The 133,378-nt window shown below is 32.8% G+C and overlaps 1 protein-coding gene across 3 annotated transcripts; it reads right to left on the reverse strand.

Annotated features, from left to right (window-relative positions):
- Window positions 1–26,715: 26,715 nt before the first annotated feature.
- Window positions 26,716–121,534, reverse strand: LOC140437298 (uncharacterized). Of its 3 annotated transcripts, XR_011950360.1 has the most exons (15): window positions 121,315–121,532; window positions 119,712–120,042; window positions 104,622–104,946; window positions 101,128–101,391; window positions 100,222–100,485; window positions 89,654–89,851; window positions 89,396–89,602; window positions 75,482–75,688; window positions 72,887–73,093; window positions 67,262–67,423; window positions 60,039–60,314; window positions 54,086–54,548; window positions 43,688–43,904; window positions 30,508–30,813; window positions 26,962–27,049 (listed from the first exon to the last, which is right to left on the reverse strand). XR_011950360.1 is itself a non-coding variant. In XM_072526737.1 (14 exons), the coding sequence occupies exons 1-14, from the start codon at window positions 121,380–121,382 to the stop codon at window positions 26,828–26,830; spliced, it is 3,411 nt and encodes a 1,136-aa protein (XP_072382838.1). In that variant the 5' UTR covers window positions 121,383–121,534; the 3' UTR covers window positions 26,716–26,827. The 3 variants fall into 3 exon arrangements, 2 of the variants coding, with proteins under 2 accessions (XP_072382838.1, XP_072382839.1); XM_072526737.1 differs by lacking the exon at window positions 30,508–30,813 and having other exon boundaries at window positions 26,716–27,049; window positions 121,315–121,534; XM_072526738.1 differs by lacking the exon at window positions 26,962–27,049 and having other exon boundaries at window positions 30,445–30,813.
- Between the last annotated feature and the right edge of the window lie 11,844 nt (window positions 121,535–133,378).

The raw sequence follows: 133,378 nt of genomic DNA on the forward strand, positions 1-133,378 counted from the left end.
TTTTAAATATTTCAGCTATTTCAAATGTCGTGATACGCTCATGAGGATGACTTCGAAGATAATTGCCACATTCAATGTTATACGCTGATTTTAACGATGAGTAAAAAGCTACATCCAGCGGTTGGAGTCGATGCGATTTGTGCGGGGGTATGGTTAACATAATAATTCCTCGTTCTTTACAGAAATTATATGTCTCTAATGTACAGTGGCTACTGTGATTGTCGACGATTAATAAAAGTGGATCCTCCGTTGAAGGTTTTACAACACTAAAAAAGCAGCTGTTGTATCATTTCGCTTTAGTCGTAGTTGAATTGTAGATCTGGGAATTGCAAAACTTCTTGCAACTTCACGGACGCTTCTGCCATTATTTACTGCATTTATTGCTGCACTAAGTTTCTCAGCATTCCATCGTGCTTTGTCACTTTTTCTCTTGTAAACTCGAGGCATCTGAAATGTAAGAATTTATAAAGAAGTACTCTGTATTATATAAATACAATTTGGGAGTAATAGTGGCCGGCATTACCTCGAGACGCGTGGCTATTATAACCCCAAAATACATATTTATACTGATCGACTCATAATCATTAGTCACTTAAATTAGAGCAAGAACTTTTTATATAGTCTTAAACTGCGGTAAAAATTTAACAAATGAGTACCAATTATGCAGCTAAATAAACTTAATATCATACTTCTACATACCTTTAAAAATCTTGCACTAATAAACTCCAACAAAATATGACATTTTCAAAAATTCCTTCTTTGCCGGCAAAACATCGTCATTATTTCATCACCCCCTTTCCCCTATAGAAAATTGTATTTATTATATCCAGATTTAGCACCGTAGCTGATAGACCGAACTGCATGTCTTTTATTAAGTAGTCTAAAAACCTCTCCGACACTTAGTCAACTGTTAGCTTAGTTGGTTTTCGACTTTTAAATAGTTGTAATGCATAAATACACTTTTATGATATTTTATTCCGTATTTTTTTTTTCGAATGGATACGTGCTAAACCAGACCCTCCTCTGTCATCCAGCGATCCGGAAGCGGAATGGCCGCTGTAAGGCCGGCATCACTTCCTAAGCACTACCTTCATTCTCCATTCATATACATCCACACTCCATTCATCAGCAAGGAGGCTCCCCGTCTCGTTCCAGGTAGCGCGTAAAAGACCCTCATCGCTCCTAGTACAGCATCATTCCCAAACGGACATTTCCTCCTTCCCCATAGTCTGACTCACGCCCATCTAACTCATACAGTGTGACCCACTTCTTTAGCTTCAACTTCCAGCATCTTTCACTCTTACCCTTGCCGTGGGTCCAGCTGTCTTTCTTCCTCTTCCTTTTTCTTGATCACTGCACGGATATAGCTGTGTATGTTAGTCCAACCTGATTTATTTTCAATCATTCTCTCAATCATTTTTCTCACTGTAACAAAATTCACACCTGTCTCTCTCTCCATTCTGTTCCTTTCCACTATCAATCTGCTGCAAGCTAACATCGTATGTGTCACAGTGTCCGAGTATCCACAGTATAGGCATTCATCTGTGTCAGCCTCTCCGAACCTAGAAAGGTAGGCCCTAAAACACCCGTGTCCAGTGAGCACCTGCGTCAGGAAATAATCCAGTTGCCTGTGGCCACAGTCCACCCAATCTCTTATATTCGGGATCAGCATTTTCGTCCACTGTGCCACATCCTCCGTATTGTTCCATTCTTCTTGCCATCTTTCAATTGACCTTTCCCTTTCCTGTCTTCTCTCGGCCACAGTAAGGTTTGGGCCTCTTCTCTCATAGAGCTCTTTTCTTTCCACCGCCAAAACATGCAACGGAACACATCCAGTGATTTGTATTCCGTATTTGAACACATTCCGTATTAACTAGATACTCTAAATCTAGTTTTTATAAAAAAACACTAATACAAATTTCCCTTATATTACTACGAAAATAGATTGTAATGTCTTGAAAATGGAAATATTCATTTTAAATTTTGTCGGGAAATATTAAATTTTTGCTTTAAATTAAAGTAACATAAAGCTTTAAATGATTTTGCTTAATAAATCTTACCTTAAAATTACAGTAACCAATAGTTTTGACAATTTTGCAAAAAAATGAATTACTGATGAAGTAGAAGAATTTTCGAGTAAGGATATTTGACTCATCAATTTGTAGAACGAATTAGCAATAAATCAACTGTATCATTTTAAGAAATATGATAGATTAAGACTCAGTCGGTTGAAATGTCAGTTGGTAGTACAGATTTTTTTTTCCTAGGTGGTGCTAGGGTACTAGGTTCCGCTTGACGTGTCGTCCTAACCTTTTATTAGATTATATTAATTTTTTATTTAACATGTAAAGTTTTCATTCATCATCCATTCATAAACTTTCCATATTAGCACATTTTTAATGAGTTTTTATGGTACTCAACTTCGTAACTAATAAATATATTTTTATGGAATTCTGGCTATAGCCATTTGAAGGCACCATGAATTCAGTGACGCAGTATTTTTTAATTAAAAAATCGATAATTTCGGTGCGCCGAAATTTGAATCACCTTTTTAAACGTTGTCATGGAGTACCTACATCTTTTTTGTTACTTTACATAAGAAATCATTGAAATCGGATTGTAACGTCAGATTTTACTGTTTATATGTCGAGGTTTATATGTCTTGTTCTGGAATTGTTTCTTTTTAACTTTCGTCTGCACCTGCGGCAGATACTCTTAAATCATTCACCTCAACTACTGATGATTTTCTAATCATTCCCCTCAACTACTAGTGATTTTCTTTGAGTATCTTCGCTATAGATCATAAAAATATTAAAGGATCGTCCTACCAGAATAAGTGAACCTAAATATTTGCGAGAAAAATTGAAACATCTCCAACAAGCATCGGAACAAAATGGTTATGCTCCAAGGTACAGCAAGCGATTTATTCTTTCTTCTTCTTCTTTAGTTGTATCCTTATTCAGAAGTTCGTCGTTATCATGTTTACAATTTCTCAAAATCTTTATTGGCTTCGGCGTAAAATAATACTTCCATCGTGAGGTCACACTACTGCTTGATATTACAAAACCATGAGATCTTCTTTCGGCCTTTCCAATTTTTCCTTCCATTTTTATTATATTGTAAGGCGAAATAGGCGAAAAATAATAGGCGTAAATATTTTTAGGTCCTCTAACTATGTGACTGAAGTATTCTGCTTTCATTCTCTTTAGAATGTTAAAGAACAGTCGGTCTATGTTCATCATTCGAAGAATATCTATATTCAAGGTATGGAGACCCACAATATCTTTAGGATTCTACTATAGCAGCACAATTCTAATGTTCCCAATGTGTTCAGCATTGGGTTTTAATGTCTTTTTAGGGTGTTTTAATGAAATGTTAATTTTGAGGCCACTTCTGCAATTTGTTTCATTGATCCCTTTTACTAGTATTTGGAGATCTTTTAAGTTCTGTGCGAGAATAACTGAATCATTAGTGTATCTAATATTGTTAATAACTTCTTCGCATATTTTTACTTGTTTCTGTATATCATCTAACACCTCCCTGAATAAATAGCTGACAAAACGCAGCCTTGCCATTTTCATGTTAAATGGTACTTTTGGGTACGACTGTTTTCAATTTGAATTGAGGCTACTTGATTATAGTACAGATATTTTAGCAGTCTTACATCGTAGCAGGCCAGTCTTGTTGCTTGTAGGCTATTGAAAACTGTATCGTGTTGTATTCAGTCGAATGCTTTTTTAAAGACCAAGAAACAGATGTATACGTTCTTCGTATTGTGTGATCGATATTTGTTCTTAAAAAAAATCATTTTTGAAAACGAAATTTTACAAATAAATGTGAAGTCAATCATAGTAGCAAGTTAAATGGCCAATTTCTCGCAGCTTTCATATTTCTCTGTAACATGTTTACTTCAAAATTCTTGGATGGATACAGTTTTATGCATTTGCAACAGAATGTCTTCCTCGAAGTCTGTAGTCTCTATTTGGAGCAAGGGCTTTGAAGTGCGGAGCAAATTCGTAGCAACATCGCTCCATTATCTTGCTGGAAAAACTGCAAAAGGCGCTTTTAAGAATGTCGACAACTTTTCTACCTTTGCAAAGTCTTCAAATCTTCCTGCGAATTCCTTTTTAAGACCTTTAGTGAAATATAAAAATATTGAAAAGTCTATTTCTGATTCAGAATTATTCTTGTGTTCAAGAGTTGTTGGAAAGTGAATTAGTTCTTAACTTGCAATGTCTTTTTCAAAGACATCGAGCTTGAGACGAAACGAGGACACACTTTGTATCAGATCACATATTTCATTTTCATACAATTTCTCATTTCTTTGTAGTTTGGTATTGAGCACATTTAAGTGTTGCAAAATGTCTTTCAGGAAAGCCACAGACAACATAATTCTTTCGTTTGCCAGGAACTCAATCACTTGACCTTTACTTAGCCAACGAACATTTTTGTGTCGAAGTAAGTCAAAATGCGTTGAAAAAAAGATAGAAAAACTGAACTGCCTGTGTTTAAGAGCAGAACGACCCTCATAAACTTAATCAACTGGATCAAATAGTTCATTACCTCTTTCAGAGTATCAGTAAGTTTCCCACATAGGGTTGCCTGGTAAATTATGCATCGGTAAGATAGTAGCTCAGCATTTTTTGCTTTGATTCGCTTTACATGCCCCTTTCTTTGCCGGCACATCAGTTGACAGAGACACCATTTTACCATAACTAATGTTTGATTTTGTCATGAAATCATCAAAAGTCTGGAATATATCTTCCAAACGAGTCTGGCTTTTAAACGGCAAGACTGAAAGCAATTCTTCTCTAAATATTTTATTTTCAATTTTATAAAATATCACGAAAATAGACATTTGTGTGTCGTCAACAATATCACATGATTCATCAAGTGCTATGGCGTAGAAAGTTCTTGTATTGGTTTTTGCCGACAATGGAATACCTTGAATTGCGGCAACAAAATCGTTTTTATTGTTAAAAAGTGCTGCGGCCTCTCCTTTTTAACTATCTCAGAGTCTGAAAATGACTTCTGGTGTTTATTGCGACTGCGTCTGCAGATTTTTCTTGCCCGCTCACACTTCGAAGTAGTAAGGATGTGCTTTTTTTGTAAGAAGCTAGATATGTATTGAGCTTTTCTTGGCGAGCTTCACTTCCCAGTGATGAAACTGTTGATGGGTCGTTTCATATCGTCTCTTTAAATTGTATTTTTAATACATTTATTGCATATTAGGCAAACTGGAGCAGCGCCAGGTGTACCAGGAAGCGTAAAACAATACTGTTCAGTCCATTCAGTCAAAAACTTTCTATTTTCACTATCAACTTACGCCTTTTACGATCCATATCGATAAAAAATAAAAATCATAAGGATCGACAATTACAAGTGAATCAAGTGAATAACACAAAAGACAAACGGTGACAGTCACAAAACACTCACTTGCTCTCCTTAGCTCTACTATCTGACTACGACTGGCTGGCTAAAGTCGGCCACACGTCAGTGTTGCCAACTCTACGCGAGGGTGCCCAAGCTAAGCGGCGGCGGTGTTGCCAACTCTACGGTAGCAATCAAACGTAGGAAAAGGCTGTTAAACATTAAATTTCAAATTTATGTGATTGAACCGACCACGTTACTAACCAAGACGTTTTATTAAGAATGCAAAAAGGAAAAGATTTGTTAACCACAATAAAAACAGCCAAAATCGAATACCTCGGTCACATTATAAGGAACAGCGAAAGATATGTGTTGCTACAATTAATTCCAAAAGGAAAAGTAGAAGGAAAACAAGGACCAGGAGGGCGAAGGATTTCCTGGCTGACAAATCTACGTACGTGGTTTAACACAACAACCACAAATCTTTTCAGAGCAGCAGTTTGCAAAATACAGATTGCCTTGATGTTCGTCTACATCCGAAACGGATAGGCATTACAAGAAAAAGATGTGATTGAAATATTAAAATATTTTTGGCGATCCAGTTTTCGACTTTCCGCGATCCGGTGTTGGACCGCGGTTTGCCAGTTGCCGACTGTTCTAGATGCTTTGTTGTGTCTCATGTAAGAATAACGTACAGAGAATATAGTACGGTTTAGTTGTTGTACTTAAACTTATAATTAATGGCTTTATGTGGTGTTTCAAGTTAACATTTATTATTTCGTTTATTAATAAAATTAATTTTCGTATATTACGTGCTTTCTGTAATTTTATTGCATGGTACAATAATGCTAATTGAGCCAATGACTTTTCTTGTTTTATATTTATCTTTAAATCGTTAAAAACGATATATATATTTTTGGTAAACGAAAAACACTCGAAGAAAAGTATAATATAAATGACACTAGCTGTATTTTTGCCTGTATTATGTAAAGGAAGTGTTGTCGGTTGGATCAATCGATCATAAAATAGTACACTGCCACAATGCAATTTGTATATATTGTTTTTTGTTTAATTAGTTTTTCTGTTTTGCTCACAGGTTCATTTTCAGAACCAAACGAGTTACTGTGTCTTGCTATGTTGTTTTAGATAGTTTAGTAATAAAAAAATAAAATTTTACTTTCAATAAAATTGCTTTTAGTTAAATTGTAAAGGTCTAAACTAAATTTAGTAAATTTCATTTTATGACATTTGAACTTCTTTAAAAAGGACAAATAAGAGGAAACAACTAACAGGGTTGTGAAATGAGCAATATTTTTCGCTTTTCATGTAAGTTTTTTTTTAATATCTACCGAAAAAAGATAAATACAATTGTATTTTTTTTGTCTAATATTGTAATTATATTATTAGTTTTTTTTTTGTATAAATATTTATACAGTATATACTTTTATATATACTATCTTTTTCAATGACAAAAAAGTACTACAAAAGTCTACTAAAAAAGCAAACAAAAAATATTAGCAGAAGCTAAGATTGAATATTTTATCATCAAATTCTCAACATTAAAAAAATAAATCTGCATCTTAGAAACAATATTAATTGCTTATAAACTTCAATGTCTAGGAACCTTATTAAAATCATCAAGCATACTTCCACTATATTTTGATCCTTTGGGGAAAGTTTATGTACATAAGTGATTAATGATTCTCTTTACTTATTACTTGGCGCCATACACCTGTCGGTGGGCCTGTACGTGACTATCTACCTCGCATCAGATCGATTTTGAGCTTCTCTTTCATCATTATTCGACTCACAACTACCTGAAATCTTCTTTGAAACTATCGATCCAAAGATGTCTTCCTCGATATCTTGTGCCTTCTGGGATACCCTGGTAATTTTTTTTGATCTATCGAATTTTTATCATGTCAAGTTTTTCCATATGAGTTGTCCATCTTAACCGGGCTGCTTTGAACTTCCTTACTAGGTTAGGTTCTCCATTCATGGTGGCCACTTCGTTGTTATATCTTACACTAAACCTGTCCTGCTCATGAACAGATCCATTGATATTTGTTAAAATCTTTCTCTCTCGTCTACATAGTTACTATATTCTGATCCTTTTCGGGAAAGTTTTTGTACATAAGTCATGAATGATATTTTTACTTACTCCTTGGCACCATACAGCTCATGGTGGACATATGTGTGACTATCTACAGCTCGTCAAGAATTGCAATGTCTCTGAGTTTTGACAAGAATATAAATTTGGAGGGGAGGATCCGTCAGTAGCCCGAATATACTCAGTTCCATTTTGTTAGCAGAAGCAAACAGATCAGACGCATATCAATTACACTGGTGTAGGACTTATTAATCCAGTTCCGTTACAATGGAATTTAAATCAAAAGTTCATCGTAAAGTTTTGAGTGGTCAATCTCGTGAAATTATAGCAAATGTGATATATTTTATGAAACGAGAAGCGGAGGCTAAACATCCGATAATAGAACTAACGAAAATTCAAGAACGTGTTTCGCGCGCAACGGGTGTTAGTGTTGGTTCTGTAAAGCAAATTTCAAAGGAAACGAGATCAGTTGAAAATGGTGAAAGTGATTCGTTTCATACACCTAATATTAAAAGACAAAAAAGTGCGACCAAAACTAAGTTGGATAATATGGATAAGGAAATTCTTCGGAGATTTGTAATAAATTTTCACGTCCACGAAAAAAAAGTTCCTACGTTGAGAGGCATACACAAGAAATTTGTCAATGAAATTAATTACACAGGATCGTATGAAAGTTTACGAAGAGTATTACATAAAATTGGTTTCCGTTGGCGAAAAACTCAGACAAAGAAAAATTGCCTATGGAAAAACCTGACATCCAACAAAAAAGGATAGCTTTTTTGCGAAGTATTAAGAGGTACAGAAACGAAAATCGTCCTATAGTATACATGGACGAAACATACATCCACTCTTGTCACACATTCACGATCGTTTGCGTAAGCGCATCTCTAAAGGACAGAGGTTAATAATAGTTCATGCAGGAGGAGAAATGGGGTTCATAAAAAATTCCTACTTATAATTTAAATCAAATTTAAAAACTGGTGATTACCATAGTCAGATGAACTTTAGTTTTCAAGTTGTTAAATTATGTTTATATATATATATATATATATATATATATATATATATATATATATATATATATATATATATTATTTTGACTTGCTACAAACGTGTATTTTATATGTGTGTAACGTAATGAAATAAAATAAATTTAAATCTATTCTTCTGTACAAACAAACAAAATTTGAAATGATTTTATTAATAAAAATTTCTAAATATCAATCTTTTATAATATATTTCATCTTTAAAAACAATAAAAATTGATAATTTTCATTATCGCATAATATTACGTGGAATAATTACTCCTAATAATTTAAATTTCAATAACTATTGAGTTCAATTGACCCTCCCCCAGTCGTAGTTCCATAATAAAATAATTTTAAAATCCGAACGCATTTGCTATCTTCTTTACTCCGAATGCGTTCTCTGTTTATTTTTCGCATCGCTAGAGTTTAAACTGAAAGACAGAGCTAACTTTGACGAACTGTACCTCTAATCAGATTAATCTTGAACATCTCTTCGGCATTTTTTGATTAACAATTTCCTCAAATTTTCTTTAAAACCATTGATGCAAAGAGGTCTTCCTCTATATCTTATGCCTCCTGGGATTCCTTGGTAAATTTTTTTAATCGATCGCACTTGTGCTGGGGATGTACTTTGACATCCCCTACTAGGTTAGGTTCTTCATTCATCGTGGCCTCTTCGTTGTTATATCTTACGCTACACCTGTCCTGCTTATGAACGGCTCCATTGATATATTTGTTAAAATTTTTCTCTCCCAACTTCGCAGTTGCTTTTTACTCTATCTTGTTTCGGTCCGATAAAGTCCCATTGGTCTTAGAAGTACTTTGTAAACTTTCATTTTGATGTTCTACACACTAGCTGACTTTTAAATATTTTTACATCTCTCTCTCTTGTCGTTTCCTCATTGCTGAGGATCGTGATTTCCTACAATGCTCAATTCTCTCCATCTCTTGCGATTTTGGGCTGCTCTCATGGACTCTGAAAACGTCTCTCCAGTGGCTTTCTGTACTTGATCTGACCATCGGATAGGTGAGCGTCCTCTGCCTCTACGTCCTTCTACGTTTCCGCACACAATTAGTCTTTCTAAGTTGTCATTGTCTCTTCTCGCAATGTGGCCAAAAAACTTTAAAACATTTGCAAGACACTGAGAGGAGAGTCTGGTCTGAATGTTTAGCTCTTCGAGAATCGACTGATTGGATCTGTGCTCCGTCCACGAGACGCGTAGCATTCGTCTCCAGCACCACATTTCGAATGCGTCAATCCTTTTCCTATCCTCTGATTTTATTGTCCATGTTTCGGCACCGTAACTGAAGATTGAAAAAATGAGTATCCGTACCAGTCTCATTTTGAGTTTTTTGGATAAAGAGCGGTCCTTCCATATTTTTGACAGTCGACTCATCGCGTTCTTGGCCATCCCTATTCTTCTGCGAATTTCCGTATGGGAGGAGGCTGCATTGCTTAAGGAAGATCCTAGATACGTGAACTCGTCTACTTTCTCGAATTGATTTAGGGCGCCTGTTGTTTGGAGGATATTCGCGTGGTCCACAATCATGATTTTTGTTTTCTGATTATTAATCTTGAGCCCACACTTGTTGCTTTCGGTTTCTACTCTCTTTATCAGTCTCGACATCTCCTCTTCAGATGTTGCTATCAGTGTTGTATCGTCTGCGAAATATTTTTACATAGCCCGAAGAAATACAGGCAACTAGAAAATAGCTTTTCTATATTTTGTTTTTCGATTGAGCTGTTACCGCAGAGCTGGACGCCAAGCATATGAAACTAGAGTAGTCCGTCCAGTTTTATTAACTTTTATCTTCAGTTCCAAATTATCAACAACTCTTTTCATAGCGGTTTAGTCTTCCTCCAAAATGATTATAATTAATTTAGGCAATTTCCTCAATATAAGTATGGTATTGAACTAGAAAGAAAGTGTGGGTTACGCCGAAACTGTCTTTTCATCATTTTTTCCACTGCTAGATTGAAAAATTTGGCACAGATTCCACCCTGTGTCACTCCAATTTCGGAATGCTTTCGGCATCTTTCCACATACTCTTACAACACTTTGAGTATCTGCTAGTGTCAACCTAATTTACCTCATTAAAATCGTAGATTAATTTTCGAAACCAAATTCAAGAATTCCGCTTTAATCTGTGCCTTCTAAGAATTTCAAGGCAAAACAGACGTTGATAAAGATGTTAAGAGAGACATGGGGAATCTAAAAATTGCATTCCACAACATATCTCCTCAACTAAGCAAAATTCTTAGCGAATTGGTTTCTAGTACTCGTACAGAGTATATCGAAATAAAAAGGAAAATACAGTTAAGATTTGATTTCACGTACAGGGCGCTTGCGCATCCGCTTATACGTATTTCGGCCCAATAGGCCTCATCAGAACGGCTTTCGCAAACGCTCTGCGCTCTCAGTACCTAGCGCATAATTTGCATAAATGAAATAAATTATACTAATACTTGTTTTTGTTTAATTCAACCCTTAAATCAATAGCTATCAACAATATGTCTATATCTAATATCCGGTTTATATCATCCTGTGCCTTCTGGTTCAGTAGATAAAACAATATACAGTATACTCCCTCTATAACGAACACGGTTATGACGATTTTTCGCTTATAACGAGGTACATTAGATGTCTCGTGAAATTTCTATTGAACTATAACCCTCTATAGCAAGGCAAATTTGGTTATAACGGGAGAAAATAAGATCGAAAAACGTGTTTTTTTTTATGTTTTTGCCCCGGCCGTGGCTATAAATAAATACCCTTTTTAACTGCTGCCCGCAATAAACTTCGGAAATTTACAATTTATGATTCACAAGTGTCATTGTAGGGGGTTGAACATTCGCACCTAATAATAAGAAGGTCCTAATAGACAAGATGTGTAAAAAAATTTACAATATGCTTCGATTAAATAGGCGCCACATGTATACAGGATGTCCCCGAAAATAGTGCGTACCTTAAAGGTATAGGTAGAAGGCACCATGTAGAGCAAAAAACTCTTTGTTTCTAAATTTAGTCGTTTGACCAAAAAACGAAAATACATTTTGGTATGCAAAAAGAAATCTGTCAACTACGCGCAGTACGAAAATCTAAACGTAGACAGTCACAACTTTAGACTAAAACCGATATTTTGGAACACTCGTGTTTAGTGTCACCATGAAAATGTTTTCCATTTGTGAGTACATTAGACAAGGAAAGAGAGGGGTTCCCAAAATACAAACATTAGTTTGTATTTTAAAAACGATTTCCGAAGTGGAAATTGAAACATCAGTAAATGTACTTTAACCTTTAATTGCGACTTATTTCCATTTAAATAGTAATTACTGATAATTCACTTCTTTATTCTGTGGCTTTTCTGTGATTGCTTCGTCAGGTACTTTTATATCCGACACTTGCGTGACTTAGTATCAGCTTCATCTCCTGCATTATGAGGCGCAGGTCGATCTGTAGTGTCTGAAGGTTTAAATAGATATTCTGGAAAAATATCTGGATTATATGGGCAAATTTCTGTTGCTCTAAAGCCATTTATGGCAGTTTCTGTAATTGCTGCCCTCTGAAATACTTTGCCAAAAAGTTACTCTACTTCGTAAATAGTTTCAAGTTTTCCTGGATTATTTACCATGTACTTTTTTATCTTCTGTTCGTAATAAGTCATGAGGTGGCGCATAAAGGCTACGTCAAGGGGCTGCAACTGCAATCTATGAGATGTGTAAGGAGGTAAAACTAGAACATCCACATTAGCCCTTGCCATTGTCACAAATTCCAAATATAAGTAACGAGGCAGTAATGCAAGGTTTACAAAAAGAACCTGAAGTCTTGAAATCCATTAAAGAAAGAAAGTTAGCATACTTCGGACATATAGTGAGAAATGAAAATAAATACAGAATCCTACTATTGATATTAGAAGGCAAAATAGAAGAAAATAGAGGACCAATACGCCGCCGAATATCCTGGCTTAAGAATTTGAGACAGTGGACAGGTATGACCACCATAGACCTATTTCGAACAGTTGCTAATAAAATACGATGGGCCATTGTGGTAGCCAACATCCATAGAGGATAGGCACTAGCAGAAGAAAAAGAACAGTTGTTGCAGAAGTGTAAAAAAACCTTGCAACGTTCTCCTTGTTAAGAATATACAGTAGAAACTGCGTCAGATGTAATATTTATTTGGTATTCATCCCGTAGGTTACAAAGAAACGAAACCAATCATCCATTACAAAAAAAATAAACATACGTTCAAATGCATTAACCGTTTTACCAAAACAAGTCTGTCTAAAATGGCATATTAATACAAAAAAAAAATCATGAAACGCAAATCCTTTGCGTAACCGCAAAGTTTAGACCTTTTGACAGTATTAAACGCCCCGTTTTATTTAAACGGTTGTTTGATTGATCGACAACTGTTGTTAATATTTCCTTATTTCATTAATTGTCAAAATAACTGTTTCCAACTGTTACAGTTTCCAACTGTAATGCAGAACGAGCCTACAAACCTAATAAATCCATATTACCAAGTAAGTCAAATAAATACTCAAGCTCCACCATTGTGCTCAAATCGACCAACAGTAAACCAAGTGATACCTTTTGATCATTATCAACAACAATATCAGGTACAGCCAATAGTTGCCCAGCAAACCAACTTTTCTCATTCTACATCAAACCCTCAAGCTAACTTAAACTTAAAAAACAATCCAGAAACACAGAATAAATTTGATTCGATGTTAGATGAAGAATATGAAGACTCTCAAAATAATAAACAAACATCGCAAACAATAAGCTTAAACGTCAAGATTCAAAAAAGAAGAAGCTCCAATTACACTCTCAAATAGGTTTCAACCAGTTCCACAGGAAAACTCCGTAAATGATACGAATAAAAATCCACCAATCTCAAAACCACCTCCAATGTTTGTACATGGCGTGAATGGCTATAGCAAAATGATAGATAATTTATCTCAAGCAGTAGAAGTAGAAACTTACTTTACTAAAGCCTTAACAAACAACACAATACAAATTTTACCAAAGACACTTGAATCCTACAGAAAACTAATACAGCACGTACGAGAGGAAAAAATCGTCCACCATACATACCAACCTAAGGAAGAGAGAGCACAAAGAGCAGTTATTCGAGATCTACATCACTCCTTTCCGATAGATGAAATAAAAGCGGAAATCCAGAAAAAGGGACATAAGGCAAGGAATGTTACAAATGTCACACAGATGGAGCCGTGAACCATTACCCTTATTTTTTGTGGACCTCGAGCCTAAAACAAACAACAAAGAAATATTTGAACAACAGTATATACAACATTGTAAAATAAGGGTAGTAACACCGAGAATTAAAAGAAATATACAATATACACAATGTACACAATGTCAAGAATATGGTCATATTAAAACGTACTATGCCAAACTATATAATTGCGTAAAATGTGCTGGATCACACAACACAAAGGACAGCAAGAAACCAAAAAACACGCCAGCAACTTGCACTAACTGCAACGGAGACCATCCTTCTTATGAAAGAGGGTGTTCTGTTTATCGTGAACTACTAAATGTCAGATACAATGACAAACCAAAACAAATCACCACTCAAAATCCTGTCAACAGGCCCAATGTAAATATAACTACCCAACATCATGCTCATTATTTTAACAGAATCAGTTATAGAGATGCTGCCATTGGAAACAAATGCAGATAACAAAATAACAACAAGGAATTAGCAGATAAACTACAAAATTTCCTAAACGAATTCAAAAATATGTTCTCAACTCTTAAACCAAAATAGCATTATGTTAACTACAGTTATTAACAAAATAACAAAACAGCTTTCAAGTCACTACGAATTGCGTTGTAGAATGCTAATGGCATTTCATACCATATACTAGAGGTATCACTGTTTTTAAAAATGTATAGGTAATATAGACATTCTATTAACATCTGAAAGTCATGTCACACAAAGAACGGTTAAGATACCTTACTATACTGTGTATTATGCAAACCATCCAAACGGAGGAACACATTCAGGTTCTGCTATTATTATTAAATCAAAAATTAAACATTATGCAGTCCAACCTTATATTACGGAAAAAATCTAATCAGCAATCATTAAAATCGAAACAAACACTTCTCTCATGTATGTAAGTGTATCATCAGTCTACACCCCACCTAGACATCCAATTTCAAGCGAAGAGTATCATGATTTTATACAAACTCTTGGATCCAAATTCATAGTTGCAGGAGACTGGAATGCCAAAACACACCACATGGGGTTCCAGATTAATCACGCCTAAAGGTCGAGCATTAATGAATACCATCCAACAAAATATCTTAAGATACTTATCAAAGGGAGAACCCACATACTAGCCTACGGATCCCAACAAAATCACAGATTTGGTAGATTTTGTTGTAACAAAATCCATCCTATGTCCATCAGGTTTCCATAATTGTATTCTTATTTCATCTAAAAAAAAATTTCCTCACTGATGTTCATTCTAGTTAGTGGGTGCTCTTTTAAAGCTTTAAACATTTTGTGACGTGGAAGGAGCCGAGCAAATCTTGCAGACGTTATTAGATTTAAGCTGACCTCCTTAAGTCTCATTATTACTATTTTGACTGATACATTGACTTGTCTTGAATTGAACAAGGCACAATAAATTGATGGACATTGAATATTTTTACAATACCTTCTTTTTCTTGTCTGTAGCCCTCATTCGGTAAACATTTTTAACACAATTTATATTTAGATGATGCATCTTGCTAACTGAAACTATATACTCGAGTAAAGAAGTGGAAAATCCATTCTGACATTAAGTAAAAACGTTGATCAAAGCACATGAAGTTATTAGGTTTTATAATTGTCTTATTCAGTTAAACTCTAAACATTCTTCTATATGTAATAAATTGTAAAATAGGAAAAACATTCCGTTGAAAAATATACAGCAATATATATATATATATATATTGATACGATTAGGGTTTATAGAAAATAATTTATAAGTTATATACTACATAATATTAGATATTTGGTTGTTTTAAATAAGTTATATACCAGAGAATTTAATAAAAATATATTTATGTGAGGGCATTTTTAATAAATTAGCATATAATAATTGAAAAAAGTTGTATTTAGTAATTTTAATGTTGTAAATAGATTTAAGTGAGCCATGTGCTTAGGCAACCAAAAATACTCTCGGAGATTGACAGATATTTATACTCTGAAGTGACGTTTAAGAATATTTACGAATATAAAGTGGGTTGTAATAATATATTGTTTGAAATGTGTATTTTATTAAATTAGAATGTTAAGTTACTAATTTAATTATATATTCTGATCTGAAAAGCCTAAATGTAAACAAAATTATTAATAGAAAAGAATGGAATTCTCTGGATCTCCGGAGATGGCCATGTTTGCGAAATGGTTTGTTCCAGAAAATTCAGACAAGTATTAAATAGAACAAATTGGAACATGATATCTTACGAGATGGTTCTAGAAATCCAAAACATATAAATACCCGTGATTTGGATTCAAGATAGCAGTTTTTGAAAGTTTTTAGTCAGAAAAGTTTTAGATAGTGCAGTCAGAAGAGTTTTGGGCAGTTTTTAAGTTTTTAGTTAGAAGTCAAGCAGTTTATTATGAAAGTTAGTAGAAGATAGACACAATTAATTAGTGAAGTCAATTGTTCACAGTTTTAGTAAATCAGTCAAGCAGTTTTATAAGAAATATGAAAGTTAGTTGGAGATAGTCCAATTGTTTAATATAGTGAGTTAAATGAAGATTAAAAATTATGCATATAATTTAATGCACATTTATAATTATACACAAATAATTATTGAAGATAAAAAAAGGTATATTGGAAGAAATTAAATTATATTATGGTTGGAGATTAGTATAAATCAACTTATAATAATTGGATATTGGTATATTGAAAAGAAGAATAAATATAAATGCTGTTTGCTGGTTTGGTTGGTGGTGTATACATGCTGGTGAAGAAAACTATATCTTAAATTGGTAGAAGCTGATAATTGAAAAAAGTAATTTCACAAAAAACAAGGATAACTGAAGTACGAAGACATTCAGTGGTGATTAGAATCTATATACTTAGTGGAAAACAGTTCATTTAGGCATTCAGTGAAAGAAAGGTACAAAATTTTGTTAATATAATTTAGTTAGTGTCATAACAATTTCAATTTTGAAGATAGTTTGTTTAAATTTAGATTGTCTATAGAATTTAATTAGTTTTATAAGAATATCAGTTTAAAGATAGTTTATTTTAAATTTACATTGACTAGGTTAGATATATATGTGTGTTTCATAATAGTTATAATAAAGATAATTTAAAAAAGTACTTACAAGCTAATTCTTTGAGAACCGCGATAAAAACCCTATATTATTAAAAATACTCATTGCTCATCATTCAAACAAAAAACACATCATAACAATTTGGCACCCAACGCGGTGGCTCTCTATTTAAAAGAATTAGTTTGGGAAGATAAGTGCTCTCATATAATTAAATTAATTATCAGTAGAAAGGAAAAATAATAGATTTTATTATTAATTATATTTGAACAAGTAAAGTCTCAAAATGTCTCAAGGAAAGAAAGGTACAAGAAGCAAAAAGAATGAAGAAGATGTGGAAGTAGAAACACAACCTATACAAGAGGAGAGTTTAGTTCAAGTTCCACAAGATACTGCAGAAATGAATCCAGAAAGAGAGGAAAATGTCAATATGGCAGCTTTGATGTCATTAATGATGCAGATGAACAAGACAATAGAAGAGAATTCAAAAGAAATCAAAGAAGACATAAAAAAATTGGAAGAGAATTCAAAAGAAGTCAAAGAAGACATGAAAAAAATAGAACAAAAAATGGAACAGAATTCACAAGAAGTCAAAGAAGACATGAAAAAAATGGAACAGAAATTGGAAGAGAATTATAGAAAATTAGAAAAGAAAATAGAAGATAATAATAATAAAATTGTAAAACAAATGGAAAAACAAATGGATAAAAAACTTGAAGCTGCAGAGAAAAAAGTAGCAAATGAAATAAAAAGTATACGGAATGACTACAAGAAAAGGATAGACAATGAGAGGACAGAAGTAAAGAGGATTATTCAAGATAATAAAATAGATATAGAACAGAAAATAGAGTTACAGAAATGTAACTTAGAAGTAAAAATTAACGAAGACAGGAGAAACACAGAAGAAAAATTAGACGATATACAACAAAATATCCAAATAAATAGTAATCAAATAAGAAATGTGGAACAGAGAATAGATGATATTTCACAAATGAGAGACATAGGGAGACCTTACTTAAATTTAACAAATGAGACTGGGATTAAATTCTCTGGTAATATAAAAAATTTGCATCCTAGAGTATACATAAATAGTTTAAAACATAAATTAAGATTTGTGAATAATATTAATGATATTAAAGATTATATTAGAATGACATTAAATGACAATGCAGCAACTTGGTTTGCTAGTATTGAGAATGATTTAGATAACTTTCAAACATTTGAAAATAAATTTTTAAATTATTATTGGGGTGAATTAGAGCAAGCCAAGTTTAGAGAAATTCTATATTTTGGAAAGTATAATCAAAATTTAAAATCAAATATGGTAGATTATGCATTGAAATTGATAACAGTTGCAAAATATTTAGAACCACCACTTAGAGAGGATGAAACAGTCTTAAATGTATCTAGACATTTTGATGCTGATGTTGTGCAAACCGTAACTGTACAAAATATTCAAACAATAGATAGTTTTATTAATTTTATTCAAAGAATACAAAGAGGCAATATGACAAGTAATAATAATAACAGAAAAAACAATAGTAACTTTCAATATAATAGAAATGATAATCAACAATATAGACAATCATATAATAATTATAGATATGTTGATAGTTTACAAAATTTTAATAATAATAATAGTAATCAAAATAGACAGAATTTTAATAACAATACTAGTTATAATAGACAACATTTTAATAACAGTACTAATAATAATAAACAAGATTTTAACAATAGAAGAAATACAGAGCGACCTAACTATAATAGACAGGTAAATTGTGTTCGAAGGAATAGAAGCTGCGAAGACAGGGAACGAAGTAGTACAAGGCAGGAAAATGTGAGTAGAAGTCATAGTAGGGAAAGACATAGGACATCAGATTCAAGTGGTCAGATACAATCTGACAATTCTAATAATCAAAATTTTGTGCAGTAAACTTTCTGAATTACAAGTTAGGCCATTGCTATTATGAAAAACCTTCTGAATTTATTTCTTTAGATGAAGATAAAATTATTGAATCTATTAATTTAATTTATATAAATGCTTTGGCCAAAAATAAAATGATTAAGATTATGATAGATACTGGTTCAGAAAGTACTTTAGTCTCGGAGAATTTTATTTTTAATACATTAAAACTATCAGATATAATAAAGATTCCAAAAATTAAAATTATTGGTGCAAATAATAAGAAGTTGGGTGAAATTGATAAACTAGCCAATTTTAAAATTAATATTCTTAATAAAGAAATTAATATGCAAGGATTTATTGTCAAGGATTTATGTGTTGATATATTAATGGGAAATGATGAATTGGAAAAGAAGAAAGTAAAGATAGATTTTGAAGAAAAAATGGTAACTTTGGAAGGGCAAATAATTAAATTTGTGCAGAAAGATGAGGTGGAAGAAGGAATAAGAGTTGATAGGATATTATTAAAAGAAAATAATGATGTTTATGAAGAAGAAATGTATTTTGATGATAGGGAAATGTCCCAAAAGAATGTAAAGAATAATTATTGTAGTGAATATTTAAGGGATGGAAATTTTAAGCAGATGGATGCCTACGAGGCGGAGTGCGTAAAATTGGAAGCAAGGAATAATGAGTACATAATGAAGAATAATTTTATTTGTAAAGAAGAAGATATGATAAAAGTTTTAAATTGCCCTGAAGAATATAAATCAATAGTCATTTCCATATTGCAGCAACACAAGGGACTTGTCAATAAAGAAAATAGAATTGCACAAAATTATATCCATAGTATAAAAGTTAAAGAAGAAAAAGATTTTAAAACAAAATCATACCCAATACCATATAAATACAGAGAAGAAGTAAACAAAACAATTAATAATATGTTAGAAGATGGAATCATTGAGAAGGCAGATACACGTTTTATCAACCCCATAGTAGTAGTACGAAAAAGATCAGGTGAAATCCGGTTATGTTTGGATGCAAGGAATATTAACAAGATTACTGAAAAGCAATTTGAAGCACCAATGAGTATAGATGGAATACTAGGAAGAATTACAGGAATGTCATTTTTCACTAAAATCGATTTACAGCATAGTTTTTGGTTAATACCACTAGAAAGAAAAAGTAGACAGTATACAGGATTTCAGATAGATGGAGTAGTATATCAATTCAAAGTAGTACCATTTGGACTTCAATCATCTTGCAGTGCTCTATGTAGATGTCTTCATGATATTTTGGATCAATATGAACATTTTGTAATTCACTACATTGATGATATATTAATTTTTTCTAAAACGGCTGAAGATCATGAGAAACACCTAAAAATTATAATAAATAGATTAGACAAAGTTGGACTAAAAATAAATCAAGAAAAATGTACATTTTTTCAAAAAGAAGTCATATATCTAGGTTATAAACTTAACACTAAGGGAATCGAAATGGATCCAGAACGGACACAAGTCATTCAGGAATATAAAACACCACACAATTTAAGAACTTTAAGAGGATTTATTGGAATAATTAATTATTATAAAAGGATGATACCAGATCTAAGTATAAAAGAAATTCCATTACTTGAACTACTGAGAAAAGGTGTAAAATGGAGATGGGATCAGAGAAGAGAACTAGCATTCCAAGAAATTAAAAACATTTTTCTGTCAAATTTGAAAATATACTATCCTGACTATACACAGCCATTCATATTAAGAACAGATGCATCAATAGAGAGATTATCAGGGGTATTATTACAAATACATGATGGGGTCGAATACCCAATACAATTCATTTCAAGAATAACAAAGCCACATGAAAAGGGTTACTCAGTTTCAGAATTAGAACTAGCAAGTATAATACACTGTGTCACAAAATTAAGATTTTATTTATTGGGTAATGAATTTACTATAGAAACAGATCACCAAGCTTTAACGTCTATATTAAATAACAAATATGGAAACAGTAGAATACATCGGTGGAGTCTAATACTTAGTGAATACTGCTTTGAAATCAAATACATTTCTGGAAAATCCAATATAGTGGCAGATGCTTTATCAAGGTTAGAAAATACACCACAAAAAGGGCAGCGAACAATAAAAATTGGATTAAATCAATTAGTAGAAAGTACTGGATTATATTCTAAAGAAGAAATTATAAGAGATCAGATCAATTTGAGTGAAAAACAAAAAGTCCTTAGGAAAGATGGGGTATATTATAAAATAATAAATGGCATAGAAGTATATGTAATAACTAGAACTTTAGCAAAGAAAATATTGAAAAATTTACATAACAATTATATGCATATTGGTTCAAGAAAGCTATGGATGCTATTTAGGGACAATTATTTTGCAAAGAATGACATAAGTATAGCAAAAGAAATTACTAACCAATGCCCAATATGTCAACTAAACAAAGAAAAGAATTTAAAAAAAACTTACTGATAGATCCATTTCATAGATAGATGGTAGATTTCTTTGTTGTGAATAAATTTGACATCATACTTGTTGAATTTTGTACATATGGAAATTGTTTGGTACCCTAAAAATCATAAATTGGGGGTTAGATACAGAATTGATTGTGTAAATGTCTTTATAAAAAGTGTAAAACTTACCAATTTATATTGATGAAAGTTATTTTGAATGGAAATAATTCCTAGATTTTGTCTATAAATAAACAGAACACAATATCCATTATATTTTTAATTAAGGTTATATTTTATTCTCTCCATTTGACATGACAGTTTGACCATAGAATAGCCGAACTGTGATCCGTTGTTCTCTGTTTTGACATAGACAGCGAACAGGGATGTATTTAACACATTTTAAATAATAAAAAAATTGAATTATTAATTTATTAAATTTAATAAGGTATGAGAAAATTAATATTTAAAAAAATAATAAGTAAATTATTTATTTTAAATATTATTTTTGGGGTATTGATACGATTAGGGTTTATAGAAAATAATTTATAAGTTATATACTACATAATATTAGATATTTGGTTGTTTTAAATAAGTTATATACCAGAGAATTTAATAAAAATATATTTATGTGAGGGCATTTTTAATAAATTAGCATATAATAATTGAAAAAAGTTGTATTTAGTAATTTTAATGTTGTAAATAGATTTAAGTGAGCCATGTGCTTAGGCAACCAAAAATACTCTCGGAGATTGACAGATATTTATACTCTGAAGTGACGTTTAAGAATATTTACGAATATAAAGTGGGTTGTAATAATATATTGTTTGAAATGTGTATTTTATTAAATTAGAATGTTAAGTTACTAATTTAATTATATATTCTGATCTGAAAAGCCTAAATGTAAACAAAATTATTAATAGAAAAGAATGGAATTCTCTGGATCTCCGGAGATGGCCATGTTTGCGAAATGGTTTGTTCCAGAAAATTCAGACAAGTATTAAATAGAACAAATTGGAACATGATATCTTACGAGATGGTTCTAGAAATCCAAAACATATAAATACCCGTGATTTGGATTCAAGATAGCAGTTTTTGAAAGTTTTTAGTCAGAAAAGTTTTAGATAGTGCAGTCAGAAGAGTTTTGGGCAGTTTTTAAGTTTTTAGTTAGAAGTCAAGCAGTTTATTATGAAAGTTAGTAGAAGATAGACACAATTAATTAGTGAAGTCAATTGTTCACAGTTTTAGTAAATCAGTCAAGCAGTTTTATAAGAAATATGAAAGTTAGTTGGAGATAGTCCAATTGTTTAATATAGTGAGTTAAATGAAGATTAAAAATTATGCATATAATTTAATGCACATTTATAATTATACACAAATAATTATTGAAGATAAAAAAAGGTATATTGGAAGAAATTAAATTATATTATGGTTGGAGATTAGTATAAATCAACTTATAATAATTGGATATTGGTATATTGAAAAGAAGAATAAATATAAATGCTGTTTGCTGGTTTGGTTGGTGGTGTATACATGCTGGTGAAGAAAACTATATCTTAAATTGGTAGAAGCTGATAATTGAAAAAAGTAATTTCACAAAAAACAAGGATAACTGAAGTACGAAGACATTCAGTGGTGATTAGAATCTATATACTTAGTGGAAAACAGTTCATTTAGGCATTCAGTGAAAGAAAGGTACAAAATTTTGTTAATATAATTTAGTTAGTGTCATAACAATTTCAATTTTGAAGATAGTTTGTTTAAATTTAGATTGTCTATAGAATTTAATTAGTTTTATAAGAATATCAGTTTAAAGATAGTTTATTTTAAATTTACATTGACTAGGTTAGATATATATGTGTGTTTCATAATAGTTATAATAAAGATAATTTAAAAAAGTACTTACAATCTAATTCTTTGAGAACCGCGATAAAAACCCTATATTATTAAAAATACTCATTGCTCATCATTCAAACAAAAAACACATCATAACAATATATATATATATATATATATATATATATATATATATATATATATATATATATATATATATCACTAAAGTTGAAAAAATGAATTCCGAAAATAAAGTATACAATATTTTTTTCTGTGGATATATATTTGAAGTGTAGAATCTATCTTTGACACTCAATTGTAAAATATTTACTTAATTTTGTTATGTAAGATATGTTATTATCAAGATCTAATGTTAATACTAACTTATTAATAATCCTTTTTTTGTAATAGTGGTACAGCTGCACTTTTATTAATTCTCAGATAAAAATTGAAATAAAATTGTATTTAATGTTGGAAATAAACACAAAACAGGTGTTTAATATAAATTGATCGTATTCTAGTCAACCTGGCGCATATAATTTATAAATCATTACAATAGTGTGACCTGACATCAGTGGCTAAACTATAATTCAGGAGGCCCGTGGCGGAAGTAACCGAAGAATAGTCCACTCCCCAATATAAGAAAAAGCTAAGATTTACCTCCATATAGGAACTATCTAAATACATGTTTGAAATTTAAAGATAAAATATATAATAAATTGTTTGCTACTTCACATTTAATTGAGAGCATTGCCAAACTATTTAGCTGGGTCTGGCTCATCGTGTATCGTAAATAGCTTTTTATGAGTTTCAATTTTCAAAAACTCCTTTCATTAGAAGCAATAGAGACACATACTGTTCTTGGAACATATTCCATCAGGTTAATACTTAAAATGTCTTGTTTTCAAAAAAATTTATCTATAAAATTATAACCCTTTTCTGATCACGGATAAACTGGCTCTGTGTAGAATTTTTTGTAACCTCCTGTTTGAATATGCTGGACGTAACTTTAAGTCCTTTGATATTAAGTTATTATTTCTACATCTTCGTAAAAATTTGATCGAATTTTGACAATTTCCACTACGGGATCACTAACATTTTACTGTCATTATTGCATGTAGTTGTCTTGTTAAAGACAAATCATATGCTATGACTTTTTTGTGAATGAAACATCGAGTTAGAATCTAGATTCTAACTATATGGATTGAAGTACAGTCCTCTCTCTCTCTATAACGATATGCAAGGGACCGGGAATTTTCATTGTGATAAGGAGAGATCGTTAGACAGAGAGAGAAAACTCGGTACTGTAATATTAATATATAATACTGTACTAAATAACCTATTTTAATTAAAAAAAAATATCAAAACAAATATAAATGAATTAACACTGTATTGTACACCACACCGATTTATTAAAGTATAATATAAGCAATACAGTATAAAATAATGACTGTAAAATTAAAACATGTGTACTGTACAATAACAAAATAATACGCTACTGTAAAATATATTTAGCCTACATTACTAAAAAAGTCTGTCCCTTGGTCTGTTTCCTTTTTGCCTTTCCACAGAACCTTGTTCTGAAGACGCATAGAATCTTCCACAGCACTCATATCATCTTCCTGGTGGATGAAGAATCGATGCAGTATTTTTGCCGCATCCAATGCCTGCTGAGGGATCGGAGCTGATTCTGGCTCTGCTTCCACTTCTGGGTCACTGTTTTCTTCTTCTTCTACACGAGCTGCTTGCAGGCTGTCCTCGTCAGAAAGTCTAGATGTTGTAGCTAAATTTTCATCAACTTCTTCAAAATCTGTTAGCTCTTCCGGTCCGTAGGTGATAATAAGTTCAAACGTCTGGTCCACATCTATTGGCAGATCATCGTCATCATTAGTCAATTCTTGATCTTCCAGCCGTCCTGCGTGTTTGAAGGAATGTTTTATTGTATTGCTCGTCACCTCGTCTCAGGATTTACTAATCATTAGGATGGCGTCAAGAATGTTTAGATTAAGATCGCCATTGTTCTCAGCCAATTCCATCAAAATTCTTCTCCTGTAATGGCTTTTCAAACTCTTGATGACACTTTGGTCCATAGGCTAAAGGACACTCGTTGTGTTTGCTGACAGAAAACAAAGTTTAATGTTTTAAAGCTCGCACAGTACAGGATGAGCAGGACAATTGTCTACAAACAAGAATTTTTTTTCCTTTAAGCTCGATATCCCACTTTCTGATCACTTCTTCAAAAGTTTGCTTTATAGCTCACCGGTAGATTTTTTATGTTCTTAAAGCAACGTGGGTTTTTCGACTTCCTTATTACTAACAATTTTCGCTCCACCGAACCTGTCATGTTAGCGGCCACTAAAACTGTAATGCGTTCCTTAGAGAGCTTTCCACCAACGCACTTTTCCGATTTAAATTTTAAAGTTCTGTTTGGTGTCAATTTAAAAAACAATCCAATCCCATCAGCATTGAAAATGTCGTCTGACGCATATCGTGCCTTCAGTCCAGGCGACACGTTTTCTAGCCAATCATCCGTTACGTTTTTGTTAACATTGCGAGCCTCTCCGCTGATTTGTCCGTAGTGGATCTTGTGCCGCAGCTTCCACCTGCTCAGCCAACTCTCAGATGCCTTGAAATTCTCAATTCCAAGCTCAGTTGCAAAAAACAGCTTTTGTCCTGACCACAGGCTCACAAAGTGGAATATGGTTCATACGCTGTTGTTGGAACCACTGAAGCATAGCGCGATCTAAATCTTCGTGCTGAGGTTTCCACAACTTCTTCCTGCTAGGGCCCTCCATCTCCGCTTCAAGCCACTTTTTTCTGTCCTTCCATATCGTAGTCACATAAAGAGAAACTATGTATCTTCCAATAAAGTCGTCTCAGGAAAGCAACTCAAAAATATTGACAATATCATTTTAAAGTCATCTACTTTAAAATGGGTAATATTGTCTGAATTGTCAATGAATGAGTCAGATAAAATTTAATTATTTGAAGAATTTTTTTCTACCAAGTAACAAAACAAAATTAGTGTACTGTTTTATTGGGAGTAAAAATGATAGTTTTTGTGGCGACGCTGTACTTTTGACGGACGAGCGTAGCGAGTCCAACATTAAACCAAGGCACAAAATGTCATTTTTACTCCGAATAGAACATACTATTTTTTTTAAACGTCGCAAATATTTTTTATGTTACTATGGTTACCCCTATTAATTGTCACTTTGACAAATAAAAAAAATCACCGATTTTGCGCTACTGGTGGTTAAGTTTTGTGAACGTTTGTGCTTATTGTCCTCCAGATACCAAGTCCACTGCGGTTTACGAAGCTTTTGAACTTTTGACTTTTATATTTTTGTGCCTAGGCGTAAAAGTAACATTTTTATTGTCAATCACGTCACAAAAATTAATACTTTTGTGACGTTTAAAAAAAAATCAAAATTTGTTTAATTGATTGTTTTTATTTTGGATTTTAAGAACGATTTTCGAAGTGGATTATTAAATAATCTTTTTTTGTGAACGATTTCCTGAGTGGAAATCGAATCGTGGTTTTTTTAGGTAAAATATAAATTTCATTACAATCAATTGTGGCGTATTCCCATATAAAAATAGTATTTAATGTAGTAACAATAACAAAGATAGGGTATTTGTTGAATAATTTTATATGAATTTGAAAATAATATTTGAATAATAAAAGATTTTTTTTTATATTTTATTTACTCTCTAATAAAAAATTAAGACTAGCTATACTAAAATATAAATATTGGCTCAAACAAGCATTGCAATTAATAAGAGATATTAAAAAATTTAAGGGGTGGAATGCACTTCTTCACTGCTGTTAAGCTTGTGTAGTCCTGCTCCTTTATCAATTTTTTCCTTTATCTCATGGAAACTTTCTTTGATTTTTTCTAATGCAGAGCTGAGACCGGTTTTGATTGTGTTAAATTCTTGCGTTACCAACGAAAGTTTGCCCAGTAGATAGTTAAGGTTTTTATCAACTTCGGTTATTTCGACCGTCATTTGACCAACCTGTCGAAAGAAAAAGATAAGATTTAAGAGAGCCTTATTAAAAACAATGTTTGGAAAAAATTAGAACAACATTTCTACACATTTACTATTAAAAGGTAAAAAATTGTTAAATTTTTTTATTCTCTAAGGAAGGGTTCTATTTTATTCATATATTCATATTTTTATTATTAAAATAATACATTTTGAAATCAATTTGAAAATGATAAAATATAAAAGACAGGTATCTAAAAAATTAGGTATGTATAGAATAAGTTCGATGATAAATTGTTTGAAAAAGAATTCAGATATTCTTGTTTTTGTAAGTATACAAACTAAAGTAAAACTTACTCTGCGTATTCATCATGACCATTTCGTTACAAATTTTATTTAAAATAATTCTATAAAATAATTTTAATTACATCTTTCGATAAAAAGTAAAAATCATTAACTTATGATTTATATCGATAATAATGTATTGAGAGGATGTAGAATTCTCTTTTCTTAATGAGAAGAGAAATTCAAAGTAATGAACAGACCTAACAAGTAGGCCTACTCCAAAAAACAGAAATAATATAAATAAAACTATTATTCTACCAGTGCTGACATACAGGTGAGAAACGCATGGATTATTTTAAGATCTCTTACTAAAAATTAGAGCATGTTCCAATTTCTTATACTAAAAATGATGAAATTATTAACTATTCGTAAAAATTTTTGAAACAAATTATTATTATTTATTTGTAAAAAGTTTTTATATGCCAAAGGGTCTTCCATTAATAATTCTTCATTCAACATATTTAATATTCCTTTGCCTAACCCTTTCCTAATTCCTTTGCTCTTATCTCGATCCAATTTTTTCTCCATATACGCTTGTAGTTTCTTTTTCACAGTCATTATTTACCTTTTTTATTTACTCTAATCATAAAACAAACTTTACTGTTAGGTCACCAATGCATAACTGGTAGAGCGCATGCCTACATGCTAATTAAAATGGACAGCCGGAGTGTGACGTCACGGCGGTCATATTGTTATTATTACTTTCCAAACAAAAGTTGAAATGTTCAATCTCAAGACTTTTTAATTTCCATAAAGTTAACATTTTGCTTCCTCTGCTGCTTTTTCTTTTAAGTATAGTGTTTTTTACGATAATACCATCATAATTCAGTGTTCTATTTCTATGAACATTAATACTGAAATGAATGAATGAATAAACTAATAATGAAATTATACTGGAAGCAGAAAGCAGTAATAAGGGTGAATGATATAGAAACAAATAATATACCGATTGCGAGAGGGGTCAGGCAAGGATATGTCTTGTCTCCGACGCTTTTTCAACGTGTACTTACAGGTCATATTCAGAAAAGACTTATGGGAAAAAAAGAGGGAATAAGATTTGGTGGAGAAATCGTAAACACCATGAGATTTTCAGATGACACGGTAATTATGTCTGAGAGTATACAAGAACTACAAACTTTACTAGATGTAATAAATAGTGAATGCAATCAAATGGGACTTGACATCAACACAGATAAGACCAAATTTATGATAATATCAAGGAGTCCAATAAATAATGAACAACTAACCCTTGGTGGACAGCAAATAGAGAGAGTGACAAAATATAAATATCTGGAAGCTCACATCAACACAGAATTAGATCCAGACCAAGAGATCAGGGTACGAATAGAAATGGCAAAGGCAGCGTTCTTAAAATGCAAGCAATTTTTCTGTGACAAAAATCTGAATACTGCGCTGAGACTGAGGTTTGTTGAATGTTACGTCTGGTCCCAACTATTGTACGGGGTAAATTGGGTATTGTACATGGACGTTAAAAGCGCAAATAGTTAAGAAGCTTGAAGCCTTCGAACTTTGAATATACCGGAGAATGTTGAGGATTCCATGGACTGCCAGGGTCACCAATGAGGAAGTGCTGAGAAGGATGGGTCGAGACAAAAAATTGTTGAGAACAATAAAAGTACGTAAGACTGCATACCTTGGACACATACTGAGGAATGATAAATATAGTCTTCTGCAGGTTATCATGCAGGGTAGAGTCGATGGCAAAAAGGGAATAGGTAGAAAGAGGAAGTCATGGCTGCGAAATATTCGAGACTGGACAAACATGACTGTAGACGAATTATTCCACGCTGTAAAAGACAGAGAAACTTTTAGAAATGTGGTCGCCAACCTCCGTTAATGGGGACGACAGAGGAAGAAGAAGATTTCTATGAAATATAGTTTAAAAGTTTAAATTAAAGAAATTCTAACCTTACTTTATTGATACATGCATTTTATTACTATTTTTATAAAACAGCAATTTTTATTATTTACACAACCTTGTAAAATTGTTGTAGTAACTATTAGAATACTTAGATATTGCAAAAAGCGGAAAGATTCTGCAAAAAAAATGAAAAAATAACGAATAATACAAATTATCCACACTAAACAAGGTTTGATTGGAAATTGAAACTGACAGATCTCAATAAAATCTACGTCATCACTCCGGCAGTCCATTAAGATAGTTACAAACACACATTTTTCATACTAAATTGACTCGCGCAACTAACTAATATTTTTAGTACCGAAAGCAGCACTGAAATTAGCATAATGGCAAGTGGGCCTAAAACAGATACACATAATTTACTCGTCTACTAACTAAGGATCTTAAAAATATTTAAAAATGATCTTTAAAGAAGACGATATAACTTCGAAGTCTACCCTTTTCTTCTAGTGTAGACTCCACTAATGAAGGTTGGCCATAACCATTGCAAATTCATTTCTGTCTTTGGTTTGTTTTAAAAGTGTCTGCATGTATGTGAATTTTTTCAGCCAGGATATTTGTCATCTAGGAAGACCCTGTTTTCCTTTAATTTACCCTTCGTAATCAACTTAACAATTCGTACATTTCATTTTGATGTGTACCCCAAAATATGTTGTCTTTCCCCTTTTATTGGTGAACAAATGATCTCTATCTCTTCCCTTTCTGTGCAACACCATTTCGTTCGTAAAATGATCCCTCCATGGCATTTTTAAAAGTCTCCTAAAAAACCACATCTCAATAGCTTCCAACTTTCTCGTGAAGTCAACACTAACCGTCCAAGCTTTGACGCCACAACGCCATAAAGAAGAATAGAGTGGATATAACATTTTACCATTCGATATCGGACTTTCAGATTGAGTCTTTGGTTACTCAGAGAAATTTCCTCATCTTCAAAAGGCAGCTCTTGATACTATGAGAAATGCAAAAAAGATCAATCAGTCGGGCAGATCTTTCATACAAAATAACTATACCCAGATTCGTATGACATCTATGAAGATAGGAACTACTAGGGAAACAGACTGGAGAAGGTCGAGTTGAACTAGAGCTGTAGTACCAATGACGATAATAATAAATTTTTAAAATAATTGCATTTTTTATTATAGGTTTTAAAATACTTTTTAAACGAGTTTTTGTATTTTATTTACGATTTTAACGTACTCACACTTTAATAAAAAATTAGGTCCAGCTATGCTAAAACACAAATATTCGCTCGAAAGAACATTACAATACATAAGAATTATTAAAAAAATTAAGCGGTAGGCACTTGTTCATTGCTGTCAATATCGTGTGGTCCTAATTCTTCATCAATTTTTCCCTGAACCGCATGGAAACTTTCTTTGATTTGTTCTAATGCAGTGCTGAGACCGGTTTTGATTTTGTTAAATTCTTGCGTTACCATTGAAAGTCTGCCGAGTAGAGATGTGATATTTTCATCAACCTCGGTTATTCGGCCCGTTATTTGACCAACCTGTCGAAAGAAAAATATAAGGTTTAAGATAGCCTTATTAAAAACCACGTTTTGGAAAAACAGACTAATATTTTTATTTTGCCCCGAGCGGCGCATCAGGACCGTATTTAAGAATCATAGCACTGGAATATACGCGAACACAACAATAATTGCTTACGGTTGTATAAAAGACTATCATTATTCTTTCAACTAAAGCATGATTCAATAATCTATGTAATAATAAAAGAGTTACAATGTCGAACTAAACAATAACATGTAGAAAAATACTATAAAAAAAGTAAAATATATCAAAAACTCATTGTCGATAGCTTATCTATAGTCATCAATTTTCAATAGCTTTCATTGTAAACACATTCTATGCGAAATAAAGATCATTATAAAGTTATTAGGAGAAGCGAATCAGTGTTAATCCCCATTGTCCACTCAAAGCAAACATGTCTCTTTGTCGATTTGGGTACTGGCCATTAGACCAAAAACATGTTGGCAAAAACTATGAAAGCTCAGTTCTATTTCATTTTCTCAAGCGGTTGGAAGTACCCACTTCATGGAGCTGTTGCCAGTATCTGTCGTGAATTTCAAACAGGGTATGACTTTTAGTGTGCAAGTAAAACGTGTGGTGTTAAATGTATTGAACTATCATCTGAACTTAAAAAATGGTGACAGCTTGACTATTACTGTGGAAAAAGTTTAGAAAATATGCGGTATGAGTGTTCGCAAAATTTATGACATCCGTGAAGAGGTCCAGCAAGGCGAATTGAAACCGGTACCAAAAAGGAAGAAAAACAGTTTCCAGTACAATTCATGTGAGAATACTTACGATGAGGGAGTAAAATCTTGAATAAGGAAAATTGTCATAATTTTTTTTTTGGAAAACATACCACCAACCGTGGACAGCATAATGAACAGAGTGAAGGATGATGAGGACCTACCAGATTTTTCAAAAACCACATTTTGTAGGCTACTAAATGACATGGGTTTTGAATATGATAAAGGAGGTCGAGATTCGATAATGATGGAAAGAAAAGATATCATATCCTGTAGCCACAAGTACCTCAGACAAATAAAAACATTAAGGAAGAAGGATAATGATAACCTTGTTTATACCGATGAGTCTTGGATTAACGTTGGTGCTTCAGTCAAAAACGAATGAAGGGACACAACGATCAAGAATCCACGAGATGCCTTCATAAAAGAACTCTCTACTGAACTGAAAGCTCCAACTCAAAGAGGTCCTCGATTTATTCTTCTTCATGCTGGAAGCCAAACTAGTTTTATGGTATTGACCGAATTAACTTTCTTTTCCAAGAAGGGAACCGCTGATTACCACAACGAAATGGAGAGGGATCTATATAAAGAATGGTTTGAGAAGACGTTAATTCCAAACTTGCGAAAGACAAAGAAAACATTGTCGTTTTGGATAACGCGTCATACCACTCTCGCAAATTTGATTTCCCGAAAAAAATGTGGAATAAAAGGCAAATCAAGGATTGGCTAATAATCGAAAAGAAAATTTTCTTCGTGGAAAATTACCCAAAGAGTTAATTACTGGATACTGCGGTCGCATTTAGAGACGAGTACAAAAACTACAAAATTGAAACAATTGCGGAAAAATATGGCGTTAATATTTTGAGACTGCGAACTTACTATTGCGAGCTGAACCCGATTGAGATGGTAAAGATTGAAAGATGAAGATTGGAGATTGAAAAGGTATGTGGCTTCAAACAACGTCGATTTTAAAGAAAAACGGTATATATATATATATATATATATATATATATATATATATATATATATATATATATATATATATATATATATATATATATATATATATATATATAACAAGCGAGTCTTCTACAGCTGGCGCCGCTTCTCGCATTCTAATTTCCAGCGTTTTCTGTCAAAGCAATCTTCAGTTGTTAAATCTCTGGCGGTCATTGCATCGTCGACATCGTCTCTCCAGGATCGTCTTGGTCTACCTCGTTTTCTTCTAGTTGGCGGAGTCCATTCTTCTATTTTTTTTGGCCATCTATTTTCAGGCATTCTCTGAAGGTGTCCATACCAGTTAAGTCTTTTGGCTTCGATTGTGTCTATTATGTCTAGATCGATTTCCATTTCTCTCGGAATATCTTCGTTTCTCACCCTATCAAGTCTGGTGAGCTGGCAACATCGTCTCCAGTAGTTAATTTCCATGGCCTTAATTTTTGATTTGTTTCTTTGGTTTATTTCTTAGAGTTCGGCGCCGTACAGCCCAATACTTTCTATTATTGTTTTATAGATTCTTCTTTTATTTTCTTTTGTTATTTTTTTATTCCATAATAGTCCGTGTAGCTGTCTGGTGGCTGATCTTGCTTGGCCAATCCTGGAGTGTATTTCTTCGCTACTTCCTGCTTTTGATGTTATTTGGACTCCCAAGTATTTGAAATTGTCTGTTGGTTTTATAGTTCCCATTTCGATTTGTAGGCTTTCTGGTTTTTCTCCTACAACTAAGTACTCAGTTTTTTGTATATTAATTGTGAGGCCCCATTTGGTATACTCATCTTCCAGTTTTCTAAGCATGTAGCCTACATCACTCTCGTCTTCAGCTAGAATGGCTTGGTCGTCAGCGAAGTGTATCGTGTACAATCTATCATCTCCGATTGGGATGCCCATATTGCAGCACTTTCTTCTCCACACTGAGAGTGCCTCATTTAGATATATTTTGAAGAGTGTAGGTGCTATGCAGCAGCGTTGCTTTAGGCCCTTACTAATAGGAATTTCTCTAGTTAATCTATTTCCAGTTTTAATGTTTGCCGTCATATTTTTGTAGAGTTGTTGTACTGCTTGTATATTTTTTTTGCTTATTCCTTGTTTTCCATTGCTACCCAAAGCATTGAAAGTGGTACACTATCGTATGCCTTTGTCAGATCTATAAAGACTATATGAGTTGAAAGGTTGTGGGCTAATCTTTTCTCGATAACTTGCTTTAGAGAGAATATACTGTCCATACAGGATCCGCCTGCACGAAAGCCATTCTGTTCTTCAACATCTGTCATCTCTTTTTCAATTTTGTTTTTTATTATTTTTCCATACAGTCTTGAGAGTGAATTTATGACACTTAGCCCCCTGTAGTTTGAACAATTCTTTCTATCTCCTTTTTTGTAGATGTTGTTAATATGTGCTTTTGTCCACTCCGGTGGTAAGTCGTGTCCATTATAGAATAAGGTGAAGACATACGCCAGTAATTCCCGTAATACTTGTGGGCTATGTTTTAATAATTCATTTGGTATACCTTGTGGTCCGCATGACTTCCGATTTTTTAGAGTTTGTATTGCATTCTCGACTTCCTGTACTGTTATTTCATCGTCTTCACTGAATTCCAGTTCATATGTTGTTGAACTGATGTTCGTGAATTGAGGTCTTGTTTCAGTCAAATGTTGTGAGTAGTGTTCGATCCAAGATCTTTCTTCTATTAAATCTATTCTACTCGTTTCTTTTCTGTTTGTTCTCAGATTTTTTACCGTTTTCCATGCTTCCCTTGATCTTGCTGACCCTATATATTTGTTGAGTTCTTCGCATTTACTTTCCCAGGAAATATTTTTTGCTTTAGTTACTAAATTTTTTACTTCTCTGTTTGATCTTGCATATGTTCGTCTATCATCTGGATCATTTGTTTGTAGCCACTTTTGATATGCTTGTTTCTTGTTGTGTACTGCATTGGCGATGTCATTTGTCCACCACAATGGAGTATTCTTTTTGTTCTTTTGGATTGTGCCGAGCGCTTCGTAAGCTGCTTCATTGATTTTATTGATTATCTCTTTATAGGTATTCTGGGCTGAGGAGTAGATCAGGTTTGCCAATTTGTGGCTGAGTCGCAGCTTATATAAGAATGATGTCGAGTCGTTTTGCAGTGCATCAATATTGTATTTAGGTAGATTCGATTCCAGGGGTTTTGATTGAGCTAGTTGGTTGTCATTTTGATGTAGTAGCCGAGGTCGATACTGTAGGTAACATTTTGATCTTACCATATAGTGGTCAGTTCCGCACTCCGGTCCTCTTAATACTCTTATGTCTTTAACTTTGATGTGTGTTTCTTGTTTTGTGATGACATAATCTATAATTGACTTTGTGTTTCTCGTTGGTTGAACCCAGGTGTACTTATGTGTGTTTTTATGTTGGTAGAATCCGTTTAGGATTTTCAGAGAGTGCTGTTTACAGAATTCGATTAAGTGTTCTCCATTTTCATTTGTTTTAGCGTCACCATATTTTCCTACGACTTTGTCATTTGAGAAAAAAGAAAAACGGTAGAACGGTTAATAAAAGATGCTTACCAACGCGTATCTAAAGAGCAGTGGCATAATTATGTAAACCACGTCAAGAAAGTAGAAGAAAAAAAATGTTTGCGGTAGACAATTTGGAGAAAGATATTGAACCGGTGATAATTAATATAGGAGATGGTTTAGAGAATGAGGACGTTTAGATATGGATTGCGATTAGTATTAATTAACAAGAAATATATATATATATATATATATATATATATATAGAATATATATAATTATATATATATATATATATATATATATATATATATATATATATATATATATATATATATATATATATATATATAACTACGTTGGAATTATCAGGTAAAGTGGTCTCTAATAAAAATCTTTCATACTTAATAAATAAAAGGAAGATTTTCATTAGAGACCACTTTACCCGATAATTCCAACGTATTTATAAATTATTTTTTGGTCGAAATAATCACTTTGTTATATATATATATATATATATATATATATATATATATATATATATATATCGTGCCGTATAGTGTAAACTGCTTGCATTTTTTTGTATATATGTATATAAATATTTATGAGGTATTAGATGTTGTATGTATACAGGCATGTTTATAGAAATAATTTGTTTTTTTGTTTATTCTATCTCTATAAAGAGTTAATTCTCTCAGATAAATTAATGAGTAAAGATTTTTGAAACGAAGCGCTCACGGTCCTGATTTCTCAGTCTATCGCCAAACTACCACAAACACCTAAAAGCGACATGAGCGGCATCGCTTTTGCGCCGTAAGACCAACACTGCATTCTAACTGTGGGTTCTACTATAGCTACGCTAGATTATAGTACCTTAGGTCACCCTTATAATTTTTAAAGAAATATAAAATACTCTAAATATATAAAAATAAAGTAAAAATGAATATGATACATCAGCGGATAGCAAGAAGACCTGAAGAAACTAGGAATAAGAGGAAGAAATATTTAAAATAGGTTAGAGCAGATACAAAAAGTTTATAGCACAAAAAGTGAAGTAATATATGATTTTTCAATAGATACCAACAAATATTATAAGAAAGGACTACATATTGACGTCAAGATAAAAGAAGTACGAAAACTTGTAAATAAAACTCGGAAAACAAAAAACAGTATCTAAGACTAAAAGAAACAGAGCACATTTACATTGGCAATGACCTAACTGAAGAAGATATGAAGATTAAAGGGAACATTGGAAAAAGAGCCAGAGAAGGAAAAAAACAAAAGGATAAAAATCTATCACATTAAACAAAACCAACAGCACCAAAAAACGCAATACAAAACACACAATACAAATACATTCAAGACAGACTGACTTATAAATGATAATCTATCTAACTATAATGATTATTCAAATAGGAACATGGAATATAACAGCACTAAACGGAAAAGAACTGGAGTTAACAGAAGACATTAAGTTTCTTCTTGATTTATTGTAGTAGTGGCAAATCCAAAATGTAGGTATTTTGCGAATATGAATATTTTCTTGATTTTATCTTCGAGTCTTACTGTGCACTCGTTGATACTGTTGTCCAGTTAAAAATCTATCCATAGTTCTGTGTGAAATTTGTACTACAAAATTGACTGGACTTCTAACAGCTGCGGCATTTATACACCCTGGTCGAGCAGATCTTCCATAATATTCCTAACCAATTGAAACCATGGTCTAAACTTCTCGTAGGGACGGTAAGCAGCTCAAGCAGCGAGGACGTTCGATATCCGTCGTAAATGACAGAGAGCAGATGAGAATCATTTGCAGGCTAGCATTGTACAAGGCCGAGAGATGCTAATTTACCTATATAAGATGTAGCTGGCGGCTAAGAGCGGATAAGTTTCATTTATTTGCCTATACTCGTTAATTTTGAAGGTCTGTAATTAAATTCTGTATTAGGGCTCTAAGCCTAGAGTCTAGGACACTAAAAATAAGCTGCACTGATGAGATTAGTAGGGTCAAAATTTTTAACGCATAATATACGTCGTATTTTATTAATATAAAAAGGAAGGTAATGGGACGCCATAAGAATTGCAATTAAAAATTGGGCCCTGAATACTGAAAGGTTGAGAAATGCTGATATACATTTCTAATTTAATTATTTACATATGTATAGTCCTACCAGAAATCTAAGAGAGTCATTAATATTTATTACCGATAAATGTCTACCGCAAGGCAGTGGGGGATCGCCTCTGAACAGGATCGTATTTTTATTTTCGATTTTCATTACTTATTCGATTGTTAGGTGTGTTTAAAAGCCGGTCTTTATCATTGTCTACTAAAGTTATAATAGTTGCAAAAATATTTACATACACTACATTCAGATATTTACAAAACTTTATCATTTCTAAATAGAGTACAAAAAGAACAGAGACAAAATATTTTAGAAAATTATTTTCAAAATTGAGGTGTGTCTAAAAGCTGGTTTTATACCGTTATCAACTGAATTTATAAATATTTATATAAATTACATATACATAGAAAGTTTATCATTTATAAATACAATTCAAAAAGTACTTACATTTAAAAAAAATTACATGGACGTCCGTTTCACTATCACTGTCATTATCTAGATCTATAATAATTGTTTCTTTGAGCAACCTATCTGTATTTTTCCAGCTGTCATTGGTTATTTTCCCCATTTCTAATTCAATTAGACGAACCACAGATGAATTTAGGGTAAGCGAAACATTACTTCTCCTTACCGATGCTTTTAGCTCATGCCATATGTGTTCAATAGGATTGGACATGCAATAGTAAGGAGAAAGTCTTAATACTGTATGACCCATTTCTTCCGCCAAACTGCCGCAATAATATTGTTTTCTGATGGAAAATGATTTTAAAGTTTCAAGTAATTGTTTTTTAGAATAATTATCTTCATAATATAAATCATTTTCCAGCATATATTCCGGGATTCTTAGTTTTGGTGTCATTAGAACATGGAACTTTATTCGGCCTACGACTGTAATTTCTGGCATTGCCCATCACAATTACAATGTTTGGTGTTATATGTGGTAATAACCTCGTTGAAAACCAGTTCTCAAATAATTCTGACGTGGTATCATGATGGTCGACACGGTAGTCCTTAATGTTTGTACATGACAAGGCTAAATCATTAGGTATAAAACCATTTTTTCCCTGCATGAATTATTGTAATACGTTTTCCTTTATTTGATTAAGCTTTTGTTGTACAGCGACAAGAAGAATCTGCCCAACCACATTTTGGAACGTCATGGGTGTCAAACCACGTCTCATCCAGATAAACAATTTCTCTTCCACTTTCTCTGATTTATGAATTTGAATAAAAAATTCTCAATCAAGGAGAAAAAATTGGCATGGTTCGGACATATAACCCGGATGGACAATAATAGACAAGTAAAAAGAGTGTGGGACGCCAAACCAATAGGGAAGAACAGAAGAGGAAGACCCATTAAAGAATGGAACAGTGACATCTCGCAGATACTGCAGAGTAAGGGTAAGACTTGTCAGGAATCAACATAGATGGCATCCAATAGGAAGGAATGGAGAAAGTTCGTTAAGAGCTAGGATACCTCAGAAGATTGTAAAATATTGTAATTTAATGAATTGTATTATAAACGGCCCAACATCGAAAGGTACAAATGGGTCTACTGATTAAGTAAGTAAGTAAGTAAGTTTTTAGAAGACATTGCCATACTGTCTCACTGCAGCACTTGATTCATGTGTCAATTTTCTGCAACATATGCATGATGGTTTTTAACGTGGGGATCATCTATTATTCATACATATTATCATGTAATTCTATTCTATTAACTTGTTATATAGAATTGCACACCCACACAATTTGTACATCTAATCTCTTTCATTGTCTCACAACAGTCACCTTCAAAAATAAAATCTCAATAAATAACACATATTTCATAAATATATCTCTAGAATAAATATAAATAACTTTTAAATAACTCAATGGTATAGAACATTACTTTCATCAAACAAACTATTACATTACACCTATCTCTACTTCATTGGATAAAATCTGTCTCCTCAAGAACTTCCCCGTTTACTGTCAAACAATTACAATAGCAGACTTGAGTTCTCCAATCAACAATACAGGATAGTTTGAACCATGTTCTTTCAACCATCAATTAATAGAGTACCGGCATGTAGGTAATGTTTTATTTATTTGTTCATTTATTAATTCATTACAGTTTAATAGACTATTTTACCAATTTGTGGGTCTTACCTTGTCTGCTTAAACATTTTATTCATTTTGAAAAACCACAGACATGTAATATTGGCATAATTACTGTAATTTATATAATTTATATCATCTATCTTTGTTTATCTTTATTAGACAACACCCTAATATGGGTTTATTATTTCAGCATTTATTTAACTTTGTATCGAGACCTGAAGATGCTTTGCATATTGTAGAAAGCGAAACCGGTCGTCTGGATATTTAAATTAAATTGATTGTGAGTAAGTCTAATTTATTATTTCTTTACCTTTTGAAATGGACTCACACAAGCAACACATTCATGATTTCAATTGAAATAATTTCTTCGAATGGTTTAGTTTTGGATCTTACCTAAAGCACCAATCACGATTTATTTAAAATCGTAATTATATTTTCTTGGTGAACAGATAGACTAAGATAATATTATGACAATTATTTGTTTGACTTTGTTCATAAAGGAAGAAAATTTGTGTATAAAACAATATTATTTAGAAATGTTTCGTCCTTGGGAAGAGCCTAGTACTTCTCGTGAAGTTATTGATAATAATATTGCCGAAAGAATAGACGTCAGTGTTAACAAACCTGTAAAGCGCAGTGTTTTGTCAGTTGACACAAAAAAGTGATATTTGACGTTTACACTACACTCCTTGAATGAGGACTTTCCAAATTTAATGCAGTGAAGGAAGCGGCAGCCTTAACACGTAGACCAATGAACATAGTGTGGTCCATAACAAAACAACCGAAAAAGTAAAGACGCTGGTATGTTTAGGAAACTAGACCGGAGTGATGTGGAGATCATTAGAAGAAAAATTTATAACATGTATGAAGAACATAATATGGTCCCCACGTTAAAAACCATCATGCAAAAGTTGCAGAAAGATGGCACAGGAATTAAGTGCTGCAGTGAGACAGTAAGGCGATGTCTTCTAAAAAATGGCTTTAAAATAAGAACGATCGATAAACGCCAAGTGATTATGGAATATGCTCGTTTACAAATATGGAGGACGGGATTTTTAATTCAAATTCATAAAGACAGAGAAAGTGGAAGAGAAATTGTTTATCTGGATAAGACGTAGTTTGACACCCATGACGTTCCAAAATATGGTTGGGCAGATTCTTCTGGTAGCTGTACAACAAAAGCTCCATCAAATAAAGGAAAACGTATTACAATAATCCATGTAGGAACAAAAAATGGCTTTATACCTAATGCTTTAGCCTTGTCATGCAAAAACATTAAGGACTCGCGTGTCGATTATCATGATGACACCACGTCAGAATTATTTGAAAACTGGTTTTCAACGAAGTTATTGCCAAATATACCACCAAACAGTGTAATTGTGATGGACAATGCCAGGCTATCACAGTAGGCTCAATAAAGTTCTATGTTTTAATGACAATGACACCACTCTTATAATCCACAAATATATGCTGGAAAATGATATATATTATGAAGATAATTATTCTAAAAACAATTACTTGAAACTTTAAAATCATTTTACATAAGAAAACAATGTTATTGCGACAGTTTGGCGAAAGAAATGGGTCATACAGTATTAAGACTTCCTCCTTACTATTGCATGTTCAATCCTATTGAACACATATGGCGTGAGCTAAAAGCATCGGTAAGGAGAAATAATGTATCGCTCACGCTAAATACCTCTGTGGTTCGTCTAATTAAATTAGAAATGGAGAAAATAGCCAATGACAGCTGAAAAAATAGTGTTGCTCATGTTCTAAAGATGGAAAGATCTTATATAAATACATATAGGTTGTTCAAAGAAACAATTATTATAGATCTAGATAACGACAGTGATAGTGAAACTGACTTGTCCATGTAATTTTTTTTAAATGCAAGTACTTTTCGAATAGTATTTATAAATGGTAAACTTTCTATGTATACGTAATTTGTGTAAATATTTTTAAATTCAGTTGATAACGGTATAAAACCAGCTTTTAGACATATCTCAATTTTGAAAATAATTTTCTAAAATATTTTTGCCTCTGTTCTTTTTGTACTCTATTTAGAAATGATAAAGTTTTGTAAATATGTGAATGTAGTGTAAGTAAATATTTTTGCTACTATTATAACTTTAGTAGAAAATGATAAAGACCGGCTTTTTAAACACACCTAACAATCGAATAAGTAATGCAAATCGAAAATAAAAGTACGATCCTGTCCAGAGGCGATCTCCCGTTGCCTTGCGGCGGACACTTATCGATAATAAATATTAATGATTCTCTTATATCTCTGGTAGGACTTTACATGTATACTTTATATATTTAAATAATGTATAAATAATATACAATTGCGATTGATTAATTTTCATTTATAAAATATGTTTCTGTCCGCCATTGATTATTTGATTAACAGTTTTATCTTAAATCAGTGGTCTTCAACATCAAATTCTCCTAAGAGGGTGAAACGGACACTCCCTATTACCTACCGTGTAACTTTCTTAATAACTGTTCTTCTTTTTCTTTTAATGCACGATAATGCCCGACTTCCCCATTCTCGAATTAACACAGTTTTAGAAGAAACTAAATTCATAGAATAAATTGGCCTTAAGCCTATGAATCATATAGAACATGTTTAGAAACTTGAAAAAACGTTCTGAGGCTTCAAGAGATGAGTGAAAATCAATGGTTCATACGATCACTTCTGAGCCTGCTTACAAACAGTCTTAAGAAGCAGAGGGGATTATCTTCTTCAAGTGCCATCTCCGCGGCGGAGGTCGGCAATCATCATAGCTATTCGGACTTTTGAGACGACTGCTCTGAAAAGTTCATTTGATGTACATCCGTACCACTCTCTCAGGTTGCGCAGCCATGACATTCTACGCCTCCCTATGCTTCTATTTCCTTGGATCTTTCCCTGCATAATCAGTTGGAGCAAGGTGTATTTCTCTCCACGTGTAATATGCCCGAGATATTCCAATTTTATTGTTTTAATTATATTTACTTCTATTTCTTTATTCATCCTTCTCAAAACCTCTTTGTTTGTGATGTGCTGTGTACACCCATAGCTCGAAAGATTCCAGTTTTTTCATTGATGTCGCAGTCAAGGTCCAAGATTACATTCCATAAAATAAAGTCGAAAAAACATAGCACCTCGCCAACCTAACTCTTAGTTCCAATTTTAAATCCATTGTACATAGCACTCTTCTCATTTTTTTGAATATCTATAAGTCTTTTCTATTCTGATTTTGATCTCCTGAGTATAATCATTTGTGGAGTTAATCATTATTCCCAGATATGCATATTTGTCCACTTGTTCGACGTTGGTTCCGTTTATTAGAAGATTCTCTTTATTTCTTTGAGTTTTCGATATTCTTATAAATTTCATCTTCTTGACATTCATTGTTAGACCATACTCTTTTCCATACTCCGCTATTCTGGTCACCAGTCTCTGAAGATCTCCAATATTTTCGGCTAAGATCACAGTGTCGTCCGCATATCTAATGTTGTTAATGGGAACTCCATTTACCTTTATTCCAGCTGTTTCACCCTCAAAAGCGTTTTTCAGGATCTCTTCGGAGTACGCATTAAAAAGAATTGGCGACAATACGCATCCCTGTCTCCACATCTTATTTCAATTTCTTCTGCCAGCTGTTCGTTAACACGTACTTTTGCTCGCTGTTTGTAGTATAAATTTAATATGATCCTGAGGTCGTTCTAGTCAATTTTCTTTGATTTCAGGACATTTATTAATTGTTTATGTCTTACTTTATTGAATGCTTTATTATTGTCAATAAAACATACGTATATATCTTGATTGACGTCCAGGCATCTTTGTATCAGTATATTAAGTGAAAAAAGAGCTTCACGCGTTCCTAGGCCTTTGCGAAAACCAAATTGTGTATCATTAACGTCTATGTCCAGTTTGTGATATATTCGGTTATTTATGACTTTTAGTAGTAACTTTAGCACATGATACATCAAGCTAATGGTGCGGTAATCGCTGCATTCTCTTGCGTTTTTCTTTTTGCGGAGACAAATAAAAATCGACGTTAACCACTGTTTGGGTAATACGCCTGAACTATAAATTTGGTTCAAGAGTGTCACTAAAACATCAATGTGCTTCTCATCTAGATTTTTTAGGATTTCTATAGGAAGCATGTCAGGTCCAGGGCTTTTCCCACTCTTCATTGTTTTTAATGGGGACTATACAGTAATTTAGAGGGTATTATACAGTATATCAAATGAAAGATTTGCCAATGAAATCTGCGATATTTTTGTTTTTTTTATATATAAATTCCAATTTAAAGAATGGGTTAGAATTTGGATAAGGAAACTTTTTTCAATGTATATCTTTATGATGCAGCGTTGAAATTTATTTTTAAAACTACTTACTTTTCCTTTCATATTGTTCATTGTCCCAAGGGAACCAGTAATATACGCATCAGTCTGATTCTGTAATTGCTTAAGAGCATCTGAGTTGCTCCTCATTTGTTTATACATTATTCCCATTTGCTTCCAAACTAGTTGGATGTCATCTTCTATCTTTGATGTTACATTAGCCAGAAGTCCAGTGTCTGGATCCAAAATTGACGATTTGAAAGTATCTAGTCTGAAAATACACAACAATAGGCGTAAGCAGTTATGAAAATGATTCATTTAGGATTTACATATCTGTATTAATGAACTAGTATTAACTAGTAATACAACTTATTTATGCAGAAAATACAATTGCGTTACTCAAAAACTGAAAAATAGGTAATGTTGTCCATTCCTTGTGCGGTTTTTTGTTGTCAACGTTTTGACGCATGTTTAAGTATGAAAAAAAAAATCTAAAAAAGTTTTAGTTTTGTAGAATATAATTATTTTTAATATTATAATGTTTTAATAAAGACTTACTTATTTTATATTTTCTATTTGTTTTAAAATGACCAAGTTTGACGAAAAAAAAAAAAGAATAATTAGAAAATAGAAAAAAAAAACCGATGTATACTTCTGTTTTTTCTTCTTCGATTCTGATCTGTTTTTACTTTTACATTCGAACTCTGTTAAGTTATGTTATGAATTCGTTACGATAATTAAAGATTTGCAAATAAAATTCATTAAATGAACCTTTTTTTCGAAAATAGTAATTTATGAGTTAATCTTCTTCTTCGCGTGACTAGGATTACTCCTGTTTGTCGCCTCTTATTCTGTTTCAGTCGTTGTTGACTGTACATTATCTTTCCACCTTTTTGGCGGACTTCCAACGGGTCTTCTGCTATACGGCTTGTTGTTTTTACAGATGTTCGCTAATCTGTCTGGTCCCATTCGGTTTGCATGTTCGGTTCAGTTCTGTTCCAGTTTTTTTCTTGTTTTTATCCACCTGTTAATATTTTGAATTTTGCATTGTTCGCGTATACTTCTGTTGGTTTGTCTGTCTCTTAATGATATGCCCGCTATTGAGCTTAATACTTTCATTTCGATATTGTTGATTTGTTGTTTCGTCTTTCTTGTATCGGTCCTTGTCTCCGCTGCGTATGTTATTATTGGTCTTACTGTTGTCTTGTATACTTTCATTTTGCTTTCCGTGGTCAGATATTTGTTTCTCCATATGGTTTCTCGGAGGCAACCACTTACTCTTGCCGCTTTTGATGCTTGCCTTGTTGTCTCTGTTCTTATATCCCTGTCACTAGTGATCTCTACTCCTAGGTAATTGAATTTCATTACTTGTTCTACAATTTCGCCATCTATTTCCAGTTTGCATCTACGCGGCTCTTTAATGATCACTATACATTTAGTTTTTTCTACTGATATTCTCATATTAAGTTTGTTTGCTGTAATATTGAAGGTGTGGAGCTGCCTTTGTAGGTCATCTTCGTTATCAGCAATTAGTACTCCATTATCGGCATAGCATACTATTGTGATTTTATGCGCTCCCATGTGGTATCCGTGTCGTTTTCTTACTTCGTGAAATATTTAATTCATCACCATATTGAATAACAATGGGCTGAGCGAGTCTTCTTGGCGGATTCCCCCTTTTAGTTATATGCATTCTGTTTTCCCTGTTGGCAATATAACTCTGGTCTTGTCGTTCTTGTTAATTTCATTAATTGTCCTTATTATCTGATGGTCTAATTTATGAGTTAATATGCCTAATAAATAATCTAAATATGGCTTATTATTCTATTCTACAATGGACAACATCTCATTATAGTAACAACGCAACAAAATTACCTACAAAACATTGATATCAAAAAATTATATAACTGCATTTTTTTCGGAAATGGCCTGTAATAGAGTGTAGAAAATACCAGTTGCAAAACTACGTAGTAAGGTTCATATTGTTACCAAAATATGTAAAGTAAGTTAAACAGTAATATTCAAACATTTCATATGGTATCGGGTATACAAAACTAGTTAATATGGTTCTGGTGCTGTTTAGGCCAGGCAATAAAGCAGTAAGAAGTTCAAAACATACCAAATTTTTGCAGTGAGATGAATCTCAATGAAACTTGTTGCATTCGATTCGTAAGAGTGTCAAGAAATTTTGCGAATAGAAATGATGATATGAAATTGTAAATTGTATTTTTGAACGTGGAAAACGTATTTTTCAAATTTCATTTCGAAGTGATAAATTTTTATTTCGGAATAATTGACGGAAATGAGTTCAATATTACTACTCAAGGGGCTTAGGGGTCACTGTACACAAATATTATAACGACGAGGGTCTCCGAGATATCTGGTACACCTGGACCTTGCCTCCTGGAGTTTTTTTGGAAATTCAATAGAAAATTAGTACAAACTCGTTACTCGGTATTTTTTGGGATCACTGAACACTAATATAATGTCGGCGATGATGTGCGAGGCACCTTGTGTCCAGGACGGTCTCGGCTCCTGGAGTTTTGTGTTAAACAAAATCAGTGCAAACTCGTTACTTGGGGATTTTTGGTATCGCCGAATACTAATATAATGTCGGCGATGGTGTCCGAGGTACTTAGTGCTCAGGAGAGGGCTGGTTTCTTAAAGTTTGTGCATCGGAGACCATCACCCTTATGATATTTCAAAATACCCCAAGTAACTAGTTTGCACCGATTTTATATCGAATTTGCACAAAACTCAGAAGAAGGGGCCTATTCTGGACACCAGGTGCCTCTTACATCATCACCGTCATGATATTACTGTTCGGCCCCCAAAAATCACCAATAACGAATTTGCACTAATATTTTATAGAATTTCTTTAATACCCAAGGTACACTAGGTGCCCCAGAGACCATCGCCGTCATGATATTCGTGTTAAGTGACCCAAAAAAAAAACCTCGAGTAGCAATATTGAACTTCTTTCCGTAAATTCTTTCCGAAATATAAATTTATCATTTTTTATCACTTCGAAGTGCACTTTGGAAAATGCATTTTCCTTGGTTTCTTAGGTTTCTTTGAGATCCATTCAACTGTAAACATTTGGTAGGTTTATTGCTTCATTGCCTCGCCTTATTCTATTAACAGTTTTAACTAGTATATGTGTTCTGAGGATAAATCATGTAAAGATATATATTGCATTATTGCAAGATGCAAATAAAGAACCAGTATAGGATAGCTACATGGAATTTAACAACAGCTTCAGCAAGCTGAGAAATCTGTTTCTTGAAATAGACAAGCAAAATAATTTTCATAAGAATAAATGAGACTAGATGGGATTACACAGCAAATAATATATTATATGATGGACACTTCAAGTTCCAATAAACATGAAACAGCGTATTACTGAGTATGTCACTAACTTCATCTCACTGTTAAACAAGTTAATGCTTATGCAATTAAACACCTAACTTTTAAATATAAAAACCCAAGTTTATGCTCTACTTCAAACAAAGATAAACAAAAAATTGTAGAATTTTACCACCAAATAGAGAGTTCCAAAAACAACAAAAAAATACTTAAAGAGAACTTTAGTGTTAAAGTTTGACAGACGACAACGCAGAATATAGTCGGAAGCCTTGGGGTGGGAAACATAAATCAAAGAAATAAACGGTTAATCAAATTCTGCCAAAAATCTACCTAGTCATCGTCAATACCTGGCTACAGTTTTCCAGAAAGACGTTTGTACACTTGAAAATAAAAACAAATAATTTCGAAACAATATTAAATATTTTAAACATAACTCCGGCGCTGACATAAACTTGAACCATAATTTGCTCTCTTCCACAATTCAAATTAAACTAAGGAAACTAGCAAAGCCATCTAAACTGAACAGGTCATATCTCGACCTCCTCAAATATCCTCAAACAAAATACTAAAAGAAAACAGTACCATCAACGAATGTTGTATGACATATAAAACTCGATTTTAACAGTAAAAGAGTTTACGAAAATACCTAAAGGATTAACAATAAATGATTTCATGACACAGGCAATTTCAGACAGTAGATATGCGGAGAAAATATAAAAATGGTGACACTAACAAGTATCGTATAGTCAACAAACTCATAAAAAGAAAAATTAAACGAGTCAAAAAACTTTTGATAATTTTCGTAAAGAAATCAAGATTTCCAACAAGAACATGACAGCTTAAATCTCCACAATAACCACAAATATACCTCCGAAGTTAAAAAAACAAAAAAATATTCACTTACTTACAGACAGAAATATCTGTGACTTGTGACGAACAACAATGCCAGGAATGGGAGGGACATCAGTGGCTATTTTGACGAAGCTACTCTAGAAAACGGTCTCAGTATATTGAAAGCAGTATTCAGAAAAATAATGGAAGAGGAAATATTTGATCTATTTAATTGCTTTCTTTAATACAATTTATAAAGAAGGAGGAGTTATGTTCATAACACTGCCATAGCAAAGCAGACACACCGAATACAGAGACTTTAGGCTGATCAGTTTAATAAGCGCACACTTAAGACATTTTTACGAAATCTACAGAACCGAATATTTCTTTTATGCGATAGTAGAATGGGTGAAGTAATTTAGGTTTAAAAATAGTTTAGAAACGAGACAGGAACTGTTCTGTATACTCTTTCTCCTACAAATAAAGTTGTGAATTCCGAAATTATATATACATCTGTTTCATCTACTTTGAAAAGGCATTCGACCGAATGCAACATGATACACGAATTGGACCACTACAATATAAGACTGCTAAAGTATATGTAATATAATCAAGTAGCCTCTATCCAAAATTAAACGGAGACGACAGAGTACGACCAGGATGCATTTTGACATCTAGTTTTTTTCAATATATACAGCGAAGAAATATTTAAGGAGACTTTACAATATTAGATACGCTGAACATACAGTCACTCCAGCAGACAACTTGGAAGACCTCCAAACATTAGTAAACCTAGTCAATGAAGCAAGTTACCAAAGAGGCTGCAAAATTAACATTTCAAAAACAAAATACTTAGATAACAGTTGGGAAGGTGAATGTAGATTACTTTCAGTTTTGAATAAATAAAGAGAGGATAGAACGGTAAACCATTTTAAATACCTTCGCAGCCGATTGAATATGAATGGCCACTCTTATGAAGAGATAATAACTAGAACTGAAATATCACATAGCTTATTATAATGTTTTTTTGATGTCCTAAAAAGATTATACCTGTTTATTAAGCAACCAGTAATGTTTTAAGTATTTTACAGTGTAATGCATTCGCCAAAATTTTAACTGTCACTTTGTTATAGTTGATTCAATTTTAGGATAAAAATTAGATCTTAAATTGTCATTTTTAGAAAAATAGCAATTACAATTTTGACGATAGCGTTGATGGTAGTTTAAATTTTGGCAACAGCACTAGTTTATTTTAAATATTGTATAATATATAAACATAATATGTTTATATGGGATTAAGCCACAATTATTGGTTCTAATGAAAATCACATTTTTAATTAACAAATGTTTAACATTTCTGATTCCACTCCGGAAATCCTTTTCAAAAATCGATTATTATACAAATTTTGAAAAATGTACAACTAAAGATTTTTTTATTGGTAACAGTATATAATGGCTGTACAATATTTGAGGGTGGTGATCCTATTCTAGGAGTATCAAATTCTAACCGTTTTGTCTATTTTGTGTTATATGTTTGTGGAAAAAATTGTATCGTAATTGTATCGTAATTGTGGTTGAGTAGATAAATTAAGCAAAAAAAGGTTTGTGTTTATGTGTATTGCATATATGTTGTATATAAGATTTTAGATAATGTTTTTCGGTTTTATACATATCTTGTAACTTACCTCACCTTCCAAAAATATTCGGATCAACATATAAAACTTTTAATTCATTTTCTAATTTTATTTTATTAAAGAATGATAGATACTTTTTAATTGAAAATTATTTGGCGTAACTTTTAAATTTTTAATCGTCAAAGAGGTCAAAAATTTGCAAATCTTCAAAATTCAAAAAACCAGTATCTATCTGCATAACAATAGTATATAAAATATCAAAATATAGTCGTTTTTCGACATCTGTGTCTGTGTCATGCCTTTGTCTTTTTTTAGGGACTTCGTAAATATCAAGCCAGTCCAAAACGTCATTGCGTATTGGAAATTACTATTATTACGAAATTCTCTGAGATTTTGCACCAGTTTTTTTTATTTTATTTTTGGAATAAATAATGTCAGTTGACTGATTTTGAACAACATTGAATATCAAAGCGGTTTGGGTAAACACTTTTTTAAAAATATTTAATAAGAATATTAAAAGAGTAATCATTTAATAAAGTTTTCAAACCGATTGCTTTACGGATCGAGATATTATTACATTTAAAATCGTCGCCTTCGAATATAAAATCAAAAACTTCCAAAAGTTATTCACGAAAATCTGCTACAGTGAAAACTAACCGAGATTTAAAATTCCATCCCGACTGACAAAGTAAGCGAGCTTGAGAAAAATAAAGCAAATCCGCTTAAACTGGCAAAAAGAAAGACAACATTCTTTAATTTTTTCCACACGTATCCTACAAAACTAAATTCATTATATTATGCACATAACAGTGAGTAAATAAAGCTTGCGGTGCAATAGTTTTAACTTTTGCCTGGAGACCATTCAATCCACCAGACATCACGGCAGCGCCGTCATAAGTTTGCCTTAATTTATTTTTGATATTGTTACGATAAATATGACTCATACCCTAAGCTGCAAACATATTTTTCTAACAAGTATTTTTTAGTAGGTATTAGTATTTTTTAGTAGAATTCTAGGGAACTCCAGATAACGGTTATTAAATATATATATATAGCGAACTTTTTATTGTAAACAGTTAGTCTAAAAAGAATAATTGTATCGAGTCGAGTTTGAATTGTAACGCGGGTAAATAAAATATATAAATTAGAATAGTATCAGTGGAAAATAAATTAGTGTAAGATTATATATAATTTAAATAAATAAAGACTAATAAATTAAGTGTTAGAACATTTTATAACAAATAAAGTTAATAAATTAGATTTATAAATACAGTTCAATATCAAAAAATTTTAATCCTTTCTTTAAAACACCAAAAATATATTCTGCCTTATGGCTTTTTACTCACGTCTGTAAAACCTAAAAACCTCTCATAAAAATTACCACGTAGCGTGTATCGAACAACATTTGACAATTATGAATGGCATGATATATCGGTAGTTTCATCTACTTCTAGCGAAAAGCAAATGGTTTCCTGAATCTCAGATTCAATAACGTTATTTAAAATCTAACTAATTGATTCTATTAATTGATTCTGGGTGGTTTTAGATACGCCGTTAAATGTCTTCGAATCAGAGAGAAAATTTCCAATCGTATTTCTTAAACATTTTTATTAGTTTTCTATAATTACCTTGATTTAACGAATGCTCCGATTCATCGTGTTCCCTAAATGAAAATTCCTGACTGAACTTAAAAAAGTGCAATATCAATTAAACGACGTAAAACTGCGTGATTATTTTTTACAATTTCATTATGTTTAGTAGCATTTTCACGTTTGGTATTATCTAATGAAATATAGATATTTTGTTTTCCAAATAAATCTAATTTAATTTGGCTGTATGTTAAAAACCCTTTAAAGGTAACTTTGGAAGAAACTTGCAATATGGATATTTCGATGGAAATCGCAGAATTCAACACACAGGTTTATGAAAATCAAAATACAACACATAGGGCCAATTGTTCGAACGCTAATCAAAACTTGATTGTAATCAAATATTTAATTAACATCAAATACGTGACATTTTGAGGTTATGTTGACTGATTTATTTTATTCAATTGTACAATTTTACGTTTTAATTTAAAATAAACCATAATTAAACTCTCTCTGATGTAATTTCATGTTTTTATTTACAAATCAATAATAATAATAAGCCATTTTTAATAATTTTGACAGCTACTGTGACGTATTTGATTGTAATTAAATATTTGATTACAATCAAGTTTTGATTGGCGTTCGGACAATCGACCCTTAGTGCTCTACCTGATAACTATCAATTCGAGTCACCGAGCTCTCCGACGAATTATGAAAGTGTCACTTTGTCAGGTGCTACCAACTCTCCTGCTAACTCTTTAAGGTTGTGATATAACTGTTTCTTCTGTGGTGGGCGAATACATTAAAGGAAGACTTTAGAGTGGCACTTTGTAAAGCTTTTCCGCTCCAAGAACATTAGTGCGTCTACCAACGTATTTGAAGGCTACGATCATTGCACACCTGCGTTCTTGCTGTTACTCCAGCTTCATTAAAGAAAGCTGTAGTACCTGCGTTAATAAAAGGCCTTCGTGCTGATGATCTTATAGATACTGGTGGCTCTGTCAGTTTTGTTAATGAAAACTTCGCTAATATGTGCAAACTCCTTAGGAAGCCATTTACACAATTTGTTTCTATGAACTCATTATTACACACTTCTCAAGTCAAAGGTGTGACTATTCAGAATATTAAAATTGGTGACCACTCCTACGATAACTTTAACTTACTTATAGTTAAAAATCTCTGCGCTGATATGAAAATTGGTCATAAGGTTCTATCTAACCATTTAAGTTTAGAATTTGGAGGACCTAAAGGAGTACTCAAGGCTTGTAGTGTGGTTCAAGCCTCAGTTCCTGCAGTTCCAATATTTTGTATTTTGACTTTAAACTATAAACTGCAGACCCGTTGCTTTCTTTTCTAGATCGCTTAACTCTAGCGAGCTAAACCATTTTGCTATGGTGAAAGAAGCGTACGATATCGTTGAATCTATAAAAAAGTGACGTCATTTTCTTATAGGAAAGCCTTTCGGAGTCTTCACTGATCAAAAGTCTGTAACATTTATGTTCAACATAAAGTATTACAGCATAAAAATGAAAAAATACAAAGATGGCGACTTAAATTGGCACCTTATAATTGTGACATAGTATATCGACCAGGAAAAAACAACCAATCAGCGGATGCTTTATGGCGCATTTGCTTTTGCGCTGATGCCACGACGGTAGGTGCATCAAAACCCAAGTCACTTTACACATCACTTTGTCATCCAGAGGAAACACGTATGTTTCACTTAATAAAATCAGAGAATTAATTTACTTTCTCTCAATGAAGTTAAGACTATGACAAGTTACTGTTAAGAAGATCCTAAAATCAAGCCGAGGTACTTCAAGAATAACGGGCCTTTTCCGAAAATTATAATAGCCACATTTTCCTTCGAACGCTTTAGTCTTGACTTTAAAGGAGCAGTGCCTTCGAATTCCAATAACCGTTATATTCTTACGGTAATGGATGAGTATTCCAGATTCCCATTTGCTTTCCCATACAATGACATTAGTGCCAAAATGGTAATCAAGCATTTAAATAACTGATTCATGATATTTGGAATGCCTGCATACATTAATTCAGATAGAGGAACTCAATTTATCAGCTAAAAGTCAAAAAGTTTCTCAACTCCAGGGGAATCGCAATAAGTATAATTACTAATTATAATCTTAAAGAAAATGAAAGCACCACTTATGACTTGGGAACAATACCTATCAGTTGCTCTACAATCCATCCGCTCCACAAGTACCTGCAACAAGTACCAGCCTATTGTAGAAGTGGAGGTAGTAGAGGCAAATCATGAGTATTCTTTTGTTAAACTAAAAGAAGGACAATAGACCACAGTGTCCCATCATCATCTGGTTCCAAATGGGCAAGGTAAAAGAGAAATACTAGAGTTCAAGAATCAATGTTGACAAAGGACCCACATTCGAGCCCCAATGATTCATCACCCAATTGCACAAAGAAGTAAATCATGTAGCCGAAGCAAATACGCTCATATCTTTCCCTCCACCGGATTCATTACTTCTTGAAGGACCATCAATGTGTTCTCAGTGAAACTCATCCCCTCTATCTAGCTTCTAGCTTCTAGCTTCTAGAAGATCTGACAGAGTTTGTCATTTACCACGGTATTTAGAAGATTATAGTGTGGAAAAAGGATGCGATATTAAGCTCCTTATACTTTCTACTTTAGCTGTAGACTGTAGAAAACTCTAGACAACTTAATACTGTTAGGTTTGTCAGTGTTTGACATATAAGTGAATGTCACAGCTAAGTTATTTTCTCATTGTTTTTGCTTAGATTATGTACAATTTCATGTTGATTAAAATCTTATAATATAGGTTTTGCTTTCTTATTTCACTACTAATAGTATATAGATAGAATTAACTATACCGATAGTGTAGTCTTTTGAGATATATGATATCTGCTAATAACAAAAACAGCTTTTACTACTTATAAAATTATAAATATTATAAATATTAAACAAAATTATAAATATTAACTAGTATTTCCATTGACAATCTTATTGTAAACTAATATATTTGCTCGTTACTAACCTGTTACTCACTTGTTTAGTGGTTTCCTTCGAATATTTGGATACCTCCGCCAAAATTTGGTGCATTCCAAACTCTAATTTTCGTTTAGTGTCAATAACACTATCGGCAGTGTTTATCATTACTTGGTCTAACCTATTTAAACCTTTAATTTCATTTTTAATTTTATCGTAGTTAGTTACAAAACTTTGTCCAAGAGTAACTGTAATATCGGAGAGATCGTTAACATTTTCAATGATATCCTCGTGAGTTTTGTTGATATGGTTTATAATGCTTTCCATATTGTGTCGAGCTTCGTCTTTGGATTGTTGTTTACAATTTGATACGTCAGCTGACAGTTTTGTTAGTTGTAAAGTGGAATTTTGATGTATATCTAGGAATTCTTGTGGTAGCCGGTTTATTTTAGTCTGTAGATATTTTAAGTTTGACAGCATTTCTTTAAAATCTGACTGTTGGCCATTAAAAGCTGTAATGTATATATTTTATTAAGAAAAGGTACTTTAATAGGATTTCAGTAATAATTTTAAAAATTTAAATTGAAATTTAAGACATTATACAATAAAATAAAATAAAATAAATACGTTTTAAAATATTTATTTAAACCGTATTAATATTGCATTAATTTTTTCTCTATTACGTTATACTAGGATGGTCCGAAAAGTAATTAGCCTACAAAAGAAAACAAACATTTTGGGAAAGTGGAAATTTATTTCTCAACATAGTCTCCTTTTAGCTCGATACACTTGACCCTGTAATGCTCCAACTTCTTTAACCCGTCTGAAAAATAAGTTTTCTCGAGGTCTGCAAAGTAGACTTTCGTGGCAACGATGATCTCCTAATTCCACTTAAATTTCTGCCTGGAGAGTGCCCTTTTCAAGTTTAAAAACAAAAAGAAGTCGCATGGGTTCAAATCTGAAGAATATGCTGAATGTGGCTACAGTTCCTAGCTTAATTTGACCAATTTCGCCATGGCGGAAATATGAGCCGGTGCGTTGTCATGGTGGAAGAGCACTTTTTTCTTTGCCAGATGGGGTGATTTTTTCTGTAGTTCGGCGTCGAATCAGCCTAATAATTCGGCGTAGTAGAGCACTGTGACCGTTTTTCTCCAGGTAGTCGTGGTTTCCTGTAGATAGGACTGTCTTCACTTTTTCGGAGCACGTTCTCCGGATGCCATCCAGTGTTTTGACTGCTCCATGGTCTCTGGTGTATACCAATGGATCCATGTTTCGTCGACGGTTACGAAACGGCGTAGAAATTCTTTCGGATTACGCTTAAATATAGTCAAACACTGCTATTATGTGGTCTCATGGTTGCACTTGTTATTCTGTGAACCCAAATGCGGCATCCATCACGCGGACAGCTCCCTTTTACCCAAAATTTAATTCAGGATATGACATATGCGGTCTTTTGATATGCCTACTGTCTTAGCTAACTCGCGCACCTTCAGTCAGTGGTCCGTCAATACGAGATCGTAGATGTTTGTCACGTTATTTGCGAGGAGATTACAGATATCCCGACATGTTCTCGAATCCATAAAGTCCTGGCAAAGGATGGTGCTACAACGAAAGAAGTAGGTTTCCTAAAGAAAGCTAATTGTAAATTTACGGACACCAAGGCGAAAGTCTTAGACAACTAATAAGCACGCAGTTTTCTGGCTCAACAATTCTGGATGATGCAGATAGGCAAACCAACATAGACCAAAGGCTCACTAGGCCAAATATATCCAATACTGTTGCATATGGGATTAGAGGTATTGATACCATATATATGCAAGCTCGTCAAAGCCAGTTTAGCATGTGGGTTCGTACCGGAAATATGGCAAAAGGTTAAAGTCATATACTTGCCTAAGGTAGGTAAAGTATCAGACCTAACACCAAAGTCATATAGACCGATAAGCCGATCTTCTTTTCTATTAAAAACGCTGGAAAAGCTTCTTGATAGGTACATCAGAGACGAAGTGCTAAAAGATAATCATCTAAGCAATCGTCAAGATGCATACCAACCTGGTAAATCTACGGACTCTGCGTTGGATGATCTAAATGGCTTATCTCAAAGTCAATGGAAGACAAAGAGATAGGAATGGCCGCTTTTTTAGATATAGAAGGAGTATTTAATAATGTTACCACCAGCTCTTTGATAGGAGCTATGGCGCTCAGAGATTTCATTTGCAAAAGAAACAAAATACCTTGGGGTATATTTTGATCATAGGCGCTCATGGAATACTCACATTCTGAAAACCACACAGAAAGCTACTATGTCCCTGGGCAGATTTAGAAGAATATGTGGTAAGAATTGGGGACTTAACATCAAAATGACTTTATGGTTATACAGAAGGGTTATTAGACCCATGATAACCTATGGCTAGGTGACAAAGACGCAGCAAGTGGGAGCAATAAGGCTGCTAGGTAATACACAACGGCTAGCATGCCTGTGTATTACGGGGGCCATAAAAACAACTCCTGTTGCATCGTTGGAAGTCCTGCTGAATCTACCACCACTTCATATCTTTATACAGGGCGACGCCAGATCAGTGATGCACAGATTAATCCATAGTCAGCGACATATAAGCCAGATGCATGGTACTGACAACAGGAAGCTAATCGAGAAGCTAAAAGCCGATATTGTGATGAGGAAACCTATCGATGCAACAGCTACGAGATATAGCTTTAACAATAAGTTCACAATTAAGATACCAGGCAGGGAAGACTAGAATAAAGGTGTACCCATACAAGCCACTACTACCTGGTACACGGATAACTCAAAAACATCGGAGAGTGTGGGAGCCGTCATAGTAGGGACAAATCAAGGGATACATTTCCCGGTAAGTCTATCTAAGGATGTGACAGTTTTCTCGGTACAAATAACTGCAATTCATCACATCGTGGAAGAAATAGAAAGGCAGGAAAGAACGTTATGTTCAGTTGCCATCTTCACAGATAGTCAGGCAGCGCTTAAGGCACTCAATTCTGTAGAGGTCAATTCTAAGCTAGTATGGGATTGCGTGTGGGCCCTAAATAAACTAGTAGACCGTAGCAAGGTTACGGTAGTCTGGGTACCTGGGCACGAGGGTCATAAGGGCAATGAAAAAGCAGATAAAATGGCCAAACAAGGCTCATCAATGCCATTCATTGGACCGGAACCCTTCTGCGGCGTTGCAAAGTCAGCAACAAGAACGGCTACAAGGAAGTAGCCTCGTAGCTCTGGAATGTAGTAGGTAGCTCACAAATCTCTGGAATGATGGAAGAATTCACCAGGACAAAGACAGGCGAAACAAACAAAACAGTTCATTACAGAACATTTGCCAAAATTTACGGCAGACCTAATAAGCAAAGGTCAAGGAAACATCCGACAATGGACAGGGCTAAATTTTGAACAGCTAATAAGAACAGTTGAAGATAGAGAACATTTTAAAATTTTAGTAGCCAACCTCCATTGAGGAGAGGGCACTTTAAGAAGAAGAATAAGCAAAGATAGGAAAACACTCAAAGCCATAGTAGGTCTTCTAACAGGGCACTGTAAGCTGAATAGGCACTTGAAGCTGATGGGATTATCAAATGATGACCTGTGCAGATTCTGTCACCTCGAAGAAGAAACAGCAGAGCACATTTTATGTTAGTGTGACAGTCTGGCAAATGTGCGGTTCTTTGCATTAGGAGAAGAAAATCCACTGGCAAATAGCTACATGGAAGGTACAGTCTCGAAGCTACTAGACTTTATAAAAAGGGTTAGGCTAGAGAATGTTATCTAGGACTAGAGGACCACAATAGATCTAAAAGGGTCGCAGTGGAATAGGCCAAAAGGCCACCTCTCTAAATCTAATTTAATCTAATCCTCCCTGGTACTCTTTTTGGAGGCATCGAGGCGTGGCTCATCAAAAACTGACGTGCGACCAGGTTGAAACCCGTTATACCAATTTTTGACGGTTGCCATCGAAGACGTGGAGCCACCGTACACGCACTTAAACGCTCTTTGATTTCGCTGCACAATTTGACTTCTAAAAGCAAGAAGGGAATCACCGACCGATATAGTTCTTTTTCAATTTTTTTAAAATCCACGGACGCGCCCGCTTTCACATGCGGTCAAAATAAAACTAGGAGTCCGATTCAGCTGAAATATTGATAGTAGCCGTCTTCAAGAATGTACTACACGATAGTAGATTTCTCTTGAGATAGTGGCACCATCGGGCGGTGAGGCTAAGTACTTATCGGACCGCCTAAGTATTCACTTCTTCCGCCGCTTTGTATGTTCGTCTCTAAAAACCTTCTTTTATTCTGAGTAACAATTCATGCACAGCCGAAATCAATATTTTATCACTTCAATGCTTCTTCCCAATATGTGGACTTTACTTATGACAAATCAAAGAATAAAATAATAAAAGTATTTTTGAAGTGTGTAAACATTTAATTCCTAGCTGAGCGCTTTCGGCTTATAAAGCCATCTTCAGAGCTATGGTCAAGTATTTAAAGTATCACTACTAAGAGAAATTTTATTTTGTAAAAAATTTACAAAAAATTTACTTTTTGAGCTGGTTCTATTACAAATTTTTTATTGAAAAAACACAAAAAAGATGGTATTTGTTGAAATTAAAGCAGCAGATAGAATCCATTGAAGAAGAATTTTCTTTATGTACAATTATATCGTAAAGTTAATGATAAACAAGATAATTCAATAATTATTCCGCCCCCTTCTAATATTTCCATGTTAACTCGAAAAATATCTACCGCACGAAAAAAATTTAAATTACATCCAAGAAGACTTTATACATGGAAAGCACCCGGTGATACCCCAGGGAAAATCATAGGAAACCAAACTGATTCTATCAACATAAAGAAAAGGCTTAGAAATTCTACAACCTCAACAAAAACATATCCATGGGCAGATGTCTTCTCAGATCATAGTCTATTGGTTGCAAATATCAACATATGACTTAAAATAATTCATAAGACAATGAGGACCAAGATAGATATAAGACTACTAAAAGAAAATGACACCCAGAAAAAAAAAGTAAAAACAGAAATTAATTAGAATTTTGCGAAAATAGTTGAAGACATTACTAAAGGCATAAAAGAACATTGGAACGAAATAAAGACATCTATTGCCACAACTGCGCATGAAATATCTAAAATCAAAAAGAGAAAAGAAGCAAGAATGGATGACAGATAAAATATTTCAGATGATGGAAGAGCGAAGAAAATTAAAAGGTAGAGGTGACAACGAATACAAAAAGTTGCATAAGACTATACTAAAGGAGATAAAAGGAGCAAAAGAAGCGTGGCTGACGGAGAAATGTATGGAAGTTAAAACACTACAATGCAAACATGACGATTTCCATATGCACAAAAAAATTAAAAGGTACAGAATACCAGAAAACAACGCAATACAGGCATAGTTGTAGACATTGAAGGCCAGATTTTGACTACTATTGAAGATAAATTACGAAGATGGAAAGAATATATGCAAGAATTATTCGAAGATGCAGCACGTTATTAACGTGATAACTTTCATTTTAGGTAACTACACTGATGATGGACTTATGAGTCCAAAAACGTCCTGTGATGTAACCCAAAAGGGCATTTTTAGAATATATATATATATATATATATATATATATATATATATATATATATATATATACACACATTTTATAAAGAATTTTTAAATAATAAAAGTTTTTATGATTCATGGCATACAGCTTTTTCCGTGTGGATTTCTTTTTAGTAAAAATCCTTAATTATCGACATTATGTCATTATTTTTTAAGTTGAAATAACTTTCAATATGTCAACCAAATATTTTCATATCTAATTGTAATTTTATATCTAATTGTAAAGTTTTTTGCACGTGTTCAAGTATTATTGATGATTGTCTGATAAAATCAAAAACGTTTTGATGCTAATTAATATGTTTGTATAATTTTTATTAATTAATTTTTATTGAAACAAAATTGTGTTTGTTACCATAGTTTGTAGGGACGTTCTTCATCCAATTTCCAGTTGAGTCCGTAATATCTTTAAGACTTTTTGAAGTATAATTCTGATTTTTGTTTATATTGTCCCTTATCTCATTTATAGCTTCCTTTATATCTTCTAGAGAGACATTAGAATTGCTGCCGATAGATATTTCTTCTAATTTCTTTAAAACTTCTTCTTTCTGTGGTAAATAATTTATTTTGTCCTGCAGATTGTTGATATTTCGTATAATTCCTTTGACGTCAGTCTTTTGGTTGTCAAGAGCTAAAATGGAGAAATATTAATAGAATCGAATTTATAAGTAATTTACAGAAATAAATGCAACTTATGGTGACTCTAGATTCTATTTGACTTTCACGTAACTAATTGTATATGGTTAGGTGAATGAAACTGTAGGTTTCGTAGTCAATGTGTTCACATTACTAGAAGAATAAAGTATGAACCAATCAGAAAAATTACTAAACGGTACAATTTAGTCAAAGAAACGATTAAAAAGGATGGATGAAATACGCTATATAAAAGAGAAAACTATAGAGACAAATATGTTTGTTTAAGTAACTTGTTTATAATTTGATATAAGGTTGAATGCTCGAATAAATGAACTTTGAAAAATTAAAGGCAAATATCGAGCACAATTGTAATAATCAAATCTTGCCCAAGTACTTTCGCTTTCTACAGCATCATCAGGTGCATTTCGTCAAATTTGGGCTATCCAGCAAGCGCAGAATGTAATAAACATGAAATTGAAACATAAATTGTACATAACACTACACTAGAATAAGGACAAACAGTTTAAAAACAGGAGAGAGAATCTCTCTCCTGTTGCCGACAAGAATGTAGCGTAGAATCTTTTTAAATAATTTTAAACTGTTTGTCCTTGTTTTAAAATAGTGTTATAGTGTAGTATTATGTACAATTTATGTTTCAATTTCATGTTTATTACATTCTGCGCTTGCTGGATAGCCCAAATTTGACGAAATGCCCCTGATGATGCTGTAGAAAGCGAAAGTACTTGGGCAAGATTTGATTATTACAATTGTGCTCGATATTTGCCTTTAATTTTTCAAACTTGTTTATAAGTTTACACTTCTCGGTCGCGCAGTGGTAAGAACAGTAACTTACTGAGTGAAATATCTCTTTGTCAGAAAGGTAAGGTATATCCACAAATATATGCATAATTTTGGTGAACATAAGTGGTAAACAGGTATGTATATGGTATAAATTTAGTGGTAAAGTGGTAAACTTAGCAATAAACGCAGCGGGAGTTTAAGAAGAAAATACTCTAGCTTTTAAAAGGGCTGTACTAATTTTATACGTGATATAGCGATTAAGATAAAAAATTAGATCTTCTTTATGATTATTTTGCACGGGCCCGAAATAATACTTAGCGTGACGCGAAATATTGAGACGCATAACCTTGCGTCATATACACTTATTAAAAATAATATGACGTTTAAAAAACGTTATTTTATTTTTCATAACTTTTTTATAACAAGTCGAGAACGACTGAATCGATTTAACTAATTTTTTATTTTGAAATATTTCTAGAAGTCCAAGGAAGGTTTAAAAAGCGAAAATAGTAAAAACAACAATTTTATTTTTACATACAAACAGTTATATATACTCCTTTGGATTGACGTCGCTAAAAACATCTTCACGTCTATTTTTTTTTATTTTTCACGCTTTCACGTAAATGACTGATTCACGTCAGTTCGATTCCCCGCCGAGGAGAATTTTCTTGTTTTTTTTAATCCATTAAAATATATTCTTATTTTTATGTAGACATGACTCTGTCTGTTTCTCAATGTGCCTTCAGTAAGTTGTTGTTCCATCCTTTTCGTGGTCTTCCTACTGATCGTCTACCCATTGGGGAATCGTTTCTTGCCGTCTTTACTACTCATTTTGTTGTCATTCGGCTTATATGATCGTTCCATTCTACTCTTCTATTTCTTACCCAGTTCTTGATCTACTTCGTATATCTGTAGTTTTAGCTCTGTCCCATAGTGTCTTGCCACCAAATATTCTCCATACCAAACACCAAAGTGTTTTTATCTCTGCTGTTTCTAACAATGTTTTTGTCCTTTCCGTGTCAGGTTGTGTTTCTGTCATGTATTTCATTATTGGTCTGATGACTGTTTTGTAAATTCTACCTTTCATTTCTTTCCTGATATTTTTATTTCTCCATATTGGTTCATTCAGGCAGCCTGCGTCTCTGTTTGCTCTATTCACTTGATCTTCCACTTCAGTTTCGAACTTTCCGTAGCTAGATAATGTGATGCCTACATATTTAAACTCCATCACTTGTTCTATTATCTGACCTTCCAGCTCCAATTGATATCTTAGTAAATTTGCTGTTGTAACCATGCATTATGTCTTTTTGGGGAAATTAACATGTTAAATTTTCTGGCGGTTATATTAAATTGGTGCAGCGAGCATACGTTGTAAATCGTCTTCACTTTGAGAGAGTAGTATTACGTCGTCTGTATAGCAGATTATTTTAAGTCGTTTTTCTCCCATTTGATATTCTTTTTTAGAGAATATTAATTTTGGGACCCCAAAAATGATGCAAAAAAGTTTACCTCTTTTACCCCCGGGTTTCTTTCTAAAATCCCTATCGCAGGGGGGTAAAAACACAAAAAATCGATTTACCAAGAATCTGTACACCGTACAAATTGTTTTAAATAAAAAATGTAGCTGAGATAATTTTAAACAAAAATGTTTATTAGCATTTTTTGTGTAGAATGAACAGTTCTCTTAGAAACAATGCTTGAAGCGACCGTTGATTTTGCATATCAGTTACTTGCACGAAATCAATGTTCAATAAAATCTGTATCAGCTCGACGGTAAAAATTCGATATCTTTTGATCCAAATGTCCTATCGACAAAAATCAAGATGCGTTTCAAAGGTTAAGAGTTCATTTTTCTTATGCAGTTTTTGTATTTTGTTAAAAAATAAACTCAGTTTTTATATTATAGTTTTTATAAAGTTTTAAATAAATTAACGTGTCGCAATTTTTTGTCATTTTTTTATGGTTCTCACGAGATCAATAAAATTGATCACTTTTATTGATCAGTTCTAGTAAAATTTCTACTTTTAGTGATTAATCTTATACCCTATTACAAGAAAATTCAATTTTGAACTGTGGTATCAAATATGAGGCATTTGAAATATGTTTTACATTACAAACGATCACATGTCACGGAAAATGCATTCAAGAAGACGGTTTTCTTCTTCTTCTTTAAGTGCCATCTCCGCGACGAAGGTTGGAAATCATCATGGCTATTCTGACCTTCGAGGCAGCTACTCTGAACAATTGCCTTGAACTGCAACCAAACCACTCTCTCAGGTTCTTCAACCAGGAAACGCGTCTTCTTCCTACGCTTCTCCTACCCTCTATTTTTTCTTAAATTATGAGTCTCAAGATGTTGTTTCTTTAACCTCTCATCACATGTGCGAGATATTGCAATTTCCTTTCTTTTATTGAATTTACCATTTCGCTCTCACTGCCTATTCTCCTTAACACTTCTGTATTCGTGACTCTATCTACACATGGAATCCTTAACAATCTTCTAAATGTCCACATTTTAAACGCGTTAAGTCGATTTATTGTATTCCGGTTTAATATCCATGATTCCGCTCCATAGTAGAGTACACTGTGTACATAGTATTTAATGAGTCTTATTCTGAGGGCCAATGTCAGATCTTTGCTGCATAAAATCTTTTTCATTTTCACGAAGTTAGCACGTGCTTTTTCAATTCTGACTCTGATATCTGCAGTATAATCGTTATTTTCTGTGATTATCGTTCCCAAGTAAGTATATCTTTTTAGAAAAATCGGTAAGATAGTTTCGAATTTGTTTCGAAACTATCTTACCGATTTTTCTATCAGATGTCGCTGTTGCGTCTATAGTGAAGCCATTTTATTGTTGCTTCCTAATAAGACAGAGAAGATTATTTTTCACGTTAAGAACGGCTATGAATAACTGTTCTGATGAGACTTATTAAGTCGAAATACGTATCAACAGATACATAGACGCTTTGTACGTGAAATCAAATCTTTTCTGTCTTTTTCATTTTATATCTTTTTACTCTCTAAATCTGCTGGCCGCCTACTGTTAATATTTCGTTTGTATTGTTGTTCTTACTAATTTTCATGAATTTGGTTTTATTTTTTTGATGTTAAGAGTCCGTATTCTCCACTATATCTTAATATTTTGTTCATTATTCTTTCTAAGTCTTCCAAGTTATCGGCTATTATGACTGTATCGTCGGCATACCTAATGTTGTTAATTAAACTTTCGTTCACTTTTATGCCGACTGTCTCGTTTTGCCGTTGGCTGTAGTATAAATTTGATATCAATGTTACATCCCTCACTTCCAGATTCTTGTTTTTAAGTACTTCTATAAGTCGGTCATGTTTTACCTTATCGAATGCCTTGTTGTAGTCTATAAAGCATACATAAAGATCTCGATTAACATCCAAACATCTCCAGCTTAGCGTGTATTCTATTATGGATGATTTTTAGCAGGGTTTTTAAGGTATGTGACATTAGACTGATCGTTCGATAATCACTACATTCTTTGGCATTTACTTTCTTTGGTAGACAAATAAATGTTGATGTCAGCATTTCACGTGGAATGATTCCTGTGGAATACATTGTGTTCAGTAGTTGGACTAAAAGATCTATGTTTTTTTCATTGACCAGTTTTAGCAATTCACTTGGTATTTCATCTGGACCAGCAGCTTTATTATTTTTCATGGACTTTACTGCATGCATAACTTCTGACTTTGTTGTTTCGGGTCCCTCGTCTTTACTCTGATTATCTTCATATGTATTTTCCTGTCTCATGGAATAATTCCTCTATATACTCTTTTCATCTTCCTAATTTTTATTCTGTCTCCACTAAAATGTTTCCTTGTTTGTCCATTAGTATGCTTGAGGTTTTTTGTTTTGCTACCCCAGCTATTTCTTTAACTTTCTTATGGAGGTTAAAGTTATCATATTTGTTTTGTAAGTCTTCTATTTGTTGGCATTTTCCAGCGAAAAAAGTCTCTTTAGCTTCTCTTATTTTCCTTCTCATTTGGTTATGCAGCTGTTGATACTGAGTTATCTTGATATTCTTTTCTTCGGTCCTCCATCATTTCCAAGATTTCTTCCGTCATCCAATTTCCTTTCTTGCATCTGGTTGTTGTAAGTTTTCTGCGACTTGGTTCGATAATTACATTTTTAAAGAATTGCCACTGTTGTTCTACATCACCATCAATGGATTCCGGTGTGGATTCTAGGCGTGCAATAATTTCTTGTTTCAGTTTTTTTTGACGTCTTCTGATTCTAATTTTTGTATGTTTAGTTTATCACTTTTGTAGCTTTTTTTATCTTTTTTAAGCGAAGTTGGAATTTTGCTACAAGAGGATTGTGGTCCGACGCCACGTCTGTATTTCGTTTCGGTATCTGTGGTTTATTAAAATATAGTCAAATTGGTTTCTAACGATTTTATCGACCTTGTCAGCTGGCAATTTCTAAGTCTAAAGGCGTCGTTTAGGCAATTTGAAGAAGGGATTCATTACGGCAAGATAATGTTCTAGGCAGAATTCTATAAGGCGTTCTCCTCTCTCATTGCCAACACCGAGTCCATATGGTCCTACAGTAGAACGGTTTTTGGTGTAGTTTATTGCAAAAGTTTTGTTCTTTTAAAAAAAGTATTAGTGTAATTAAAAAAAAAAAGCTTTAAATGTTTTAGATCGTTTGTTGGGTAAAAGTTTAAATCTAGCGTTCTTTAAGCATATTTCAAATGCCTCACATTTGTTGCCAAAACTCAAATCGTTTTGTTCTTAAAAAAAAAGTATTAGTGTAATTGAAAAAATAAGTTTTAAATGTTTTAGATCGTTTGTTGTGTGAAAGTTTAAATCCAGCGTTCTTTAAGCATGTTTCCAATGCCTCACATTTGTTGCCAAAACTCAAAACTAAAATTTCATACTACAGGTTTTAAAGCTTAAGTTCTAGTAATCAAAACTTCATAGTGACCAGTAATTGAAAGTAATAGAGTGTATTAATCTCGTGAGAATCATAAAAAATGGCAAAAATCGCGCCACATTTATACATTTAACAACTGTATAAAATCTAAGTTTATTTGCGGCAAAATGCAAAAACTGCATACGAAAGCTGAACTCTTTACCTTTGAAACGCATCTTGATTTTTGTCGATAGGTCACTTAAATCAAAAGATATCGAATTTTTACTGTCGAGCTGATACAAATTTTATTGAACATTGATTTCGCGCGCGTAACTGACATTCAAAATCGACGGCTGTTTCACGCGTTGTTTCTAAGAGAAATGCTTATATATATTTTTGTTTAAAGTTATCTTAGCTATATTTTTTTGTTTGAAACATATTTTTCCACGGTGTACAGATTCTTGGTAAATTGATTTTTTTGCGTTTTCGAGGAGGGTTTTAGGGGAAAGCCCGGGGCTAAAAGTGATAAAGTTTTTTGCATTTTTTTGGGGTCCCAAAATTAATATGCTCGGCAAAATTCAGCTTGTTCGTATAATTTTTAGAGGTTCAGTGGCATTTTCGTCTCTGACGACTGGAGTATAAATTTCACACAATTTTTAGTCTTAAACTAGCTAACTAACGTAAACTAATTTCAATTGTCAAATAATTCTACTGAGTTGCTCTACGACTTTCGTTATAGTCCAAGCTGTAGAAAAAATGAATAATTTTAAGTATTAATTAGTGAATTTTTGAAACCAGCACAATGTCTTGAAGGGCAATGCCTGGAATAACCTCCAAAAGCGTGCAACCATCATAGACATATAATACAAGATATACTGACCGTTGCAACACAATCACGTTTCCCCAGTGTGACAAAGAAAATTGACGCAAAGCAGACATTGCATCTCTGTCTAATGGGCCAGGTTTATTGACCAGGTGACCTCCTAATTGGTCATTTAGTGCACGTGGTCGGTAAAACTGGCAAATTAGAAAGAAATGCAGGGACTGTTTTGCGTCAGTTTTCTCTGTCGCACTGGGGGACTGGGCTGGTATTGCAACGGTCAGTCCATCTTGTATTATATATCTATGTCAAACACAGACAATGGCCCACAGAGTTCTCAACCTTTATAAACAATAGCAATAACTTTTTAAAGCTTGAAATACAATTATTATTAAGTGAAAATTTTTGGTTGGAAAAGTTAATACAGTTTACATACCATCATTCGTATTAGCAAAACTCTTCGTAAGAGTACTGGTAATTTTTGTCAACTCATTGATATTCTTTAATGTATCTTCCAATTTATTTATGGCAGTTTTCTGTCCAGCAGATAGTTCATCCATTTGTGAAAGTTTACGTAGCTGATTTTGAACGTCTAAAGCTAAAAATAAAAGTTATTCCATAAAAAACTGGTTTAACTTCAAGTTAAACAATAAACTTCAAATTTATATAACTCAAATAAATAAATAATATAAATAAGGTAAGAAATTATTGATAATAATAATAACATCATGGCATTACAATGAAATTACACCTATCCATGAAGGTAAAACTTTTGTTCGAGTAATTGAAAATCCTGAAGTTAACGTCAGGAGTTCTTCACGTATCAATATTATAATCTAAGAAAATAAAAAAAAAAACAGTTTCATTTAGATCTTTAGACCGATTTAGTACTTCTGATTATTGGGAAAGTATTCAATAAGACTCTATTATATTATTGTTGAATATATTATATAACTGTGTAACAGTTACATAATGACACTAACAGAAATATAATTTTACTTATACATTATGGTTGTTTGACTTGTAAACCCATAAAATATAAAATATGGCGCATTAAAACAGCTAGCTGGGTTACCGTCGAAAAACTAAATTTTTAAAAATTACCACCAGATTTTGAGCTAAAGGATCAAAATTCGGCAAGTGAATGGGAGTTCTGGAAAATAAGTTTTGATGATTATTTACTAGCAACAGGACAAGACCAGTTAGCAGTTAAAATAAAACTGTCAATTTTAAGAAATATAATTGGGACTGCCAAAATTATATGTACATTCGCCATTCCAGAAGCCAAAATTAATAAGTACGACTTGATGATGTCACTAATTGGCAAATATGTTAATCCAAGGATGAACGAATCGTTTGAAAGATATAATTTTATCATGAGGGTTCAGAAAGAAGGAGAATCGTTTGAGCAGTTTCTTACTAGTGGAAGACATTTGATTCGAACATGTAATTATAATAAAATTAATCCAGAACAAACAGCTAAAGATAAAGCTCTGAGAGACAAGATATTGATGGGCATCAGAGATCCAGTTACTAGAGAAGCTTTATTGAGAGTGGACAAACTTACCCTACAAAATGCCATCAAATTTTGTAGAACTAGTGAGCAAAGTAAGAACCAAAATTTGAACGAAAGAAAAGTTGTGGATATAGGAGAAGTTCATAAAGAAAGGAATAAAAATAAGTTCCAGGGAATAGAAACTATAATAACTCTAAAAGTAAAGTTAACGCTAATGAAAAATTCAAGTACAAACGATGTCAAGTCTTGCTGAGTCACGAATATTGATGTCATACATGAAGACAACAGTGATGGATCAGCTAATATTTTTGTAGGAAATGTTAATTAAGTATACCAAGTAAGCTACTGTAGGTAGAATGGCGTGGTCAGATGCTGGAACACAATGAGACGCCAAAATACCTCGGCGTACGTCTGGATAGAACTTTGTCTTATCAATATCACTGTCAAGATATCAAGAAAACTCACACTCACTCACACACACTCTCCGTACTTCTGCCTTAGCATTATGTTTTTCTGCCGCTGAGTTTGGAGCACCAGTGTGGGAAAACTCTGCTCGCGCTAAAAAAGTCGATGTTGCGTTAAATGAAACGGTTCGTATAATATCTGGTTGCTTGAAACTGGCACCTATCGAAGAGGTCTACCCTATAGTTGGAATGGCTCCACCTACTATCAGAAGATAGGTCGCGTCAGAGATAGAACCAAAGAAGCAGGAGACGGATCAAAGACACCCCTTGTATGACCACCAAGTTCAGCCAAGTAGATTAAGATCTCAGAAAAGCTTTCTGAAAAAATCACGATTCCTTCCCGAAGAGCCAAAGACGCGCCGAATACACCTATGGCAAGCGTCAGCTACAACAGATTTTGCTCCCTCAAAGGAAATGGCAGCTGGACACAATTTGCCGTATCCCAGATGGAAAGCGCTAAACAGACTAAGAACTGGCATTTCACGTTGTGCTAGTAACCTGAAGAAATGGGGATACCAGGAGGACGATACCTGCGACTGTGGCGCGGTTCAAAATAGTCACCATCTACTATCATGCACAGAGATGAGAAAGACCTGGACAAAAGAAGAACTATTCTTAGCGAATGACAGGGCCATTTATGTGACCAACCATTGGAAACACAAAATTAAAAGCTGTTGGTGTTTCGGACACGGAAAGGAAGTAAGTAGCTGTCAAAATATTTGGGATGAAATTGTAGAAATTGAAAATAAAAGAATTAAAGTGAAACTTGACATAGGTGTAGATGTAAGTATAATTCCAATAAATTTTTTTAAGAAAATTGATAAACAGTTACCATCAACAGAAAAGAATTCAAGGCAACCACAAGACAAAGCAGAAGTCAGAATGGTGACCTATCAACAACAAGGAAAGTTGTATTGAATAGATGGGTGGAATAATTTACTCAGTCACTTAATACAGAGGAAGAAGAAGAAAACCTGGAAGATGAAAGAGATGAGGTAAGGGGAACAGACGACAGGGAAGAGGAACCACCAACGATTCTTAAAGTTAAAGAACTAATCATTTAAGAGATAAATTAGATATGGTGACAAAAACAGGAGTTATCAATTGGGAAGGTTAACAAAATTAACCCGAGGGCAAGCATAATCCGTATTGTTATTGTGGAAAAGTAAAATGGTAAGTTACGTTTATGCTTAGACCCATCAGACTTAAACAAACAAATAGTCCGCAAACCAAGAGTAGCACATAAATTGGAAGATGTTTGTGCACAAATAATGGATAAAAAGATATCCTTTGTATTTGATATCTCTGAAGAATATCATCGTTTGAAACTTGATGTGGCATCATCCTGGAAATGCTGTTTTGCATAATCTTATGGAATTTTCAAATATAAAGTATTGCCATATGGATTATCAAGTTCCCAAGATCTGATTCAAGAAGTAGTAGAAGATAAATTTAAAAGTATAGAGAATTTATTGATTTGTCATGATGATATGATTGTTTTATCTCAAAAAAAAAAAATAAAATTAGATCGGTGAAAACGATTTTCAGATAATGTAAAATACTTACTAAAATATTGTCATTTTCGAAAGATTTTTATATGGAGTTTTAGAGCGTACTAAAAATTTGAAAAAAGTGACTTCTATATAAAGAGTAGATTCTTATGTGGAAGCAGTTGAAAAATTACTCACAGTTTTTAAAAAAATTATTGGAGTATCCAGAGAGTCCAAAAGAGTATAACAGAGTAAAAGGATAGTTTTACAGGGTAAAAGGATAGGATAGTATAAAAACTGAAGCTCTTTATGGCATATTAATAAAATTTACTATTTTACTGGAAATAAGCCAAAATTTTACTTTAAAATAAGTTTACGTTGACATTTCGATTTCTTATCAACTGTCGATGGAAGGTTCTGCGACTACCATAGTTGTAACGGGTAACGGGGAATTAGGGTTCGATTTTGAAGAGGAAGCTTGAGAAACGCCTACCACATCAAAGAAAGGCATCAGACTCTCAAATTACCCACTCATACGGGACTCATCTGAGGACTCGTGATCGGAATAAATACACTCTAAACCCTTTACCGAGGATCAACTGGAGGGCAAGTATGTGGCCGCGGTAATTCCAGCTCCAATAGCGTATCGTGGGACGTCCTGCCGGTAATTTCCACGTAAAAATCGAAACGTCAAGATAAACTTATTTTAAAGTAAAATTGTGGCTGAATCCCAATTAAAATCAGTCCAGCTGCTAGGGTGTAAGGATCCCGCCTGTAAAAATAGCATAGGCACCCTTCGGTTTTTTATAATTAAATTATATTAATCTTCTGGCAATTGTACAAAATATTAATAAGAATAATAATATCTAATTTATTACATATATCAATTTCTATTGAAATTATTTTACTAAACAAATAAAATACTAAATTGACAAAGCTCCAGATAAACTAACAAGATCTAATTTTGGCGCCCCCAAAACAGGGGCGCCCGCCTGCGGTGCATCCCTTGCAGACCCCTTATCGCCGGCCTTGTTAAAAACAGTAAGTTATTTTATAAATTTAAATTAAAAGTAATGTTAAAAAAAATTACAAATAATATTGATTTACTTTATATGTATTAGGATTTCAAAAAAGTTTGATGTAAACAGTTTAGGAGGAGGGGGTCCAACGCATTTGTTTAGAGTTTGTCAGTTCGGCCCCGACGGTACCTCTGCATAAGTTAAAAATAGGGAATTCCCCAGTACGCTTTTGTGATCATGTTTTTATTAGCGATTTAAATTATATTTTCCTGGAATTTAAAATTAACGAGAGCTTTATAGACCAATTATATTACAATGTACAATAAGAACAAGAGTCGCAAGGTTCTGTAACTAATTTCTTGTGGCATGTTTAATTAAATAATATGTTTATATGGAATTAGGTAAGCTACAGTTTTTTATCTTTCTTCTGTGTTGTTGTGTTTGATTTTTGACAGGATAGACCTCAGTGTGCTGGTTGTGTTGAATGTTGTTTTGATGTACTTGTTTCATAACCTCTTTAATCTACTGATAATGGCGATTATGTCAAAATGTGGTCGTGCATACTGCTTAGATTGCCTTTACACTTTTTGAAATAAAAATAGTTGGAATTATAGCTGTTCTTACTGTAGAGCACCTTTAAATTAAATTACAGCTTATGGAGGTTTGTAAGAAAAAAGTATTTTCTAAATGGTTTTAACGAAATTTAAGATTTAGTTTTAGGTGCACAGATATATTCTTTTTTTCTTTTGGGTTCCTTCTCCTACCAAGTTTGAAATTATTAAGATTTTAAAATTAATAGTTTTATTGCATTTCTAAAGAGCAATTTGAAGAATCCGTTCCCGGAATTCCCACACTAAAAAAAAAGAGAAAACTTCTACTCTTATCATGTCACTCCTGTTCAAAAGTTGAGATTTCAAGCTTTTAGAAAACTCCCACGGTTACAGTCCTATTTTTTCTTAACTCAACTGTATGATAGGAATCATCCAGCTGGCTCCTCTTGCATGAAATTATAAAATTATAAATTATAATATTGCCTGTCTAAAATTATGTTTCTGTGCTGATTTTGATAATAATTTATAGATATGCTGTGAAATATTTAGAAAAAAAAAAACAAAAAAAAAATAATAATATTATACCTTTTAACTCAATCTAACCTAATCCTAGTCTATGTCTTAATCACTGACATATGATACAAATAGACAAAGCACTGCAATAGAAAATCGTTCCCCCAGTGCGATAGAGAAAACTGACGCAAAGCAGGCCCTGCATACCTTTCAAATGGACTAGATTTATCGACCACATGACCTTCCCATTGGTTATTTAGCTCACGTGGTCGATAAACCCGGCCCATTAGAAAGATATGCAGGGACTTCTTTGCGTCAGTTTTCTCTGTCGCACTGAGGGAACGTGGCAGTATTTTAGCGCTCAGTCTATTTGTATTATATGTCTATGGTCCCAATAATTATAACTCTCCTGTATACAAAATATTAATAACCTTTTAAAGCTTAAAATACAACGATTACTAAAAATTTTAATTTTAAAAATTAGTTAATGTTAATACAATTTACATACCATTATTCGTATTAGCAAAACTCTTCGCAAGAGTACTGGTAATTTTTGTCAAATCATTGATATTCTTTAATGTATCTTCTAACTTGCTTATAGCAGTTCTTTGTCCAACAGACAGTTCATCCATTTGTGGAAGTTTACGTAGCTGATTTTGTACGTTTTTAATGTTGCTTAAAACTTCTTGTGTATTTGATTTTTGAACGTCTAAAGCTAAAATAAGGTATTCCATAAAAATCTCAATTTGAACAATAAACTACAAATAAAGTACAAAAATACTAATCTATAAAAAAAGAAATATGAATCTTAAATAGATAAATAAAGTAAATAAAGCAAGAACTTATTGATGACAATAATAATATTAAGGCATAGATTAGAATAAAATCAAACCTAATCACCTAGATAAAACTTTGGATCGAGTAATTGAAAATCCTGAAGTAAGTTCACGTCAGCTATCAGCAGTAACCGGAGTAAGTCTATTATTAAAATTGTGAAAAAGAAAACTTTCACCCTTATCACTAAACTCCTGCTCAAAATTTGCTTTTAATAGATCTTCTACGGTCACAGTCCTGCCAATATACTTTGAATAAAGATAATACTGATAGATATTTTAGTAAGATATATTCACTGATAAAGCAGTGACATGCTAAGCAAGTGCCATGCGTTTTCGATTCAAATAAAAATGAAGGTGATTTCCAAAACGCAATTAGTGATATTTTGGACGATCTGCCACTTGATGTGCAGTTTGGATGCAGTTCAATTGAACTATTCAGGCGCGTAATCATTAAAATTATAATTGCCAGAATGATTTCCAATCTCCGATAGGAGCGGAACTTAAAGAAGAAGAAGAAGAAGCCACTTGATATAAGGAAACAAATGTGGTTTATGTAGAAAGTAGCTCCAACATATTTCCCATTAGCTGTTAGATATCATCTTAATTGCTATATTCATCAACGATGGAATGACAAAGGAAGTGATTTGGAATTGCAACCAAGAAGTATAATCCTTTTAATTTTTATTTTCGGGAACATACGAAGTCCTAGAAGGTCTATGTCAATGAAACAAGACGAATTATAAGGCAAAATACAAAATGCTGCTTTTTTACAGTATACAAATATTTTTTAACGTCCGAAACTCCTTTATCGTAAGAATTAAAAAAGATATGGAAGTGATAAAAAACACGTTGAAAATTTAATTTAAGTTTGTTAAATTAAAAAGGTAAATTGTTTATATTCTGATTTATAGTCGAAATAGCAGCGTTACAAGTTTGTTTATTAATTGGTATTATATTGGTTTGTCTATAAATTTGCAGACATAGATTTTGCACCCAAGATCATCTTCCTGCAGGAAAAAAACCCCATATCATCTTCCAGCAATAGCTTCTGTTTAACCTAAGAAAATGAGATGCGAACCTTCGGCTTCTCGTGATTCATGATTCATGAACATTAAAATAATAATTGCTTTCATAATTTAAATAATAAAAATAAAGGTTTTAATAATTAATATTGTAAATCTTAGGGTGTGGCTATGCTGTCATTTTAATTGTTCTCTGTTATAAAACTCAAAAATTCAATGTTGACATATGACAGCTAGATTCATATTTTTGCGACATTAGCTTGTTTTGTTTTTAGGAAAGGTTAATCTTTATGAATGGTTTTATTTAAAAAGATAATTCTTTACTTGTAATAATTTTTTATTTGCCACAGTTTATAGCCCAGTAATATTTGTAAGTTATGTAGCAATTCCCACTTATAGGACACATGTAAGTTTTTCTTTGTTATTTTTATATTTACTTTTGTGACTATTAATATAGTCTTTATGTATTATCTGTATTTGTAACTGTTTGTGTTGAGACGGTAATAAATGTTTAATTTATCTCTCTGAACCATTTTGTTTATTTTAGAAAAGTCTCCTAACCCCTGTTTGTGTTCTTTATTTTAGGAAAGAAGAGCCTTCTTTTCTTTATCCAGCAAGATTAGGATTCTTCGAAGCGGCGTCCTTATTTCAAATAGCTAGAGGTCTTTCTTGTTGTTTTTATTTGCCCTTTTGTCCAGAAGATTTATGTAAGTAACCATTTGTTTCATTTTTGTAGTTGTCCCAATCCAACCCCATTGCCATTCAGCTTATCCACGACCCAGCTCTCCAAACAAACCCCAAATATTAGAAATAAGTACTTTTTGTATTATTTTGTTTTAATTACATTGTAATTATAAGACTTTTTATATATGCTAGCTACATTTTACATTACCCTACTGACTATTTCAGTTTATCCAAACATGAGGGGTAACGTAGAAAAAAGACAATGCCGGACAAACCTACGCACAACAAAAAGTTTACTGACTTAATTTGTATTTTGGCATAATAATACTAAACGTTACTGTAATAACTGTAATAAGATATATTTTTACAAAATTTTATTTCGAAAATTGTAAAATTTATATAATTTCAAAGTTTATAAATTCCACTTTATCCCACTTTCCCCTGCTAATAGTTATAACTTTCCTGTATACACAATAACAATATCGTTTTAAACCTTGAAATAAAATTAATATTTCAAATTTTTGTTTGGAAAAGTAGTTATTGTTAATACAATTTACATACCTTTATCCGTATTAGCAAAACTCTTTATAAGAGTACCGGTTATTTTTGTCAAATCATTGATATTCTTTAATGCATCTTCCGACTTGCTTATGGCAGTTCTCTGTCCAGCAGACAGTTCATCCATTTGTGGAAGTTTACGTAGCTGATTTTGTACGTTTTTAATTTGGCTTAAAACTTCTTTCGTATTTGATTTCTGAACGCCCAAAGCTAAAAACAAAGTTGTTGTATGAAATACTAAAGAAATAGAAAATTGAAAGAAGTCTCACTCATCACTTATCAGAGCGACTATAAGCGAATTATAGAGGCAGTATATGTGAAATCAAATCTTAACTGTCCCTTCTTTATCTTTATTTACTCGCGTTTTGAATATTAGAAGTAATGTTCTTGCTTAGATGAATCGATTTGATGTGGAATGCAATTTTAGATTCCCCATGTCGGTCCATTCATCGTCTACTTGCTTTGTATATTGTAGAAGGCACATATTTAGATAAGAATATGAATTTTGATTTCGAATGAGTAGAAACCTTCGAATTTTTCCTTTTTGTGTGTGTCTTTATAAAGTTATTTCGTTATTACTTCCTTTGATGGAAAAGATTTGATTTCACGTTTAAGTCTTTTTATTCAGTTGCTCTGATGAGTCCTGCAAGGACGAAATACGTATAAGCGAATTGTAGAAGCACTTTATGTAAAATCAAATATTAACTGTCTTTTCTATATCTTTATTTACTCGTATTTTGAGTATTACAAGCCAGTTCATGAAAGGTTCTTGCTTAGATGCATCGATATGATGTGGAATGCAATTTTATATTCCCCATGTCGGTCCATTCATCGTCTGCTTACTTTTTAAATTGTAGAATGTACAGACTTAGGTAAGAATAGGAATTTTTACTTTTTGTTTTTTTTTTTTTAGAAAAAACTTTAGCACCAACGACCACCTCCATTGTATAAAAGGGATTATAGAAAATTTCATCGAATACAACTGACTATTGGCCCTTGCTTTCGTCGACTTTCGCAAAGCATTCAATACAATAGAAATTAACAGCGTAATGAGAGCGTTGGAGGAAAGTCGCATATATTATCGGTACTCCAAACTGATCGCAAGTTTACAATACTGCAACCATGTCTGTAAGACTATTTCCTGTAGAGGAATCAGACAAGGAGACACTCTATCTCCCAAACTCTTTACGACAGTTCTAGAACATGCTTTCAAAAAATTTAGTGGGAAGCCAAAGGAATCAATGTTGACGGCGAAATGTTCTCTTACCTACGATTTGCGGACGACGTTGTTCTGATAAGAGATAGCTTCAAAACTTGGAACTATGCTTACTAAGTTAGATGCCGTCTGTAATGAAGTTGGTTTGAACATAAATTTTGAAAAGACACAATACATGGCAAATCTGTTACCAAGCGAACGTCCAAAAGTCGACTGCAACGAAATAGAATTAGTTCATACATATAAATACTTACTGGTCATAAAATCCAAATTACCAGGGACAACGGAACTGCAAAGAAGAATCACTTTAGTATGGGCCGCATATGGAGCTCTATCAGATATCTTCAAGAGGAAGATGCCAAATTATTTGAAAACAGAAGACGTTCACTTTCCTTAACCCAAGCTACAGCAACCAAACTGCAAGAGTAGTCCAAAGAAGAATGGAACGCTTGCTACTTGGACTAACTCCCAGAGACAGGGTTAGAAACGAAGAAGAAATAAGAAGAACGACAGGCGTCACAGATGTCATAAAGTGCATAGAGTGGTTTAAGTGGAACTGGGCGGGTCATTTGACTAGAATGAACGACGAGCGGTGGATCCAAAAATTACAGTATGGAGATTACAAGCAGATAGAAGTAGAGGTAGACCACCCACATGATGGACAGACGACGTCTCAAGAATCGCTGTGAATTGGCTGCAAAAAGCTTAAAACCGACAGAACTGGAAGAAATTAGGGGAGGCCTATGTTCAACTTTGGACGCAGAAGGCTAGATTATGATGATGATAATGAGTTACAAACATAAATATATACAGTGTGGATATTAAGTCTTACCCCCCCTAGTGAACTCCCTTATTAAAGACAAAGATGAAAAACGCTCGGGCCTGTCAATTTTTATTTTAATAGAGGTATTTTATAACATAAAAAAAATTGTTACCCCTTTCATCCCCTTCACTTGATAGCTACCCCCTCAAATTTTTTAAATAGCAATGGGGGTCGTGCGATAGTTTGTTGGAAAGGGTTCGAAAAGAAGAATTCAAAAATGTATAAGTTTGAAATTTTGTATGGCATAATGGTTTTATTTAAAATAAAATATACAAAAAATAATGTATCATCTTTAAAATACATCTTTAAAATTAAAGGAACTGGCAAATTACCCTAAAGAAAACTTAAATTACTGCAGGATATGCTCGAAATGTTCTCCATTTACTTACTGGCAGAAGTAGATTCTTTGTTTCGTTGCCTCCCTAACCCTTTGTAGGGTCTGCATATCAATCCTATCACATTTTTCGATTTTGCTTTGACGGAGTTCATCAACTGTCGTCAACTGGCTCCCATACAGTTTGGATTTAAGGTAACCCCATAGATAAAAATCTAGAGGTGTAAGATCTGGTGATCTTGGTAACCATTCAATGAATCCACGACGTCCAATCCATCTTCTCGGATACAAATTATTTAAAAAATTTCGAACGCCAGTATCGTAATGAGGCGGAGCTTCATCCTGCTGGAAAATAATGTCTTGGGTGAATTCGCCTGGATTGTTTCTAAGCACATCATGAATTGCAGGAATTATTTGTGTTTCCAATAGATTAAGATAGCTTTCCCCCGTTAAATTGCCTTCGATAAAAAAAGGGCCTATAATGTGAAACAATCGAGGGTTTTCGTCAGACCAATATCTTACATTTTGTCGATGTACAGGACCATTTAAATAGAATGTAGCTTCATCGGAAAAACCAATGTATCTTAAATAACTTGGATCTTGTGAAATATTATTATCCATAGTTTCACAATATTGCAGTCGTCGATCTGGATCATCCTCTGTTAATTCGTGCACCATTTTCATCTTATAGTAATGAAATTTTTCTAGTTGAACTGGATGGATTTACTACAAATTGAGACAAAATATCTATTTTCTTTTCCTCAGAAGTCTTTTTTCTACCATCCCGTTTCTTGTTTTCGACAGAACCAGTTTCACAAAATTTGGTGACAAGTAGTCTATAGTAATGTCGATTAATTGGACGATTCGGAAAACGTTCATTAAATATTCTCTTAGCTTCATGGTAGTTACGGCCTGCTTCGCTAAATATTAAAATTGCTTCACATTTGTCTACTAATCTACGAGGTGGTGCCATTTTGATTGTTATGAATTTTTAATACTAAAAATTTACAGTTTACCACTACAGCTCACCAAATCTCAAGTTCTTGTCAATATTCTTTACAATCAACAGTGCTAATTGCTTGGTTTTTATGACAGTTGTTAAAAACTATACACGAATTATAACTTTGTGTTTTGAAACGGAGTTTTTTAAAAATTATTTTATTTACAAATTTACAAAAGTTAACAAACAAAAGTTATGAAACAAAAACTATGAAACAAAAGTTAAGTAGTAAAAGTTTACTAGCAAAATATATGAAGCAAAAGTTATATTAATTGAAAAGTCCCTCTATTTATAATATTGTATTGCGTCGTTTCTATTCTCCTATAATGTGCAAATTCTGTGGAATCCAGTGGCGTAACTCCTCCCTCACTGAGTCCGAAAAATAACGGATTATTTTTGGGATGCTGGTTTGTGGAATCTTCTTCAATGCCGGAATCTTCTTGTAATTCTATATCATGCTCGTTCCGTTGCTTTGATCTTCGTTGTTTAATCCTTCCTCTAATTGGTACTAATTGTTTGGCCATATAATTAATTGCGTAAAGATTTTCAAAGTCAATTTTGGTAATATTATGGCTCTGGAATTTTTTTATATTTTCTGTAGAAAAATATTTTATTTTTGGTAAAATTAGAGCTTTCCCTCTATGAATTTTGATATTATTATTGAATTTCAGTTGGTTGATTATCACTTCACAATCTTCTGGTATACTGATGAGAGATGGGCTGTGTACTTCGAAAATTTGGTCTCTCTTGCACTTTGATTGGACTCGTTCTGATGTCGATGGCATTATCAATACTTCATTATTAGTTACTTGTTCGATAATGGATTCTTGGAGAGTGACTTCTGTGGTAAAGCATTGGGTTGAACTTTGACCATTGAGGAAACGCAAGGTGCAATTGTCTTGTAGTATGGTATCTTCTTTGCAATAGTATGTTTCTTCTAAAATGGGACATTCTTCTTTCTGTAGGTGCGTCTCGTCAGAGGTTCGTGCCAAATAAGGGTATGTGGGAGTGAACATCTTGTTCTTTTGAATTATTGGGTAGATATGGTAAAAATCAAGGACAGTTGGTTTTAGGATAGGAATGTGAATAGCAAAGATCAATTTTGAACTTGAAAAAGTTACTTGTGTCCCTAATAGCATGTAATACGTTAAAATATTTATAAATTTTGGAATTTGAGAAGGTTGGTAAATACTGTGCAAATATTTAATCATATCCTGAATTTCCTGACTCGAAATAATTGAACTATGTAATGTGTTTAATTTTGAAAACATAATTCCATTTGCTATATTTTCAATAAAATCTATCATATTCTGACAATCTAAATTTATCTGACTTATGGTACCTTGAAAAGTAATATAATTTCCCAAACTGTTTATAGTACTTTGAATTTCTAATTGGAACTTCTGTAAGTTATGTTGCAGTTTTTCTTGGTTTTGCCAAAGTATTTCTAAAGGTTTGTTGTAATGATCAATTAGTTTTTTGTATAAAGATATTTGTAAGTTCGTTTCATGAATAATTTGTTTCTGATTATTTTCCAGTAATTCTATTGCTTTATCATATCTATCTCCGTCTTCTGAATCTAAATTTCCAAATAAGTATTTATTAACTTTACCTAGGCCATCAATTAGGCCTCTTTTTGATCGAATATGGGGATAGATGTTTTCTAATTTTTTCTCTAATGTATTAATTAAAACTTCTGTTCTTTCTAACATGTTTTCTGCCAATCCATGATATGAAATAGGATTTGAGGCATTAACTTTCACTACATTAGTTTTTATTATTTGAAAATTAACTTTAAGAGATTCTACTTGTCTAACTATTTCTTTTAAGTTTATATAATGGATAAATGTATGTTTACTATAAATTAATCTACATGTGCCTAATTTAATTGGGAGTAAAAGGTTTTCAAGAGGTGTTATATTAATGTCGATGTCAACTTTAACCTGGTGGGACGTCTGGTATATCATCTGTATCAGAATCAAGACGATTATTTTCTTCATTTTGTTGAACCTGCAAAAAGTTTCTTTTATTAGATCTAGGTTTGCGAACTGTGCTTTTATGATACAATCCTTTATCTGTTTCCAACAACAAGCCACGATCGTTGACAATAGTTGTTTGTTTAAACTTAGGAAGTGCTTTGTTGCGACTTCCACTTTTAATGTATGCTTTGTTTTCATTTGTGTAATCGTGTGGGTCTGACCTCGTTAAATTGCTTTTTTCTATCTGTTGGTATTTTACGTTTGCATTTCGTTCATGTATTTTATCGTATAATATTTTACAAGATTCTTTATGATTCTGCACATATTGTGATAAAATTAAATGATCATTGTTGTCGAATGGGTCTGGATTATTTATATGTCCTTTAATGATTTCAAATGGCGTAAATTTAGTAACAGAATGAATTGAATTATTATATGATAATATGCAATGTTTCATTAATTGTTCTACTGACATGTCTTTATTCGTTTCTCTAAGGCATCTAAAATGTTCTATTAAAGAGGAATGAAAACGTTCTACCGGAGAATTCGAATTGCTGTTCTTAGGAGTAGTAAAATGTAATTCTATTTTATGTAATTTACAAAAATCTTCTAAGTCATAGTTTTTGAATTCAGTGCCGGAGTCAGTTGTTATTTTATAGGGTAATCCATGATGTGTGATATAGTTTAACAAACCATCGACTATTGAAATTCCACTAATACTAGGAATTTGATATGCTTGTCCGTATCGAGAAAATGCATCAATTATTGTAAGAAATGGTGTATTGGATATTCTAAATACATCCATATGAATATGATCAAATGGCTTAGAAGCCGTTGGTGTAAGATTAAATTTAATGACTGGTGGGTCTCTATCATATTTATTTTTTAAACAAACTTGACAATTGTTGACATACTGTTCTATATATTCTGACATATTGGGCCAGTAGTATCGTGAACTCATTGACATTTTTAGCTCATTTATACCACGATGTCCTTTTTTGTAAACATGATAATAATTAAGTTTTTCTTTTTGTTCGTCGGTAGTCTCAATATCATCTAATATTTTTGTACAGTGCACAAATTTGAATGCAGAATTTTTGAAGTAATTTTGCAATGCAACTACAAATGTTTCAGGTGATAGTGGTGGTCTAAAATACAAGGCATATAATTTTCTTGGGTCTATATAATCTTTAACAAAATGTATGATTCCTTTTTGCATATCTCTTTGAGGTAAGATAACAAATAGTCTTGTGTTCTCAAATATCTTTTGTGTTTTAGTTTTTATTTCATTGATTTCTCCATAGGTTAATAATATTTGATTTTTGTATAAATTCAAGGCTCGGTCTGTGATTGGTATACTAAGAATTGGATTTTCCACCGAAGTATGTACTGTATTTCCATCAGTATCTTCATTTCCACTTGGATTAACATTTGGGGGTCTGATTTGTATATCCGATATTATGTTTATTCTTTTTTCTTGTTCATTCTTGTCATCTAATGTTTCAGAAATTTCTTCATTGCTTAACTCAGGAAGATAAAAGTCATTTGGATCAAACAATTGATCTGTAATTTCTTGATTTGGAACTGATAAATTTTCTATTTCTTTTTGTATTACATCATCTATATCATCAAGATTTACACACAAAGATTCAGATTCTAGTACATTTATTTCATTATCGGTGTCTATTCGTGAAAGACAATCCGCAACTTTATTAAGGGTTCCTTTTTGGTATTTAATTTTATAATCAAATTCTTCGAGTTGTAACCGCCATCTCACTAGTCGTGAATTAGGTTCTTTTAATGAAAACAACCATTGTAGTGGTTTATGATCTGTAAAAATTATAAATTCTCTTCCAAATAAGTATGGTCTAAAGTATTTGCAGCTCCATACTATAGCTAATAATTCTTTTTCTATAGTAGAATAGTTTATCTCTGCTGAATTTAGGGTCCTTGACGCATATGAAATAGGATGTCCATCCTGTGATAATACTGCCCCAATGGCATATTTGGATGCGTCTGTCATTATTTCAAATTTTTTGTTAAAATCTGGGTAGGCTAGAATTGGTTCTGATATTAACAAATTTTTGCAAGTATTAAAGCAATCGATAAATTCTTTTGTGTGTTCTATTTTATGGTCTTTCTTCAGGCAAACTGTTAACGGTTTTGTTATTTTAGCGAAGTTCTTTATAAATTTGCGATAATATCCTAAAAGACCTAGAAAAGATTTAATTTGTTTTTGTGTTCTTGGAATTGGAAAATTCTGTATAGCTAGTATTTTGTTTTTATTGGGTTTAATTCCTTCTGGTGTAACAACGTGACCAAGAAATTCAACTTCTTTCTGTAGAAACTCGCATTTATCCAATTGAATTTTTAAACGTGCTTCTCGTAGTTTATGAAATACTAGTTTTAAATTTTGAATATGTTCCTGTAAGCTAGTACTAAATATAATTATATCATCCATGTAGACCATGCATATTTTGTTTTGCAAATCTTTTAGTACTTCGTCCATTACCCGTTGGAATGTTGACGGCGAATTTTTGAGACCAAAAGGCATTCTTAGAAATTCATAATGACCGTTGTCTACGCTGAATGCTGTTTTCTCTATAGATTTTGGATCCATTTCGATTTGGTGAAATCCGCTGGCTAAATCTAATGTGCTAAAATATTGTGCTCTTCCTAATTTATCCAAAATTTCTGTAATATGGGGAATTGGATATCTATCAGAAATTGTTTTTTCGTTAAGCTTTCGATAATCTATGACTAGACGGTATTTTTTCTTGCCTGATGCATCTAATTTCTTATTAACTATCCATATGGGTGAACTCCAAGGTGAACATGATGACCTTATGATTCCTTTATCTAACATTTCTTGAATTTGCCTTCGAACTTCTTCTTTGTGGTAGTAAGGATATCTATAAGATCTACAATGTATAGGAACTTCATCTGTAGTTTTTATGATGTGTCTGACATTGGAAGTAAATGTCAAGGGATCTCCTGCTTTTAGGAATATATCTGAAAATTCTCTACATAGCTTAATTATATTTTCTCTTTCTTCTGAATTCATGTGGTCTGTCCTTATAAGGTTTCCTAAGTCTATTTTGTTTCTTTTACTACATTTCTCATTAGGTTTTTTGTTAAAATAATTGAAGTTGTATAATTCATAATTTGCGTTTTCAAAGGGGTATACGTCTATTGGTCTTAGTAAAGTTATCTTCAAAGGTTTATCTGTCGTGTTTATTATTTCCATTATAGCATAGCCATTTTTTGCTACTGTTAATGTTTCAGGTACATAAACTGCTTCTAAATATGTTTCTTCAATCATTATTTCTCCATTAGGTATACTGACAGGAAGAGGATAAAGCATTCTTTCCTGTGCACCTATAGTAAATTCAAATTTAATATCCATTGGTCCTCTAAATTTTATCGGTATCGTTACATTGTTATTATACAGTTGTTTATTAGTAAAATCTATAACTAAGTTCATTCTCATCATATCTTCTAATCCTAAGATTCCATCAAAATATTCGTGAAAATCATATAAGATATAATGAATATAAAAGTTACTTCTGAATTCTGGAAATGCTGGTATTTCAGCTTGATATTTAATAGTCTTAGTATAAAGAGCAGTTATAATATCTACATTTGACTGGTATATGCAATTAGGAAAATATTTTTCGGCGATACTTGGTCGTAGCAAAGACCTGGCACTACCGGTATCAATTAGCAATTTTATTTTTGAATTTCCTACTTCAATATATGGTAGGGGATTATTCGAATTTATTTCTATATTGACTGTTTCCTTTCCGAGGCATCTATCTGAAAATTTTGGTCACCTTGACCGTTTTGTGGTAAATCGTACTCAGAATTTCTAAAATAGCTATTTACTTGTTCATGTTGTGGTTCTCTTGGATTATTATTTTCGTTTTGATAATTATTTGTGTATAGCTCCTCAGCTATAGTATCAGGAATTCGTCTAGGGAAATAATTTCTCCGATAATTATTGTATTTATTGGGATTTGATCTAGCGTTTGAATTTAATGTATTTCTAGATGCTATTGACATGGGTTGTGGCTTAGGTAACCGATCATTAGGAATTCGGTTGGGTCTGAATACATTACTTTCTGGTCGGAAGTTTGTGGAACGATTCTGAGATGTGAAATGATTCTGAGAATGTTGGGGTGCTAAAGAATTTTGGTTTTGATAACCTTGATTTCGATATAAAAAGTTAGAATTGAAAGGGTTTTGATTTTGATATGTAAAATTTGGATTTGTTTGATATTGATGTGTGGGGTTAGAATTTTGGGGACGATAATGGTTGCTAGGTTGATTTGAGAACTGGGTTTCCTAAGGTGCATATTATTTTTAAGAACACCTGTACATCCTGCAATAAAAGTATTCAGTGCGATTTTATCACAATGGTTAATTTGGCATAGTTTATCTGCATGCTCTATACTAGTATCGTTACTTATTCTTTGGGCTACATTGCTTTTTAATAATTGTATTCTTGTTCCAAAATTATGGAGTGTTTCATTTTTAAATGGTTTAGTTCATGTTAGTTCTTGCATTAAGCAGTCTAAATCACGTCTATCTGCGAAACATTGTTCTAATGCTCTCTTTATACTACTCCATGTCGTTAGTTCCATACGATTTCCTACTAGTGCTTCTGCTTTTCCAACTAGTTTATCTTGTATGCATTCCAAAATGTGTTTATTTAAATCTGGATCGTTATATGTAGAATATGTTTGTATTAGTTCGTTGCATCTAAAGATAAATTTGTTGAGAGTATTGGAATCTCCATCGTAGGGTTTAATATTTTTTAGTTTTGATTTGAGAAAGTCCCAGTTAAGGGGAGTTTGAGTTTGAGTTGCAGTAGCCATATTTTCAAATAAAATTATTTGTCAAAATATCTCACAAAATTGTATAGAATTATGTATTATAAAAAAATATATATATACGCAATATAAATATGTTTCAAAGATTTTAAATATTTCAAAAGAATTATTCAATAAAAATAAATATTTTCAATAACATAAATATGTATTAAAAATGAATAAAAAATATCAGTATTCTTATTCAAAAAATTCAAATTCTTATTCAAAAATTCAAAAATTAATCTATCTATCCTCACAAATGTATGAAAGGAAAGGCGAAAAGGAAAGGCACTTACAGTTATCTGAAGCACCTGCTTCTCTTCTCCGAACTTTTGCTTCCTCTGGAACTCTGCTTCTTCTCGTTGATACCACTGTAGGGTAGAGGTTCGATTTGGATACGCACTACGATGTTGAAACACCAAAAACCGAAAAAGTTCTATCACTTGATGTGTAAAATGTTCTTTTCCGATCCGCACGTATCCTACTGACTGTGCCAATTATAACTTTGTGTTTTGAAACGGAGTTTTTTAAAAATTATTTTATTTACAAATTTACAAAAGTTAACAAACAAAAGTTATGAAACAAAAACTATGAAACAAAAGTTAAGTAGCAAAAGTTTACTAGCAAAATATATGAAGCAAAAGTTATATTAATTGAAAAGTCCCTCTATTTATAATATTGTATTGCGTCGTTTCTATTCTCCTATAATGTGCAAATTCTGTGGAATCCAGTGGCGTAACTCACGCCAACTAGATTATTTAAAAAATTGTTCTAACCATGATATGTTTTAACGACACAAAAGTATTTATTCTACAAAAAAATAATTCGGTATAAACGTTCAAGAATAAAAATTAAATAAATTTGTTATACCGAATGTCCCATATTAAAGCAAAACCAGTGTACCTACTTTTGTATTGTTGTATCGCAAAGTGTATCTCCAAACAATAAATCGTTATTAACAAACAGATTCTTAAAGTTAAAGTAAAGTGTGATAGATTTTAGAATTCTTTTTTTCAAACCCTTTCCAACGAACTATCGCACGACCCCCATTGCCTTTTAAAAAATCTGAGGGGGTAGCTGTCAAGTGAAGAGGATGAAAGGGGGACAATTTTTTTTATGTTATAAAATACCTCTATTAAATTAAAAATTGACGGGTCCGAGCGTTTTTCATCTTTTTCTTAAATAACGGAGTTCACTAGGGGGGGTAAGACATAATATCCACACTGTATAATATTTTGTACATCTATATTGTACCGTGGTTATCTGGAAACACGTGGATCACGAACTCAAATTTCATTAAAAATGTATAAAATACTGAACTAACTGATATTGAAAAATTAATTAATTTGACAAACCCTTCGATCCTCAACTGTCCTCGCGTACATTCTATATCTATATCATGTACACAGAAGTGTACATCCTATGACACTTCTGGCTTAAGGGTAATTCCAAATACTAACAGCTACCACTTGATTATCAGTCGTAACATTGTCCCTTCTTTTAGAATTGCGACCCTGCCGGTCCACTGTCTCCTCGATACGGGGCCAACCGATACAGGTGTACTATCTTCATTTTTGTTCTCGGTCATTTAATTCGATAGACAACATAATTAATTCGGGCTACCATGGAATATGGAACTTCTCATAACTTCCACAGCTTTGTATATCGCCCCTTATAATGTACTGGATTATATAATCACACCTAACCTCCTTCCTTGAACCCGGTAAATTTAGCTCGTATGTCATATCGAGTTTTCATCCTTTGGCTCTTAATTCTCAAATGTTCTCGAACCTTCACATGAACATCGTCAATTTTTCAGATAAGTTTTGGGTGTAGCTATCGTTATATTCTTCACGGGGTTCAGGAGTTCCAAATAATAGATCAACAGGAAGCCGCAACTCATTCCCAAATAAAACTTTCGCTGGTATTTCGCTTGCCGGCTTATTGATGGAACTTCGATATGCAAGAACAAAGAGCTGGATATAGTTATCCCAATTATTTTGATGTTCATTGACAACAATTTAAAGATGTTGAAGTAAAGTTCGGTTGAATCTCTCAACTATTCCATCCGACTGAGGTCGTAAAGGTGTGGTTCTGATCTTACAACTCCCAGCATCTGACATATTTTTTTCGAAGAGATTCGATGTAAAATTTCGACTGTGGTTGAAGTGTATTTCTCTTGGAACTTCAAAACGACAGAACAAATTATTAACCAGTACTTCAACGACTTTCGAGGCTTCTTGATCAGAAAGAGTATATGCCTCGTACGAAGGATTGTGGAATTCCAATGGTCTCCTGGTTTAACCTAGGTCCTTATATAATTAGCCATAACTAAGGGTTCCTTTGCTTCAACTTTGCCACAGTGGTTCTAGTCTTCTGAACAAGGTCGTCTACTTAGGGTATCAACATTATGATGTTGAGTACCTTACGATGTTCAATAATAAAACTATACATCTGCAGTTTTTCCAGCCACCGAGCAATATCTCCTTCGGGATTCTTAAATTGGAGGATCTATTGAAGAGAGACCTGATCCGTCCTGGAAGTATTCCAATTCTTTCGACTTTATAATACCCACGTTGCTAATATCAGCGTCGACTATGAAACTTGCCTTGAAATATGGTGATGACAGTATTGGTGCAGTGGTGAGGGAGTCTTTCAGTCTATCAAAAGCTTTTTGGCACTGTTTATTTCAGTTAAACTGTTGGTCTGCTTCCGTTAGCTTATGTAAAGGTTTTGTAATGTCAGCAAATCCTCTTACGAAGCACGATAGTAAGAAAAAGAATCTCAATTGATGCTTGTCTACAGGGACTGGACAGTTCTTAACGGTTTTTATTTTCTCATTTGAAGTGAAAATTAAAACGTCAATAAACTTATTTTAAACTTAAATTGTCGCTTATTCCCAATAAAAATAGTAATCAGTTATTGTCATAGCTGCATGTTAATATTATAAATAACCTCTGTTGGAACTATAGAGGAACTATATAGGAAAAGTAGAAATTAAGATACTTAAGGGTTCTAGTTAACATAAAAAATGGAATATTAGTTTTAAAAAGAAGAATTCAAATGGAAAATATTGCGTTTAAAAAAAAAAAGATAGGAGTAAAAAATAAGCTAAAGCATAAAAAATTAACATTTATGACATAAAAAATGGCCAATAGTGATATATGAACCATGGAATACAAGAATACATAAAAATTAGAAAATAACGAAAATGGTAAAAGACAAGACAAAATAGAGAAGGTAGAAGACAAACTGGTTAATAATAACAAGAACAGAATGGATATCGACAAGTAAAAGAGTCAGAAATAGACCAGATGTACGATAGAGGGAATAGGTGAAAGAAAAATATGATAATGGGAAACATCGAAAAAACTAAAATACAATGAAAAATGAAAAAACATTCCAGATATTTTTAAACATTCAAAGCGTAGACTTTCCCCATAAACTAAAATATTCAAATAGAAATAACTCCCACAGAAACACACAGCTTATATGATATAGTACTTGTAGTAATAATTATCGCGGTCTTGTTACTGTATATAACAATCATAAAAGTAAATGTGCCTGCATAAATTTGATGCTTTAATGAAAAATAATGTAAGTATAATGGACGATTGTGAAATATTTTAATGTTTTACATTTAAAAATCAAGTACGTTGGCAGTTAATACAACAAAACAAAAAAACCTACATACCACTGTTTGTGTTGGCAACACTTTTCATAAGTGTAGCTGTGTCTTTTGTTAAACCATGCATATTTTTCACAGTATCATCTAATTTACTGATAGCGGTTCGTTGAGCGGCTGCTAATTGATCAATTTGTGGAATATTGTGAAGTTGGTTTGGTAGGTTTTTAACAATCTTTAAAATTTCTTGAAAATTAGACTTCTGAGAATCCAAACCTGCAACCCAATATATTTTTACAGTTGGTTAACGTTTTAAAATATACATACCATTATTTGTTTTCTCCATGAGATTGTTGGTATTGCCTCTCAGAATATCAATGTTTTTCATGGTAATTTCTAATTTTTTTATAGTTTCTCGTTGACTTGTTGCCAATCCTTCTATCTGAGGTAGTTTAAGAAGTTGATTTTGTACATTTTTAATATTTTGTAAGATATCTTTTGCACTAGATTTCTGGAAATTGACCGCTAAAATCATAAATGTTTTATAATTCCTGTAAAATAATGTATTTAAAAAATTATTAATATTGTTATATTAATAATTTTTTAAATACATTATTAATATAATAAATATTATTAATATAACAGCAATATGAAATAAAACTTAAATTATTTATCTTTCCTCTACAATTATTTATTGAACTCTGAAAGTGACTTTTTTTAAATCTATACTGATATTTACTTTTTAGAACCTTGCATATAGTTTATAGTATATATTATACAGTAGACTTGGTTATTCACCGTTCCGTTTTATCCGCCGCACCATTTATGCGACAAAATATACTTTTAAAAATAGTCCGCCGCGTGCCAATGACTGTACAGCAGGAATTTGGCGCCAGACCAAAACAGGTGATTAACCTCCCCCACCCCAGTCCACGCACACAATACCTTGTCTTTCACCTTCACTTTAGTCAGAGTATATTTGAGGAGCTCGCGTGCAAAACCGAATATATATACACTTTTTACACAAAATCATGTTTTGGTGGTTTCTGGATCTAAGCCATGATATCTATAGGTCTACATATTGATTTGCAACCAAAACCGTATGAATCCCTCCAAAATCGTTAAGCAAAACTGGTTATATCCAAATTTTGCAGGCAAAAGCGGATATATCCAAATAAACAAGTCTGTGCGCATTCTGTTGCAATTTTTAGTTCGTTACTGACATTGGTTATGATCACACGTGCTTTCAATCGTGCTTAATAAAAGTAGTGTGTTTACGTTTTACGTTAAAAATTGTATATTATGGAGGAGGATATTAGTGTAAGTGAAGAAAGTGATGGAAGCAGGAAAAGAAAAAGACGCGAGAACAAAAGGGAAGCGAGTAAAAAGCAAAAGTAAGGTTAGGTATTGTTTTAAAATTGCGATTTTACTAATTTTTTTGTAATTTTAGGTATTTAGATCCCGACCCTAGATTAGAAGGTTTTACACGTCCTTGTAGTCATGATGGTAAAACATATGAATGCTGCAAAGTGAGTACGTAAGATATTATAAGTCTTAGAAAACAATTTTATAGTAACGAAGCGAAAATCCGCCAGGATATGTTTTTATGTAAATATATGTCTGTTGTGCCAGTTAAACGACGCAGAAAAAATAAAGAAATGAAAGAAAGGAACGCAACAGTTTGTTACATGTTAAAGTCTGGTAAAAATATGGTTAGGGTAACTAAACACAGACTTGTCACTGTTACAAAGGTTTTGGAGGAAGGAGGTGTTCCGAAGGAGAAAAGGGGAGGTGATGGAGTATCCAAGAAAACTGCATCAAAAAAAGAAAAAGTACGACAATATATTGGTTCTTTGCGTGGTAAAGAAAGCCACTACAATACAAAAAAATCGAAACGTATATATCTTTCTGCAACTCTTTCTGTGGCAAAGCTGCATAAAATGTATAACAGGCAATGTAATCCTGAAGATCAAGTAACCTACGATATGTTCAGAAATATATTTTTAAATGATTTTAATGTCGGCTTCTCATCCCCTGCGTCAGATATATGTTCCAAGTGCACCAGGTTAAAAGAGCAATTAAGACACACAAGAGACCTACAGCGAAGACAAAACCTCATTATGGAGTACCGCGTCCATAGAAAAAGGGCAAACACTTTCTATGAACTCGCCCAAGAAAAACCTGATAATAGCATGACCTTTTGTTTCGACCTTCAGCAAGTTCAACCGCTACCCCGAACACCAATCGGGGATACGTTTTATTCTCATCAAATTAGTTGGTATGCTTTTTGCTGCGTTCCTATGACGTCTCGTAATCCGATATTCTATGTCTGGACCGAAGATTTGGCTGGAAGAGGGGCCATTCAAATTGGTTCAGTCAATTTCATCATCTTCATCGTTTGAATTATGAAGGAGTACATCTTCTCAGACTATTATATAATTTGACAGAAATAATAATAACATTTCCAGTCCGAGAACATAGCTTTCTACCTGCGGACCGATCATTCGGTATAGTTGAGAAAATCTTGAAAAGACATCCAGTCATAACGTCTAAAAAAAAATACATAGAAATGTATTTGGAAGTAAGTTCGGGAAAAACACTTGGTTCTGACTGGCAAATGTATGATGTTAAAGAACTGGAAAAACTGTATAAGAAAATAAATGGAATTTCTGAATGCAAAAACTCCACTTAAAAAAATTTGTGAATAAAAATAATGAAACTACTATTAAAGTAAAAAAGTTTCAATTTTATCGGTTCACAGCATCAGGTGACACACCTTGGGAGTCTCTTGTCAAGAAGAGAAAATCAGAAAATATACGGCTAAGTAGGTTACCATTGAGTAATTCAATACTAGATAAGAAGAAAAAAAGTTTGAATCATTTGATGAAAGAGCATTTTGGTGAAGATTGGCGAAACAGGGAAGACCTTTTGTGGTACAAAAATTTATTAGACAGTAACGGAGAAGAAACCGTAGATATTTCGGAAAATAATGAAACCCAAGAAGATGGAGACAAGAGACTGCAATACATATTTAAATTTGTTCGTTCTATTTTTACAAATATTACTTTAACTAACTTGTTTTGTTTATTTAATGAAAAATAAATAATTTTTTTCGCTCACAGTGTATCATTTTGTGTGCAAAACCGGATATATCCAATGTTTTTTGCTAATAACGCCGAGTTTTTTACTTTTTTTTTTATAAAAAAATATACGTCATTCAGTTGGTAAACCCCATTAAATTGAAACTGTTTTCTCAAATTAATATAATTTTTTAAAATAAATATGTAGGGTATTTTTTTCATCTCCTGAAAAAACTTTAAAAGTGGATATATCCGGTTTTGCACGCGAGCTCCTTATTTAGTTGCTAAAATAGTACGCTTTCGTGGAGACAACTACTGTTTCTTTTTGTGAGTTCAGTGCACAGTAAGGTTATTTGTTCGCTGTAACGTTTTGAGTACCAGTACTGTTTAGTAAAAGTGTTTACTGTTTGCAGTCAATCGCAGTTATAGAAAAACAAAAAAGGAAAAAAATTCTCTTATCAATGCAAGACAAACTAAACGCATTAAAAAGCGGATCAGAATTGGAAAAATGGTGTTCTTTAACGAGACACTGAAATCGACTTGAAAGACAGAAAAACTATGAAAAACATTGATTACGTTTACGTAGATTCGTCAGCTGTCTATTTGCGGTGAAAAATTGTCATCAAACTTTGAAGGAATGGCTGTATTTAAGAAAATGTTTCAAGCATTTATTAAAGTTAAAAATTTAACAGTAATTACGTTTACGTAGATTCGTCAGCTGTCTATTTGCGGTGAGAAATTGTCATCAAACTTTGAAGGAATGGCTACATTTAAGAAAATGTTTCAAGCATTTATTAAAAGTAAAACTTTTACAGGTGAGCAAATATTTAATTGCAATGAAACAGTTCTTAATTGTAAAATGTTGCCCAATAAGAGTCTTGCAGCTAAAATTGAATCAGCAGCTCCTTGCTGTAAACGCAGCAAAGAGTGAGTAACCATTTTGGCCTGTAGCAATGCCACATCAAACCATAAGATGGAACTGACAATGATTCAAAAGGCAAAGAGCCCCCGAGCATTTAAGGGAATTTCAAAACACGCTCTGAAAGTGAAATATTGCAATCAGAAAAATGCATGGACGAGCAGTGAAATTTTTAAAGATTGGTTCTGAATGGATTTCGTACCATCAACAGAGAAGTTTTTAAGAGACAATAATCTACCAAGAAAAGCAGTTTTACTGTTAGATAATGCGCCGAATCATTCTGAACTTAAAGATGGGGATATAAAGGCTATGTTCCGTCCTTCTCCTTCGAATGTCACAGCTATTTGTCAACTTATAGACAAAGGTGTTTTGATGCTGAAAAGATCAATTTGAAAAAGGTTTCCTACTGGATTTCAAGTGCAAGTCATGGGATAAGGTTGGGACAAAAACAAATGCTAAATCCTGGGATAAGCTGTTAGGAGAGGATGAAGAAACCGCGGACAACACTTCGGATGAAGACCATGAAAATGGTCTTCATCCGAAGTGTTGAGTAATAAAGGAGCAAAAAGTAATAAAGGAGATTGGTTTTCAAGGGATGACTGGTATGAAATAACCGATGAAGAAATTGTTACTTTTGTTAATAGTGAAGGTCGTGAAGAAATCAAAGAACCAGATACTGTTAAGCCCCACAAAGTTTCTCTTGAAGACAAAGTAAAAATTTTGGAAGCTGCATAAAATATGCCGAGCAACAATAAGAAGCCAGAGCTATCGATATTATGATGTTACAGAGATGGCAAGACTTGGCAGCAACAAAAACAGATACATCACCAAGGCAAATGAAAATCCCTAGTTTTTTTCGCATATCCTAAATCGTTCTATCTGCAATGTCCGATGTAAGTCAATATTAAACTGATTCTAGTTTTATTTTAATTTTTTTTATATTAGTATGTACATACAGTATCTTCTTCTGCTAGTGCCTATCTTCTATGGATATTGGCTACCACAATGGCCTATCGTATGTTATTAGCAGCTGTTCGAAATATGTCTGTGGTGGGCATACCTGTCCACTGTCTCAAATTCTTAAGCCAGGATATTCCTGGCCTCTATTTCCTTCTATTTTCCCTTCTAATATCAATAGTAGGATTCTGTATTTATTTTCATTTTTCACTATATGTCCGAAGTATGCTAACTTTCTTTCTTTAATGGATTTCAAGACTTCAGGTTCTTTTTGTAAACGTTGCATTACTGCGTCGTTAGTTATATGATGTACATATGATATTCTGAGCATGCGACGATAGCACCACATCTCGAAAGACTGCAACCGTCTGCAAGACGCATCAGTGAGTGTCCATGCCTCTGCTCCATACATAAGAACAGAAAACACATAACAATTAAGAATTTTAAGTCGGAGATGTAAGTTCTAGGTTAAATTGCAGAGAACTTTCTTCATCTGTTGGAAGGCACTCTTTGCTTTTTCGATCCTACATTTAATCTCGTATGAGTGATCCCAGCTGTCTGTGATGTTGCATCCTAGGTATGTTATTTTTTCTGTTCTATCCAATACCTCATTGTCTGCCATAAACTTTGCATCTGTATCTTGGTTTTTGCTTATGATCATAATTTTCGTCTTCTTATTATTAAGTTTCATTCCATATTTTCTACCGATGTTAACTACTTGATCTATCAGTCTTTGTAATCGTTCAGCACTATCCGCAACAAGGACAGTGTCGTCTGCATATCTTAGATTGTTTATTACTTCACCGTTAACAATCACGCCATCAGTCGTTTCTCCCAAAGCTTCTCGAAATAGATGTTCAGAGTACGCATTAAACAGCAAAGGCGAGAGTATGCAACCTTGTCGTACTCCTCTTTGTATTGGGACTTCATCGGATAATTGATTGTCTACTCGAATATTGACTACTTGTTTCCTATAGAGATTGGTTATTATTCTTATATCCTTGTCATCGATGTTTGCGATTCGCAAAGTTTTAATAAGCCTCTCATGATGTACTTTGTCAAATGCCTTTTCGAAGTCAATGAAACAGGCAAAGACATCTGTATTAACATTTCTTGCTCGTTGCATTAATACTTGAATGCTAAAAAGTGCTTCTCTTGTGTCAAAACCGCTGCGAAATCCAAATTGTACATCAGCAATACCCTCCTCCAATGATGTTTAAGAATATTTTGAATGATTCGGTGTTCTTTACATTTCTTAGTATTTGTTTTTTTTGGCAGTGGTATAAATATGGACATATACCATTTTTTTGGTAAAGTTCCTGTTTCATATATACGGTTAAATAATTCTGTCATAATGTCAAGTTGATTATCTTCTATCAATTTCAATACCTCAGCATATATTCCATCAGGTCCTGGCGCTTTGTTGTTTTTTTAGACGACCTATAGCAGATCTTACCTGCCATCTGTTTAGTTTTTCTTGCGTATTGAATAGTATGTTTTCATATTTATCAAACAGTGCAGTGGGCATTGTTGTTCTATATATTCCTGCTATTTCTTTGATCTTCCTGTGCATATTGAATATATCATGTTTTTTCTGTAGGATCTTTATTTCTAAACATTTCTTTAACAGCCAGGATTCTTTTGCTAATTTTATTTCTTTAAGTACCTTTTTGTGGTGTTCCTTGTACTTTTCTGCGTCTTTATTCTTAAACTCTCTTCTTTGCTCCATAAGCTCTAAAATCTGATGTGTCATATATGGTTGTTTTATTTGTCTTTCATACATTCATTACATACAGTATACAGTACATAATTAAACACTTTTAGGCCTAAACTTGTATTTTATTTAACCCTCCCTATTATCCGCCGTTTTAGCTTATCGACCCTTCCGTTGCGTCAACTCGTTTATGGCGGATAACCGAGACTACTATAGCTATTTATTTTAGCATATGTTTTGCCTCCTGGCCAAGATGTCTCAAACAATGCAAAATATAATTTTGTGCATGACGACTGACCAACAACCAAATACAAAAGATCTAAATATCTATCAATCTCAGCTTCATTCGCCTAAGATTGGACATGATTTTTTACGTAATCAAGATTTCATAATGCTCAATATTGGACATAATAAAGCAAATCTCGTAACATATATTCCAATTTCTTCAATTCTACTTTAATTAATCCACTTTTTTTTCGTCTTTATAGAAGGGGGTCTGGAATCTTCAAAATACATCTCAATCCATTAAGCAGGATTCACTCTTCGTATTCCCGGCGATAGTTTCCGAGAGTCTACGCCAAACGCCTACCTGCTAAACCAGATCCTCCTCTGTCATCCAGCGATCAGAAAGCGAAATAACCGCTTCCAGTACCTTTCCCTCTTACCTTTACCGTTGGTCCAGCTGTCTTTTTTCCTCTTCTTTTTTCTTGATCACAGCACGAATATAGTTGTGTACACTAGTCCAACCTGCTTTATTTTTGATCATTCTCTCATTGTAATAAAATTCATACCTGTCTCTCTTTCCATTCTGTTTCCTTCTACTATTCATCTGTTGCACTCTAACATCGTTTGAGTCACAGTGTACGCAGTATAGGCATTCATCTGTGTCAGCCTTTCCGAATCTAGGGAGGTAGGCCCTAAAACACCCGTGTCCTGTAAGCACCTGCGTTAGGAAATAATCCAGTTGCCTGTGGCCACAGTCCACCCAATCTCTTATGTTTGGAATTAGCATCTTTGTCCACTGTGCCACATCCTCCGTGTTGTTACATTCTTCTTGCCATCTTTCAATTGACCTTTCCCTCTCCTGTCTTCGCTCTCCCTGTCTTCAGTGATGGTCTACAAGGCTGCCGTAGAGTCTTGGATAGCAAGTCGGAGCGTGAGTGGAGACGAATATCCAACTAGTGGTCCTACTAAAGCTGGGCATTCACGTTCCGACTTGCGGTCCCACTTAGTAGGACTACTAGTTCTCTATTCGTCTCCACTCACGCGCCGACTTGCTATCCAACTAGCGGTTCAACTTCAGTTCTATTTTGTTTTCACGACGGTGTACATCGCTTAACCAAAGAGTGTATCAAGTAAACACTACACAAAATATAATTAGGAGGAGGAAAATGGCAGAATTTTGCTTGTTATCCTTATCATTAAAAAAAAGAAGAAGACACGTTTAATGAAGGAATTATTTGATGATCGTGTGAACTATTGTGACACGAAATTGCTCAATGTTATTGATGAAGATAATTACAAAAACTACCTCAGAATGGACAACTTCAGTTTTTCGCTGTTGCTGGAAAACGTCGGTCTACTTTTTTCCAAACAAGATACCGTCATGTGTGAATGGGTCAGTACTGAACAACGCCTTGTAGCAACTTTACTCTTTCTGGCCACTGGAAGGTCATTTGAGAACCTAAAGTTCAGGTGTAAAATATGTAAAATATCTCCACAACTCTTGGGAAAAGTGATACCAGATACTTGCAGGGCTATAATAATTTTTCGTACAATTGAAAGTTGTACGAGTTGTACTTTGCTCCGCGATGTCGCACAGACAACACCAATTAAGATTTTGTTTGAAGCTGATGTTGTAAGCATTTGTATACAGGGAGGAAATATCAGTTATAAAGTAATCTTGTAGTAAATTTACTATTTTAATTGGGAATAAGCCACAATATAAGTTAGAAATTAAATGTATTTGACGTTTGGACTTCCACTTCGGAAATCTTCATCAAAATATTTTGAAGTTGAAGTCGAAACGTTAAATAAATTTAATTTCTAACTTATTTATCAGGCTTATTTCCAATTAAAATGGTAAATTTGCATAAGATGCCACAAGAAAATAACTTCAGAACAATATAAAGAAACAGTTGCTTCTAATTTCAGTACAACCATGATTTAATTTTCGTTGTTTGTTGATAATTCTTCTGTAGCCATTCCGGAGTGTTGAAAATTGTACCTGTGTGGGGGTGTCCGAAGTAGATCTACAGAAAGGAAAATGATTTTCCCTAACAAGAAGTAGATGATAATGAAGAATAGTGTATTTTAATAGGGGTAATTTTCGTGCAATTAAAAGTTTATTTTCTATTAAATATTTGCGAAGTAGGGATCTTTGCGTAAAGTAATTCATAGAAATCTCGTACGTAGCAGGTGCCGAAGGTCAACTGACTGAGGAAATTTTCGACCCGACCTGTGACCCGACTTCCAACTTCACCATTCACGCTCCCACTTCGTCGCCAGTCGGAAGTCGGACCTTCAAGTCGTCCCCATAGATGTTCCGACTCGTACCACTAGTTGTCCAACTAATCCAACCAGCCCACTCACGGTCCGATTTCAGATCTAACTACGGAAGTTGGACCACTAGTCGGACTAAAAATCGGAACGCGAATGGCCTGTTTAACTATTGTCTATGAGACTAAGAAATATGAATACTTATCTGTATTCAGATAAAAAAAATAATTTCTTGACATGGGGTTAACGTGAAAATACAGTTTCGTTAAATGTTTTAAATTTACGAAAATTGAAACGTGATAACTTGGTATCCGATATATGAGTAAGACTGATCATAGTTGACGTTTTTTGACACAAAAACTGTAACGTCATTGCTGTGATGAGCTTCGTTATTTCCAGAGAAATAAATAATACCTTTCGTAATGGTGAAACTACATCATAGTATGATACACCCTATATCTAGTAAATCAATGTTAAATTTTTACATCTCTTGTATTATATATGTTGAGGTGTGGTAAAATATCTGTTAAAATGCAAAAACGATCTTTCTGGCAATGATGTTGTTAATCTCAAGACTACAGAAAGTCCAAGTCCATATTCCGCATTTGAAAGAGGAGTTTGTTTTCCTTGGTATATCTCAAAATCGAGAACCACACCTTTTGATGAAGCCAGTACCAAATTTTTAATCCTGCTGGTCGTGGCTGTTTATTAATCTCTCGATTTGAAGACATGCATTTCGTACCGCATCTACGACCGGTTACACTTTCCATAGCCTGTTATTTTGATGATTCTCAGGGGGAGAATTTGTGTCAACAAAGTGAAGGCAGGTTCTTAGTTGCATAATCCTAGGCCTGGGTAAAGCATCAGATAAACTTGATATTTTTAATCCAGCTTTCCAATACCAGGATAAACGAGGATACCGAGTACAACCAATGAGCAAATGGGCTCCGAACAGTTTTTTTTATTTCAGCTGCTGTCGTATTTAAGGCTTTCCCTTTTTTTGACAATGAATATATATTAGAATATAAGGCTGCTTGTTTAAAAATGTCGCTTGGAAAATATTTTAAAAAATATTTTAGTATTTCAATATTTCCGTGTTGGTTTGCAAACAAATTTTCTTTCTTATCCTTACTAGACTTCTGATAAATCTTTTAAATAACATTATTATCTTTTTATGTAATACGTTGTTGCTGTTCTATTTTAATGGACTTAATATAATTTGTTTAATAATTATTTTTTGTTCTGAAGCTATTTTCTTGTGGCATTTTAAAGTAATTACTATTTAAATGGGAATAAGCCACGATTAAAGGTTAAAGTACGTTTATTGACGTTTCAATTTCCACTTCGGAAATCGTTCTCAAAATACTTCTGATGCTATTTTCTTGTGGCATTTTAAAGTAATTACTATTTAAATGGGAATAAGTCACAATTAAAGGTTAAAGTACGTTTATTGACGATTTTAGAGAAAGATTGCCGAAGTCGAAATTGAAACGTCAATAAACGTACTTTAACCTTTAATTGTGGCTTATTCCCATTTAAATAGTAATTACTTCAATAATTATTTAAGTCAGAATTCTTGATTTATCGAATTTTAGTATTTGAATATATTATACCACAAGGCATCGGTCATTTTTTCATTTTAAAGAAGATTACCCGAAAAAAAATCCAAGCGATTTAAAAAGAACTGAGATTCGACTAAATACCACCTATAGGATAATATACTTACCATTACTTGTGTTAGCTAGGTTTTTGTTCAAAGTACTAGTAAGTTGTGTTAGTCCATTAAGATTTTTCGTAGTTTCGTCGTAGCTTTTATTTAATTTATCTTCGATCTTGTGCAAAGCTTGTTTTATAGAAGGGTCTTGACAATTTTTAATAGAATTTTGTAACTTATTAAGTGCATCGTTTTGTGGTAGTTGTTTTACCTGACTATGGAGATTTTTCAAATCTTGCAAGATATCTTTAACACTAGATTTTTGACCATCCAAAGCTAAAAATACCTATAGATGTAAACAAAAAAGTAATCGACTCGGTTAAAGTTTGGTTATATGTAGTCTTAGAAAGTATATAGATAGTAAATTATAATGAGCTAGAGCTGATAAACTACGAAAGAACTGATGAGGTTTAGCTATACTGTGATGTGCAAAATTATGGAATAAATTATAATTTTTTGAGAATAGTCGACTTTGGAGACAAATTCCAAAACAGGTCGATATTTATCTTTATATGATTGACGTTTCAATTTCCCCTTAGGAAATCGTTCTCAAAATACTTCTGAAGCTATTTTCTTGTGGCATTTTAAAGTAATTACTATTTAAATGGGAATAAGCCACAATTAAAGGTTAAAGTACGTTTATTGACGTTTTTTGAGAACGATTTCCGAAGTGGAAATTGAAACGCCAATAAACGTACTTTAACCTTTAATTGTGGCTTATTCCCATTAAAATAGTAATTACTTTAATAATTATTTAAGTGAGAATTCTTGATTTATCGAATTTTAGTATTTGAATATATTATACCACAAGCCATCGGTCACTTTTGCATTTCAAAGAAGATTACCCGAAAAAAAATCCAAGCAATTTAAAAAGAACTGAGATTCGACTAAGTACGACCTATATGATAATATACTTACCATTACTTGTGTTAGCTAGGTTTTTGTTCAAAGTACTAGTAAGTTGTGTTAGTCCATTAAGATTTTTCGTAGTTTCGTTGTAGCTTTTATTTAATTTATCTTCGATCTTGTGCAAAGCTTGTTTTATAGAAGGGTCTTGACAATTTTTAATAGAATTTTGTAACTTATTAAGTGCATAGTTTTGTGGTAGTTGTTTTACCTGACTATGGAGATTTTTCAAATCTTGCAAGATATCTTTAACACTAGATTTTTGACCATCCAAAGCTAAAAATACCTATAGATGTAAACAAAAAAGTAATCGTCTCGATTAAAGTTTGGTAATATGTAGTTTTAGAAAATATATAGATAATAAATTATAATGAGCTAAAGCTGATAAACTACGAAAGAACTGATGAGGTTTAGCTATACATACTGTGATGTGCAAAATTATGGAATAAGACTATTGAAAATATTTATCTGTTCGTGATGACGTAATCAAGGATTTTTTAAATGAGAATAGGGACCGTGTGCTAGCTCATTTGAAAAGGCTCAATTCTCTCATTATCATCATCATTCTGGCTTTACAATTCTGCGTGGGTTCTAACCTCCCCAAGATATTCTGTATCGAGTGATAATAACATAAGAATAATTTTGAATATGTTGCCTGTGTGAGTCCATTTCAAATAGGTAAAGAAAAATAAGAATAAGACTTACTCACTTACTAACAATAGCTATATACAATTAACGATTTTGCCGTATTTTAAAGTTTTTGAAACAACAAATTAGTTTTACAAATTCAGCAATCTCATTTTTAAAGCTTTTATATAGTACGTTAGGTTTTAAATTAGATATACACACTATAAATGGCAACACTGCGCGCCGTCGACTTTCCACGAACCTCCGTTGCCCCGTCGCCAATAATTTGTCATTATACAGTGGTTGTTTAAAGCGTTAACAGCGCAGATCTTTAATTTATTTTTGTAAACAACATGTCTGTTTATACGCCCGCAGAAAAGGTTAAAATAATAAAATGGTTTTAGGGTGGTAATTCTGAACAACAGTGGGTAGATTTATTTTCTGTATTTTTTGAGAGGAGACCAATACCTTGAGTACAGTCAGTTCATAATATTGTTAAAACTTTTGAGAGTTGTCTTTTATTGCCTCAAAAATTGCAGAAAATGTCACGCTCAATAGGGATATACACCAATCAAGGTAGATTCACCACGTTCAAGTAGAAAAGCGTTGCTAGGGAGTTAGATGTAAGCAATGTTACTGTAACGAAAGTGTGGAAAAATCACGGTTACAAGAATTTTAAATATTTGAAAACGCAGCAGCTTTATCTGTTTTTTGTATATGTTCTTAGAAGATGGAGTTTTGTGAAACTTTAATAACGAAGGCTAATGATGGGCGCTATTGGGCGCGGGAAAACCAGCACAGAAGTGTTATTTACCGAACTCAACGTCCCCAAGAAGTTAATGTCTGGACTGGCATTCAATGAGACCACGTAATAGGTCCATTTTTTATTGAGGTCAACTTGAATAGTAGAGTATATCTCGATTTGTTACAGAATCATGTTCTTCCCGCTATTCTCAATTATCCTTATGTAACTCTGGAGAATGTTTGGTTCCATCAAGACGGCTGTTTAGTTCACAACGCTCGAATAATTAGGGAGTACTTAAACAATATTTTCCCGAATAGAGTTATCAATGAAACAGGCGATATTACACCGATGGACTTCTTTTTTGAGGACATTTAAAAATCATCATCTACGATCAACCTGAGGCTAGAGCCCAAAATTTAGATGAATTAAAAATCGAATAAGAGAAGTCTCCAATTCTGTTGGAGCAGAAACTCTTACATCTGTCCGCAGAAGATTTTATGACAGATTGGGATACTGTTCAGCCGTAGAAGGTCAAATATTCGAATCATTTCTGTAGGACATAAAGAATTATTTCCTATTTTATTAGGAATTATTATTTATTTTCAATAAGAGTATATTTTTTGTTTTATCTATTTAAAGAAATGCGCTTTTATTTTTAATTCAACCACAAAAATTTTTCAGATTATTAAAAACCGATACAAATGCACCGCCTTATAATGGTCAGTGTATTTTTTATCGAGTTTATGTCAAAGAAATGAACCGGGTATACGTAAGCAAAACAAAAACCCGATGGGGGGATACATATCCCTTGCGTGTTACTAAATTATTTTCGTTTTCTCGTTTTCTGTTTAGGAGTCTAAGTGGGCGCTCATAACGAGACGCCGACCCTCGCTCCGACCATGGGATCATACCATAATCCATTGATAGGTAAAATAAATTCATTATTTTAAATGCGAGCGTTTACTGTTAATGCTATGCGCTAGAAGAGGATACGATGCGATGGTCTCCGTTATGAACGTACCCTAAGGCTATGTGTCGGAGGGGATCGAAGAATTACAACTAAAATCCACAAGGAAACTAAGTTCCTGTAGCTGGCTGTATACCATGTATCACAAAAAATTTGTTTAAAATCCTTCATAAAAGGTATATAAATATATACCTTTTATAAACGTTTTAAACAATTTTCTTTTAATTACAATTACCTCGTACGAGGCAATGTTGCCGATTTTAGCGCTTTATGTAGTTTGCAATTTCTAATCCAAAATTTAACCTACTGTATCTATCAAAAGAACAAGTTTAGTCATTTTACCTTAAATATTAAAAATTTTGATGGTAAGCAAAAACAATTAATAAAAAAACGTCGAAATCTCTGCAGAAAACGTATACGTTTTCTTTATATAGGACTCTAATAACTAAAAAAATTTCAGATACCTGGATTTGTCACAGTCCCGAGAGAAATCTTTTTTCCGAGTTAATAGTATTATAAACTTTATAACAAATATCTATATTGTAACGATAAATAATGACTCATCTAAACTGTAAACATCTTTTTTTTCTAACAAGTATTTTTTAGCAAGTAATACCCAAACGGGTCCCCTCTTATACCTGCGATTGAAACTTTCCAGAGAAGGGTCGAATAAATTCGTTGGCGACCGAAAATCAAAGAAGTTTCGAGATAAACAAAAGGAGGTATAAAACCGGTCTTCTTCCATGGTGTTCGAGACAATTCAAGGGTCAGCACAGGTCAACGTCCGTGGGTTTTGAAGGGATTCCCGAACAACGGCTGTTTGATATATATAGCGGAACTTTTATTGTGTGGAGTAGTCTGAATAATGTATCGAGTTTTAAAATGTAACGCGCGAATTGTCGGGAGTATAAATTGTATTAAATGCTGTAAATAAATTATATAATTATAGTGTGAAATAAATTAGTGTTATATTGTACAAATAAAGACTTTAAATAAACTAGTGTTAGAACATTTTAATTTTAATTATAATAATATTAATATAATTTTAATAATAAATGAAGTTAATAAATTAGACTAATAAACTTAGTTCAATATCATACATTGATTTTAAATTCGTGTAAGTTGAAATAATAATATATTATAAAGTATTGAAATGTAAAAAGTTACCTTTTATGACATTAAGCTTCCACTTTTCGTTTTCTTTATTGCCAGTTGTACTGTTATAGTCAGCTAGTTTTTTATCATACTTATTTAACAGCTGTTGACTGTCATTGAAGTGTCTTTTTAACTTTTCCAAATTGTCGGATGACATGTTATGTAAATCTTTAACTTTTTGGTTGTCTGTCTTAACTTTGGAAACTTCGTTTTCGATCTTTTCTATAGTATTGGCGACATTATCGATTTTGTTCATCACCTCTTTTTCCATTTTCTCAAAGTCTTTCTTAGACATTACAGGTTCCGTGATCTGAGCAGGAGGTTCATAATCTGAAATCTAAAATATCGGGAAATATAAATGTTTAGATTGGATTAAAATGTTTTAGTTAACATGTGTGATAATAAAAATTACTTTTTAATATACCTGATAAACCAATAGTCTTCTTTTTCTTCTTCTTCTTGATGGTTGTTTTGTAAATTCTGCCTTTCATTTCTGTCCCGATATTTTTATTTCTCCATATTGTTTAATTCAAGCAGCCTGCGGCTCTGTTTGCTCTATTCACTTGATCTTCGAGCTTTCCGTAGCTAGATAATGTGATGCCTAGATATTTAAACTCCATCAATTGTTTTATTATCTGACCTTCCAGCTCCAATTTACATCTTAGTAAATTTGCTATTGTGACCATCCCTTTTGTATTTTTTGGGAAAAATTTAACATTAACATGTTAAATATTCTGGCGGTTATATTAAATTGGTGCAGCATACGTTGTAAATCATCTTCACTTTGAGAGAGTAGTATTTACGTCGTCTGCATAGCAGATTATTTTAAATTGTTTTTCTCCCATTTGGTATCCTTTTTTAGTTCTTACTTTTTTTATCCATAATCAGTTTGAACAATAGAGGACTTAGGGAATCTCCCTATCATATTCCATTGTCAGCTTAAATAGGGTCTCTTAGTTCTTCTTTTACTTTTACTTTTATTGTATTGTTTGGTAGATATTTTCGATCGTTTTGATTATTCCTATAGGCATCTTTCTGGCGTACAGTAAGTGGATAACGTCTTTTAATTTCACCTGGTCAAATGCCTTCTTAAGGTTAACGAAACATAGATATGCCGGTTTGTTGTATTCTAATGATTTCTCTTGCACTTGCCTCATTATAAATATAGCATCGGTGCATAATCTCCCTGACCTAAAACCTTGTTGTTTTTCTGCTAGTGTTATAATTTCATTCAGTATATTTGTTATCACTTTGATGATTAATTATAGTGTTGTGTTTAATAAATGAATTTCTCTGTAATTTTCCGGGTCCGAGTTGTCTTCCTTTTTGAAGAGAGGTATTAGGATGCTTGATCTCTATTTTTGATTAATTCTGTTTTGCTCTAACCAATAGTCGTATATTAAAAATTACTAAACTTTTTTCATCGAACATTTCATATACTGTATTAATTGCAAATAGGCAGAACGAGTTCCAAAATTGAAGTGACTAGGTAGTTATTGAATGAAGACTGAAGTAATTCACAAAAAACAAAATGCAATCAACATGTTCTCTTTAAAAAACCAAAGTAACTAATTATATCAGAAAAATGGCAAATCTAACAACATTGCAAGCATCAAATTTGAAATCTCCATATTGCAGAATGGGCGTGTATCGGTTTTTGTACAATTCGGATCATCCATTTAATTTAAGAGATAATTAGGTATTTCCAGTCTTTTGTTCCACTCTATAAATATATGTCTTTAAAGGAATTAGTTTACGCTAATTAAAAAATGATGTATGAATCTTTTAAGCATGATTTGAAATCAAAATATACAGTAGATATTACTAAATATTTTTTTTAACATCAACTAGAAAAATAGTCGCAAAATTGTGGATTTCATTTTTCTACATAAACAACACAATTTACATTATTTTCAAAGAAAAGATACCCTAATAACCCTCCACTTTCACTATATAACAATCATCTAGTTCTAAAAACTAATGTAAAATTTTTGGGAATCGACCAACATCTAAATTAGAAAGAACATAATAAAAAATTGGCAGTCGCATGGCAAGCAAGACTTAATATCGTTAAATAATTGTCTAAAAAAAACTGGGAAGCAAATAGACAAACTATGCTCTCCCTCTACAGAACACTTATCAGATCTAAATTAGACTATGGTGTGATAGTATATTCATCGGTTAATGAGTCTTCCGTTGAAATTTCAGAATCACACCAATATAAATCCTATATTACGAAGCAGCTAAACCATCACTCTATTACAGAAAAATGTACTTAAAGTCGACCTACGCACTTAAATCAAATGCAAACCCTAACAACCACACCTTCAAATATGATCACCTTAATCTATTATCAACATTTTTCTCCAATAAACCACGTCTATACAAATCTTTCTACCACCGAATCAAAATGGATCTCTCATCTCTTAACTCCACCTTACCTCCTTCCTTTCCCATTAGTTTTGAATCTGCTTCACCATGGACATTGGGAGTACCTAAAATAATAACTACCTTAGCTTCATTCAACAAACATAATGTGAGTGTGTGTGAGTGTGGTTGGAAATATGACTGGATTACTAGATGCGTTCGCCTAACCAATTAACGAACATACTACTAAACATAATATAATACTTCAAAATCTGCAGAACTTATTATCAAACTATACAAATGTCTCAAATATATACAGATGCTTCAAAATCAACAGACGGCGTGGGAGGAGCAGGTATATCTTCTAATATGTGCCAAAAATATAAGTTGCTAATACACTACAGTATTCTTAATGCAAAATCAAATGCCATATACAGGGCACTCACATATATTATATCTTCACCACAACAGAGGGCGGGGGAAAAGTCTTCCAGAACACGTCGAATATATGGCCTACCCAAAATTCATAAATACGATATTCCTCTACGTCCCATTGTCAGTGCATACAATTGCCCTACATAACCATTGGCTAAGTATTTGGCCAAAACCCTACAAACTTTCGCCGAAAATGCTTCATCCTTCGTCAAAAACTCTTTTCATTTCATCGAAATTCTTAATACCCTCACCGTCAGACATTTTAGTAACTTTTGATATCGCTTTACTCTTTACAAACATTCCTATAGACGAAATTCTAAATATTCTGAAAACTAAATACAGTATCCAGCAACACTTATCTCTCATTAAACATTGTATGTCCAACACCTATTTCATCTTCCAAAATCAATTCTACAGACAAATAAATGGCATCCCAATGGGCTCCCTACTATTTCCAGGAATTGCCAATATCTTTATGGAAGACTTCGAGACCAGAGCACTATCCACATTAATGCTCAAACCCACGTGTTGGCTACGATATGTTGACGATACATTCGTCATTTGGCCCCATGGCAGGGATGCTTTGGTGTCTTTTCAAACCTGAATGGTATACATCCTAGTATCCAGTTCACGATGGAGATGGAAACTGATTCATCCCTGCCGTTTCTCGACGTTATCATAAAGAAAAACCAATCCCAAGGTTTTCATTACTCTTTTTATCGAAAACCCACACATACCAATCGTTACTTGCATGCCAATTCTCATCATCCACCTTCACAAATTATTTCAGTAATTAATACCCTTGTCTCCAGGTTAATACGCCTTTGCGATGATTCAAGTAGAAAGTGGGAAGATTTTGCAAATATTAGTTAGACTTTTTGGTTTGAATCGGAGTCAACTGGAACGGATGACGAAGTAGGGATATTGAAATACCGTTATATCGTTCTATTGATTACGATTCAGACGTAAAAAGTTTATTTTATTTGTGCTTTACTGCCATAATCATCATCATCAACCTGTATGCGTCCACTGCTGGACATAGGTCTTCCTCAGCTCTTTCCATTTGTCTCTGTCTTGTGCGGCTTGCATCCAGTTATTGCTATCTAGTTGGTGGGCGTTCTCTGCTTCAAATTGCTTCTTGCCTTGGTCTCCACTCTAAAATACGTTTTGTCCATCTGTTGTCTGATAATATGGCGACCTGCCCTGCCCAATTTCATTTAAACGACGTGATTTTTTCGATAGCGTCTGTTGTTTTATTCTACGACGTATTTCTTCGTTTGGAATTTGGTCTCTCAGAGAGACACCCAATATCTGGCGCTCCATAGCCATCTGAATCACGCGAATCTTATTCCTACCTTTTTTGTGAATGTTAATGTTTCCGCTCCATAAGTGAGTACAGGTAACACACATTGGTCAAAGATTTTCCGTAATATATGGCTCTTATATATATATATATATATATATATATATATATATATATATATATATATATATATATATATATATATATATATACTTAGAGCTAAGATTAATATTATTATAAAAATTAATATTAAACTCACCAGTCTTCCGGGTTGAACCGCGTCGATATCCATTTTGCCGAGCTTTCGACATCCTCTCTGATGTCTTCTTCAGGGCTTCCGAGGTCTCAGTCTCCCGAGCCCCCAGACACTACTACATTCACTAGTCACTTCTAGTTCACTCACTAGTTCACTACTCCACCAGTAGTCCACCAGTAGTGGAACGAGTAGTAGTCGTGAACTACTTCATTGATTTATTCGAATACGTTTCGCTTTTATTTTTAAAAGTGTCATCAGTTCACTACAAATAAAAAATATTTTAGAATATAAGTAAACAACCAACAGGGCTCATACTTACAAAAACAATTTGTAGGTTTTTGTAGATGTTATGAAAACTCTACGATAACTTAACATTAAAGATTAACAACTAAACGAGAGAAACGAAACAAAAAATACCAGAAAACTGTAAGAACACTATTGTTCATTTAATTTTAAACGATGGCTTCATTTGAATGTTGGTTTAAGCTCTTTCGAGGGTCAAACCACACTAATTTTTCCGATTGTTTTCTATCAGCTCTAGGATGTCATCACACATGTCATTTTCACATGTGGCTTATTGTCGTACATGTGTTTCTTTGGAATGCAGGGAGGGGATACGTTTATTGAGGGAATTAGCGAGCGGAACGGGAACAGACTTTTTTTTTTAAAAAGGATTCCTTTTTTCTTTTGCCTTAAAAAACAAACCAACAAAAAAAAATGGAAAGAAGAATGGGAATGAAGTTACTGTCTTGTAAGGGGGTTTTTTTATTTGTTATGCTAACCGATTAAGTTATCGTAGAGTTTTCATAACATCTAAAAAAACCTACAAATTGTTTTTGTAAGTATGAACGATGTTGGTTGTTTACTTATATTCTAAAATCTTTTTTATTTGTAGTGAACTGATGATGCTTTTAAAAATAAAAGCGAAACGTATTCGAATAAATCAATAACGTAGTTGACGACTTTCATTTGCCAATTATTGACCGATAAAACCTCCGCTATTCAACCATTGAATATATTTTAAATTTAATCAACGTTCGTATTTTTTGCTATGTGTATTCATATATATATATATATATATATATATATATATATATATATATATATATATCATATATATATATATATATATCATATATATATATATATATATATCATATATATATATATCATATATATATATATATATATATATATATATATATATATATATATATATATATATATATATATAAATATGTTTTTTTTTGAGTTTCATGATCGAATATCGATTACATGTTCTGCCAAAGCACAAGATGGTTTTTTAATTCTGCAATCACTTTTGTGAGAAATAATGCGATTTGAAAGATTTTAAATTTATGCATTTAGGCATTTATGACATTGAGGCTATTTGTAATTGGTTGCTATTTGAACTTATTTCTAAATTCAATTATTTTTGTATTAAAAAAAAATTTTTTCAAAATTATAAAAATTTTCGGAGAAACATTTATTAGATTAAAGCATTTTGGTATTAAAAAATATTTTGAAGATGTAAGCAGTAATTTTTACTTACTAAACTAATTTTTATTTGGTAAGTTAACAAAAATTGTTTTTTTCTTTTTAGTTCAACCTTGTAAGTATTTTGTCTTTTTTAGCTCTTGATAATAATTGTAAACACAATTGAAAGCTCGAGAATAAAAAAATAGTTAACCAATAGCCCTTTTATTGACTCCAACCCATCCAAAACGAGTATATTTGTTCCAAACGAGTCACAAGTACTTCTTTTTTCTTATTATATATATATATATATATATATATATATATATATATATATATATATATATATATATATATATATGAGCAATTCCAATACTTTTCACCCACTTTTGTGGGACGGGTCTTCGGATTTGCTCCAAATTATAGTATGTTATTATACCTTTTGAAATAAGACAAACAGCTCTAACTCTGAATCTACTTGATAAATTTTAATTTGCCAAGTCTCATTTTAAAGGTAATAAAAAAACCTTTCAAATAATACCTATCAGAAGTATTTCTAATTACCCATTCACTATTTATGATTTTTTAAATATAACCAAAATCTTTAAATTTCGTCAGCAATAATTTAGTCCCCGACAATGGATCTTGGGATCTAGGATTGTGAAAATTGTTTTGTAAATAGCTGACGTTATAACAAAAAAAATAAGCTACTCTAAATTAAAATCGGTTTATAGGACATCGAGATATAGCTTTTTAAATATAGGCTAAAAAGGGCCTTTTTTAGGCCTTTGAGAAGGGATTTCTCGGGCCCTAGTGTACCTAGAGGGCTGAAATTTGAACTGTAGTCTTATTTCATAAGGTATAATAACATACTATAATTTCAGTTACTATAAAAAAGTTATTATACATGTATGTTTATCACATGTTCTTTTGCTGTGCTAATTGTGTTAAATTGCAAACTATACTTAGTTTCAATTAATTATTTTATACAACGTTAACTCTGAATGTCCAGTTTCGTAAGTTTTTTCATATTTTTAACATCATTGGCTGCTACATGTCTTTGTAAGGTAACACACTTTTGTTGTAACTTCTCTATGGATGTTTGGTTTCATATTGTTCTTTTTAGATGAACTGATGATGCTTTCTGAGCAGAAAGCGAAACGTCTTCAATAAATAGATGAAGTAGCCACCTTCTTTGTCTTTTATTTCTCCACTTTGACCGAAAAACCCACCACTCTTCGAGTGTACCTTAGTTTATTTTGGATTGACGGTCGTACTCCTTTTCTCGATATATATATATATATATATATATATATATATATATATATATATATATATATATATATATATATATATATTGAAATGATATTGTTTAAAAAAATTAATTTATAAGTTATATACTACATAATATTAGATATAAAAAAGTATTTGATTATTTTAAATAAGTTATATACTAGAGAATTTAATATATATTTATGTGAGGGCATTTTTAATAAATTAGCATATAATAAGTGTAAAAAGTTGTATTTTAATGTTGTAAATATATTTAAGTGAGCCATGTGCATAGGCAACCAACTATACAGTAAATTGACAGATAGAAATTAATCATAATACGAATATAAGTGGGGTTATAATAATAATGTTAGTTTAAAATGTTTAATTTATATATATTTAATGATTTAAATGTTTATTCTGATCTGAAAAGCCTAAATGTCAACAAAATTATCAATGGAACATTAACGAATTCTCCAGAGTGCAGAGTGTGACCATTGTTTACGGTCGAATATTCTGGAATAATGATTATGTCAGTGGATGGAACAGATATTTTTTCGAGAACATCCATATCGAAGAAATAGAACAAATTGGAACATGATCTCTTACCAGATGGTTCTAGAATATCCAAAAAGATATAAATACTCGTGATTTGGATTCAAGATGGCAGTTTTTAGTCAGAAGTCAGGCCAGTTCATTATGAAAGTTAGTAGACACATTTAGTTAGTGTAGTAAATTGTTCAGAATTTTCAAGAAGTCAGTCAGAAAAGTTTAGTAAGAAATATGAAAGTTAGTTGGAGTCAGTGAATCAAGTACAAATAGTCCAATTGTTTAATATAATTAAAAAAGGTATATTGGAAGAAATTAAATTATGTTATGGTTGGAGATTAGTATAAATCAACTTATAATAATTGGATATTGGTATATTGAAAAGAAGAATAAATATAAATGCTGTTTGCTGGTTTGCTTGATGGTATATAAATGCTGGTGAAGAAAAATATATCTTAAATTGGTAGAAGCTGATAATTGGAAAAAGAAATTTCACAAAAACAAGGATAACCGAAGTACGAAGACATTCAGTGGTGATTAGAATATATATAGTGGAAAACAGTTCATTTAGGCATTCAGTGAAAGAAAGGTACAAAATTTTGTTAATATAATTTAGTTAGTGTTATAACAATTTCAATTTTGAAGATAGTTTGTTTAAATTTAACATTGTCTATAGAATTTAATTAGTTTTATAAGAACATCAATTTAAAGATAGTTTATTTTAAATTTACATTGGCTAGGTTAGATATATATGTGTGTTTCATAATAGTTATAATAAAGATAATTTAAAAAAGTACTTACAAGCTAATTCTTTGAGAACCGCGATAAAAACCCTATATATATATATTATATTATTAAAAATACTCATTGCTCATCATTCAAACAAAAAACACATCATAACAATATATATATATATATATATATATATATATATATATATATATATATATAGGGGAGTGGTAAGAACACTGAGACGAAAAAATTTCAATGCCAATAACTTTTTTATTAAATGCTACTTTAAACTTATATTGTACAATGATATTTGGTATATAAATAAGAACTGAAAAATCATGTCGTTTTCTCATAAAAATTAATGTTAAAACCTCAAAAATATAAAAATTAAAAATTAGTAAATGTCTCACTGTTCCTTTCAATGTGGGAACACTGAGACGTAACAATTAACATTATTTGACGTTAAGACTATCAAAGTTTAATTCAAATTTTAAAAGCGAACTTTGGCGCTTGGTTAACCCTTGCATTAAAGGGGGCGGCAAAATCATTTTAATGTCTCTTTTTAATACATGTGAGACATCTGGGACAACTGGAAAGAAGAACCTATTTTCACATTTAGCGCTTTTTCGCAAAAACGATATTTTAAAATCATTTTCTTTTATTTGAGACAAGACTTTGCCTACATAATATGTCTTTTGCTTAGAGTTGAATTCAACGAGCACATAATTCCCATCATTTGGACAGCGATCAAGATCTTCGAAAATAATTGGTTCTGGATCTTCACCAATAAAATCCTCCCCCCCGCTGAAATCTTGTAGTTCCATCTCATTTTCGTCTTGCTCGTCAGAATCACTATCTAATACGCGCCGTGCTACTTTTTTCTGTTTTGGTGTTTTTTCTTTAGATTTAATCAGCTCCATTTTTTCCGGGGTATCCGTAGCTATCATCGTCCTTCCTTTGCGTCTTTTGTTGCCCTCTACAGATTTTCTTATCGGAGCTTTAGGATAACCCTTAAAAACTGTTGGACTAACAAAGGTTTTAGTAGTAGTAGCAGTATGACTTGGACCTGGATTTTCTACATCTGGAGATTCACTTATCTTTTCAGCAGCAGCTTCAACTGCAACAAGCGGCCTATCTGTCACAAAACTTGACAAAAAATCTTCTTCAGCGAAGACATGCCGATCAAATGAAAATATTCCAGATTTTCGAAAAGCGCTTGCGATGTTAACTGGCGTCATTGCTCGTGGATATGCTGTGCCCACACAGGCTGCTACGTTGTAAATTGTAAATGTCTGACCGGGATGGTTCATCATCCATGCATCTACTGCAGCATTGTAGAAAGTCTGAAATGGCTTAAATAAACCTACGTCCAACGGCTGTAATCTGTTCGTGCAGTGTGGCGGTATAGTCAGGATTGTAACGCCATTATTTTTACATAAATCGATTGCCTCAATCGATAAATGACTTTGATGATTATCCATTATCAATAAAGAAGGGTTTTCTCTAGTACTACCAGTGTGCTTAATAAAATGCCTAACAACTTGCACAAAGCACTCTGTATTCATCCAACCTGTTTTTGAAGCTAGTCCTAAAGTTCCAGGAGGCGACCCATTTATCATAAAATCTTTAAAGTGTACTCTTGGGAATACCAGAGTAGGAGGAATAGCTACTCCAGATGCTCCAACAATACAGCCTGTTGTAACGAGTGTTCCACGTTCGCCACTTGTGGCTTTACTAACCTGTCGTATACCTCTTTCTGCAAACACTTTTTGGGACTTTTGAACGGTAACGGTTCCTGTCTCATCTAAATTAAAGATGCGACTACCATCTCCAAACACAGGGAAACGCTGTAAAACGGTTTCAAGTTTACTGAAAAACATTTCAACATTAAATTTATTGAAACCGGTTGCCCTTGCAAGACTACAACCTTCTGGGGTCCGGAGGGATAAATTATTGGAATGACGTTTCTGAAATCCTTTCATCCAGGCAAGTGAAGCGATTTTTGAAGTATGCCAGTTTGCTGGAACCACTATGTTATTGTAGACTGCGGCTTCATATGACAGTTTTCGGGTATCTTCTCTTGATAGGCCATAAAACATTTTAGAACATTTAATTATATATTCGCACAAGTCGTTCTCCTGTTCGATAGTAAAAATTTGTTTTACTTTGTAATTAGGACATAAACGGACGTTCTCATCTTGTTGATATTTTTTAACATATCTGTGGACTGTTTGGAAAGATACTCCTTTTATTCGTGCTGCTTGACTCAAATGCACTCAAATGACCAGCGATAACTAAAACATTTCTTGTTGAATCTTAATGGTTTCTTGTTTGCTTCACTTTAAGGTGGTAATAGGCATGTTCGTTTAGTTCTACCTTATAATACCGAACGTGGTAAGCTCTACCGCGTTTGTCTCAGTGTTCCGACCGTCTCACTGTACCTACCTCTCCCCTACATATATTGAAAGGACTACCACCGTCTAAATTTAAATACACAATGTGAGTGAGATTAAAATCTCACTGTAAATGAGGATATCGGTCAAGGAGAAAAAAACTATGAAAAAACTATTTTAATCTTTTAATAGAAAACGTTTCATGCAGTAATTTCTGCACTTCTTCAGTTCTAATTATTGTAAAGTCATATAAAGATGTCAAACAATGACAACAGCTGTCAAATGCATATGTTTAAGTGTTAAAAAATACATTTAGTAACTACAATAATATTACAGTAAAAACACAATAAAATTTTTTCAGATTTTATACAAACTTAAAAAAGTGCCAAAAATGTCACAGTATGTTACAGGAAAACAATATAATATAATACAATACTTCTTCTATTCTATCGCTGATGTAAAATATATCGAAACATGAAGCCAGGAGAAAAAGTAGCTTGTTTTAATTAGAGCTTAGTAAACATTTAAAAAAAATTAAAAATTTTTTATAAAAAAAGGAAGGTTAACTTTGTTGTTACAGACCCCAAAGCAATTAAAAAAAGTAACTATTTTTGACAGAAAGGGTTCAACTATTACGAAGAGAAAAAAAAATAATATGGCTTTCTATCTATGGAAATCAGACTTAGTACGAAAAATCAACTGATAACAAAAATACTCGTTTAGGCAGGACAGAATAGAAAAGTCAAAATTTTTTTTATAATATAAATCTGATTAAAAAGAAAGATTAGAAATATAAGGTACCGATGACCATTGACACGAAATTGTGTTGGGGAACCTAGAATTAGTGAATGTTAATGAAATGAATTGTGGTATGAATTTATTTAACTCACCATGAGGTTCCTTTTGGAAAAGATTTTACATCGGATGCGAAGTGTGAAAATTGCTAAAGTTCTCGTTGAAATGAATATAGGGATTGAGTTTAGAAGTATCAAAGTAGAACTGATTAACTACTTTTTTTCATAGAGGACAAAAACCGAAAATTTATCAAGACAAAAACCATGTCTTGATCGGATTTGGGTGTGCATAAGTTAAGTTAATGAAATATAACATTTAACTAGAAGGATTTTAAGGATTATTCAACAGCAAGGAGTGATAAATGATGCTGAGATAATCGATGTCAGTACGTTTGTTCATGGAGTTGTTTTTCCTTAATATGTGGCACATTTTTAGGAGGGATCTCTTATAGAAATTATTCTCAGTTCCTAGAGATTTAATATTCTCAAAGTCGATTTGGTGGTTAAGAGAGATAGAGTGAGTACTGAGAGCACAAGAGTTTTTGTTGCATCTGATGTCACTTTTATGAGATATATCACTCCGAATGCCGTAGGAGAAAAAAGACACATACTTTTATTCAAAACCAGATAGACCGAATGGTCAACACCACCTTCAGATCTACCAGAGGTTCAGTTAGACGCAGAGTGGACAATTTTGAAATTCAGGAGAGAGTTCGCCTTTTTAACATTTCTATACACTCTGTACATCATGGTATTAAAACCGTCACTCGTCAAATCCAATCTCTCACTGCCCAACTCAAGAACACTCTTCCTGCTCATATCATCCACAATTTCGACCTTAGACTTCACAGACAATTTCAGTTTACCTTCAATAAACCTCTTAAAACACTCCAAAAAGAGATTGCTAATTTTGGCATCACTCCTTTTTCTTAAATCAAATATCAACAGAAATGGTGAAGAAACCTTACTAATTTTGATCTTCCTCCCAATGCTGTTAAATTATTAGCTCTTGGTCCTAAATTTGGATTATCTCCAATCCTGAAGGATTATTCAGTTTGTAACCTTTTATCATGTTGAAAACATTCTTACAGTTTCCGAATCTGCATATCTCACTCAATTAAGATCATCAGCCAAAAACATTTTACTTAATTTTACTAATGCTCCAAAAAAATCACAATCAGAAATTGATCGAGCCTACATTGAAACTAGAACTTTTCTAAAAGACCATCCTGAAGTATTGGTACTTTTAAGTGATAAGGGTAATACCACTGTACTTATGTATAAAGAGCAATACCAATTACTTTTGAATGATGAACAATATTATCGACCGTTACCCATAAATCCCACTAGTACGTTTACTTCCAGAATCAATACCCACATCTCCAAGATAAAAAGATCCAATCTTATCACGGATGTTGTAGCCAAATCACTTACATTACTTATCACAACAATTACAATGGCATCTCTCCGAGATTTTACTGTTTGCCTAAAATCCACACACCTCAATTGTGCATGCGTCCCATAGTACCATCCATTAATTCTCCTAATTGCAAAATTGCACGTTTTTTGGCTAATATACTTTCAACAGCATATAATCATGATAACGAGATCAATATCTCAGACTCCGTCAAGTTTAGTCATTTTATTAACAACTTCCACTTATAGGTACTTACAGGTACCTTTAGGGTTCCAAGTAGCAAGTTTTGATGTAGTGTCTCTCTTTACCAACTTACCTTTACCTGTTGTGCTTACCTCTTTACATAATCACTGGAATCAAATCCAACCCCACTGTCTCTTTAGATGGGACACTTTCGTGGAACTCGTCAAGTTGGTGTTTGACACCAACTATCTGGTGTTCAATGATAGATTTTACCTACAGATTTTTGGTACCCCTATGGAATTTTCTATTTCTCCCCTTTTGGTTGATTTCTTCTTGGAAAATCTTATCGTAGATAGACTCAGACACTTGGATTACAACATTCCTTTTGTTAAGAGGTATGTTGACGACTTAATCATGGCCGTACCCACTGATCAAATTACTCACACCCTTTCTGTCTTCAATAAATACAATCCCCACTTGCAGTTCACATGCGAGATGGAGGTAAATAACACCATTCCGTTCCTTGACATGTTAATTGTACGATGTATTGACAATATCTTAAGAACCAAATGGTTTAGAAAGAGCATTGCTAGCAATCGCTTCCTTAATTATTATTCCTTTCATCCTAAAAGATTCAAACACAACCTCGTACAGGGATTAGCCCTAAGGACACAGAAGTTGTCACATTCTTGATGTGACCAACTATAATTACATCTCAAACAAATGGATGCTAGGATACAACTAATAATATGCTAAACTAAATTGCCTGTATGTTTACTATATTTATAAAAATATCGGTTATTAGGCCAACGATGATTTTTTTGTAAAAATGCTGAGTTTTTAAGCTTAGATTTGTAGCAAAAGTATTATGAAACACGACACATATGTTTTATTCAAATCCTGTGCTCTAGTTTCTATTTGTCCTAATAAAAATGAGTAAACAATTTACGTAATGAATAATAAGTATTCTTTTCGGATTTTTTATGAATTAAATAATTATATAAATATCTCACCACACTGCCAAGGAATATGACTACCACGACCAATCCAACGTTTAGAAAAGTTGTATTTAAGTATCTTCTAACTGTCTTCTCTCTATGTGGTAGTGTACCATCTTGCATAAACCACATAATTTGGGTTTTCAGCATTTTACAATTGAGAAAAGTAATACAACGCCATTATAGAAACTTAAGAGGCGATAGAAAAGGGAAATTGTAAACATGATGACGGCCAACGTCTGAATACAGACAAGGCACCTAAAGAAGAAGATGAAGAATCTTTTCTCCAATAAGACATTTAGCACACCTAACAAAGCATTTTGTGATGTCACATTATCATCTTTGAGTTGTTTTAATAAGAATAAACTATGAATTATGCTTATCTACAGGTATTCAGTGCTTTACCGCACAAATATCAAACTAAGAATTATTATGCAGCTGACTTATAAAATGCAATTATCCCGAAAGCGGTTAAATTTTCAGGTTACTAACAAGTATACCTTTTCTTTCTAAAAATAATGTATCTTTAATATTTTTTACAAAAAGAGCTAACTTAAAGAGCAAAAAAGTTAATCGCAAATTTATGCCACACATGTGACATATGTGGCGCCCTCGATTAGTTACATTAAAATATGTATAAAATTATAATTTATCCTACTCAAAAGCATCCAACTGTAAATTTTAATTCAAAAATATTTACAACCGTAAAGTTATAGAGAAAAATAAAATTTTAAATTTCCACTTTAACACCCTGTATCTTTCTTAATATCAACATTTTATTAAAGCAAGTTGGCTTAAATCGTAATATTTTAAAGTGCAGAATCTACGGTTTCTGTTTGTACAATTACTTAAGGACCACCCTGTATCTATATATTTCATATATCTTATAAGAAAAAGTAATTTCATAATAAAAACGTATTAACGAACCTTTGAAATAATTTTGTTTTTCATCTCCTCCATAACAACAGGCAGATTTTTCTGTATGTCAATCACCGCCTCGAACGTCATCTGCAATTGCGTTTTTTCTTTTTCGTTCGTTTGCATTAAAATCGTTTCGACTGCCGCCAATCTTTCCTCCAATCTCGCGACGGTCACTTTGAGCGGATCTAATGTTTTTATCCTCTTATCGATGTTTACGACGCCTTTCCTTACTTGCTCGCTGACCACCCTATCGCGGTACTCGTGTTTTTCTAATTTTTCATTCGTTGCCCGAACTACATTGACAAGTTGTAAAATTGTTATCCTTATATCTTCATTTCTGAAAATTAAAATAATAATGATATATTATATATATATATATATATATATATATATATATATATATATATATATATATATATATATATATATATAAGAAAAAGTTTAATTCGAGTTTATAGTAAAATTAAGGTAAAAGATATCGGCATATCTCGAAACAAAGAAAAAAAAATTATAATAAAATATGTGTATAAGATGGAAGGCAACCGTATATACTTATTTCTGACTATTGGTAGTCTTCAGTACGGTGTAGCCAAGTTAGAAATAGAGCATATTAACTTGGGAAAGGATTACTATAGGAGATCACCACAAATTGGTCGCATTGCTCCTGTAGTGATCCTTTCCCAAGTTAATATGCTCCTTTTCTAACTTGGCTGCACCGTACTGAAGACGACCAATAGTCAGAAATAGGTATATACGGTTGCCTTCCATCTTATTATTGTATACGCGATGGTCTCCAAGGTACTTGGCTCCTAGAGTTTCATGTTAATAAAAATATTAAATAACAGATTAACAAAAAACTTCAGGAGACGAGGTCCACATTGGCTTCCCGATAACTTGGAGATCATCGCCGTTGTAATATTTGTGTTGAGCAACTCCAAAAACTCCGAGTAATGATTTTTGACTGATTTCAAATTAAACTAACTTCAGAACTCGATGTTTATCGTCGTCATAATATTCATGTTCGCGATCTCTAAAAACCTGGAGTAAAACCCACGAGTTATGACTGTCGACTGATTTAGAATGAAATTAACATACTCCAGGGGACGAGGTCCACTCTGGACACCAGGTAGCTCGAGGACCATATTCGTATTCAGCGACCTTTTTTTAAATTCCGTTTCCTATAAATTTTTATTTTTTTTTACTTTTTTTGAAAAGTAACGATAATAGATATCTTGTACAAGTTTGTGAAAAAAAATTGCTGAAAATATTTGGAAAGGTTTAGGCATAATTAAACATAGGTATTCGCAAAACTTGATTTAAATAACCTTATATACTATGAAACATCCATAAGAATGGCAATCTTATATCTATTGGTATAAATGGCAACCTAATTAGTTGAAAATATTAACTACAGGCTGGTTTTTTCGGTTACTACAAATATAAAATTTATGTCTGTATTTATCTTGTAATAGATTTCGCAATAGTTGTGACACTTATAACCAGAGATACATAATGTTGGGATGTTAATACATAAACAATTGCTACTATTTTAATAATGTCTGTTTGGTCATCACAGTTTGGAAATATTTAGCCAAAACTTTATACTCACGTGACAACTGCCTCTGTATGAGCAACTCCCATTAAAATTACTAAGAAAAGTACTACACTTGCAACCATCTTCTAACAATATATTAAATAAATACAAAACAATAAAAACAGTTTACATTAATAAACCTATTGAACCGTCATAGACGATTAATCTTATGTTTTTGCGAGAAGTTTTAATAAATCGAAAAAGGAGTGATAAAAATTATATTATCTAACATAACATGACCTCTTGCTTAGGTTTATAAACGAGAGAATAATTATATTTTTATCAAATTGTACAAAGATTTAACTAGAATAAAATAAACTATAGCTATGTGTGAATATATAAGCAACTAATATAGGTTTGTCATTGATCATTTTATCATTAGATTTTCCAAAAAAACCATAACTGGGTTGTGTCTATTATTATTAAATATGATTGCTCCCCAATATTGTCAGAAGTTGGGGGAAGACAAGACAAAATATTTACGTTACGGCGGATATCAATGATGTTATTGTTTTATAAACACTATAAGTAAATTTAGCAATGATAATACCTTTGATTCTTTGGAAAATCCTATTTTATCCGGGTTGTTAAAAATATCGAAGCATTTTTATACAAATTGCCCACCATATTGGTTCACTGAGGATGGATAAAATCAATGTTTGGGTAACCAAGAGGTGATACGAGGTTTAAGATCTAGTTATAAAAACTTTTAATCTATTTCTGGGATTTACGGTTACTAGATGGGAAATTCATGTTAAATATTAAAACAAAATACTGTTTGCTATACTAAAGTTTCAGAATTCTAGACAGTTGCTTCTACGAAATGTGAATGCGATTAAGGCGATGACATCGTTGCCAGTTTGTGATGAGAAATATTCTAGCAATTTATAATTTAATCATTGACATGCAGCAAAATTATCATAAATGATCGTGTTGTATTTGTTAAGGTATCTAATAAAATGTATTTAATAAAATCAATATTTGCGTATATTATTATATTTATATACAATATTTATATACAATATTTATATATAGAAAACATCCTAAGTACAATAATATTCTTTGTAAAAGTCATACTCGACAACGTCGTGTTCTAGGACCAGTAGAAACGAATAGAAGATCAACGTTGCCATAAGATAGAGAAAGGGGTGTAAGGGATCTAAGTGTAAGGGTGTAAGGCGGAAGAACTATTTACTATTCACTACATTAAAGATCCATCATGGATATCTCTAGTACGATCATCATGACTGTACAACAAAAAGCCACGTCAACCACTGATCATGGGAATCGGAGACCAGGATCCGGCATGGAAGGTATATCACAAGAAGACCACAGGGCCTCCCGGGTCGTCAACCAACAAAATCCCTGTGAAATCCTAAATACCACTCTTAAAAAAAAATAGAAAAACACCCAAGAGAGTATTAAAAATTGGTACATGGAATGTTAGGAGTATGTATGATCCAGGCAAAATGCATAACATAATACAAGAAATGCAAAGATTAAATGTCGACATTATAGGCATTAGTGAGGCAAGGTGGCCAAATTCTGGCAGTTTTTCGACAACAAATGGCATGGTTTATTACACCGGAAACAGTAGTACTCAACACAGACACGGCGTAGCAGTTTTCGTATCTAAGTCTATGATGCAGTCGGTCATTAATTTTACTCCAGTATCAGATCGGCTCTTATTTCTCCAACTATAAACAAACACAAGTAAACTAAATATTCTGTCATAAATGTCTATGCACCTACTGCAGATAAATCCGAAGAAATCAATCAAGTATTAAAATCGACGAAACCACGAGACATCACCGTAATTCTAGGTGATTTCAACTCAAAAATTGGTAAAGGAAAAAGTGACAAATATGTAGGAGAATGCGGACTCGGTAAAAGAAATGAACGAGGTGACAGACTACTTCAATTCTGCCAGGAGAAGAATATGATTGTATCTAATAAATTCTTCATCTTACCAAAGAGAAGACTTTATACTTGGAAATCACCCCAGGACAATGGCGAAAGAATAATTCGAAACCAGATTGATTTTTTACTGATAAACGAACGATACAGAAACTCCTTAAAATCCGTTAAAGCTTACCCAGGCGCAGATGTCTTTTCAGACCATAACCCTCTAGTAGCGCAAATGAGTATTAAACTAAAAAGATTGGAGTAGAAAAGAAGAACAAATCAGATAGACGTCAGTTATTTATGTAACCTGGAGGTAAAGGAGACACTGCAAAAATGTATTAATAATAATTTCAAAATACTTCATGAAAAAGAAACATCTCAGCCAACGAACAACATAGATAAAAAATGGCAAAACGTAAAAATGGCGATAACAGGTCCTGGAAGAAAATTCTGACTAAAGAAAAACCAAAAATAAAGCAAAGGTGGATGACTGATAAGATCCTTCTTCTCATGGACAATCGGAGAATAATGAAAGAAAAAAACGAACAAAGGTATAAACAAATACAGGAAGAAATCAAAATAGAAATCAGAATAGCAAAAGAAGATTTTTATAAAAGAAAATGTGAAGAAATAGAGCAATTCCAGGCAAAACATGATATTTTTAATGTACATAAAAAAGTGAAAGAACTTGCAGGTACACAAAAACGTAACCAGCCAAACACCCTGTATAATGTCAACGGAAACATAATCAACAGAACTAGAAGAACAGTTGAAGACATGGAAAAACTATATTGAAGAACTCTTTGCAGATGATAGACAACAATCTGAGCTAAGTAACATACAAGGAGCCGAAGGTCCAGAAATAACGGAAGAGGAAGTAATGTACGCACTAAAAAGAATGAAAAATGGTAAAGTCCCAGGTCCAGATGAAATACCAACGGAAATCCTTAAACTAATAGAAAAAGACTCGATTCACATTTGAGTTGAACTTTTTAATAGCATTTATACATCAGGAAAAATACCACAAGCATGGCTTTTATCCACCTTTGTTATTATACCAAAAAAGATAAATGCCAAACAATGTAGTGATTACCGTACAATCAGTCTGATGAGCCATGTACTGAAAATATTCCTGAAAATTATACACTCTAGAGTACACAGAAAACTGGAAATGGACATCAATAATACCCAGTTTGGATTCCGAAATGGACTTGGAACAAGAGAGGCGTTGTTTGCACTGAACGTTATGTCTCAAAGATGTCTTGACATAAATCAAGATCTATTCATGTGTTTCATAGATTACAACAAGGCCTTTGATAAAGTGCGGCATGATCACCTAATCAGACTCCTGGCAGAAAAGAATTTAGATAAACGAGACATCCGACTAATAGCAAATATGTACTACAATCAGAAAGCAGTAGTGAGAGTAGAGAATAATACCACTGAAAAAATTGAAATAAAGCGAGGTGTGAGACAAGGGTGTATACTGTCACCAGCCCTGTTTAATCTCTATTCCGAAGACGTAATGAATAGAACACTCTCTGATTAATCCGTAGGTATTAAAATAAATGGTGTTAGAATAAACAATCTGAGATTTGCCGACGACACCGTTCTGATCGCAGAAACACTTGAAGAGCTACAGACATTGGTGAATAAGATAGCAGACTGCAGCGAAGAATATGGACTATCTTTGAACATAAAGAAAACTAAATTTATGGTAATATCGAAATCAACACAAAATGTCAAAAATTTATATTTACACAATGAAATTATTGATCTAGTTAGCAAATACAAATATTTAGGCACTTTTATAAATGAAGACAACGATACCTCAGCAGAAATAAAAATAAGAATAGAAAAAGCCAGATCCATATTCACTAAAATGAAGAGAGTGTTATACGGAATGGAGTCATGGACGTTGAAAAAGATTGATACCAAAAAATTAGAGGCATTTGAACTGTGGATGTATCGCAGAATCCTGAAAATATAATGGACCGAGAGAGTCACAAATGTCGAGGTCTTGAGAAGAATGAATAAAGAAAAGGAAGTCATATTTACGATCAAAAAACGAAAACTGCAATACTTGGGACACATTACAAGAGGTGAAAGATATGAACTGCTTCGAATAATTATGCAAGGGAAAATAGCAGGAAAAAGGTCCATAGGAAGAAGACGAAACTCCTGGCTAAAGAATCTACGGGAATGGTATAGCTGTAGCAACAACGAATTGTTTCGGTCAGCAGTTTCGAAAATACGTATAGTCCTGATGATCGCCAACCTTCGGAACGAAGATGGCACTTGAAGAAGAAGAGAGAGATAAATTGCTCATTGATTCCGTAGTGTAGTGTTCAGTAGCGTATCGTTCACACTGTTGCAGTGAATTTTAAAAATTAATCATAATATAATATAATATGAGACTTATTTAACTTTTAAAGTGAATACGTCTTACTAGAAAAATAAAAACTTCTTAAAAAACTACTTTCAAAGGCCATAATTTTGTATAAAAATTACGAGACAAAGAAATGTTTGTTACAAAAATTAATCATCGCAACGGCATGTAGAGAGATTTGCCCTGCTGTCATTTCAATGAAAGGTTTCTTTTTATTAGAATTACTTAAATATCTTAAATATACTAATTTACATAATTAGGAAAGTCCAAATTCACAATAATTCAGTTTTTGTTTCTGAACTTGCAAATTACATAAAGTTAACTTTTACTTTTATATATTATATTATATGTATTTTTATATGTTCACTAAAAGTAAAAGTTAACTTTATGCAATTTGCAAGTTCAGAAACAAAAACTGAATTATTGTGAATTTGAACTTTCCTAATTATGTAAATTAGTATATTTAATATATAAGTAATTCCAATAAAAAGAAACCTTTCATTGAAATAACAGCAGGGCAAATCTCTCTACCTACTTTTCCGATGTAACAAACAAAAAAATTGTTCACTTTTTTTTAAGAGTAAAGTAGGTATATTAAGGTTGGAGAAAATGTATTTTAGTTTGAAAAATATGTTAACAAAATAAACTTACTTACAAACGAAAGCAATATTGATAGCAGTTCGACCTTCACAGAAAGTCAAAATATTAATCATCGTATGAAGACGACTCTTCGGATGATGAAGAGCTATAGCGATTACTACTATTTACATTGATAATTAATGGTTCAACCGAAATATCCACTCTTGTGTTTAAGTCCCACATTATATCTTCTTCTTTGATAGTGCGTCTTATACAATACAAGACTAAGGTGTGACATTTTTTATGGCAGTAGCTAACAAGCTTTTCACCTCCTCCATTTTAAAACTCAAGTTTTCTCTTGCCACTTGATTTTTTATTTGCCCATATAAGCTCGATAGGATTCAGCTCACAATGATAAGGAGGGAGGCTGTTCAATTATGTTGTTTTCACGAGCCATTTCGTCGACTACATATTTCTTGAATTGGGGTATATGTATCCTCGCGAGGTTTAGTAATTGTACTTTCAACATGTTTTCATTGAATGTTATATTTTTTTGAGAAAGCCAGATGATGATTTCACCTTTTCGCCAGGAAGTCGTTGGTGTTGGCTCCAACCGTCGACTGTGGTATGACGCATTGTCTATAATAACGACAAGATTTGCTTCGAGGTTTGGTAGAATATTTAAAAACCAACCTTTGAATATTTGAGCATCTATTTCCTCATGGTAATCGATAGTTTCCTTGAATTCGAATAGTAACAAGTCGTTGTCCAAAAAAACCCGAATCGCTGCCTATACGTGGTATTATCAGCCTCCGTTCTTTACCCATTGGTGTTTTCAAATCTGTTAAAAACCCTTCAATGAAGGCTTGTCGACCACTTTTAATTTACAAATCTTGCCACACCTGAGACAGTATGACCTTGATTTTGCCAAGTTTTATGTAAATAGTACACTTTTCGTTCTTCACGACGATACTCTCGGATTTATTGTAATTAATGTCTCCGCTACAAGATAATTTTACCTTTTTCTAAAAGAACACTATTCCTGCTTCTTTTCATATATTTGGTGTTCATTTGTCCTAATGTTTGCAAGAAAACATGTGATATTTTGAGCATTGAATCAGGTTGGGATTGGTAAGGATCCGAAAAAAGAAACCGTGGAATTTCCTTCGAATAGCATATTTGGTGTCATCTTCATGCTGGTTGCATTTTCTACCTCTGGTTTCAATGTTTTCAAGATTAACATAATTCGATTTGCCTTCACTTCGTTTAATTTTTTTTTTAGAATTCTGTATGCAGTTCTCGTCGACACTTTAGTCAAATCACTTCACAGAGTAACTACATCTTTGACCAACGTACGTTTATTCCTTTCACGGAGTCCACAATACACGTTGTATTTAATAGTTTTTCCTCTCATTGAAAAATTTGCTTTGACTGCTCTCGCCGTTCATATTGCTCACAACACTAAAATACGTGTTTGCTGCTTCAATAATCTAATAAATAAATATTTAGACCGATTTCAGAATTTTATCTCACACCGAAATATGTAATAAATTTTTACGACTTCCTATCTTCGCTTTCGAAAAAACTACTGTGTAAAAAATGTAAAATATTTACAAGGTGTTTGTGCAGGTTAAACGCGGTTTTGGGGAGGTTTAACTATTACCTACTAACCTAAAATTATTTATTGTAATTAAACTAAATGGCAATAATAATCATATTCCTACATTAACGTAATTCATATTATAAATAGGTATTTCTTCAATACAAGTAGCTTTATCGTAATTTCTTATGAAATTTTTCGTACGCCATTGGACGTCCTACAATTGCGCTGAAACCTCACTATTACTTCTAAAAATTTACTGCCTAGAATTCTGGATTCTGATTATAGTTTCTACAAAACATCGTCAATTAAAAATGTTTCACTATAAAATTAGCTTCTCCAAAAGAGACATTTTAAACTACAACATAAAATCTATTTAGCAACAATTAACAACTCATTAAAAATGCAAATCTTTACAAATCTTCAAACAACAGGTAAGGGTGGTAAAAGTTAAATCAATCAAAAAATTATTATTTCTATTTAAAAAGAGATAATTTCTGGGAGTTGGCTGTATACCATATAGTCAAAAAACTCAAACATCGAAGTAAAACACTTCTGTTGTAATTGGTATATTCAATTAAAATTAAATTGTAGTTAAATTTAAGTTTAATGTATTCGGACTATGTACTCGATCTTTAGTGAACCTAAAAGTATTCCCACTACATTAATAAAAACGTAAGGTAAATTTTGACAGTTATAAGTACACATGTGGGTAATTACTTACTTTGTAGTACCAAAGAATATAGAAGCATGGATATATATAGAACAGGACTTGCAAAAGAACCTCAAAACCAAACAGTGGTTGGGTTTAAATGGGTTAAACCATACTTGAAAATATTAAATTATTGAATTTTTACCAGCCTGTACCAATTTAAAGCAACGTGTTATACATTTTTGGAATCACCTCAGCAAGGGAAATCTATAAATTGAAAAAAAATGGGGGTTCTATTTCAAAAAAATGGTGATGACGTCTTCATACGAAGGTGGTTCACCCTGTATATTAGATTATAATTTGACAAAATAGTAAATTAAAATTAAAAATGGACCTATTTCGGGAATTTCTAATAATATTGTTTAATTGCTCATAAAGTAGATCAAGATAAATATAAAAATGAACTAAGTGAAACCCATCTGTTTTTTTATTTTATTCTAATATTTTATAGAATTTTATAACAATAAACGTAACCTAAAAATTACCACTGAAAATAAACTGAAGTAATAGTATAAATAATATACAAAACTTAATTTAATATTCACAGCTGGATTATCTGCAGAACAATGTACCATCACACCAAACTCATCATTCTCCCATGATGTACCTGGAAGATTGTAAACACCAAAAACATAGATATCCTGTTCTGAGTATTGCAGAACAACATTTTTTACAGTTTGACCTTAGAGTAGGGAATTCTACTCGTCTACTTGACGAGTAGAATTCCCTACTCTAAGAGTTTGACAATGCCGGTTATATACTTCGCGAGGTGATTGCGATATGTAGACATCACGGACTACAAACTTGACTTCAATAATCTGATATAAGACATTTATATGAAGAGTGGTCGAGCTAAGTGAGCTAAGTGCCAAAATTAAAATTTGCCAGAAATTAAAAAAAACCTGAACATCCAAAAAAATAAAACAAATATATAATTGTTTATCGAAATTTTATTAACAAGTACGGAAATTACATATATCAAATTTTTGGTGTTAGTACACTGAAGAAACTTAAAAAAGTAATTCACAAGAAATGAAGAAAAAATTATCTAAGTCCACAAAATAATATGTGATTAAAACTCTAAAATAGAGGTGAAAAATGCTCTATTTTCCTGGTTAATGAATTCTAGCATGGTGCGAAGGTCTTTTTTCTTACTTTTGTTTATTTGCTGAACACCAGGAAAGGCTAAGAGCTCCGTTGACTTTAATTTTTGGACGTTCACACCTTTTTTCAATACACGACACTTCTCCCATCCCATTAAGTTAGTAAAACTTATCTTGTACAACACTGTTCCTGGATCTTCTTTCGTCACACGTAACCACGATGCTTGAGTAATGCCAAGTTTAGATGTATCTATACATTTTGATAATATTTTATCGAAATCAAAAAAAGTACATTCTTCCATATCTAACACTTTGTAAGGCCTGGAAGGTCTAGCATCAGCAAGTACGGCTTTTACATCATTTACTGTTTGAAGCTTGGAACGTTTTGCATTGCACGTTTCTCGATAAGACTCTCTATGAAAGTCTATACAAAATCTCTATCTGAGGATGAAAGCTATAACCGGAAACTAAAAATTTATCGATGGTATTAAAATATCCATTGGCTACCAAGAAAATATATAAGAAAATAAACATTCGGTTTTTTAATTGCCCTGCACAATTGTCGCTCCATAGATATAGTTTTCGCTTATAAGTTAAAAGCTGTCTCGTATTCAAGGTTTATAGAAGACATGATGCCATTTGGTTCCCACCACGACCCGACTATCCTTCATGCTAGATACACATCATTCCATCTGACGTATCTTGTACGTGTATTCCAAAATTGTAGCATGGCAATTGGCGGTTGTAGTACATACTACTATGCGTGAATTTAGGTAGCGAAAATACTTTTTGTAGATCCATGGTAAGGGTATAGGTATCACTACCTGGAAGGGTACTACTCGTACTGTCTTCTTGAATAATATTAAGAGCTTAACATGTTTTTCTATGATGTAATTTCAACTTAGTTTTAGCTTTTCTGGATACATTAAGGTCTTTATCCTTGATTCTCAAAAAAAGGAAATCACTTGTCTTGCATGTGTCAACCCTAGGTCTTCTAAAAGAAAGATTCGAAAAATCTTTCATAAAGACTCTCCTATAAAATTTGTATGTTGTGGTACAGTCAGAATGTTTTATTTTAAAAGCGTTGAATAGCTTATTAACATTGAGGTCCGGACTGAGATATTCTTTTTCACTTTTTGATCGACTGTAGTGACTCTCGTCCCACGGGAAGCTATTGATGCGATCTTTTACCATCTGTCTATCATGAAGAGTGTACTTAAATTTTTTAATACCTCCTCGTTTATCCTTGATGGTTGTGTGCCCCTCCTTTTTTGTTTATTACTATTACTATTTATTACTACGCTAACAGGCGTAGTAATCTTTTGCGGACTAGCAAATATTTCCAAAAACGTTTTTTTACAAATTCTTTTCATGTTACCTTGCACATTTGGAACTACAAAAGCTACGGTACACTGTCGTCTACTTTCTGATGAATCATTATAACTACCATGGCGGCGACGCGACGTTGAACTGGTAAAATTTGCAGTAATCCCATGAGATAGCTGCCTTGCTTGTTGAGTTCAAGGCCATGATACAAGCCGAAAAGCTTAATCTTCATATAAACCACGTCCCTACAGCCAAATTTATATTTGCTTGTGAACTAAAATAGTGGAGTTTCATGATAATTTCATGTCAGCAAAGCCAAAGTAACAATAAAAAGAGGTTGTAATATCGAATAGCATTGGTAGCTATTTCGAAACGGATTGGGAACACGAGAGGCTCTTTTTGCTTTAAATATATAAACGCAACGATGTAGAGACATGAATGTAGATGTATATGCATGTTTTATTGACTATCGAAAAGCATTTGACTGCGTTAACCGTCAAAAGATGATCGAAATTCTGAGAACAACTGGAGTTGACGAACAAGACTTGCGAATTATCTCAGAACTATACTGGCACCAAACGGCAACAATTGAATTGCGTCTTATCACCGCTACTGTTTAATTTATATTCGGAGTCTATATTCAGAGAAGCATTAGACGAGGTCCAAGGCGGAATTAAGATTAACGAAATCAACATAGACAACATCAGATATGCTGATGATACCATCTTAATAGCAAGCAACGCACAAGAACTATAAAATATAATAAATGCGGTAGTTCACCACAGCGAAATGTTCGGTTTACATCTAAACGTTTCCGAAACTAAAACTTTAGTATTTTCAAAGACACCAATAAACATACATGTGTATGCCAAGGGTCAAACAGTAGAACAAGTAAATTCCATAAAATATTTGGGAGCAAATATCAATAGTCAGTCTAATCCAAAAAAAGAAATTCTATCAAGAATCGAACAAGCAAGGAAAGCATTCATGAGCATAAAAACATTTTTTACAAGATCAGACCTTAGTTTGCAGCTTAGAATCCGAATGATCAGATGTTACGATTTTTCTGTCTTACTGTATGGCTGTGAAAGTTGGACAATCGACTCTGAAATAGAAAAAAGAATAGATGCCTTTGAGATGTATATATACAGACGAATGCTGAGAATTCCATGGGTACTACATATAGTACATAAGAGTTACTAATGTTGAGGTACTTCGTCGCATGTGTAAACAAAAAGAATTACTAAGAACAATCAAAGAGAGGAAAATGCAATACTTGGGTCATGTGTTGAGAGGCGAAAGATACGAATTACTTCAAGTTATACTGGAAGGAAAAGTACAGGGCAAAAGATCAGTAGGAAGACGCCAGAACTCATGGCAGAAAGACTTGAGGAGATGGTTCGACCGCTCATCCGCAGAAATCTTTCGCGCAGCAGTTTCCAAAACTACAAATGCCATTTGAATCGCCAACCTTCGAAAGGAGACGGCGCCATGAGAAGAAGAAATTGGTAGCTATTTACAAGTTAGACTATTGTACGGCCTAAAATTTCAAGTGATCTGTTAAAAATCTCGTACTAACCTCATGCAGTGAAACGGCTTTTCCAGGTTTTTGCAGCTAACATTTTTGTGTAATATAGCGTTTTTCACTCAATCTAGCTTTACTCTGTTTTTTCCTTATCGATTTCGTATTCTTCTTTTCTTCAAACGCACTATTATCGATTGTATTTACGTTAAAACGCAAATACATACGCAATAATAATAATAGATACTATTAACAACACGTCCACCCATATACTGGCACTTCACTTAGATCAGTTAGCAAAGTACATGATGCCGGTTTTACAGACAACTCCATCTTTGGGCTTCGTTTGCAACCACTAGAGTGAAGTTGGCACTTAGATCTCATAGGGAGGTAATGGCGACGGAACATAGATGATATTGAATAAAAAAAAAACAAAATTTATGTTTTCGCACTTAGATTACTTAGCTTGGCCACTTTTCATATATATATATATATATATATATATATATATATATATATATATATATATATATATATATATATATATATATATGCTCAACCCGATCTTCGCGAATACTAATGGTTTGTGATTTTAACTTGTTAACAAACACTAGTACACCACCGCCACTCAACTTTGCACTGGTTCTCTGGGATCTATCACATCTGTTGATACTAAAACTATTACATTTAATTTCATAATCAGTTATGGTATCATTTAAGGTGCTCTCAACTAAAATAATTATATTGTACGAGCAGCAGAAAATACTTTTCATGATCTCGGAAATCTTTGTACGAATGCTTCCAACATTTTGATAAAAAACTGTTAATGGGAAGGATAATAGTTTTTTTGTTGTTTAACTGCAGAAACTGTAGGTATACCACTGCGGTATCTAATGAATAGATTTTCATCGCCAGCAGATTTTCTTTCATCGAGCTCCTTTTT

The sequence above is a fragment of the Diabrotica undecimpunctata genome, chromosome 3, assembly GCF_040954645.1.
Source record: "Diabrotica undecimpunctata isolate CICGRU chromosome 3, icDiaUnde3, whole genome shotgun sequence".
NCBI lineage: Eukaryota > Metazoa > Arthropoda > Insecta > Coleoptera > Chrysomelidae > Diabrotica > Diabrotica undecimpunctata.

Bases quoted from the DNA above. Each gene is read 5' to 3' on its own strand.
- LOC140437298 (XM_072526737.1), bottom strand. From the start codon at position 121,382: ATGGTTGCAAGTGTAGTACTTTTCTTAGTAATTTTAATGGGAGTTGCT. The intron at 67,424-72,886 runs GTATGTAAATTG...TTTTATTTTTAG, and splicing joins TTTTGCTAATACGAATAATG to CTTTAGACGTTCAAAATCAG. The intron at 54,549-60,038 runs GTAACAAACACA...TATACATTACAG, and splicing joins GAACGTCCCTACAAACTATG to CTTTTAATGGCCAACAGTCA.